The 137691-nt window shown below is 45.6% G+C and overlaps 1 protein-coding gene across 1 annotated transcript; it reads right to left on the reverse strand.

Annotated features, from left to right (window-relative positions):
- Positions 1-42057: 42057 nt before the first annotated feature.
- On the reverse strand, positions 42058-120778 carry YAF2 (YY1 associated factor 2). The gene is made up of 4 exons (XM_038741006.1): positions 120509-120778; positions 120097-120222; positions 43740-43892; positions 42058-43234 (listed from the first exon to the last, which is right to left on the reverse strand). The coding sequence occupies exons 1-4, from the start codon at positions 120532-120534 to the stop codon at positions 42997-42999; spliced, it is 543 nt and encodes a 180-aa protein (XP_038596934.1). The 5' UTR covers positions 120535-120778; the 3' UTR covers positions 42058-42996.
- Between the last annotated feature and the right edge of the window lie 16913 nt (positions 120779-137691).

The raw sequence follows: 137691 nt of genomic DNA on the forward strand, positions 1-137691 counted from the left end.
ATTATTATTATTAGAGCACTGGACTAGACTGTGTCCAGACTGGACTAGACAGTCTTTTAGACTGTGAGCCTGCTGTTGGGTAGGGACCGTCTCTATATGTTGCCAACTTGGACTTCCCAAGTGCTTAGTACAGTGCTCTGCACACAGTAAGCGCTCAATAAATACGATTGAATGAATAAATGACTAAGCGGTCAGCGCGGGGCAGGCACAGGGTGACAAGTCTCCCCCTCCCCATCCCCTCCGCCTTACCTCCTTCCCCTCCCCACAGCACCTGTATATACGTATATATGTTTGTACATACTTATTACTCTATTTATTTTACTTGTACATATTTATTCTATTTATTTTATTTGGTTTATATGTTTTGTTTCATTGTCCGTCTCCCCCTTCTAATAATAATAATAATGATGGCATTTATTAAGCGCTTACTATGTGCAAAGCACTGTTCTAAGCACTGGGGAGGTTACAAGGTGAGCAGGTTGCCCCACGTGGGGCTCACGGTCTTAATCCCCATTTTACAGATGAGGGAACTGAGGCCCAGAGAAGTGAAGTGACTTGTCCAAAGTCACCCAGCTCACAAGTGGAGGAGCCGGGATTTGAACCCATGACCTCTGACTCCAAAGACCGGGCTCTTTTCCACTGAGCCACGCTGCTTCTCACTGTGAGCCCACTGTTGGGTAGGGACCGTCTCTAGATGTTGCCAACTTGTACTTCCCAAGCGCTTAGTCCAGTGCTCTGCACATAGCGCTCAATGAATACAATTGAATGAATGAATAATAATGATAGCATTTATTAAGCGCTCACTATGTGCAAAGCACTGTTCTAAGCAACGGAGAGGTTACAAGGTGATCAGGTTGCCCCACGGGGAGCTCCCTCACGGTCTTAATCCCCATTTTCCAGATGAGGTCACTGAGGCGCAGAGAAGTGACTCGCCCAAAGTCACCCAGCTGACAAGTGGCGGAGACGGGATTTGAACCCACGACCTCGGACTCCCAAGCCCGGGCTCTTTTCCACTGAGCCACGCTGCTTCTCACTGTGAGCCCGCTGTGGGGTAGGGACCGTCTCTAGATGTTGCCGGCTTGGACTTCCCAAGCGCTTAGTCCGGTGCTCTGCACACAGGAAGCGCTCAATAAATACGACTGAATGAATGAATGAAGTCTTCCTCCTCCTCCTCCTCCTCCCCGGTGCCCCCCACGGGGCAGACAGACAGACGGACGGGCCGACAGATGGACAGACTGAGCCCCCTCCTCCCCCTTCCCATCCCCCCCACGCCTTACCTCCTTTCCCTCCCCACACCACCTGTATATATGTCTGTACCTATTTATTACGCTATTTATTGATTGTTTTTATCTGTAAATATTTATTCTATTTATTTTATTTCGTTACTATGTTTTGTTTTGGTGTCTGTCTTCCCCTCCTAGACTGTGAGCCCGCTGTTGGGTAGGGACCGGCTCTAGATGTGGCCAACTTGGACTTCCCAAGCGCTTAGTCCAGTGCTCTGCACACGGTAAGCGCTCAATAAATACGACTGAATGAATGAATAAATGAAAGTCCTCCTCCTCCTCCTCCCTGGTGCCCCCCGCGGGGCAGACAAACGGATGGGCAGACGGACAGACTGAGTCCCCTCCTTCATCCCCCCCGCCTTACCTCCTTCCCCTCCCCACCCCACCTGTATATATTATATACGTTTGTTCCTATTTATTACTCTATTTATTGATTGATTTTATTTGTACATATTTGCCCTATTTTATTTTGTTACTATGTTTTGTTTTGTTGTCTGTCTCCCCCTTCTAGACTGCGAGCCCGCTGTTGGGTAGGGACCGGCTCTAGATGTGGCCGACTCCCTCTCCCCCTCCTCCCCATCCCCCCCGCCTTACCTCAACCAATCGATCGTATTTATTGAGCGCTTACTGTGCGCAGGGCTCCGTACTAAGTGCTTGGGAAGTACGAGTTGGCAACATATAGAGACGGTCCCTACCCAAGACTGGGCTCACAGTCTAGAACGGGGAGACAGACAACAAAACCAAACATATGAACAAAACAAAATAAATAGAATAGATATGTACAAGTAAAATAGAGTAATAAATTAATCAATCAATCAATCGTATTTATTGAGCACTTACTGTGTGCAGAGCACTGTACTAAGCGCTTGGGAAGTACAAGCTGGCAACATATAGAGACAGTCCCTACCCGACAGTGGGCTCACAGTCTAGAAGGGGGAGACAGAGAACAAAACCAAACATACTAACAAAATAAAATAAATAGAATAGATAGGTACAAGTAAAATAAATAAATAAATAAATGAATAGGGTAATAAATATGTACAAATAAAATAGAGCAATAAATACGCACAAACATATATACAGGTGCTGTGGGGAAGGGAAGGAGATAAGACGGGGGGTGGAGAGGGGGATGAGGGGGAGAGGAAGGAGGGGGCTGAGTCTGGGAAGGCCTCCTGGAGGAGGTGAGCTCTCAGTAGGACCTCCTTCCCTTCCCCACAGCACCTGTATATACGTATCCATGTTTGTGCGTATTTATTACTCTATTTATTCATTTATTTTACTTGTACACATCCATTCTATTTATTTCATTTTGTCAATATGTTCGGTTCTGCTGTCTGTCTCCCCCTTCTAGTCTGTGAGCCCGCTGTTGGGTAGGGACCGGCTCTAGACGTGGCCGACTTGGACTTCCCAAGCGCTGGCTGAGTCCAGTGCTCTGCACACAGTAGGCGCTCAATAAATACGATTGATTGATTGACTGATTGACTTGGACTTCCCAAGCGCTTAGTCCAGTGCTCTGCACACAGTAGGCGCTCAATAAATACGATTGATTGATTGACTGATTGACTGATTGACTTGGACTTCCCAAGCGCTTAGTCCAGTGCTCTGCACACAGTAAGCGCTCAATAAATATGATGGAATGAATGAATGAATGAATGTCCCCCTCCTCCTCCTCCCCAGACAGACTGCCACTCCTTCCTCTCCCCATCCCTCCTGCCTTACCTCCTTCCCCTCCCCACACCACCTGCATATATGTCTGTACCTATTTATTACTCTATTTACTGATGGATTTTATTTGTACATATTTACTCTATTTTATTTTAATATGTTTTGTTTTGTTGTCTGTCTCCCCCTTCTCGACTGTGAGCCCGCTGTTGGGCAGGGACCGGCTCTAGATGTGGCCAACTTGGACTTCCCAAGCGCTGGCTGAGTCCAGCGCTCTGCACACAGTAGGCGCTCAATAAATACGATTGATTGACTTGGACTTCCCAAGCGCTGGCTGAGTCCAGCGCTCTGCACACAGTAGGCGCTCAATAAATACGACCGATTGATTGATCGACTTGGACTTCCCAAGCGCTGGCTGAGTCCAGCGCTCTGCACACAGTAGGCGCTCAATAAATACGACTGATATTGACTTGGACTTCCCAAGCACTGGCCGAGCCCAGCGCTCTGCACACAGCAGGCGCTCAATAAATATGATTGACTGACTGATTGACTTGGACTTCCCAAGCGCTGGCTGAGTCCAGCGCTCTGCACACAGCAGGCGCTCAATAAATATGATTGACTGACTGATTGACTTGGACTTCCCAAGCGCTGGCTGAGTCCAGCGCTCTGCACACAGTAGGCGCTCAATAAATACGATTGATTGACTGACTGACTTGGACTTCCCAAGCGCTTAGTCCAGTGCTCTGCACACAGCAGGCGCTCAACAAATAATAATAATAATGGTATTTATTAAGCGCTTACAATGTGCAAAGCACCGTTCTAAGCGCTGGGGAGGTTACAAGGTGATCAGGTTGTCCCTCGGGGGGGCCTCACAGTCTTAGTCCCCATTTCACAGATGAGGTAACCGAGGCCCATCATCATCATCATCAATCGTATTTATTTAGCGCTTACTGTGTGCAGAGCACTGGACTAAGCGCTTGGGAAGTCCAAGTTGGCAACACATAGAGACGGTCCCTACCCAACAGTGGGCTCACAGTCTAAAAGGGGGAGACAGAGAACAAAACCAAACATACTACACAACAAAATTAAGTGACTGGCCCAAAGTCACCCGGCTGACAATTGGTGGGGCCGGGATTTGAACCCCTGACCTCTGACTCCGAAGCCCGGGCTCTCTTCCACTGGGCCACGCTGCTTCTCGTTTGATTGACTTGGACTTCCCAAGCGTTCAGTCCGGCGCTCTGCACATGGTAAGCGCTCAATAAATACGGATGAATTCTCGTGCAAGCTCTCATCCTATCCCGTCTGGACTACTGCATCAGCCAACTCTCTGATCTCGCATCCTCGTGTCTCTCCCCACTTCAATCCATACTTCACGCCGCTGCCCGGATTGTCTTTGTCCAGAAACGCTCTGGGCATGTCACTCCCCTCCTCAAAAATCTCCAGTGGCTACCAATCAATCTGCGCATCAGGCAGAAACTCCTCACCCTGGGCTTCAAGGCTGTCCATCACCTCGCCCCCTCCTACCTCACCTCCCTTCTCTCCTTCTCCAGCCCAGCCCGCACCCTCCGCTCCTCCGCCGCTAATCTCCTCACCGTTAGGCCTCGTTCTCGCCTGGCCCGCCATCGACCCCCGGGCCTGGAATGCCCTCCCTCTGCCCACCCGCCAAGCTAGCTCTCTTCCTCCCTTCAAGGCCCTGCTGAGAGCTCACCTCCTCCAGGAGGCCTTCCCAGACTGAGCCCCCTCCTTCCTCTCCCCCTCGTCCCCCTCTCCATTCCCCCATCTTACTTCCTTCCCTTCCCCACAGCACCTGTATATATGCTTGTACATATTTATTACTCTATTTATTTTACTTGTACATATCTATTCTATTTATTTTATCAGTAATAGACTAATAAATAATTAGCAATAAGTAGAATAAACAAATAGACGTTTAGACTGTGAGCCCACTGTTGGGTAGGGACTGTCTCTATATGTTGCCAACTTGGACTTCCCAAGCACTTAGTACAGCGCTCTGCACACAGTAAGCGCTCAATGAATACGATGGATTGATTGATTAGTATGTTTGGTTTTGTTCTCCGTCTCCCCCTTCTAGACTGTGAGCCCACTGTTGGGTAGGGACTGTCTCCATATGTTGTCAATTTGGACTTCCCAAGCGCTTAGTACAGTGCTCTGCACATAGTAAGCACTCAATGAATACGATTGATTGATTATGTTTAGTTTTGTTCTCCGTCTCCCCCTTTTAGACTGTGAGCCCACTGTTGGGTAGGGATTGTCTCCATATGTTGCCAATTTGGACTTCCCAAGCGCTTAGTCCAGTGCTCTGCACATAGTAAGTGCTCAATAAATACGATTGATTGATTGATTGATTAGTACGTTTAGTTTTGTTCTCCGTCTCCCCCTTTTAGCCTGTGAGCCCGCTGTTGGGTAGGGACTGTCTCTACATGTTGCCAATTTGGACTTCCCAAGTGCTTAGTACAGTGCTCTGCACACAGTAAGCGCTCAATGAATACGATTGATTGATTAGTATGTTTGGTTTTGTTCTCCGTCTCCCCCTTCTAGACTGTGAGCCCGCTGTTGGGTAGGGACTGTCTCTAGATGTTGCCAATTTGGACTTCCCAAGCGCTTCGTACAGTGCTCTGCACACAGTAAGCGCTCAATGAATACGATTGATTGATTGATTAGTATGTTTGGTTTTGTTCTCCGTCTCCCCCTTCTAGACTGTGAGCCCGCTGTTGGGTAGGGACTGTCTCTAGATGTTGCCAATTTGGACTTCCCAAGCGCTTAGTCCAGTGCTCTGCACATAGTAAGCGCTCAATAAATACGACTGATTGATTGATTAGTATGTTTGGTTTTGTTCTCCGTCTCCCCCTTTTAGCCTGTGAGCCCGCTGTTGGGTAGGGACCGTCTCCATATGTTGCCAATTTGGACTTCCCAAGCGCTTAGTCCAGTGCTCTGCACATAGTAAGCGCTCAATAATAATAATAATAACAATAATAATAATGGCATTTGTTAAGCGCTTACTATGTGCGAAGCACTGTTCTAAGCGCTGGGGGGGATCCAAGGTGGTCAGGTTGTCCCACATGGGGGTCACAGTCGTCATCCCCGTTTTACAGACGAGGGGACTGAGGCTCTGAGAAGTGAAGTGACTTGCCCAAGGTCACACAGCAGACGGGGCGGAGCCGGGATTCGAACCCATGACCTCTGACTCCGAAGCCCGGGCTCTTTCCACTGAGCCACGATACGATTGACTGATTGATGGATTAGTCTGTTTGGTTTTGTTCTCCGTCTGCCCCTTCTAGACTGTGAGCCCGCTGGTGGGTGGGGACCGTCTCTAGATGTAGCCAATTTGGACTTCCCAAGCGCTTAGTCCAGTGCTCTGCACACAGTAAGCGCTCAATACATACGATTGATTGATTGATTAGTATGTTTGGTTTTGTTCTCCGTCTCCCCCTTTTAGCCTGTGAGCCCGCTGTTGGGTAGGGACCGTCTCCATATGTTGCCAATTTGGACTTCCCAAGCGCTTAGTCCAGTGCTCTGCACATAGTAAGCACTCAATGAATACGATTGATTGATTATGCTTGGTTTTGTTCTCTGTCTCCCCCTTTTAGCCTGTGAGCCCGCTGTTGGGTAGGGACTGTCTCTATATGTTGCCAACTTGGGACTTCCCAAGCGCTTAGTCCAGTGCTCTGCACATAGTAAGCGCTCAATACATACGATTGATTGATTGATTAGTATGTTTGGTTCTGTTCTCTGTCTCCCCCTTTTAGACTGTGAGCCCGCTGTTGGGTAGGGACTGTCTCCAGATGCTGCCAATTTGGACTTCCCAAGCGCTTAGTACAGTGCTCTGCACATAGCACTCAATGAATACGATTGATTGATTACGTTTGGTTTTGTTCTCTGTCTCCCCCTTTTAGACTGTGAGCCCACTGTTGGGTAGGGACTGTCTCTATATGTTGCCAACTTGGACTTCCCAAGCGCTTAGTCCAGTGCTCTGCACACAGTAAGCGCTCAATAAATACGACTGATTGATTAGTCTGTTTGGTTCTGTTCTCTGTCTCCCCCTTTTAGACTGTGAGCCCACTGTTGGGTAGGGACTGTCTCTATACGTTGCCAATTTGGACTTCCCAAGCGCTTAGTCCAGTGCTCTGCACATAGTAAGCGCTCAATAATAATAATAATAACAATAATAATAATGGCATTTGTTAAGCGCTTACTACGTGCGAAGCACTGTTCTAAGCGCTGGGGGGGATCCAAGGTGGTCAGGTTGTCCCACATGGGGCTCACAGTCGTCATCCCCGTTTTACAGACGAGGGGACTGAGGCTCTGAGAAGTGAAGTGACTTGCCCAAGGTCACACAGCAGACGGGGCGGAGCCGGGATTCGAACCCATGACCTCTGACTCCGAAGCCCGGGCTCTTTCCACTGAGCCACGATACGATTGACTGATTGATGGATTAGTCTGTTTGGTTTTGTTCTCCGTCTCCCCCTTCTAGACTGTGAGCCCGCTGGTGGGTGGGGACCGTCTCTAGATGTTGCCGACTTGGACTTCCCAAGCGCTTAGTCCAGTGCTCTGCACATAGTAAGCGCTCAATAAATACGATTGATTGATTGATTAGTATGTTTGGTTTTGTTCTCCATCTCCCCCTTTTAGACTGTGAGCCCGCTGTTGGGTAGGGACCGTCTCCATATGTTGCCAATTTGGACTTCCCAAGCGCTTAGTCCAGTGCTCTGCACATAGTAAGCGCTCAATAAATACGACTGATTGATTAGTCTGTTTGGTTTTGTTCTCCGTCTCCCCCTTTTAGCCTGTGAGCCCGCTGGAGGGTAGGGACTGTCTCTAGATGTTGCCAACTTGGACTTCCCAAGCGCTTAGTCCAGTGCTTTGCACATAGTAAGCGCTCAATAAATACGACTGATTGATTAGTCTGTTTGGTTTTGTTCTCCGTCTCCCCCTTTTAGACTGTGAGCCCACTGTTGGGTAGGGACTGTCTCTATATGTTGCCAATTTGTACTTCCCAAGCGCTTAGTCCAGTGCTCTGCACATAGTAAGCGCTCAATAAATACGACTGATTGATTAGCATGTTTGGTTTTGTTCTCCGTCTCCCCCTTTTAGCCTGTGAGCCCGCTGTTGGGTAGGGACCGTCTCCATATGTTGCCAATTTGGACTTCCCAAGCCCTTAGTCCAGTGCTCTGCACACAGTAAGCGCTCAATAAATGCGATTGATTGATTGATGGATTAGCATGTTTGGTTTTGTTCTCCGTCTCCCCCTTTTAGACTGTGAGCCCGCTGGTGGGTAGGGACCGTCTCTAGATGTTGCCAGCTTGGACTTCCCAAGCGCTTAGTCCAGTGCTCTGCACATAGTAAGCGCTCAATAAATGCGATTGATTGATTGAATGAGTGAATGAATGAATGAATGAATGAATGAACGAACGAAAGAAAGTCCCCCCCGCCCCCCCCCTCCCCCCCCCGCGGGGCGGCCGGCCGCAGCCTACCCGAGGGGCGGGGCGGGCCGCGGGGCGCGGCGGGCTCCGGCCTGCGGCTCCTCGCCCTCCCGTCCTCCTCCTGCCGCTCCCGCCGCTCCCGCCCGTGGTCGTTGGGGTCCCGGCTCCCCTCCGGGCCGGCTGGCGGCGAACAGCAGCGAGCAGAGGCCGCAGCACAGCCCCAGCGCCGCCAGCCGCGCCCCGCCACGCCGCCCCACCGGCAGCCGCATCGCCGCCGTCGCCGCCGCCGACACCGCCCGCCGCGGACTCGCGCAGGCGCCCTGCGCCGCACCCCCAAGGCTGCCCCTAGCGGCCGCCACGCACACCGCCGGAGCCCCGGACCCAAGGCCGCCCCTAGCGGCCGCAAGAGAGCCCGTCGGAGCCCCGGACCCAAGGCTGCCCCTAGCGGCCGCCACGCAGACCGCCGGAGCCCCGGACTCAAGGCTGCCCCTAGCGGCCGCCACGCAGACCGCCGGAGCCCCGGACCCAAGGCTGCCCCTAGCGGCCGCCACGCAGACCGCCGGAGCCCCGGACCCAAGGCTGCCCCTAGCGGCCGCAAGACAGACCACCGGAGCCCCGCCACAACGGCGCCGGCCCCAAGGCTGCCCCTAGCGGCCGCAATACCGCAAGACAGATCGTCGGAGTCCCGGACCCAAGGCTGCCCCTAGCGGCCGCAACGCAGACCGCCGGAGCCCCGCGACAACGGCGCCGGCCCCCAAGGCCGCCCCTAGCGGCCGCAAGAGAGCCCGTCGGAGCCCCGGACCCAAGGCTGCCCCTAGAGGCCGCAAGACAGATCGTCGGAGCCCCGGACCCAAGGCTGCCCCTAGCGGCCGCAAGAGAGCCTGTCGGAGCCCCGGACCCAAGGCTGCCCCCTAGAGGCCGCAACGCAGACCGCCGGAGCCCCGGACCCAAGGCTGCCCCTAGCGGCCGCAAGAGAGCCCGTCGGAGCGCCGGCCGCAAGGCTGCCCCTAGCGGCCGCAGGAGAGCCCGCCGGTGCCCCGGCCCCAAGGCTGCCCCTAGCGGCCGCAACACAGACCGCCGGAGCCCCGCCACAACGGCACCGCCCCCAAGGCTGCCCCTAGCGGCCGCAACACAGACCGCCGGAGCCCCGCCACAACGGCGCCGGCCCCAAGGCTGCCCCTAGCGGCCGCAACACAGACCGCCGGAGCCCCGGACCCAAGGCTGCCCCTAGCGGCCGCAAGACAGATCGTCGGAGCCCCGGACCCAAGGCTGCCCCTAGCGGCCGCAAGAGAGCCTGTCGGAGCCCCGGACCCAAGGCTGCCCCCTAGAGGCCGCAACGCAGACCGCCGGAGCCCCGGACCCAAGGCTGCCCCTAGCGGCCGCAAGAGAGCCCGTCGGAGCGCCGGCCGCAAGGCTGCCCCTAGCGGCCGCAGGAGAGCCCGTCGGAGCGCCGGCCGCAAGGCTGCCCCTAGCGGCCGCAGGAGAGCCCGCCGGTGCCCCGGCCCCAAGGCTGCCCCTAGCGGCCGCAACACAGACCGCCGGAGCCCCGCCACAACGGCACCGCCCCCAAGGCTGCCCCTAGCGGCCGCAACACAGACCGCCGGAGCCCCGCCACAACGGCGCCGGCCCCAAGGCTGCCCCTAGCGGCCGCAACACAGACCGCCGGAGCCCCGGCCCCAAGGTTGCCCCTAGCGGCCGCAACACAGACCGCCGGAGCCCCGCGACAACAGCGCCGGCCCCCAAGGCTGCCCCTAGCGGCCGCAACACAGACCGCCGGAGCCCCGCGACAACAGCGCCGGCCCCCAAGGCTGCCCCTAGCGGCCGCAACACAGACGGCCGGAGCCCCGGACTCAAGGCTGCCCCTAGCGGCCGCAACACAGACCGCCGGAGCCCCGCCACAACGGCGCCGGTCCCCAAGGCTGCCCCTAGCGGCCGCGCGAGATCCCGCCGGAGCCCCGCAACAACGGCGCCGGCCCCCAAGGCTGCCCCTAGCGGCCGCAACACAGACCGCCGGAGCCCCGGCCCCAAGGTTGCCCCTAGCGGCCGCAACACACAACGCCGGAGCTCCGCGACAACAGCGCCGGCCCCTACGGCTCCCCCTAGCGGCCGCACTCTATTTACTGAGCGCTTACAAATAACAATAATCATTCATTCATCCAGTCGTATTTATTCATTCATTCATTCACTCATTCATTCATACAGAGCACTGTACTAAGCGCTTGGGAAGTATAATTTGGTAACATATAGAGACTGTCCCTACCCAACAGTGGGCTCACAGTCTAGAAATTTATTGAACGTTTACTGTGTGCAGAGCATTGTACTAAGCGCTTTTGTTAAGCGCTTACTATAATAATGATGGTATTTGTTAAGCACTTACTTAATATACCAAGCACTGCTCTAAGCGCTGGGGTAGATACAAGGTAATCAGGTTGTCCCACATGGGGCTCACAGTCTTCATCCCCATTTGAGAGATGAGGTAACAGGCACAGAGAAGCTAGGTGACTTGCCCAAAGTCACACAGCTGACAAGTGCGGAGCCGGGATTAGAACCCACGACCTCTGACTCCCAAGCTCGGGCTCTTTCCACTAGGCCACGCTGCTTCTCATGTGCCAAGCACTGTTCTAAGCACTGGGAGTTACAAGGTGATCAGGTTGTTCGGCATGGGGCTCATACTCTTCATCCCCATTTTACAAATGAGGGAACTGAGGCACAGAGAAGTTAAGTCACTTGCCCAAAGTCACGCAACAGACAAGTCACGGAGTCGGGATTAGAACCCATGACCTCTGACTCCCAAGCCCGTGCTCTTTCCACCGAGCCACGCTGCTTCTCAATAATGATGGCATTTAAGTGTGTACTATGTGCGAAACACCGTTCTAAACGCTGGGGAGGATACAAGGTGATCAGGCTGTTCCACGTGGGGCTCACAGTCTTAATCCCCATTTTACAGATGAGGGAACTGAGGCACAGAGAAATGAAGTGACTTGCCCAAAGTCACACAGCTGGTAATTGGCAGAGGTGGGAGTTGAACCCATGACCTCTGACTCCCAAGCCTGTGCTCTTTCATCATCATCAATTATCATCAATTGTATTTATTGAGCGCTTACTGTGTGCAGAGCACTGTACTAAGCACTTGGGAAGTACAAATTGGCAACATATAGAGACAGTCCCTACCCAAAAGTGGGCTCACAGTCTAAAAGGGGAAGACAGAGAACAAAACCAAACATACTAACAAAATAAAATAAATAGAATAGATATGAGAAGCAGCGTGGCTCAGTAGGAAAGAGCCCGGACTTTGGAGTCTGAGGTCATGGGTTCAAATCCTGGCTCCGCCAATTGTCAGCTGTGTGACTTTGGGTAAGTCACTTCACTTCTCTGTGCCTCAGTTACCTCATCTGTAAAATGGGGATTGAGACTGTGAGCCCCATGAGGGACAACCTGATAATCTTGTAACCTCCCCAGCGCTTAGAACAGTGCTTTGCACATAGTAAGCGCTTAATAAATGCCATTATTATTATTATTATTATATGTACAAGTAAAATAAATAAATAAATAGAGTAATAAATATGTACAAACATATGTACATATATACAGGTGCTGTGGGGAAGGGAAGGAGGTAAGATGGGGGGGATGGAGAGGGGGACGAGGGGGAGGAGCCACTCTGCTTCTCAAACAGAGCACTGTACTAAGTGCTTGAGAAGTACAATAATAATAATGATGGCATGTGTCAAGCGCCTTTCTAAGCCCTCTGGTAGATACAAGGTAATCACTTTGTCCCACATGGGGCTCGCAGCCTTCATCTCCATTTTACAAATGAGGTCACTGCGGCCCAGAGAAGTGAAGTAATAATAATAATAATCACGTTGGTATTTCCTAAGCACTCACTATGTGCCAAGCACTGTTCTAAGCGCTAGGGTAGGTACAAGATAGACTGTCCCACGTGGGGCTCACAGTCTTCATCCCCATTTTACAAATGAGGTCACTAAGGCCCAGAGAAGTGTGCAGAGCACTGTTCTAAGCACTTGGGAGAGTACAGCACAACAATAAACAGACACATTCCCTGCCCACAGTGAGTTCACAATCTGAGGGGGAGGGAAAGGGAGGCAGACATCAATACAAATAAATAAATGACAGCTAGGGACATTCATTTATTCATTCCATTGTATTTATTGAATGGTACTCAACTATATTTTACTGTGGGGCTAGGCAGGGGGAGCAGCGTGGTTCAGTGGAAAGAGCCCGGGCTTTGGAGTCAGAGGTCATTCATTCATTCATTCAATCGTATTTATTGAGCGCTTACTGTGTGCACAGCACTGTACTAAGCGCTTGGGAAGTACAAGTTGGCAACATATAGAGATGGTCCCTACCCAACAGCGGGCTCACAGTCTAGAAGGGGGAGACAGACAACAAAACAAAACATATTAACAAAATAAAATAAATAGAAAAAATATGTACAAGTAAAATAAATAAATAAATAATGAACATAGGTTCTCATCAGTTGATCAGTGGTATATGTGAGTGCTTAATATGCGCGGAGCACCGTACTAAGCGCTTGGGAGACCACGATACAGTGGAATTAGTCGACATGTTTCCTGCCCACAAGGAGCTTACAAATCTAGTGAGTTTACAAGTCTAGTGATAACATATATTAGGCACGCTCCGAAGGATGGCCACAACATAGTTATAACTAGTGTACCTTGGAAAAACCTAATGATTAATACCCATTCAAAGATTTGCTCAGGCACATCTGCATTTTCACATCTGAAAATGTAAGAAACATATAGCCATAATCTATTTCTACATTTCACTTAGTCTAAAATGATTAATACCCATTCAAAGATTTGCTCAGGCACATCTGTATTTTCACATCTGAAAATGCAAGAAACATATAGCCATAATCTATTTCTACGTTTCACTTAGTCTATTTTTCTCCCAGGCGAACGGTTGTACTGTAGAGTCTACTGCAATTTTTAGACAACTGGCTTTTAGAAAACAACTTCTAAATTAAATAAAATAGATGTTAAAATTTGCTCTTAAAGCTCCAAATAAATGAAGAAATATTTTTTAAGTGGCATTTGTTAAGCATTCACCATATGCCAGACGCTTAGCGGCAGGGAAGATACAAGCTAATCAGAATGAACACAGTCCCTGTCCCTTACGGGGCTCATAGTCTTAATCCCCATTTTACAGCCGGGATAACTGAAGCACAGAGAAGTTAAGTGAATTCCCAAGGTCGCAGGGCAAACAAGTGGCGGAGACAGGATTAGAACTCAGGTCATGGGTTCAAACCCCAGCTCCGCCAATTGTCAGCTGTGTGACTTTGGGCAAGTCACTTCACTTCTCTGTGCCTCAGTTCCCTTATCTGTAAAATGGGGATTAAGACTGTGCGCCCCACGTGGGACAACCTGATCACCTTGTAACCTCCCCAACGCTTAGAACAGTGCTTTGCACATAGTAAGCGCTTAATAAATGCCATCATCATCATCAAGGGAGCAAGTCAGGGTGAAGCAGAAGGGAGTGGGAGAAGGGGAAAGGAGGGCTTATTCATTCAATCGTATTTATTGAGCGCTCACTGTGTGCACAGCACTGTACTAAGCGCTTGGGAAGTACAAGTTGGCAACATATAGAGATGGTCCCTACCCAACAACGGGCTCACAGTCTTAGTCAGGGAGGGCCTCTTGGAGGAGGTGTGCCCTCAGTAAGACTTTGAAGGGGGACAGTAATAATAATCATGGCATCTCTTAAGCGCTTAACTATGTGCCAGGCACTGTACTAAGCCCTGGGATGGATACAAGCAGATCGAGTTGGACACAGTCCCTGCCCCACTTGGGGCTCACAGTTTCAATCCCCATTTGGCAAATGAAGTAACTGAGGCCCAGAGAAGTGAAGTGACTTGCCCAAGGTCAGACAGCAGACAAGTGGCAGAGCTGGGATTAGAACCCACGACCTTCTGACCTCCAGGTGCTCCCTGTATATATGTATATATGTTTGTACATATTTATTACTCTATTTATTTATTTATTTATTTTACCTGTACATATCTATTCCATTTATTTTATTTTGTTAGTATGTTTGGTTCTGTTCTCTGTCTCCCCCTTTTAGACTGTGAGCCCACTGTTGGGTAGGGACCGTCTCTATATGTTGCCAACTTGTACTTCCCAAGCGCTTAGTACAGTGCTCTGCACACAGTAAGCGCTCAATAAATACGATTGATTGATTGATTGATTGATTGATTGATTGATTGATAGGCCATGCTGTTTTGGAGTCTGAGCCTACCCGGGCCACCCTCAATAATTGTCTAGAGGAGAAGGGGATCCGGGGCCTGTAGCCCGTTACCCCCAAGGGCCTGGAGGTGTTTGTTCTCCCAAAAAGGAGAAGGAGGTCGCTGCCTCCCAGAGTCCGGTTCGCGACTGGGGTGCCGGCTTTGCGCCCATGGATTTATTTTTTTAATAAAACCGATGGCACTAATAATGTTGGTCTTTCTTAAGCGCTTACTATGCTTCAAGGACTGTTCTAAGTGCTGAGGTAGATACAAGCTAATCAGGTTGGACAGAGTCCCTATTCCACATGGGGCTCACAGCCTTCATCTCCATTTTACAGATGAGGTCACTGAGGCCCAGAGAAGTGAAGTGACTTGCCCAAGGTCACACAGCTGACAAGTGGCGGAGTCAGCATTAGAACCCAGGTCCTTCCAACTCCCGGGCCCGTGCCCTATCCATTGGGCCACACGGCTTAAAAAAATAGGTGTTCCCTCCCCTCCACTGGGGCCAAGGTAGTAGGGGAGGAGAGCATAATTCATTCATGCATTCATTCAATCGTATTTATTGAGCGCTTAATGTGTGTAGAGCAGGACCCTGCCTTTTCTTGCACTGTTGCCCTTCACCCAAAATAGTAATCCCAACCCTGTTGAACTACATACTCCATTTGTACTCTCCTAAACGCTCTACACAACACATGGTTGATTTTTTTTAATGGCATTATCAAAGGCTTACTATGTATCAGGCCCTGTACTAAGCGCTGGTTGGACACAGTCCACATGGGGCTCACAGTCTTAATCCCCACTTCACAAATGAGGTAATTTAGTCACAGAAGAAGGGAAATGACTTACCCAAGGTCTCACGCAGACAAGTGGCAGAGCCAGGAATAAAATCTAGTTCCGTATCGCTCCCAGGCCCCTGCTCTATCTATTAAGTCAGGCAGCTTCTCCCAGAACATACCAAGGATTCATCATATGCTTACTGCAATTCCTCCCACAGCTCCGTCCACTAGAATCTCATTAAAGCTCCTGGGCTCAGATAACTTCAAGCGTTTAATTATAATAATTGTGGCACTTGCTAAGCACTATGTGCCAAGCACTGTTCTAAGTGCTGGGGGGAGAAATAAGTCAATCAGTTTGGACACAGTTCCCGTCTCACCCCGGGCTCATAGTCTAAGTAAAGGGAATAGGATTTAATCCCCATTTTACAGATCATCATCATCAATCGTATTTATTGAGCACTTACTATGTGCAGAGCACTGTACTAAGCGCTTGGGAAGTACAAATTGGCAACATATAGAGACAGTCCCTACCCAACATTGGGCTCACAGTCTAAAAGATGAGGTAAGAGGGGTGAAGAGAAGTTATGACACACCCAAAGTCACACAATGTATTTAACAATAACTGTAGTGTTTGTTGAGACTTGCTATGTGCTAAACTCACTGCTAAGTGCTGAGGTTGATTCAATATAGTCAGATCATCATCATCATCATCAATCGTATTTATTGAGCTCTTACTGTGTGCAGAGCACTGTACTAAGTGCTTGGGAAGTACAAATTGGCAACATATAGAGTCCCTACCCAACAGTGGGCTCACAGTCTAAAAGGGGGAGACGGAGAACAAAACCAAACATACGAACAAAATAAAATAAATAGAAAAGATATGTACAAGTAAAATAAATAAATAAATAAATAGAGTAATAAATATGTACAAACATATATATATATATATATATATATATATATATATATATATATATATATATATATACAGGTGCTGTGGGGAAGGGAAGGAGGTAAGATGGGGGGGATGGAGAGGGGGACGAGGGGGAGAAGAGGAACTCAGATGAACCCGAGTCCTAGTTCCATACAGAGCTCACGGTACAAGAGGGAGGAAAAATGCGTATTAAATCCACATTCAACAAAAAGGGAAACTGATTAACAGAAAATTCAAATTACTTGCCCAAGGCCACTCTATAGGAAAGTAGTGGAGCCAATATTAGAACCCAGGTCTCCTGACTTCCAGCCCTATATTCTTTCCAAGAGGCCTCTCGGTGGGGTGGGGGGTGTGGATGGATGGGTGGGTGTGTGTCTGTGTGTGTGTGTCTGTGCACACACGTGTGTACACAGCGGAGAGGAGAATGGGACACTGGTCATTCTCATTTTAAGTGCATTCATGGGCAGCAGATCTGTGATTTTATTAAAGGAAATAGGGATGCTAAAAGGTGTGGAGCAAACCTTGAAGATGGATGTATGGAGGGCAACTACCACACATTCCTCCCAGAATCCTTTGGTGCCACTTGTCAGAGATAGACTATTCAGCCAGAGGGAACATTACTTAGACCTAGTAAGGATTTTCGGGGGGTCCTTATGTTTAAAAGGTCAGTTATTAGTACTAATATATTATAGTTTATTATATATTTATAATTTATATTAATTCAATAGGCCTCAGTAACATTTTGTCATTCATTTTCTTTTTTGTACTTCCCAAACGCTTAGTACAGTGCTCTGCACACAGTAAGTGCTCAATAAATACTATTGAATGAATGAATGAATAGATTAACTCTTTGTGGGCAGGAAGTGTGTCTGTTATATCATTATATTGTATTTTCCCAAGGGCTCAGTACAGTGCTCTACACACAGTAAGTGCTCCATAAATACAACTGACTGATTGACAGACAATAAATATCCCAGCTCCACGGCTTGTCAGCTGTGTGACCTTGGGCAAGTCACTTCACTTCTCTGTGCCTCAGTTCTCTCATCTGTAAAATGGGGATTAAGTCTGTGAGCCCCACATGGGACAACCTGATTGCCTTGTATCCCCCACCCCCCCAGTGCTTAGAACTGTGCTTCGCACATAGTAAGCGCTTAACAAATGCCATTATTATCAGCACTTAGAACAGTGCTTTGCACATAGTAAGTGCTTAATAAATGCCATTATTATTATTACTACCATTAATGGATTGCTTCTATCATCAGGATAAGGTCACAGGTCAGCTTTTAGGTTCTGAGTTTCACCTATGCCTCAGCAGGGTTCCATGGTAGTTTCCAACTGGTTCCAGTAGCCCTTCTCTGCATTTTTTAATGGTATTTGTCAAGTGCTTACTATGTGTCAAACATTTTTCTAAAGGCTGGGATAGATTCGAGTTAACCCCATTGGCCATAGTCCCTACTCGCCCTGTCATTCATTCATTCATTCGCTCAATAAATACGAATGAATGAATGAATGAATGAATGAATGAATGAATGAATGACACCGTCATTCTAAGCAGGATGGAAGAGGATTTTCTGGGGGCACACGCAGTCTGCTCTTTCTTCTGTTGTCCTGTTCTTCTGTTAAGCTGGGTACCTTTAGAATGGCAAACTTCTCCATCAGAGAAGTTTGTACTTGTACTTCCCAAGCGCTTAGTACAGTGCTCTGCACACAGTAAGCGCTCAATAAATACGATTGAATGAATGAATGAATCAGGGGCACCTCAATGTTAACTCTTTTACTCTCCAACATATCCTCTCACAATCCTTAGCAGATTATTCATAAATAAAATTTAAATCCCCGTTAATGTAATGCAAACAAGATGTGTTGATTATCACTGGGAACTTGGAATGCAAAAGTTGGTAATGGAATGGAAATGAAGGTTGTTGCAAAATACGGCCTTGGAACTCGGAATCAAGCTGGAGATAGACTTACTGACTTCTGTGAATCAGACAACTTTTATATTTACACCTTCTTTAACCAACCTAAACGACGACTGTGCACATGGATTTCACTAGATGGACTATAGAGAAATAAAATAGGCTATTTTATTTGTAGAAAGAGATGGAGGAGCTCTATTTTGGCAGCGAAAACATGGCCTGGAGCTGACTGTGGAACAGATCATGAGCTGTTAATTTGTAAATTCAGGCTAAAACTTAGAAAGATCAACCATGCCTTACAGCTGTCCAAATATGACCTGACGAATATTTCCCCTGCATTTAAGGATCATGTAAAAAATTGATTTGAGGCGCTTAGCCTCATAGACAAGGAACCAGAGAAGATATGGATGGAGAGTAAAAATGCCAACAACGAAGAAAGCGGCACACTATTGCAAAGTCAGGAAGCAGAATAAGCCAAAATGGATGTCGAACATAACTCTGGAAGTAGCCAGAAAAAGGAAAGAAGCAAAAATCAGAGGACAAAAGAACCTGGTTAAGGAACTTAGCCGAGAATTCCAGCGCTCTGCCAGGAAGGACAAACAGGAATATTATGATGATGATGATGGTGGTATTTGTTAAGTGCTTACTATGTGCCAAGCACTGTTTTAAGCACTGGGGTAGATACAAGGTAATCAGGTTGTCCCAAATAGGGCTCACAGGCTTTATCCCCATTTTACAGATGAGGTAACTGAGGCACAGAGAAGTTGTGATTTGTCCAAGGTCACACTGCAGGCAGGTGGCATAGGCTGGACTAGAACCCACAACTTCTGACTCCCAAGCCCGGGCTCTTTCCACTAAACCACGCTGCTTCTCTATATTATAAAAGCATATAAAAGAAATGGAAGTCAATAACAAATGAGGGCAGAGAAGATCACTATTTCAGAAGATTAAGGAAATTAAGGGAACATTTCATCCTCAGATTGGCTTTGTCAAAAGCAAAGCTGCACTGATGATAAATTATACCAGCGGAATCAAACAGAGTTGGAAGGAATACACACAGGAACTATACCAGAAGGATAGCAATATAAAAGAAGTATTTGAAGAAGTTTCCTAGGAATTAGAACCGCTCATCATGGAAAGCGAAGTAAGCTCAGCTTTTCACTGTCTTGCCAAAAATAAGGCACCTGGCTTTGATAGGTTTCCTACTGAGGTGTTTCAAGCCTCTAATATGTTGCCGACTTGTACTTCCCAAGCACTTATTACAGTGCTCTGCACACAGTAAGTGCTCAATAAATGATTAAATGAATGAATGAATGAATCAACAGAGGAATCGGTTAAAGTCCTTACCAAATTATGTCAATGGGTATGGCTAACCACTCAATGGCCATCTGATTGGAAGAGATCAGTTTATGTTCCAATACCGAAGAAAAGCAACAATTATCGTGCAATTTCCTTCATCTCACATGCCAGTAAGGTGTTGCTAAAAGTTATACAGCATCGAACGGAGATCTACATGGAATGTGAAGTGCCCAATGTTCAAGCAGGATTCCGGAAAGACCGAGGGACACGAAAGATTACTGCTGATGTCCGTTGGATAATTGAAAGGACAAGAGAATATCAAAAGGAAGTCTGCCTGTGCTTTATTAATTGTAGGCCTTTGACTGCGTGAATCATGAGAAGCTCTGGAGCACGTTAAGGAAAATGGGCATGCCAGACCATTTAGTTGCATTAGCACGGAACCTGTATGCTGGACAGGAGGCTACAAAAAGAATAGAATATAGAGAAACAATGGTTTTCCATAAGTATGGGTATAAGACAAGGATGTATCTTACCGCCTTATCTGTTCATCCTTTATGCCGAGTACATAATGAGAGAAGCTGGAATGGATGAAGACAAACGGGGAGTAAAGTTTGGAGGAAGGAATAGAAACAACCTTCGTTATGCTGATGATACAACCCTACTAGCAGAAAGTGAAGAAGATTTGAAGCAGTTATTATTAAACGCTACAGAGCAGAGGGAAAAGATGGGCCTAAGTTTGAATGTCAAGAAAATAAAGATCTTGACAACTGGAAATTTTAACACATTTATAGCAGATAGAAGATCGAAATACTTGACAATTTTTCTCTCCTGGAATCGATAATCAATAATAAAGGAACTAGTCGTCAAGAAATACACCAAAGATTAATGTTAGGAAGATCTGCTATGAAGAGCCTGGAAAAAGTCATGAAATGTGCTGATGTAACAATTGCCACAAAAATACAAATGGTCAATTATATGGTGTTTCCACTAACAATGTGTGGATCCAAAAGTCATACAGTGAAAAGACAGGATAGCAAAAGCATCGATTCTTTTGAAATGTGGTGTTGAAGAAGGATTTTGTGAATACCATGGACTGCCTGAAAAACAAACAAGTAGTTTTTGGAGCAAATTAAGCCAAAGTGGTCTTAGGAAGGCCAAATGAATTGACTTTGAGGAGCATATTTTGGACACATTATCAGGAGGACTAATTCTCTGGAGAAGACACTGATGTTAGAAAAAGTCCAGGGGAAACACAGAAGAGGCAGACGAACAGCTAGATGGATAGAAACGGTGACAACGATAGCAGAAGAACCGTTAGCAAGGTTACAGATTATGGCAGAAGACAGGACATTCTGGAAAAAAATATATCCATAGAGTCACTATGAATCAGAAATGACTTGACAGCACTTGATAATAATAATAATGTAATTAAAGCCATCCCCTCTTGTCTCATCCTCAGTGGAAATAGAACAGCTGCTGAGCATCATTTTACAATAGAACTCTATGAAACTGTATTAAGCACTGGGAAAAGATATACGGATGAGAATTAGTCACGGTCTCTGGTTCCCCAGGAGTCTTCCTTTGGGACTGATGATCAGGAGCTCATCTGCTCACAGTTCTCATGTTAGACACGCAATGCAGAGATAAAAACATCAAAAAAGGGCACAGAAAGAAAATAGCACCCCTTTTCTTCTTTCAGTGGATGAGAAACAGCATAGCTTAGTGGATAGATTACGGCCCTGGGAGTCAGAAGGAACTGGGTTCTAACCCGGCTCCAACACATGTCTGCCGTGTGACCTTGGACAAGTCACTTCTCTGGGCCTCAGGTACTTCATCTGTAAAATGGAGATTAAGAGTGTGAGCCCCATGTGGGACAGGGACTGTGTCCAACCTGATTAGCCTGTATCTACCCCAACAATTGAAACAGCATCTGGCACATGGTAAGCACTTAATAAGTACCATAAGTACTATTATTATTCCCTCCTTTTCTTATCTTCCTTGATACTCATCCATTATTCATATTTTCCTTTTTCTATTCCTCTCTATTCCTTCTCCACCTTACCTCTCCTTTCCTGCTCCCTTTACCCTGATGATCTTACCTCCTTCCCTTCCCCACAGCACCTGTATATATGTATATATGTTTGTACATATTTATTACTCTATTTATTTATTAATTTTACTTGTACCTATCTATTCTATTTATTTTATTTTGTCAGTATGTTTGGTTTTGTTCTCTGTCTCCCCCTTCTAGACTGTGAGCCCACTGTTGGGTAGGGACTGTCTCTATATGTTGCCAGCTTGTACTTCCCAAGCGCTTAGTACAGTGTTCTGCACACAGTAAGCTCTCAATAAATATGATTGATTGATTGATTGATTGATTGATTGATTGATGACCCTTTTTCTGGCCTTTTTGATGCAATTTTATATTAGTCATTTCACCTTCTCAATCAGTCCAGTAGATTGTAAGCTCCTTGAGGGCAGGGATCATGTTTATGTACTCTACTGTACTCTTCCAAGTGCTTGCTACAGTGTTCTGTGATTATTCACTGTCCTTTTAATTTTTATGAAATTCCTTTCTATCCTTAGTCTTTCCGTTACCATGGAATGCCTCTATCATTTGAAAATAACAAACTAATAATAAACAGCATGGACTGCAAAAGCTGAGGAATTTTGAATCCCGAGTGCTAAGGCATTAAACAACTTGGCCTTTTTTTCTATAGCTAAAAGAAATCCAGTATTTTTGGTAAAAAAACAGAAAACAGCTAACTAGATTTTAAGTCAACATCACTCAATCTATCAATTGTATTTAATGAGCACTTACTATTTTCAGAGCACGGTGCAAAGTGCTTGGGAGAGTAAGATACAACAGAAATAACTGACATGTCCCCTTCCCATAATGAACTCACAGTCAATTCATTCATTCATTCAATCGTATTATTGAGCACTTACTGTGTGCAAAGCACTGTACTAAGTGCTTGGGAAGTACAAGTTGGCAACATATAGAGATGGTCCCTACCCAACAGCGGGCTCACAGTCTAGAAGATATTTGAGTGCTTCCTGTGAGCAGAGCATGGTACTAAATTCATTCATTCATTTAATCGTATTTTGCTTGGGATGGTACAATACAAAGAGTTGGCAGACACATTCCCTTCCCAAAATGAGCTTACGGTCTAGAAGGGGAAACAGACATTATTATAAATAAATCAATTACAAATAGGTACCTAAGTGCAGTGGGGCTTTGGGAGGGGTGAATGAAGGATGCAAATCCAAGTGCAAGGATGATACAGAAGGGAGTGGGAGAAGAGGAAATGAGGGCTTAGTCAGGGAAGATCTCTTGGAGGAGATGGACTTTTAATAAGGTTTTGAATAATAATAATTACGGTATTTGTTAGGCGCTTACTATGTGCCAGGCACTGTTCTAAGCACTGGAGTGGACACAAGCAAACTGGGCAGGACACAGTTCCTGCCCCACGTGGGGTTCACAGTTCCAATCCCCATTTTACAGGCGAGATAACTGAGGCCCAGAGAAGTGAAGTGACTTGCTCGAGGTTACACAGCAGACAAGTGGCAGAGCCAGGATAAAAACCTCGGACCTTCTGTGTCCCAGGCCTGTGCTCTCTCCACTATGCCATCCTGCTTCTCCTTGAGGGCGCGTAGAGTGATTGTCTGTCGAATATGAAGGGGGCGGGTGTTCCAGACTTGAGGCAGGACGTGGGCGAGGGGTCAGCTGTGAGATAGATGAGTAGGTAAGCATTATTATTAGTAATAATAATAATAATAATAATAAATGGTGGTATTTGTGAAGTGCTTATGATGTACCAGGCACTGTATTAAGTGCTGGGATCTATGCAAGCGAATAGGATTGACCGCAGTCCCTGTCCCACATGGGGCTCACAGTCTTAAACGCTTATTTGACAGATGAGGTAACTGAGGCACAGGGAAGTGAAGTGACTCGCCCAGGGTCATCCAGGAGACAAGTGGTGCAGCGTGGCTCAGTGGAAAGAGCCCGGGCTTTGGAGTCAGAGGTCGTGGGTTCAAGCCCCGGCTCCGCCACTTGTCAGCTGTGTGACTTTGGACAAGTCACTTAACTTTTCTGTGCCTCAGTTCCCTCATCTGTAAAATGGGGATGAAGGCTGTGAGCCCCCCGTGGGACAACCTGATCACCTCGTAACATCCCCAGCACTTAGAACAGTACTTTGCACACAGTAAGCGCTTAATAAATGCCATCATTATAAAGTGGTGGAGTCAGAATTAGAACCCAGGTCTTTCTGACTCCCAAATCCATGCTCTATCTTCTAGGCCATGTTTGTGTGGACTGAGTTTTAGTTGGAAATCAGGGAGGTAAGGTAGGGGGAGCAGGGTGATTAAGTGCATTGAAGTCGATGGTGAGCAGATACTATTTGATGTGGAAGTGGATGGGCAACCACTGGAGGTTCTTGAGGAGTCAGGGAACATGGACAGAATGGTTTTAACTCTTTTAAAGATAAATCAATTTTCAGAATTCACGCAAAATATAAAAATCTCTACCGCATTCTCTAATTTTGTTTTTTCCGGAAAGATTTATTCTCAAATCATCTGGAATTTAATGTTCATGTACCATCAGCATCTAGATATATCCTGTTTAATATTTTTCCATTAGTTCATTTCTTCTGAGGGAAGCAAGATTAACCCTTTCTAAAATTTATTTAGTTTTTTACAGTTTTCTAATTATTCTGTGGGGCTTTTTTTATTTTTTCAATCCATTCATTCATTCATTCAATCGTATTTATTGAGCGCTTACTGTGTGCAGAGCACTGTACTAAGAGCTTGGGAAGTACAAATCGGCAACATATAGAAACGGTCCCTACCCAACAACGGGCTCACAGTCTAGAAGGGGGAGACAGACAACAAAACAAAGCATGTGGACAGGTGTCAAGTAATCAGAATAAATGGAAATAAAGCTAGATGCACATCATTAGCAAAATAAATAGAATAGTAAATATGTACAAGTAAAATAGAGTAATAAATCTGTACAAACCTATATATGGGTGCCGTGGGGAGGGGAAGGAGGTAGGGTGGGGAGGATGGGGAGGAGGAGAGGAAAAAGGGGGCTCAGTCTGGGGATATTTTTAAAGATATGTATGTAATTTAAATATATACCCCTATTTCTATATAGATATATGTCTATTTTTAGATATAGATGGATATCTATCTATAGCTATGAATGGAGGTAGAGATAGATATATTTATATAACTATATATATTTATATCTATATATTCATTCATTGTTCACACCTTCCTGGAACTCCCTCTCCTTTCATAGCTGAGAGATGACCACTCTCTCCATCTTTAAAGCCTTACTAAAGTCTCATAGCCTCCAAAAAGCAGGATTGCCTAATGGAAAGAGAACGGACTTTGGAATCAGAAGAATTGTCTTCTAATCCCGGCTCTGCCACTTGTGTGCTGTGTGACCTTGGACAGGTCACTTCACTTCTCTGTGCCTCAGTTACCTCACCATAAAATGGGGATTAAGACTGTGAGCCCTAGGTGGGACAGGGACTGTATCCAAATTGATTAGCTTGTATCTATTCCAGTGCTAACAATGCCAGGCACATGGTAAGCACTTAATAATAATACTGATGGCATTTGTTGAGAGCTTACTACGTGCAAAGCACTGTTCTAAGCGCTGGGGACGATACAAGGTGATCACATTGTCCCACGTGGGGCTCACAGTCTTAATCTCCATTTTACAGATGAGGTAACTGAGGCTCAGAGAAGTTAAGTGACTTGCCCAAGGTTATACAGCAGACTTGTGGGGGAGCTAGGATTAGAACCCATGACCTCTGACTCCCAAGCCCATGCTCTTTCCACTGAGCCACGCTGCTTCTTGCTTAACAAATACCATTAAAAAATAAAAGTAGCCCTTTTCGCCCATCCACTGCACTGCCATGTACTTGGGTCTGTCCCCCTTAAGCACTTTGATATCCCACCCACTTCTGTACATATCCTTTTACTCTGCCATTCCTCTATCTGTTATTTATTTTAATGTCTGTCCCCAACAAGACTGTAAGCTCACTGAGGACAGGGATTGTGTCTACCAATTCTGTTGTTCTATACTTTGCCAAGCGCTTGGTACAGTGCTCTACATTCAATCATATGTATTAAGTGCTTACCGTGGGCAGGACAGTGTAGAGGATACTACATACAGTAAGTGCTCAATAAATACGGAGTGACTCAAGTAAATGCATTTACTGTTTTTACCTAGAACTGTTATCTAAAGTTTCATTATAAGACAAATGTGATGCTCCACAAAAGCTGGGAATTTTATATGGTCCATCAGTTGATCAGTTCTATCAGTTCATAAAAACTTTCCCCCTACCTTCAGGATAGCTCTACTTGGACGTCTTGCTGACACCTCAAGTTTAATAAGCCTAAACAGATCTTCACCTCTCAGAGTCGCACCTGGAGAGTTTCCAGTACTCTACCAGTCTCGACTATGGGAGAGAGAGTCAAGCTGAGGCCTACCTATTCCATTCCATTCCTAGCTTGGGCAGTGGCTAGCGAGTCGAAGGCAACCTGCTACAAGTTAAAACTCACCTGTGCTGGGCAACAGTGGCATAGGAGAGAGTCGAGGGCGGAGACTCAGGTTTACTGCACGGAGGGAGGAAATGGTAAACCACTTCTGGATTTTTACCAAGAAAACTCTATGGATCCACTACCAGAACAATTGAAGATGGAGGTGGGGCGTTCTGGGAGAGCTGTGTCCATGGCATCGCTATGGGTCGAACACGACTTGGCAGAATAAGACAACAACAAAGAGATCTTCCCACATAAACCTTATCCTCCCCCAACTTTTCCAACACCAGTGACAACACCCCTATCTTCCCTGTTTCACAAGCACATACAATTTTGCATTATCCTTGACTCGTATCTCTCCTTCAATCTGTACATGCAGTCACGTATCAATCAATACTTATGGAGTGCTTACTGTGTGCAGAACACTGTACTAACCTATTGGGAGAAAACAATACAAAAGAGTTGGTAGACATGTTCCCTGCCCAAGAGGAGCTTGCAGTCTAGAGGGGGTGACAGGCATTAAAATAAATTACAGGTATTTACATAAGAGCTGTGGGGCTGAGGTTGGGGTGAATATCAAATGCTTAACAGTGTTTCATACATAGTAAGTGCTCAACAAATGCCATCATTATTATTAAGGGAACCAATCAGAGGGCCATGTCGAAGTGAGAGGGAGCAGGGGAAGTAAGGGCTTTGTCGGGGAAGACCTCATGAAGGAGATGTGGTTTTAATAAGGCTTTGAAGATGGGGAGAACAGTGGTGTGACATATATGAAAGTGGGGGGGAGATCCATGCCGGAGAGGAAGGACATGGGTGAGGGTTTGGGAGCCAGATAGATGAGACTGAGGCACAGTAGTAGGTTGGCATTAAAGAAGCTAGGTAATAAAGGAGTGGGCAAGGTGATCGAGTGCTTTAAAGCCAATGACAAGGAGTTTCTTTTTGGTGCCAAGGTGAATGGGTCACCACTGGAGGTTCTTGAGGAGTGGGGAAACATGAATTGAATGTTTTCTTTGAAAAATGATCCGGGTAGCAGAGTGACGTGTGGATTGAAGAGGGGAAAGACAGGTGGCAGAGAAGTCAATAAAGAGATTAATGCTGTAGTCAAGGCAGGATAAGGTAAGTGCTTGGATCAGTGCAGTAGCAGTTTCGATGGAGAGGAAAGGACAAAGGTTAGTGATGTCGTGAAGATAGAAGTGTAAGGATTTGGTGACACTGAATATGTGAATTGAATGAGAGCTGAGTCAAGGATAATGCTAAGGTTATGAGGCTGTGAGAAAAGGAGGTTGATAGTGCTGCTAGAGTGATGGGAAAGTCAGAGGGAAGACAGCGTTTGGGTGGAAGGATGAGGAGTTCTGTTTCCCACATGTTAAATTTGCGGTGCCACTTCACTCTGCTGCCCTTATTTTTCTAAAAAAAATGATCAGTTCAGGCATCCCCACTTCTCAGGAACCTCCAGTGGTTGCCCATCCACCTCCACAACAAACCAAAACTCCTTACCATTGACTTAAAAGCACTAGATCACTTTTCTCCTTCACCCTACAATCTTACCTTGCTGATTTCATTCATTCATTCATTCATTCATTCAATCATATTTATTGAGCACTTACAGTGTGCAGAGCACTGTACTAAGCATTTGGGAAGTACAAGTTGGCAACACATAGAGATGGTCCCTACCCAACAACGGGCTCACAGTCTAGAAGGGGGAGACAGACAACAAAACAAAACATGCGGACAGGTGTCAAGTTGTCAGAACAAATAGAATTAAAGCTAAAGGCACATCATTAACAAAATAAATAGAATAGTAAATATGTACAAGTGGAATAAATACAGTGATAAATCTGTACAAGCATACATGCAGGTGCTGTGGGGAGGGGGAGGAGGTAGGGTGGGGGGGGATGCAGACGAGGAGAGGAAAAAGGGGGCTCAGTCTGGGAAGGCCTCTTGGAGGAGGTGAGCTCTCATTAGGGCTTTGAAGGGAGGAAGAGAGCTAGCTTGGCCAATGTGCAGAGGAAGGGTATTCCAGGCCAGGGGGGGATGTAGGCCAGGTGTCAACGGTAGGACAGGGGAGAATGAGGTACAGTGAGGAGGTTAGTGGCAGAGGAGTGGAGGGTGCGGGCTGGGCTGGAGAAGGAGAGAAGGGAGGTGAGGTAGGAGGGGGCAAGGGGGTGGACAGCCTTGAAGCCGAGAGTGAGGAGTTTTTGCTTGATGCGTAGGTTGACAGGCAACCACTGGAGATTTTTGAGGAGGGGAGTAACATGCCCAGAGTGTTTTTGCACAGAGATGATCCAGGCAGCAGCATGAAATATAGACTGAAGTGGGGAGAGACAGGAGGATGGGAGATCAGAAAGGAGGCTGATGCAGTAAGTTTCCTTCTACAGCCCAGCCTGCACACTTTGCTCCTCTAATGCCAACCTACTCACTGTTACCTTGATCTTGTCTTTCTCATTGCCGACCACTCACCCATGTCCCCCCTTTGGCCTGGAACTACCTCCCCTTTCATATACCAGACCACCAGTCTCTCCACCTTCGAAGCCTCCTTAAAATCTATCTTCTCCAAGAGGCCTTCCCCAACCGAGCCTGCATTTCCCCTCCTCTCAGAGAAGCAGCGGGGCTCAGTGGAAAGAGCACGGGCTTGAGAGTCAGAGGTTGTGGGTTCTAATCCCAGTTCCGCCACTTGTCAGCTGTGTGACTTTGGGAGAGTCACTTCACTTATCTGTGCCTCCGTTGCCTCATCTGTAAAATGGGGATTAAGACTGTGAGCCCCATGTGGGACAACCTGATTACCTTGTATCCCCCCTAGTGCTTAGAACAGTGCTTGGCACACAGTAAGCACTTAACAAATACCAACATCATCTCTTGCTTCTGTGTCACCCTTGCCCTAGGATTTGTACCCTTTATTCACTCCATCCTCAGCCCCACAGCACTTAATGTGCATCTCTGTAATTTATTTTAATGTCTGTCTCCCACTCTAGACTGAAAGCTCTTTGTGAGCTTTGAGAGATGTCTACCAACTCTATTATACTGTAACTCAAACTCATCTTTAGTAACTGTAGTATTTGCTAAGTGCTTACTGTGTGACAGTTGCTGTACTAAGCTCTGGGTTGGATACAGGCTGGATGGCACGTGGTTGGACACAGTCCCTGTCCCACGTGGGGCTCACAGACTCAATCCCCATTTTACAGATGAGGTAACTGAGGCACAGATAACTGAAGTGACTTGCCCAAGGTCACACAGCAGACAGGTGGCAGAGCAGGGATTAGAAGCTGTGACATTTTGGCTCCCAGGCGTGTGCTTTATCCACTAGGCCATGCTGCTCACCATCAACCCCTTGCTCACACCCTGATAATAAGGGTATTTGTTAAGCATTTACTATGTGCCAGGTACTAAGCGCTGGGGGGGTTACAAACATATCGGGTTGGACATACCCTACCTCCCTCTTCATAGCTATTGGACCACCACAGTCCTCATCTTCAAAGCTGTACTAAAGTATCTCCTCCAGGAAACCTTCACTAAATAATCTCTTATCTCCTCACCCCTCTTTTTCCTCCCTTCTGTGTCACCTATGCACTTAGGTACTATTCATTCATTCATTCAATCGCATTTATTGAGCGCTTACTATGTGCAGAGCACTGTACTAAGTGCTTGGGAAATACAAGTCGGTAACAGAGAGAGACGGTCCCTACCCAACAACGGGCTCACAGTCTAGAAGGGGGAGACAGACGACAAAACAAAACATGGAGACAGGTGTCAAAATCATCAGAACAAATAGAATTAAAGCTGTATGCACATCATTAACAAAATAAATCGTAAATATGTACAAGTAATAAATAGAGTAATAAATCTGTACAATTATATATACAGGTGTTGAAGGGAGGGGAAGGAGTACTAGCCCCACTCCCACCTGCACAGCAGCACTTATTACACCTACCCAAATTCATACTCTTTTGCTTTGCCTACCTGTAGTTCAATGGCTGTTTCCCCCACTAGTTTGTAAGATCATCATCGATTGTATTTATTGAGCACTTACCACATGCTGAACACTGTACTAGGCACTTGGGAGAGTACAACAGGATTGACAGACGCGTTCCCTAAAGATCCTTGAAGTCAGGGATCATGTCTTCCTACTCTACTGGAGTCTCTCAAACACTTTGCTCAGCACACAGTTAAGTATTCACTAAATCCCATTGGTTGATTGATTAATTTAATGGCTATCCTTGTGAGACCTTTACTTCTTAGGACTTGAAGATACTTTTTATCCCTTGCCTAAAGATAAATTTTAAATTAATGTTAAGGATTCTGGTGCTTTATTGGTAACAGATGGCCTTCTCTTGCTCACTGTTGCATTGATTTTCCTTCTTTTACGTCGATACAGAAATGTTTAATTCTTGTTTTTCCATTTTCTATCTGTGGGATCCGAGGTTACGGCGTATTCATTACCAAAATGTTTTCAACTTAATAAAATCTAGACTTAATAGATATGAATGGAAGATAAATATTTTTAAGACTATTTCAAGAGGTTTGCTTGGGAGAGGTCCAAAAGTGTGATTAGGAAGCATTACAATTCCACAAGACTGCAGGATCAATTTAAGAGCTGGATTCAGAATTATTTAAAGTTTAATCAGTATTCCTTTAGCTCTGGAAACGAGAAATTAGATTTAAATTCCAGTAGAATCGCAAACTACCAACATATTTTCTCATTTATTCATAAATCAGCGCATAGAAGAAATGTGACATTGCTTTCTGCTATTAGACAACACTTGTATTTTGGGTCCCAAGAATAATCTGGGTCATTTATGATGTGTATGGATCTTGGGGTTTTATACAATTTAAATCCAAGCCACTTCTTTAAAAGTTGCGTTTAAGCAAAAAACTTATGAAAATGACCATTTTAAGCTTGTTCAGTTTAATATTTCCACTTTTATTCTACATTTTGGACCATATACAGAAGGCTTGATTTTTAAATAGGTTAGAAATGCTTATTTTCTGAGGGATTTCCCTTCTCTCTAATCCAAAATGGGTCAGGAGTCTCCTTGGTAACTGGCATTGGCAGCATGGACCAGGGGAAGGGCCACAGACCTGGGAGTTGGAGAAACGGGGATCTAATAATAATACTAATTAATAATGATGGTATTTGTTACATGCTTACTATGTGCCAAGCACTGTTCTAAGCAATAGGTTAGATACAAGGTAGTCAGTTCGTCTCACATGGGGCTCACAGTCTTAATCCCCATTTTACAGATGAGGTCACTGAGGTACAGAGAAGTTCAGTGACTTGTCCAAGGTCACACAGCAGACAAGTGGCAGAGCCGGGATTAGAACCCACATCCTCTGACTCCCAAGCCCGTGCTCTTGCCATTAGGCCATGCTGCTTCTCAATCCCACTCTGCCACTTACCTGCTTTGTGATCTTGGGCACATCACTTTCTCTGTGCCTCAGTTCCCTCATCTGCAAAGTGGGGATCCAATATCTCTTCTCCCTTTTACATAGATTGTGAGCCCCATGTGGGACCTGATTGTCTTGTAATAATAATAATAATGGCATTTTATTAAGCGCTTACTATGTGCAAAGCACTGTTCTAAGCGCTGGGGGGATACAAGGTCATGAGGTTGTCCCACGTGGGGCTCACAGTCTTCATCCCCATTTTACAGATGAGGGAACTGAGGCACAGAGAAGTTAAGTGACTTGCCCAACGTCACACAGCTGACAAGTGGTGGAGCCGGGATTTGAACCCACGACCTCTGACTCCAAAGCCCGTGCTCTTTTCCACTGAGCCACGCTGCTTCTCACTTAGTATAGGGTTTGGCATACAGTAAAAGTCAGTCAATTAATACCATTTATTGAGTGCCTCCTGTCAACAGACACAAAGCCTTATACTGAGAGTTTTGGAGAATAGAATAATTCTGCCCTGAAGCATTCATCTTAATGTTTGTCTCCCCCTCTATAATAATAATAATGGCATTTATTAAGCGCTTACTATGTGCAAAGCACTGTTCTAAGTGCTGGAGAGGTTACGAGGTGATCAGGTTGTCCCACGGGGGGCTCACAGTCTTAATTCCCATTTTACAGATGAGGTAACTGAGGCCCAGAGAAGTTAAGTGACTTGCCCAAAGTTACACAGTGGACAATTGGTGGAGCCAGGACTTGAACACATGACCTCTGACTCCAAAGCCCGTGCTTTTTCCACTAAGCCACGCTGCTTCTCTAGACTCTGAGCTTCTTGGGGGCAGGGAACGGGTCAGCTAAGTCCATTATACTATTCTCTCCCAAGCGCTTAGTATGGTGCCGTACACACCCTAAGTGCTCAATAATACCACTGACTGATTGATTTCAATCTAAAGCAGGGGGTGGGGGGAGTGGAGCAAGACACAGATTAGGTGGAAAGATGGATAGGTGAATAACTGTTTCAATATTAGAGTGTGAAAGTAAATAAATCAAACTACAGTTTGATGTAACTTCATCAGTGCTGAAAAGGTACATGGAAGGCTATGACTAGGGGAAAGGAAAAAATAATTGGGAGAAGCCACATGGAGGAGGTGGTAATCTGGAAAATTTTGAAAACGAGGAGCGCGGTCACCTTGTGGATTTGAAGGGGGAGATTTTCAAACAAGAGGATGGGCGTGATCAATGGATCAGATGTGGGATAGCTGAGAATATGAGACATGAGAAGACTAACTTGGGGAGGGACAAAGAACTCAAGCTTGGGTGGAGTGGAGAACAGAGCTGAGCAATAAGAGGGAGGGAATCATGCCAATAGGTAAATTTTTGCCTAAGGTGGAGTGGAATGGATGGATAACTAACAATAATAATTATAATTATAGTATTTGCTAAGTGCTTACTATGTGCCAAGCACTGTTCTAAGTGCTGGGGCAGATACAGAGTAATTAGGTTGTCCCAAGAGGGGCTCAGAGTTTTAATCCCAATTCTACAGATAATAATAATAATAATGGCATTTATTAAGCACTTACTATGTGCAAAGCACTGTTCTAAGCGCTGGGGGAGATACAAGGTGATCAGATTGTCCCACAGCAGGGCTCACAGTCTTCATCCCCATTTTACAGATGAGGGAACTGAGGCCCAGAGAAGTGAAGTGAGTTGCCCAAAGTCACACAGCTGACAATGAGGTAACCAAGCACAGAGAAGTTAAGTGGCTTGCCCAAGGTCACCCAGCAGACAAATGATGGAGTCAGGATTAGAACTCACATCCTCTGATTCCCAAGCCCATGCTTTTTCCACTAAGCCACGCTGCTTCTCTAGTATTAAGTATTAAAGGTCTTTGATAAGGGGAGAAAACGTGTGGAGAACGTTTTAGAAAGAAGATCCCGGCAGCAGAGGGAGGTATGGACTGGAGTTCATCATCATCATCAATCGTATTTATTGAGCGCTTACTATGTGCAGAGCACTGTACTAAGCGCTTGGGAAGTACAAATTGGCAACAATTTGGCAACAAATTGGCAACAATTGGAGTTGGAAGAGACTGGGAGACAGAATGCTTTAAGGCGCTCTATCAGCTCTCCCTCCTATCTTACCTACTGCAACCCAAACCTCAGACTTCATTCCTCTAACACCAACCCACTCATGGAACCTTGATCTCATCTTTCTCATATAGCACTTACTATATGCCAGGCAATGTACCACGTGCTAGGTGGATATAAGCAAATCGGGTTGGACACAGTCCTTGTCCCACGAAGGGCTCACAGTCTTAATCCCCATTTTCCAGACGAGGTAACTGAGGCCTGGAGAAGTTAAGCGACCTGCCCACAGTCTCACACACAGGAGACAAGCGACAGAGCCGGGCCTAAAACCCAAATCCTTCTGACTCCCAAGCTAGCATTTTATCCATTAGGCCATGCCACTTGTCTGCTGTTTGTCCTGGGGCAAGTCCCTTAACTTCTCTGGGCCTCAGTCTCCTCGGCTGTAAAATAGGGATTAAATACTTACTCGCCCTCTCACTTAGACTGTGAGCCCCACGTAGGACAAGGGAATGTATCAGACCCGAATATCCTGTAATTACCCCAGGGCTTAGTATAGTGTTTGGCACATAGTGCTCACTTAACGCATCCCCTGATAGAACAGTGCTTGGCACATGAGCCCACTGTTGGGTAGGGACTGTCTCTATATGTTGCCAACTTGTACTTCCCAAGCGCTTAGTACAGTGCTCTGCACACAGTAAGCGCTCAATAAATACGATTGATGATGATGATGATAGTGGGCGCTTAACAAATACCATCATTATTACTATTATTATTATTATTGTGGCCCCACATCCCTTTAAGCATTATTTTGGTCATTTAAGAATTTGTCAGCCCCTTCCTTCCTCTCCCCCTCGTCCCCCTCTCCATCCCCCCCATCTTACCTCCTTCCCTTCCCCACAGCACCTGTATATATGTTTGTACATATGTATTGCTCTATTTATTTATTTATTTATTTTACTTGTACGTATCTATTCTATTTATTTTATTTTGTTAGTCTGTTTGGTTTTGTTCTCTGTCTCCCCCTTTTAGACTGTGAGCCCACTGTTGGGTAGGGACTGTCTCTATATGTTGCCAATTTGTAATTCCCAAGCGCTTAGTACAGTGCTCTGCACATAGTAAGCGCTCAATAAATACGATTGATGATGATGATGATGATCTTTCTCATCACCTACCCCTTGCCCACATCCGCCCTCTGACCCGGAACTCCCTCCCCAATTCCCATCCAACAGACCACCTCTCCACCTTCAAGTCCTACTTAGATCATATCTGTCCAAGAGGCCTTCCCTCACTAAGCGCTCACTTCCCCTGTTTGCCCTCTCTTCAGTGTCACTTATGCTCTTGGATCTGTAACCCTCAAACGCTATTCATCCCATCTCCTCCCCCAGCCCCGCAGCACTTACGTACATTCTCATATACTCTCCCATTTTCCCAGTCTGTAATTTATTTTCATCATCATCATCATCATCAATCATATTTATTGAGCACTTACTGTGTGCAGAGCACTGTACTAAACGCTTGGGAAGTACAAATTGGCAACATGTAGAGACAGTCCCTACCCAACAGTGGACATTTCCAGCTTCATAAACACATGCACAATCAATCAATCAATCGTATTTATTGAGCGCTTACTGTGTGCAGAGCACTGTACTAAGCGCTTGGGAAGTACAAATCGGCAACATATAGAGACAGTCCCTACCCAACAGTGGGCTCACAGTCTAAAAGGGGGAGACAGAGAACAAAACCATACTAACAATAAAATAAATAGATATCTATAAATAAATATCTATTTTTAATGTCAGTCTCCTCTAGGCTGTAGATCCACTGTGGGCTGGAGACTAACTACTAACTCTGTTTTATTGTACTCATCATCATCATCATCAATCATATTTATTGAGCACTTACTATGTGCAGAGCACTGTACTAAGCGCTTGGGAAGTACAAATTGGGAACATATAGAGACAGTCCCTGCCCAACAGTGGGCTCACAGTCTAAAAAGGGGAGACAGAGAACAAAACCAAACATACTAACAAAATAAAATAAATAGATATCTATAAATAAATATCTATTTTTAATCTCCTCTAGGCTGTAGATCCACTGTGGGCTGGAGACTAACTACTAACTCTGTTTTATTGTACTCATCATCATCAACATCATCAATTGTATTTATTGAGCGCTTACTATGGGCAGAGCACTGTACTAAGCGCTTGGGAAGTACAAATCGGCAACATATAGAGACAGTCCCTACCCAACAGTGGGCTCACAGTCTAAAAGGGGGAGACAGAGAACAAAACCATACTAACAAAATAAAATAAATAGATATCTATAAATAAATATCTATTTTTAATCTCCTCTAGGCTGTAGATCCACTGTGGGCTGGAGACTTAACTACTAACTCTGCTTTATTGTACTCATCATCATCATCAATCGTATTTATTGAGCGCTTACTATGTGCAGAGCACTGTACTAAGCGCTTGGGAAGTACAAATTGGGAACATATAGAGACAGTCCCTACCCAACCCTACCCTACAGTGGGCTCACAGTCTAAAAGGGGGAGACAGAGAACAAAACCATACTAACAAAATAAAATAAATAGATATCTATAAATAAATATCTATTTTTAATCTCCTCTAGGCTGTAGATCCACTGTGGGCTGGAGACTTAACTACTAACTCTGTTTTATTGTACTCATCATCATCATCATCAATCGTATTTATTGAGCACTTACTATGTGCAGAGCACTGTACTAGGCGCTTGGGAAGTACAAATTGGGAACATATAGAGACAGTCCCTACCCAACCCTACCCTACAGTGGGCTCACAGTCTAAAAGGGGGAGACAGAGAACAAAACCATACTAACAAAATAAAATAAATAGATATCTATAAATAAATATCTATTTTTAATGTCAGTCTCCTCTAGGCTGTAGATCCACTGTGGGCTGCAGACTAACTACTAACTCTGTTTTATTGTACTCATCATCATCATCATCAATCGTATTTTTTGAGCACTTACTATGTGCAGAGCACCGTACTAAGCGCTTGGGAAGTACAAATTGGCAACATATAGAGACAGTCCCTACCCAACAGTGGGCTCACGGTCTAAAAGGGGGAGACAGAGAACAAAACCAAACATACTAACAAAATAAAATAAATAGAATAGGTATGTACAAGTAAAATAAATAAATAGAGTAATAAATATGTACAAACATATATACACCCGAGAACTTAGTAGATTGCTAGACTGTAAGACCGTCGTGTCCCCTCTCAGGGTCACACATGGAGAGTTTCCAGTACTCTACCGGTCTTGACTACGGGAGGGAGAGTCAAACAGAGGCCTGCCCATTCCATTCCTATCTTGGACATTGGCTAGCTAGAGGAAGGCAATCGGCCACAAATCAAAACTCACCCACGCTGGGCAGCAGCGGCATGGAAGAGAGTCGAGGGCGGAGACTCAAGTTTACCTGGCGGAAGGCGGCATAGGCAAACCACTTCCGTATTTTTACCCAGAAAACTCTACGGATACACTACCAGAACAGTTGCAGATGGAGAGTGGGATGTTCTGGGTGGGTGAGATATGAGCATGGTGTCACTATGGGTCGGAAACGACTCGATGACATCATCATCATCATCATCAATCGTATTTATTGAGCGCTTACTATGTGCAGAGCACTGTACTAAGCGCTTGGGAAGTACAAATTGGCAACATATAGAGACAGTCCCTACCCAACAGTGGGCTCACAGTCTAAAAGGGGGAGACAGAGAACAAAACCAAACATACTAACAAAATAAAATAAATAGAATAGATATGTACGAATAAAATAAGACAACTCAAAATGTAGGGGCCGTTAATTACAGTTTGTGCATGTGTTTATGAAGCTGGAAATGTCCACTGTTGGGTAGGGACTGTCTCTATATGTTGCCAACTTGTACTTCCCAAGCGCTTAGTACAGTGCTCTGCACACAGTAAGCGCTCAATAAATATGATTGATTGATTGATTGAAAGTAGCAAGGCACAATGACTGGAAAAACCTTCTAATAATAATAATAATGATCAAAGCCCTACTGAGAGCTCACCTCCTCCAGGATGCCTTCCCAGGCTGAGCCCCCTTTTTGGCTCTCCCCACTCTACCTCCTTCCCCTCCCCACGGCACCTGTATATATGCTTGTACAGATTTATTACTGCATTTATTTTACTTGTACATATTTACCGTTCTATTTATTTTGTTAATGATGTACATCTAGCTTTATTTCTATTTATTCTGATGACTTGACACCTGTCCACGTTTTGTTTTGTTGTCTGTCTCCCCCTTCTAGACTGTGAGCCCGTTGCTGGGTAGGGACCGTCTCTATATGTTGCCAACTTGTACTTCCCAAGCGCTTAGTACAGTGCTCTGCACACAGTAAGCGCTCAATAAATACGATTGAATGAATGAATGTTAAGCGCTTACTATGTGCAAAGCACTGTTCCAAGCGCTGGGGGGGATATTAGGTGATCAGGTTGTCCCACGTGGGGCTCACAGTCTTAATCCCCATTTTAAAGATGAGGGAACTGAGGCCCAGAGAAGTGGACTTGCCCAAAGCCACACAGCAGACGTGTGGCAAAGCAGAATTAGAACCCATGACCTCTGACTCCCAAGCCTGTGCTCCTTTCCACTGGGCCACGTTGCTTCCCACTGAGCCACGCTTATGGATTGGGACCCAGGAGACCAGTGTGCTAAATCCTGGCACTTCCCCTGGCTTGCTGTGACACTTTGGGCGAACCACTTGCCATTATCCTGGTCTACTCTATAAGTAGTAGTAGAAGTAATTAGTAGTAGTAGTAGTAGTAGTAGTAGTAGTAGTAGTAGAAGTAGAAGTAATTAGAGAAGCAGCATGGCTTAGTTGCAAAGAGCATGGGCTTGGGAGCCAGAGGACATGGGTTCTAATCCTGGTTCCACCACTTGTCTGCTGTGTGACCTTGGGCAAGCCACTTAACTTCTCTGTGCCTCAGTTACCTCACCGGTAAAATGAGTATTAAGGCTGTGAGCCCCACATGGGATGACCTGATTACCTTGTATCTAACTCAGTGTTTGGAACAGTGCTTGGCACATAGTAAGCGCTTACCATTATTATTATTAGTAGTAGTAATAGTATTTATTGTTTACTGTGTACAGACCACTATACTAAGCACTTGGAAAGAGTACACAGGTTGCATCTTCAGTCTGTCACCAAATCCTGTTTCTTCCCCATCATCTACAAAATCCCGTTTTTTCTCTCCAACCAAGTGCTACCACACTGGCCCAATATCCTTCATCTCCTGACTCTAACCACTCTATCAGCCTCTTCACAGACTTCTCTGCCTACCCAGATCATTTTTCTAAAACATCGTTTTCCTCGTGTGCCCGTTTCTCAGAATCTTCCGATGGCTTCTCAGTCCTCTGTGCCTGAAGCAGAATCGCCTGATGATGATGATGATGGCATTTGTTAAGCGCTTACTATGTGCAACGCACTGTTTTAAGTGCCGGGGAGGTTATAAGGTGGACAGGTTGTCCCACGGGGGGCTCACAGTCTTCATCCCCATTTTATAGATGACGGAACTGAGGCCCAGAGAAGTTAAGTGACTCACCCAAAGTCACACAGCTGACAATTGGCAGTCGGGATTCGAACCCATGACCTCTGACTCCAAAGCCCGTGCTCTTTCCACTCAGCCACACTGCTTCTCTTTCTCGCTCTTGCCTGGACGTTTTATATCCTCAGACCACTACTCTCCCCATTTTTAAAACTCTTTTAAAATCACATCTCCTCTACGAGGCCTTTTTCAACTAAGTCCTCGTTTTTCTTACCCACTCTGCCCTCTGTGTCTCCTTTGCACGTACATCGCCCTTGATATTTATTTATCTATTTTATTTGTACATGTTTATTCTATTTATTTTGTTAATATGCTTTGTTTTGTTCTCTGTCTCCCCCTTCCAGACTGTGAGCCCACTGTTGGGTAGGGACCATCTCTAGATGTTGCCAATTTGTACCTCCCAAGTGCTCAGTACAGTGCTCTGCACACAGTATCAATCAATCAATCAATCAATCGTATTTATTGAGCGCTTACTATGATGATCAGTATGATCAGCTTTAAAGCACTCAATCAGGATTCTCATCACGAATGCTAACCTTCTCACTGTGCCTCTCCTGCCGCCAACCATTGGCCCACATTCTGCCTCTCTGGCCTGGAACCCCCTCCCTCCTCAAATCTGACAGACAATAGCTCTCCCCCACTTCAAAGACTTATTGAAGGCCCATCTCCTCCAAGAGGCCTTCCCTGATTAAGCACTCCTTTCCCTCTCTTCAATTCCCTTCTGTCGCCCTGACTTGCTCCCTGTAATGATGGTATTAAGTGCTTTCTATGTGCTGGGGTGGATACACGCAAATGGGGTTGGACACAGTCCCTTGGCCCACGTGGGGCTCAAAGTCTCAATGCCCATTTTACAAATGAGGGAACTGAGTCCTAGAGATGTGAAGTGATTTGCCCAAGGCCACACAGCAGACAAGTGACGGTGCTGGTATTAGGTTCCATGACCTCCTCATTCATTCAATCATCTTTATGGAGTGCTTACTGTGTGCGGAGCACTGTACTAAGCGCTTGGGAAGTACAAGTTGGCAACATATAGAGAGGGTCCCTACCCAACAGTGGGCTCACAGTCTAGGCCCGTGCTCTATTCACTACCCTACACCTTCTCACGGTGTAGCGTTTACAGCATTATCTTTTGTTCCTCTTTTCCTCCCCCTCCCAGACCCACAGCACTTCTCTACATATCTGTAATTTATTTCTCTTAATGTCTACCTCTCCACCTCTAGACTGTAAGGGAATGTGTCTACTGTTGTATTGTATTCTCCGAAGAGCTTAGTACAATACCCTGCACACAGTAAGCACTCAATATGATTGAACAAATGAATGACTACTTACCCTCATCTCTTTTCCACAAGGCAACGGGCCCACTTCTCCCCTCTCGAGCCACCCCATTCACTGGCTCATTCTTATCTCTCACAGTAAGTCTTTTCTTCCTCTCCCTTCACATCCAGATGACCCCTACGCTCCCCAAATTCAAAAATCACACCTCCTCCAGACGACCTTCCCTGATTCATCTCTCACCTCCCCAACTTATTCCCCTCCTTAATGGCAAGTCCACCACCTGCACGCAACCGTGCCCCCCTTAAGCCCTTGGACAGCCACCAGCCCCTCTTCTCCAGGAATCATCATCATCATCAATCATATTTATTGAGCGCTTACTATGTGCAGAGCACTGTACTAAGCGCTTGGGAAGTACAAATTGGCAACATATGGAGACAGTCCCTACCCAACAGTGGGCTCACAGTCTAAAAGGAATCCAGGAATCCTTATGTGCAAATCTTAACTCTGTGGTCCCCCCGCACAAATGAAATTTCCTTCAGTGTCTGTCTCTCTGACTAGACCGCAAACTCCATGAGGGCAGGGATTCTACCCACTGACTCTTGTATTCCCCCAAGCACTTAGTGCAGTGTCCTTCACACAGACATGCGTTGAATACTCTCGATGATTGACTTGGGAGCCTCCGTCTAGACATCTGAGAAATGGGATGATTTCTCAGCCTGTGAGCCACGTGTGGGACCGGGTTTGTGTCCAATCTGTCTTGTATTTACCCCAGCAAAGTTTAGCATAATGCTTTGTCATATAATCATTACTACCCCCCAAAGAATGCCAACCTAAGATTTGGAAAGTATGCAAAGATTATAAAAGATGATGAAAAATAATCCTGTTCAGAAAATTAAATGTTTTAACCGGTTAGGTTATTTTCATTTGGCGTGGTCTAGACTTTAACACTACAGAGAAGAAGGTACGTAAATGTTTAGATATCACATCAGACTTTCATTTTTATGCAACTAATTGTATTTCACAACTAGCATCTTACAAAATAGACAGTACCATTGTGCCTGTAGAAGTACTGCATTTAAACAGAAAATACATTACTACAAGAAGCTACCAGATATCACAACGGTCAGAATCTACAAATGTCTAATCTTCCATATAATATTTTCTGCCTAGATTCATTTTTTTAAAATCCATTTAATATTAACATCAGAGCCCCTATACTTAGTGTGTGTATTTAAGCTGAAAGCTAAGAGAATCAGGGACAACATGAAGATTTAAGAATATGTGTAGTTTCCAGTTTGGCTTTTTGGACATCCAAAACATTGGTTGTAAACAAAAGTGCAAAATCTGTAGTCATAAAAATATTTTATTGGTAATTTTACATAATACCAGATGGGACTAAATATTTATTTGTATTGGCATATTGATAAATGCATAAATTGACAGTTACGTCTGAAAATAGGGAACTGCAAATTCTTCATAGGAATTGTAATAGTATTTAATAAGGGCCAATTAAAATTCACAAAAGCTAATCTAAGAACAAATGGGACAAAACTATTTTCCCAGTTTTGTGCAACATTTCGTTTTTCTTTACTACTTATTTAGTGTCTCTGACACGTGATAAGTTTTGGGCAAGAAAACAGTATAATATGGTAAAGCTTTTCCAGAATGATAGATTTTAAAAACAATGGCAGGATTCTTGGGCGGGGGGGGTGTGGGAGGAAGGAGAGGGGAATATTCACAATAACTTGAGATTTAATATTTCATAAAAAAAAGAAAATGCCAGTGTAAAATGACAAAAGTACTGAATCTGAATTATAAAGCTAAACAACGCTTTTTAATGTTTACTAATTTGCTCAGTAAACACGACAACAAATGAATGTTAAAAGCAAAAAAAAGAGAGGCAAAACCAGAAACAGCAATAGTAATCTAATAAAATGTGTTGAAAAACATTGGCAAAAGTTCATACAAATGCTTTATTTAATAACATTTTTCCTATTTAACCACACCAAGTACCAGCAGGTGTATTTAAGAAGAAAACCATTACGAAAATCCAGTTGCAGCAATAGTCGATTAAACTGATCTTTGACTTGAATACATATAACTATCTGTTTCACAATCCTCAAATAATACATATTTAGGCAGCTTGAACTATGTTAAAAATTTAAATCATGAACATGCCAATTAAATATTTTGTGTTAGAATTCACTAAACTAAAAGTGAAAACGGACTTACCAATAACACTGTGTAATAAATGTTAACCACACTTTCATGGCACCTTAAACTGTGAAGATTAAAATGTTTAATCTGAAAATGTCTTATATAAATTGTAGATTCCTACAAAATTATTAATCCTAATGCTGCATTTCTTTCTTTCTTTTTTGTTTTTTGCAAAACATATGTTCTGGATAGGATGCAGTTGTGAACGCACAAGTTTGTCATGAAAATGTGGCAGCTGTTGGCAGAATTTGTGTATTTGCATGGTACAAGAGAAAGACTAAAGAAACTGGAGAAAATAAACTTTAATGAGATTCTCCATTCAACGATGAGGCTTCTCCCCTGGGTGAAGATGACCTGGACATTCCTCTCTCTGTATTATCAGAGCTAGACCCACTCTGACTGTGTTGATCTGCAGAAGCAGCACTAGACGCAGGTGGTGACTTGGTTTTCTCCTTAAAGTCTGTAATAATGACCGTCAGATCGCCAACGGTAACTTCCAAATGCTGGGCGCTACTCCGATCTACATTTTTCAATCTTGGCCTAAAGGAGAGGGGGGGAAAAATGTAAAGTCATTTTTTTCTTCCATTTCTTGCGCGCAGAGGAGAACTACCACATCACCCCGAAATGCCTAATGTATACTGACAAACATACTCAGTTAATTAGGTCTCTAAGAGGCATGATTAAGACTGACCTCTGAATCAAAATTTTCTTAGTACTCTTTTACAGGAATTCCCATGGGAAGAAAATGTCTATGCCCCTCTATGCATTGTAAACACTTAGTTTTCTGGGGTGTGGTTTGATTTCCACACCCATCATTCAGAATCAAAGCTGTAAATTCTGCATTCTGGGTGTTACACAGAAAAGAGAGAGGAGACCACCTTTCCCCCAGATCGCCTGGTTCAGCTAGTGGGTTCATTCATTCAATCGTATTTATTGAACGCTTACTGCATGCAGAGCACTGCACTGAGCGCTTAGTGGATTTGTGCTCCAAGCTAGTCCGCTAACAATTTCATTTTATCAACGCCCCAACCATTTGCAGATTTACCTGGTCTTCTTTTGACTGTTCTTTTTGCTGGTTGTTTCCTTTTCATTCTTTTCCTTTTCTACTTTATCTTTTTTCTCTTTCTTGGATTGCGTAGGGGGCACAAATTGCTGGGTGACCTGTTGTGCGACCAACTGGGAGACAGGCCGAGGCTTCCTGTGAACAGGTGGAAAAAAAAGGATTTGAAAACGTACCCTTTTTCATTGTACAGGTTCCGTTTTAGAAAGTAAACCACCATGACAAATTCCAAACGATATTTCTTAGAAAACTGGGGAAAAGAACATTGAGGCGATGAGGAGAAATCCAAAAACTACTTGTCTTTTGCCGCAAGAGCTCAGAAAAACTGAAACCCGATTTTATAATGGAACCACTTAAAACTCTCCCATGCTGTTGTAGTGCTGTTTTAAAGGTAATACGTATGAAGCACTTTAACGGCTGATAGAAGAGAAAAGTAGTACACACACCCACACTGGAGTATACCAAGTTACTGACTCATCTGGCCCGTGAAAAGTGCTCGTGTAGAGCCAGGAAAAGTAAGGCTGGGCCTAGAATTCATTGGAATGATTCACTCAAGTATGGGGAGAGCAATTATTTCCGCCAAAAAGCCACTTACCCAACTTCAAGGTCGCTGACAGCCAGACAGATAAACCCCTCCCAGTTGTCAGGGAGAATAGGTAGGAGCAGAAAAGGCTGCAATTACAAGCAGTACGGAGGAGCAGTGGGGTAGGAGGGGGAGGAACAATGGTATTTATTAAGCACTTGCTGTGTGTAGAATACTATACTAGGCACTGGGAAAGAGTACACAGGAATGAATTACACACTCCGTGCCCTCAGGGGGCTCACAATCTGAAAATCCAAAGAGGGAGAGGACTGAAGACAGACACATAAGGAGAGATTGCTTCCACCAATCAATTCTCAAGCAATTTTGCTCACCCTGGCCCCAGTCCCATGAGAGCGCCTCATCAGTAACCCTCCACGGAGAAAACACACAGCCCATTCAGGCCCTTGAAAGGTTTGACCACTAAACCCCATCAGCCTCTTGGTGGAAGCCACATTCATTCATTCATTCATTCATTCATTCACTCACTCATTCAATCGCATTTATTGAGCGCTTACTGTGTGCAGAGCACTGTACTAAGCACTTGGGAAGTACAAGTTGGCAACATATAGAGACGGTCCCTACCCAACAATGGGCTCACAGTCTAGAAGGGGGAAACAAACAACAAAACATGTGGACAGGTGTCAAGTCGTCAGAATAAATAGAAATAAAGCTAAATGCACATCATTAACAAAATAAATAGAATAGTAAATATGTACAAGTAAAATAGAGTAATAAGTCTGTACAAACATATATACAAGTGCTTTGGGGAGGGGAAGGAGGTGGGGCAGATGGCTCTAAATGGGGAAGGTGGCAGTTTGGGGGCACAAGTATTTGTTTGCACAGGTGGTTTACTGAGTTGCTAACCAAAAAGAAAGCAGAAAATGGAACCCAATACGCCAATTTCAGGGGAACTAGAAGATGCAAGTAGGCTTCAAGTAAAGTCAACTTCACCCCAATTCCAAGTTCTTCACGCAACGGATCCGTCAAAACCTTACATGTGATTATGAGATCTGAGAGCCCGTTGTTGGGTAGGGACTGTCTCTGCCTGTTGCTGAATTGTACTTTCCAAGCTCTTAGTACAGTGCTCTGCACACAATAGGTGCTCAATAAATACAACTGAATGAATGAATCTGACCCCAAAGTCATCTTTAATAATCATCCAGAGTTCTCCAGCGAGAGGGTTGTGTTCTCAAACAAGCTCACATTATAGGTCTCCTGCCTTGATTGATGCCGGACACTTGCGTAAAACCTTACTCCCACAACATATTTCCACCACTTCAAAACCTTCCTAAAAGCACAGCTCCTCTAAGACGTCTTCCCTAAATAAGCCCGTATTTCTCCCATCTGCCCTCCCTTCTGCGTGGACTATGAACTTAGCTGTGTACCCCTTAGGCCCTTTGATACTCACCCCAGGCCCACAGCACTTATGTACTCTTATATTTCTACTCTTCTCCTTATCCCTAATCTATTTTAATGTCTGCTTCTTCCTGTAGTTTGAAAACTCCTTGAGGGCAGGGATTAAGCCTACCAACTTACTTACCCAAGAGCTTAGTATAGTGCTCTGCATGCAGTAAGTGCTCAATAAATGCCATTGATTAAGTCATATTCAGAGCAGTAGTAGTAGACAATATGATGACGACAATGACGGTATTTAAGTGCTTACTATGTGCCAGGCACTGTATTAAGCACTGGGGTGGATACAAGCAAAGCAAGCAAGTTCCTGTCCCATGTGGGGCTCACAGTCTCAAACCCCATTTGACAGATGAGGGAACTGAGGCCCGGAGACGTGAAGTGACTTGCCCAAGGTCACACAGCAGACGAGTGGCAGAGCCAGAATTAGAACCCATGACCTTCAGGCATTTATAGAGTGACCACAAGGAGCAACGTACTGTACTCTGCATTTTGACGGGCGCGTATTGGGGGAGGATTTTCTTTAATTCCTCAATACTGTTCCACCAAAATGCATAATGAAAACACTGGATGACTTCAACCTCAACAATGTGATCTTCAATAATTAGTTCATCAATTTTAGTCACTTTGTGGCATGCCAGTGAAGCCAGGCTCACAAGCGCTGATTCGTGGGCTGGTTCAGGGAAGAGAATGAATGATAAATAGGCCCTTCCCAACAATGTGCTGAAAATGACAGAGGAAAAAAGGTGGCAAGGATCACTTGGAACAATCGATCAAAATTATTTGTTGTGTGCCGAGCTCTGGACTAACTGCTTGGGAGAATGCAATACAGTTGGTAGACAGTAGTCCTGTGGGGAGACAGACATGAAATAAATTACAGAGCAGGGATGTATACCTAAGTACTCTGGAAGCATGATAAGTACTAAGTCCTAAGGGGGTATGAACATAGGTGCATTGGCGACCCAGAACAGAAAATAGGATGGGGAGGTGAAAGGTTAGTCAGGGAAGGCTTCCTGGGGAAGCAGCGTGGCTTACCGGAGAGAGCCATGGGCCCAGGGGTCAGGAAACCTGGGTCCTAATCCCAGCTCTGCCCTATGTCTGCTGTGTGACACCGGGCAAATCACTTCTCTAGGCCTCAGTTCCCTCATCTGCAAAATGGGGATTCAATACCTGTTCTCCCTCCTACTTGGACTGGAAGCCCCATGTGGGAACTGATCACCCTGTATCTCCCCCAGTGCTTAGAACAGTGCTTGACACATAGTAAGCGCTTAACAAATACAATTATACAATTTCAGTGCGGCTCTGAAGATGGGGATCGATATGTGCTGGATGTAAAGGGGAGGGAGGGTACGATGAAGGGGATGACAGCTAGACAGACAAGACTGAGGCACGGTAAGCAAGTTACTGTTGGAAGAGCTGTGAGAAGCAGCATGACCTAGAGGATAGAGCAGTCAGGAGGACCTGGGTTGTAATCCCGGCTCTGCCAATTGTCTGCTCTGTGACCTTGGGCAAGTCACTTCACTTCTCTGTGCCTCAGTTACTTCATCTTTAAAACGGGGATTAAGACTCTGAGCCCTCTGTGGGAAAAGGACTGTGTCCAAGCTGATAATCTTGGACCTACCTCAGCACTTAGTGCAGTGCCCAGTACGTAGTAAAGCACGTAACAAATACCATAAAAAATAAAAAAGGAACAAAGCAGAAGGGCTGAGTGGGAGATAAGCAAGGAGAGGGAGGAGGGAGAGCTGACTGAGAATTTGATGCACAGATAGGACAGCAACCATTGGAGGTTTCTGAGGAGTGGGGAGATGTGTACAGAACCGTTTTTTAAAAAATGATCCGGGTAGCAGGGTGAAGCAAGGACTGGAGAGGGAAAAGGCTGGAGGCAGAAAGGTCAGTGAGGAAGCTAATGCAGTAGTGCAGACAGGATTTGAGAAGTGCTTGGACCACCATGGTGGCAGCTTGAATGGAAGGAAGTGGGTGATTTCAGAGATGTTGTCAAAGGACAGAATTTGGTCACTGAATTCGATGTGTGGGTTGAGAGAGAGAGATGAATCGAAGAATATGCCAAGGTTGTGGGCTTGTGAAACTGAGAGGATGATGGTGTTGCCACAGTGATGAGAAAGTCAGGGGGAGGAAAAGGTATGAATGGGAAAATGAGTTCTGTTTTGGACATGTTCAGTTTATGGCGTTGTTGAGACATCTGGGTAAAGATGTTCTGGAGGCAGAAGGAAATGCAGGATTACAGAAAAGAAGGAACAGATTTGGGAGTTATCTGCATAGAGATGGTACTTGAAGTTGGGGGAGGGAATGAGTTCTCCACAGGAGTGGAGAATCCATACTCCATACTTCCCCACTTCAATCCATACTTCACGCCGCTGCCCGGATTGTCTTTGTCCAGAAACGCTCTGGGCATGTTACTCCCCTCCTCAAAAATCTCCAGTGGCTACCAATCTGTGCATCAGGCAGAAACTCCTCACCCTGGGCTTCAAGGCTGTCCATCCCCTCGCCCCCTCCTACCTCACCTCCCTTCTCTCCTTCTCCAACCCAGCCCACACCCTCCGCTCCTCCGCCGCTAATCTCCTCACCGTACCTCGTTCTCACCTGTCCCGCCATCGACCCCCGGCCCACGTCACCCCCTGGCCTGGAATGCCCTCCCTCTGCCCATCCGCCAAGCTACCTCTCTTTCTCCCTTCAAGGCCCTACTGACAGCTCACCTCCTCCAGGAGGCCTTCCCAGACTGAGCCCCTTCCTTCCTCTCCCCCTCGTCCCCCTCTCCATCCCCCCATTTTACCGCCTTCCCTTCCCCACAGCACCTGTATATATGTATATATGTTTGTACATATTCATTACTCTACTTATTTATTTATTTATTTATTTAACTTGTACATATCTATTCTATTTATTTTATTTTGTTAGTATGTTTGGTTTTGTTCTCTGTCTCCCCCTTTTAAAGTGAACCCACTGTTGGGTAGGGACTGTCTCTATATGTTGCCAACTTGCACTTCCCGAGCGCTTAGTACAGTGCTCTGCACACAGTAGGCGCTCAATAAATACGATTGATGATGATGATGATGATGATGATGATGATGAGTGGTGGTAAAATGGAGCAGAAAACAGGATTCAGGACTGAACCTTGAGGAACCCACCCAGTTAGGGGATGGGCGGCAGCGGAAGAGCCAGAGAAAGAAAACGAGATTCAATTCAATCGTATTTGTTGAGCGCTTACTGTACTCAAAACACTGTACTAAGCACTTGGAAGAGTACAATATAACAATAAACAGTGAGTTTACAGACTAGAGGATGGACAGGTCAGAAAGGTAAGAGAGCAGGAGAAAACACAGTGTCAGTGTGTCCTCTATAGAGTGTAACTTGCTGTCGGCAGGGAATACGCCTGTTATATTGTGCTCTCCCAAGTGCTTAGTACAGCCTCAGTAAAACGGTTAATAAATATGATTGACTGAAACCAAGGTTAGATAGTGTTTCCAGAAGCAGGTGGTCCACAGTGTCCAAGGCAGCTGAGAGGTCTAAGAGGATTAGGATGGAGTAGAGGCTGTTGGATTTGGCAGGAAATAAGTCACCGGTATCCTTGGAGAGACAGCTTCAGAGGAGCGAAGTGGGTGGAAGCCAGACTGCCAGGGAGCTGTGGAGAGAGTTAGAGGAGAGGAAGAGGAGGCAGCGGATGTTAACGACTCATTCGAGGAGTTTGGAAACGAATGGTGGAAGTGAGATGAAGTGATAACCGGAAAGCCTGGTATGGTCGTGGGAGGAAATTATTTTAGGATGGGGAAAGCAGAGAGAAACGAGCCACTGGAGAGTGAGTGGTTGAAGATGGTGGTCTGAGAGGGAAGAACGGAGTGGGCAAGTGTTTTAATAAGGTGCAGAAGAATGGGGTTGGAGAGGCAGGGGAAGGGGTTCATTCATTCATTCAACTGTATTTATTGAGCGCTTACTGTGTGCAGGGGCACTGTATTTATTGAGCGCTTACTGTGTGCAGAGCACTGTACTAAGCGCTTGGGAAGTACGAGTTAGCAACACATAGAGACAGTCCCTACCTAACAGCGGGCTCACAGTCTAGAAGGGGGAGACAGACAACAAAACAAAACATATTAACAAAATAAAATAAACAGAATAGTAAATATGTACAAGTAAAACAGAGTAATAATTTAAGTAATAATAAAATATCAATAAGTTGATCTTGAAAGGAAGCGGAAGGTCTCTTGGAAGACAGAAGAACAAGCAACTCAATGAAGAGGTGGTGGGAGGGTGGGGCTAGAGTGTTGTGGGGGGATTTGAGCGAATTCACGCCTGATACTTCCAATTTTTCAATGAAGAAGCTGGGACGCACACCAGTAACAAGAGGTGGGATACTGGGGCCAAGAGGTTTGAGGATTGACGTAAATCTGAAACAGCTGGCGCAGGCAATGGGCATGGGAGTCAGTAAGGAGAGAAACAGCATGGCATAGTGGATAGAGCACAGGCCTCGGAGTCAGAAGGTCTGGGTTCTAATCCCGGCCCCGCCACTTTTCTGCTGGGTGGCCTTAGGCAAGTCACTTCGCTTCTCTGGGCCTCAGTTCCCTCACCTGGAAAATGGTGATTAAGACTCTAAGCCCCATGCGGGTCAGGGACTGTGTCCAACCCGATTTGCTTGTATCCACCCCAACGCACAGTACAGTGCCTGGCACATAGTAAGCGCTTAACAAATACCATTATTATTAGAAGTGTTGTTGCCGGGCAGAGGGGAGGGCAGAGTTACAGGAGTGAGGGTCAAGAATTTAGAAGAAATGTTACTCGGTTATGAGACTACAGAAATTAACAGTTAACTGCTATCTGTCCCTTTAAGCCTTTGATTTTACCATTTTCTCAGGAACAAGGTAATATGGTCACAAAACTAAAACTCCAATTCAGGTTAAGTAACTTGCGTTTTTATGGCAACCATTTCCTAATGTAACATCCAAAAGGTCAGAGTGATAAGAAACTGTTCTTCTGAAACGAACTGCTGCTTTTGTATAGTGCATTCCTTCATCTTTCACTGACAGAGCCTTGACAAGAACGAAGTCTCCCTTTCCCAAATCAGTTTTACTGGGGCAAGGGCCATGCTTTCCTGACACTTTTAAAAAATATCACACTTTTTGAAATAAAACGGTGCGTCTGAGCATCTTTGCTTCTCCTTATACCTTCAAAAAAGTCAGCTCAAGGTTACATTATGTTCTCCCAAATCTCATAACCTTTCTGTCAAGGCCTCTAGGGCAGCAGGAAGAGTGTCACATGCCTATCTCAACCAGACTGAAAAATAGCCTACCTTCTTGGCAAATTGTACTCAGCTGAGTACCCAGTCCAAATCCAATTAATAACAAATTTGTTCTCAAATGACCTGAAGGCCTATTTTTGGGGGATGGGACCAGCAAACAGCCCCAACATTAAAATTATCCCTGTGTAATTTTAAGATGGAAAACACATGCCGTAGTTGTGTCTGGCCTAAGGTTTAGTGCATAAGTACCAAACCCACTGGTTGGAATGGGCCCACTAGCCAAAACCAATCCTGGCCCAATTACACTGGTCTTTCAGGAACCAAAGCAGCCCCATAGTGTGGACCAAGATGACCACAAGTTGTGCTGCCAACTGGGCCTGGTGGTTTAGTACACAAACACTTGTCCTCTGGGTGGTTTGGCTCCCAAATTGGTTTCCTCCAAGTGGTATCAATCACTGGAAGTGATTTCAGAAGCCTCACTTCTGGCCTCATATGGTTTCAGATGCTTGGCACAGAGTAACGCTTAATAAATACCATAATTGTTATTATCAACCAACAGTACTTATTGAATGCTTACTACTACTACTATTAATAGCAGTAATAATTGTGGTATGTTAAACACTGTGTGCCACACACTGTTCTAAACACTGAGGTAGATAATGTGAGCCTGTTGTTGGGTAGGGACCGTCTCTGTATGCTGCCGATTTGTACTTCCTAAGCGCTTAGTACAGTGCTCTGCACACAGTAAGTGCTCAATAAATAGGATTGAATGAATGAATGAATGAATGCAAGGAAATCAGGTTGGACACGGTCCCTGTCCCACATGGGGCTCATAATCTTAATCCCCATTTTACAGATGAGGTAACCAAGACCCAGAGAAGTGAAGTGACTATCCCAAGGTTATACAGCGGACAAGTGGCGGAGCCGGGATTGGGACCCACATCCTTCTCACTCCCAGGCCAGGATTGTATCCACTAGGTCACACTGCTTCTACTAGTAGTAGTAGTAGTTTGTATCCACTAGGTCACGCTGCTGCTGCTGCTACTACTACTACTACTACTACTGGTATTTGTTAAGCACTATGTACAATGCACTGTTCTAAGTGCTGGGGAATACAAGGTGATCAGGTTGTCCCACGTGGGGCTCAGACGTGGCTCAGTAGAAAGAGCCCGGGCTTTGGAGTCAGAAGTCATGGGTTCGAATCCCAATGCTGCCAATTTTCAGCTGTGTGACTTTGAGCAAGTCACTTCACTTCTCTGGGCCTCAGTTCCCTCATCTGTAAAATGGGGATGAAGACTGTGAGCCCCCCGTGGGACAACCTGATCACCTTGTATCTATTCAGAGCTTAGAACAGTGCTTGGCACGTGGTAAGCGCTTAACAAATACCATCATTATTATTACCTTGTATCTCCCCCAGCGCTTAGAACAATGCATAGTAAGCCCTTAATAAATACCATCACTATATCCCAGCTCCGCCAACTGTCAGCTGTGTGACTTTGGGCAAGTCACTTAACTTCTCTGGGCCTCAGTTACCTCATCTGTAAAATGAGGATTAAGAACTGTGAGCCCCAGGTGGGACAACCTGATCACCTTGTATCCTCCCAAGCGCTTAGAACAGTGCTTTGCACATAGTAAGTGCTTTACAAATGCCATCATAATTATTACTATTATTATTATTATTAATCCCTATTTTACAGATGAGGGAACTGAGGCACAGGGAAGTTAAGTGGCTTGCCCAAGGTCACACAGTGGACAAGTGGTGGAGCCGGGATTCGAACCCATGACCTGACTCTCAAGTCCGTGCTCTTTCCACTGAGCCACGTACTACTACTACTACTACTACTACTACTACTACTACTACTACTACTACTTACTACTACTACTATTCTAGATTGTGAGCCCCTTGTCGGGTAAGGATCGTCTCTGTTGCCGAATTGTACTTTCCAAGCTCTTAGTACAATGCTCTGCACACAGTAAGCGCTCAATAAATATGACTGAATGAATGAATACTACTCACACTGTTTCTACTACTACTACTACTGCTAGTACTACTTACTATGTGCCAAGCACTGTTCAAAGTGCTGGGGTAGATACAAGGTAATCAGGTTGGACACAATCCCTGTGTCACATGGAGCTCATAGTCTAAATCCCCATTTAATAGATGAGGTAACTGAGGCACAGAGAAGTTAAGTGATATGCCCAAGGTCACAGAGAAGACATGTGGCGGAGCCAGGATTAGAACCCACATCCTCTATGTGCAAAGCACTGTACTAAGCGCTTGGGAGAATACAACGAAATTAGCAGACATGTGTCCTGCCTACTAGTTTACAGTTCAGAGGCGGCAGATGTTAAGCTAAATAAATTATGGATATGTACATAAGTGCTGTGGAGCTGAGGGAGGGGGTGAATAAAGGGTAAAAATCCAAGTGCTAGGGGGACCCAGAAAGCAGTTGGAGAAGAAATGAGGAAATGAGGGCTTAGTCAGGGAAGGCCTCTTGGAGGAGATGTGCTTTAGAATAGTAAGTCTAATAATACAAATTTTGTTTTTTGTTAAGTGCTTACAATGTGCAAGCACTGTACTAAACGCTGAGTGGATGCGAGTAAATCAGATCAGACAGTTTCTGACTCACATGGGGCTCAGAGTCTAAACAGCAAGGGGAACAGATATTTAATGTCCATTTTACAGATTAGGACCATATGGATAAGGGATAAAATCGATGACTCTTCTGGAAGGAGTTATAATTGTCTAGCAGCATATAAAAGCTATAAAATATTATATATATATATACATATACATATATATATATATATGTAAGAAAAATATCAATTGCATTATCAATCGCATGAGAAGCAGCCTAGCTTAGTGTAAAGAGCCTGGGCTTTGGAGTCAGAAGTCATGGGTTCTAATCCCGGCTCCGCCACTTGTCTGTTGTGTGACTTTAGGCAAGTCACTTCACTTCTCTGTGCCTCCGTTCCCTCATCTGTAAAATGAGGATTAAAACCGTGAGCCCCAGGTGGGACAACCTCACTACCTTGTATCTACCCCAGCGCTTAGAACAGCGCTTGGCACATAGTAAGCACTTAACAAATACCATCATTATTATTGTTTATTGAGCACTGTGTGATGAGCATCATACTGAGCATTTGGTAGAGTACACTATTACATAATTGGCAGACGTTCTCTGTCTTTTTTCTGGTGTAATTTTTGCTTGTATCCTAACTACCCATATTAGAAGGTAAATGAAAGTGAATTTGACACACTTTAACAATAAATTTATCCTGTATATTTTTAACTGTCACAAATCCTATCACATTTTTTCCCAGTGTGTCCAAAGCTATGGAGTCCTTAATCTATTTACCCCATAAATCCTTATTCCTACTAACCATTAAGCCCTTATTTCCTCCTAAGCATTGTGCTAATCACCAGGCGAGGGACAGGACAACTAGATCAGACACAGTCCCTGTCCCTCTTGGGCTTGTAGTTTAAGGGGGGAAGGAGAACGGGTGTTTAATTCCCATTTTACAGATGAGGAAACAGAGGCACAGAAAACTTAAATGACTTACACAAGGTCACACAACAGGCAGAGGGTAGACTGGGAATTAGAAGCCAGGTCTCCTGATTTCCAGGACTATGCTAGGTAACACTTTTGTTATATAAAATCTCCCTGTGGGCAGGGAACATGCCTACCAACAAACTCTGTGCTTAATCGACACAGCACAGGCCTGGGAGCCAGAAGGACCTGGGTTCAAATCCCGGCTCCCCCACTTGTCTGCTGTGTGACCTTGGGCAAGTCACTTCAATTCTCTGGGCCTCAGTTACTTCACCCCTCTCAGGGTTGCACCTGGAGACTTTCTAGTACCTTTTAGACGGTGAGCCCACTGTTGGGTAGGGACTGTCTCTATATGTTGCCAACTTGTACTTCCCAAGCGCTTAGTACAGTGCTCTGCACATAGTAAGCGCTCAATAAATACGATTGATGATCAGTGGCACGGGAGAGAGTCAAAGGCGGAGAGTCAAGTTTACTGCGTGGAAGGAGGCAATGATAAACCACTTCTGTATTTTTATCAAGAAAACTCTCTGGATTCACTACCAGAACGATTGCAGAAGGAGAGCAGGGCGTTCTGGGAGAGATAATAATAATAATAATAATAATGATAATGATGGTATTTGTTAAGCGCTTACTATGTGCAAAGCACTGTTCTAAGCACTGGGGAGGTTACAAGGTGATCAGCTTGCCCCATGGGGGGCTCACAGTTTTAATCCCCATTTTACAGATGAGGTAACTGAGGCACAGAGAAGATAAGTGACTTGCCCAAAGTCACACAGCTGACAGTTGGAGGAGCTGGGACTTGAACCCACGACCTCTGACTCCAAAGCCCGTGGTGTCGGAAACGACTCCACAGCATAAGACGAGACAAGACAGTTAGTTCATCTGTAAGATGGGGATTAAGAGCGTGAGCCCGATGTGGGACAGGGACTTTGTCCAACGTGATTAACTTGTATCTATCCCAGTCGGACATAGTAAGCGCTTAACGAATACCATTATCATAATCATTATTATTATTATTATTTACCCCGGCACTTAGCACAATGCCAGGCACATAGTAAGCACTTAAATACCATTAAAAAAAATACAAACACAAAAAAACACTCAAATGTGCAACTGGGAAGGTACAGCTGTATTTCAAAAGAATGGAAACAAGCTTAAGTATAAGGAAACATTAAATAATATACTTATCGCAAACAAAATGAGACTCTCTTAAGCCTTTGATGACCAATTCAAGAATTCTCATATGTTTATCACTGCCATGGCATCACACCTCCAATACAGCAGGAAACGTTTTCATAAAAATATATTTGATATTAAAAAGAACTTCCATTGGAGAATTGACATTTAGTATTGATTTAAAATTTAGTCCGAGTGTACATAAAGCTTGACACGAAGTACATAACCTTTTTAACCCTACAAAAACTAACCACACACAAAAAAGGAATAGTTGATTAGTTAAAGGTCACAATTTCCTTAGAGAGATTATGGGTACTTTTGGAGAAGCAGTGTGGCTCAGTGGAAAGAGCACGGGCTTGGGAGTCAGAGGTCATGGGTTCAAATCCCGGCTCCACCAAATGTTAGCTCTGTGACCTTGGGCAAGTCACTTAGCTTCTCTGTGCCTGTTACCTCATCTGTAAAATGGGAATTAAGTCTGTGAGCCCCACGTGGGACAACCTGATCAGCTTGTATCCTCCCCAGTGCTTAGAACGGTGCTTTGCACATAGTAAGCGCTTAACAAATGCCATAATAATAATAATAATCAATCAATTCATTCATTCATTCATTCAATCGTATTTATTGAGCGCTTAGTGTGTGCAGAGCACTGCACTAAGCGCTTGGGAAGTACAAGTTGGCAACATATAGAGACAGTCCCTACCCAACAGTGGGCTCACACTCTAGAATAATAATAATAATAATATTAAGTGCTTGCTGTGTGCAGAGCACTGTACGAAGCACTTGGGAAAGTACAATACAACAATAAACAGTGACATTCCCTGCCCACACCGTGCTCACAGTCTAGAAGGGGGAGACAGACATCAATATAAATAAATAAATTACAGATATGGAACATGAAGGAGACTCTGCACACAGTAAGCACTCAATAAATACGACTGAATGAACTTAAGAGAAGGTATCTGAAGTTGTTCTATAAACACCTTAAAAAAAATTAAGACCTAAATAGGCAGCTTTTGTAGAGGATGGTAATTTCCTACTTATATGCTGCCTTGAATTCAGTAGATATTTTTGCAGTGTTAGAAGACTAATAGATTGTGTACAATGCTCTGCACATAGTAAGTGCTCAGCAAATATGACTGATTGTGAGCAGGGATCGTCTCTCTTTATTGCTGCATTGTACTTTCTACATGCTTAGTACAGTGCACTACAAACAGTAAGCGCTCAATAGATATGATTGAATGAATGAATGAGTGAATGAATGAATGGACTGGGCTAATTTACGACACATCTTTGAGCCACTTCTTCTGATGGGCGACATGAGCCGCATCTTTTATTGGTATCTGCCAACAGGATCTTCTAGACTGTGAGCCCACTGTTGGGTAGGGACCGTCTCTATGTTGCCAACTTGTACTTCCCAAGCGCTTAGTACAGTGCTCTGCACACAGTAAGCGCTCAATAAATACGACTGAATGAATGACCCTTAATTCACACTTAGAGATGGGGAGATGGAGAGGTTTTTTCAAAAAAATCCAAATCAGTATCCTTTCCTGTCCCCAGCCCCATCACCTCTGCTAAAGGAGGGGTTTGTAATAATCTTAATAATAATAGTTGTGGTATTTGTTAAGCGCGTACTATGTACCAAGCATTGTTCTATGCGCTGGGGTAGATACAAGATAATCAAGTTGGACACAGTCCCTGTCCCATACAGGGCTCACAGTCTTAATTTCCATTTTACAGATGAGGGAACTGAGGCACAGAACTGAAGTGACTTGCCCAAGATCACACAGCAGACAAGTGGCAGAGCTGGAATTAGAACCCAGGTCCTTCTGACTCCAGGGCCCGTGCCCTATCCACTGGGCCATGCTGCTTCTCTGTTCATTCATTCAATCGCATTTATTGAGTGCTTACTGTGTGCAGAGCACTGTACTAAGAGCTTGGACAGCACAATTCGGCAACAGAGACAATACCTACCCAACAACGGGCTCACAGTCTAGAAGGGGGAGACAGACAACAAAACAAAACAAGTAGACAGGCATCAACAGCATTAAAAATAGACAGAATTATAGATACACATACATCATTAATAAAATAGCATAATAAATATGTACAAATATACACAAGGGCTGTGGGGCGGGGAGGAGGTAGAGGGATGGAGTCGGGGCGATGGGGAGGGGAGGAGGAGAAAAGGAAAAGGGGGGGCTCAGTCCGGGAAGGCCTCCTGGAGGAGGTGAGCTCTCAGTAGGGCTTTGAAGGGGGGGAAGAGAGCTAGTCTGGCGGATGTGAAGAGGGAGGGCATTCCAGGCCAGAGGTAGGATGTGGGCCTGGGGTCGATGGTGGGACGGGTAAGAACAAGGTACAGTGAGGAGTTTAGCAGCAGAGGAGCGGAGGGTGCGGGCTGGGCTGGAGAAGGAGAGAAGGGAGATGAAGTAGGAGGGGGCAAGGTGATGGAAAGCTTTGAAGCCAACAGTGAGGAGTTTTTGCTTCAAGGGAAGGTTGACAGGCATGACTGAGTGCTAACTGAGTGCTTATTTTACTGAGCACTTCCTGTGCGTAGAGCACCGTGCTAAGCGCTTGTGAAAGAATAATAATAATAATAATGTTGGTATTTGTTAAGCGCTTACTATGTGAAAAGCACTGTTCTAAGCGCTGAGGGGAACAGAAGTAGCTGAGGTTGTCCCATGTGGGGCTCACAGTCTTAATCCCCATTTTACAGATGAGGGAACTGAGGCACAGAGAAGTGAAGTGACTTGCCCAAGGTCACACAGCAGACATGTGGGGGAGGTGGGATTCAAACCCATGACCTCTGCCTCCCAAGCCCGCGCTCAGTAGACGCAATCCATGGCCACCAGTAATTTACAGTCTACAGGGGACTTCAGACTTAAACAGATCAGGGACAGGGGGAATAGTGGAGTAAGAATATTTACATATAAGTGTGGTGGGTAGGGTGAGTATCAAAGCCCCCAAGGGGTACAAAGCCAAGTTCATAGCCGACACAGAGGGGAGGAGAAATAAAGGACTTTATCTCCACTGCCTGTGCCTCCTCAAGCACTAAAGTGAATTTAGCACCCGATTAGATTCTATTTGCTCTCTAAAGCCAATTTCACAAGCAACCAAAGCTGTTATCCTTAATGGGGCATAACAAGGAGACTAGGGAAATCACAAGAGGGCCTCCGTAATATATTTGAGAATATACTCCTACATAGTCCTTATTTCCCGTGGGTCTGTTCCCCTTTTCCACTGCCTTATCTTCTAAATCCCCCTAACCGGACGAAAAAGCTCGGTTGCTTAAAATCTCCAGGCATGAGACTGAAGGACAGAAATTGAACACTAGACGTTACTATTAGATTAATCCATTAATCTAAGAAAGACGAAGACGGGAAGAAAAATAAGAGGGCAAAATAAGAGGGGAGGAAGGAAGTAGAAATGGGAGAGAGGAGATGGAAAGAAAAGGGATAGCATAAGGCAAGCATTTCTCAGTCACAGAAGCAATGTCAGTAATGGCCGTTTGCTACATCTCAGACTCTGTGCTGCTCAAAGAGGTGCGGGTGAAGGACATAGTGGAGGCTGGAAAAAAGCCTCAGGCCGCACTTCTAGTCTCTCTTCTACCCACCTAATTTGCTTGCCTTGGCCTGAAAATAATAATAATAATGATGGCATTTGTTAAGTGCTTACTATGTGCAAAGCACTGTTCATCTTACCCATCGAGAGTTTGTTTTTTCTTCACCATTGACCTAAACTATGTCATGATTTGCATTACGCCGATTTTAACTGATGCCTGTAATGTGTTTGAACCTTCTCAAAAAAGGCATGATTTCCTACGTTCTTGCACTACACATGTGAAAGTTAACTACAACAGATTTTGATGAGTACCTGTACTTCCTAAAGGTCTTCCCTAAGCCCTCACTCCCCCTATTTGCTCTCCTTTCTGCACTGCCTATTGCACTTGGATTTGTACCCCTTAATAACTATGGTATTTGTTAAGCACTTACTATGTGCCAGGCACCATACTAAGCATGGGGTGAATACAAGCAAATCGGTTTGGACGCAGTCTCTGTCCCAGGTGGTGCTCCCGGTCTCAGTCCCCATTTTACAGATAAGGTAACTGGGGCCTAGAGCAGTGAGTGACTTGCCCAAGGTCACACAGCAGACACATGGGGGAGCGGGATTAGAACCTATGACCTTCTGGCTCCTAGGCCCTGCTCCATCCGTGAGGCCATGCTGCTTCTCAAGCATCAACATAGTAAACGCATAACAAATGCCACAATTATTAATCATCATCATCATTATGGTATTTGTTAAGCACTATGTGCCAAGCACTGTTCTAAGCACTGGATGGACACAGTTCCTGTCCCACATGGGGCTCACATTCTTCATCCCCATTTTACAGTTGAGGCAACTGAGGCCCAGAGAAGTGAAGTGACTTGCCCAAGTTCACAAAGCAGACTTGTGGCAGAGCCGGGATTAGAACACTGGTCTTCCTGACTCCCAAGGCCTGTGCTTTATCCACTAAGCCCTGCTGCTTCTATTACATTCATTTATAAGTACAAGTACAAGTACAAGTCGGCAACATATAGAGACGGTCCCTACCCAACAACGGGCTCACAGTCTAGAAGGGGGAGACAGACAACAAAACAAAACATGGAGACAGGTGTCAAAACCGTCAGAATAAATTATAGCTATATGCACATCATTAACAAAATAAACAGAATAGTATATATGTACAAGTAAAATAAATAGAGTAATAAATCTGTACAAATATATACAAGTGCTATGGGGAGGGGAAGGAGGTAGAGCAGAGGTGGGGGGATGGGGAGGAGGAGAGGAAAAGAGGGTGGTCTGGGAAGGCCTCCTGGAGGAGGTGAGCTCTCAGTTGGGCTTTGAAGGGAGGAAGAGAGCTAGTTTGGCGGATGTGTGGATGGAGGGCATTCCAGGCCAAGGGAAGGACATGGGCTGGTGGTCGACGGTGCGACAGGTGAGAACGAGGCACAGTGAGGAGGTTAGCGGCAGAGGAGTGGAGGGTGCGGGCTGGGCTGGAGAAGGAGAGAAGGGAGGTGAGGTAGGTGGGGGCAAGGTGATGGACAGTCTTGAAGCCGAGAGTGAGGAGTTTTTGATTCATTTGTAGGTTGACAGGCAGCCACTGGAGTTTTTTGAGGAGGGGAGTGACATGCACAGAGCGTTTCTGTACAAAGCTAATCCGGGCAGCAGAGTGAAGTATAGACTGAAGCGGGGAGAGACAGGAGGATGGGAGATCAGAGAGGAGGCTGATGCAGTAATCCAGTCGGGAGAGGATGAGGGATTGAACCTGCAAGGTAGAGGTTTGGATGGAGAGGAGAGGGCAGATCTTGGCGATGTTGTGGAGGTGAGACCAGCAGGTTTTTGTGACGGACTGGATGTGTGGGGTGAACGAGAGAGCGGAGTCAAGGATGACACCAAGGCTACGGGCTTGTGAGATGGGAAGGATGGTAGTGCCGTCCACAGTGACAGGAAAGTCAGGGAGGGGACAAGGTTTAGGAGGGAAGATAAGGAGCTCAGTCTTGGACATACTGAGTTTTAGATGGCGGGCAAACATCCAGATGCAGATGTCCTGAAGGCAGGAGGAGATAGGAGCCTGGAGGGAGGGAGAGAGAGCAGGGGCGGAGATATAGATTTGGGTGTCATCAGCATAGAGATGATAGTTGAAGCCGTGGGAGTGAATGTGTTCACCAAGGGAGTGAAAGTAGATAGAGAACAGAAGGGGACCAAGAACTGACCCTTGAGGAACCCCAACAGTACGGGGGTGAGGGGGGGAGGAGGAGCCCGCAAAGGAGACTGAGAAAGAACTGAGTTGAATGAATTAACATTCATCTTCCCCTCTGGATTGTAAAGTCCTTGTGGGCAGGTATCCTGTCTATCAACTCTATTGCAACTCTATTTCCCAAGCGGTTAGTACAGTGCTCTGCACCCAGTAAGTACTTGAAGACCATCGAATAATTGCTAGAGATGTTGATTAAAATATTTAATGTGTCAAAGACTTCATTCATTCAATCGTATTTACTGAGCAGTTACGGTGTGCAGGGCACTGTACTAAGCGCTTGGAAATTACAATTCAGCAACAGAGACGACCCCTGTCCACACAGGGCTTACGGTCTAGAAGGGGGAAGACAGACATCAAAATAAGTAAACAGGCATCAATATAAATGAATAAAATTATAGATATGTACACACTTCAAAACAAGACAATTATCCAGGTGCTCCTCAACCACTATGTGGCCTCCCTATTCTACTTGCTAAATCTTCTGATTTAATAAAGGTTATAAAGATTAAGTTCTCTAATTTTTAATATGTATAGTTTAACATGTACGGAAATGAAACATGAAGAATTAAGCTGTAAATTCTTAAGGGTGTTTGTTTTCCTCAATTAATACTGATCAAACTTTTCCTAGGGAGACAGTCACTGAGCTGCAACTGGTTCAGAGAGTTCCCTTGGTCTTCCATCTGACCGACCACCTCATCCGCTCCCACGGCTTCAACTATCATCTCTACGCTGATGACACCCAGATCTCCATCTCTGCCCCTGCTCTCTCCCCCTCCCTCCAGGCTCGCATCTCCTCCTGCCTTCAGGACATCTTCATCTGGATGTCTGCCCGCCACCTCAAACTCAACATGTCCAAGACTGAACTCGTCTTCCCCCCCAAACCCTGCCCTCTCCCTGACTTTCCTGTCTCTGTTGACGGCACTACCATCCTTCCCGTCTCACAAGCCCGCAACCTTGGTATCATCGACTCCGCTCTCTCATTCACCCCTCACATCCAAGCCGTCACCAAAACCTGCCGGTCTCAGCTCCACAACATTGCCAAGATCCATCCTTTCCTCTCCATCCAAACCGCTACCCTGCTCGTTCAAGCTCTCATCCTATCCCATCTGGACTACTGCATCAGCCTTCTCTCTCATCTCCCATCCTCGTGTCTCTCCTCACTTCAATCCATACTTCATGCTGCTGCCCGGATTGTCTTTGTCCGGAAACGCTCTGGGCAAGTTACTCCCCTCCTCAAAACTCTCCAGTGGCTACCAATCAATCTGCGCATCAGGCAGAAACTCCTCACCCTCGGCTTCAAGGCTGTCCATCACCTCACCCCCTCCTCCCTCACCTCCCTTCTCTCTTTCTCCAGCCCAGCCCGCACCCTCCGCTCCTCTGCCGCTCACCTCCTCACTGGGCCTCGTTCTCGCCTGTCCCGCCGTCAATCCCCAGCCCACATCCTCCCCCTGGCCTGGAATGCCCTCCCTCTGCCCATCCGCCAAGCTAGCTCTCTTCCTCCCTTCAAGGCCCTGCTGAGAGCTCACCTCCTCCAGGAGGCCTTCCCAGACTGAGCCCCTTCCTTCCTCTCCCCCTTGTCTCCCTCTCCATCCCCCTCATCTTACCTCCTTCCCTTCCCCACAGCATCTGTATATATGTTTGTACATATTTATTACTCTATTTATTTATTTTACTTGTACATATCTGTTCTACTTATTTTATTTTGTTAGTATGTTTGGTTTTGTTCTCTGTCTCCCCCTTCTAGACTGTGAGCCCACTGTTGGGTAGGGACTGTCTCTATATGTTGCCAACTTCTACTTCCCAAGCACTTAGTACAGTGCTCTGCACACAGTAAGCGCTCAATAAATACGATTGATTGATTGATTGATTGATTGAAAGAACCGGGAATTCCACCCATCCGCAGAGCCGTCCGGAGCCTTACTTCCTTGACTGGACTCAATCACTGAAGCTCCTTCCCAAACCTGAGCTTTGTCTTTTGGGTTTGCTGTCTGCCTCTGTTGCTTTCCTCCTTCCTGGCCCAACCCTCCTTGGCTTTTTGACATGCACCCGGTATTTACAGACCTTTATCTTGTTGAAAAAGTCTCAGGTTACACCCAAGTTTCCAATAAAACAGTAGTGGATTACTGCCAATCACCGGCTATTTGTGCTCATCTAATAAAGTAGGGGAAAGCTGGTTTCTGAGGAACTGGCTATGAGGAATGCACTACAATTTTTTTAAAAAACAATTTTCTCAGTCCTAAATTAGATAATGTAAAAGTGATCCAGCTCTTTTTTCCTTCTCTTGGTTTCTTTTTTAAATTTATTTGTATTCTAGACTCTCTTTTTAAAAGGGAAGATTAAATACAGCCTCCCATCTCTGGTACCAATCTTGCTGCAGTTATCGAAATGCTCAGAATTCAGATTTACGACTGACCTAGTTTCATAAAGCTTTCAAAAGCAATGAAACTAAAGGTATTCTAACAATAGGGAGACTTTTCTGAAATGTATTACTCAAATCTGCAGAATCCGACACCATCTTTGGAGTTCACTTTTTGACTACCTCCAGCTCACCGTAAGATAAAAAATTATTTAGTAATTTAGATTTACAATTTCAAAGGCATTCACAGTTTAAAATTAGATTCACTTCTCAAAGGAACAAAAATTGGGATAAAACGCAAAAGATTCACAATAATTGTTCTTTTCCTATTCCACCTTTGATGATCACAAAGCTATCCATTTCCATGTGAAAAATGTCATTAAAAAAGTAAACCACTGCAGGATCAAGCACAGGTTAGAGATCTGAACTAAAGTATACTACTTAAATTATGGTACTGGGACAAGAAAATGGCTCTCCGTGTAATATGTTCACATAACAATTACTGCTTAAAATGATTCAAATAACTAACCTTATAGGCCGCCTTCTAAAAATTTTCCTATTTGTCTTTAGGCCTCTGTCTACTTCGTAACACAGCACCCGTTGCAACTCCCCCATCCCTGCTGGTCATGTTCCTGCTGGATCATAGAGTACGGGAGCAAGTAGACAGGAGGAGGTGAGTTACACTTCATCATCATCATCATCAATCGTATTTATTGAGCGCTTACTATGTGCAGAGCACTGTACTAAGCGCTTGGGAAGTACAAATTGGCAACATATAGAGACAGTCCCTACCCAACAGTGGGCTCACAGTCTAAAAGGCTCACAGTCTAAAAGATTTTACTTGTACTTGTACATACTTCATTACTGTATCATTTTACATAACGCAGGGAATCAGTGGCAGTTTCAAGACTATACTGCCTATGGCGATTCTTTCCTTTAAGCCTCTGCCAGACCCCTGATTTGATGTTTAGTATATGCATATCTTAGCATTTCCAGCATTTATTACTCTACTTACTGTGCACCCAGTACTGAAATAGATACAAGGACATCAGTTCTGACACAGTGCCTGTCCCGCACATGGCTCACAATCTATTTTACCCCGATTTTGCAGATGAGGAAACGGAGGCCCAGAAAAGCTAAGTTACTTGTCCAAAGACACACAGACCACTGGCAGAGCTGGGACTAGAACTCGGATCCCCCGACTCCCAAACCATTGCTCTTTCTGCTGAGCTCGTTTTGTTCTCTGACATCGCCTATTGCAGGCAATGTACTAAGGCTCTCGGGGAGGGTTCAAAAGTAAAAACACCAGATGTTTACGACAGATTTCTATACTTTTCTACAATCACGATCTAATGATTTCCTAGTGGGCTTTAGTCAGTATATTCTTCCAAGAGTATCTCTTATGCCCAATCCTTCCATTCATAAACAGCACCACTCTTCTGAAAGGGAAGAAATTGGAGAAGGAGTCCTCAAGGTCAGTAAAACTAAACTACTTACCAGTAACCGGAGTTACCCTATTAAGTCGTCTCCCTACCAGATCTGCAACCTACTGCCCTTCTTTCTGCACGTCATCGGATCGTCTTGACAGACGTCCCCTGGGACTGAGTGAGGGGTGGGGGAGGGAGATGGTTCGGGAGATGCTTGAGACATGCGCCAGGGCATTTGCTTACCTTCCTGAAATTTCAAATTTCAAGGGTTCCAAAGTCTTCTAGGCATTCACAATAACTTCAAAGAATATGGATCTGTGGAGATTACCCAATTAGAACTCCAGTTACTAGTAAGTGATCCAGTTTTTTTTTACTCTGGTAAAAGAAGACCTCTTCTCAACCTAAATTTCTTCATATTTCAGAGCAAGTTAATTCTACATGGGATAAATAGAGATAACTGCCACAAGTGCACTCAGCGTGCGCACACGCACAATAAATGAACATCACAACAAAATACCAACAGGACAACAGTATTAAAGTACCATCTTTACAGACATCAAATCAACAATGACCTGAATGGATGTTGTTGCTGCTGTCAATCCTCATTAATAAGATCATTTTAACAAAAACGCTTAATACCATGCACTGTGTGCAGTGGGTACTGAGTAAATACTATTACTGACACTACCACTACATGTTCCTATACAGGTTGTAGTAACATCCAAACACAAGAGAATAAAACTAAAAATGACAAATGTTTTATAGAATGGTAGTCACTTTACAAATTACATTCTCTGAAATCTACAGAATGTCCAATTATCTGAGAAATATCCATCGAAAAACAAACAAAAAAAATACTTAAAAGACAAAGCCCCTGCTCTCAACCAGCATGCGATCTACTGGGGGAGGAGGGAGAGGCACCGACAGGCAACTATCAATTATGGGAATATAGTGGGTGAAAAAGTATAGAACCAACTGATTACAGCAAGAATATGGAAAAATGAATAAATGAAACATATAAGTCAATATATATACATATATGAGTTTTTCGAGGCAAGCTTCAGGGAAATGAAATGTTATGAGGGCTGTAAGTGTACTTACATACAAAATATAAAATTTGCATAAGGTCTGAGAAATAGTACACTATTTCCAAGCAACTGTCCAATGACTGTTTCACTAAATGATGTTATTTGATTTTTTGTCTTACCAAATCTCCCTTACCCACTCATCCACTGCCTCAAACCACAAGGCAGAATACAGAGAGATACAAAAAAAAAAAAAAGACAAGAAGATTCATAAATAAAACATCCAAATTCTGTGATCAACTAACAGCCCACAGGCCACAATTTAGAGAGCCCCTGATCAGCTTATTCTGCACTCTCCAGGAAGACTACAATCACATTTTTTTCTACACAGATAATAATCCTATATTTAAACTTAGCTCATTTTAAAAGATTCCCTAGGGTGATTCTGCAATTTCCACTAGCTACTCATTTCGGTGTTTAACAATCCTAGCTAAAAGATGTTTCCAGATCTTTCCCTCTTTTTTCCTCCTTTTCCCTTCTGTCCTTTTCTCATTTTCCCCCTTTTCTACCCCAAGCCCATTCCCAAAATGAAACAGGATGTCATTGTGTTGACTGAATCATGACTAAGATCCTGGGAAAATTTCCCACCATAACCACTGATGATTTAATGATCTTTATATTATGATTTCCTATGCCATTCCCTAGTTTGTGAAAGGGACTTGAGGTGCCAGGAAATCCCCAGAGAGCAGCAATTCTTCACCGACCCCTCAGCTATTCAACGGGATGGGGGCAAAATTTGCCATCAAGACCTTCAGCTTTAAGCAAATTTTGCCATCACCACCTTCAGCTTTAAGCAAAATCAGCCCAGGAGCTTGTTCAAAGGCATGGACATTAAATAGCAAAACTCCTGAGTGGAGCTTCAAAATGTTTCCACCATTCTCTTGTACTGTACTCTCCCAAGTGCTTACTACACTGCTCTGAATGTACTAAGTGCTCAAATATATATTATTGAATGAATAAACTTAAAATACGGCAGTAATTTTACGGTAGCCTTTAAGTACTTACTACATGTCAAGCACTGTTGTAAGCTCTGGGGTAGATACAGGTCAATCAGATTAGACACAGTTCCCGTCCCACATGGGGCTCACTGACTAAGGAGGAGGGAGAATTGAATCCCCATTTTACAGTGAGGAAACAGGGGCTCAGAGAAGCTAAGTGACTCGAATATCATCAAGATGATAACTGGAATGGAATCAGCCTCCTCTCTGATCTCCCATCCTCCTGTCTCTCCCCACTTCAGTCTATACTTCAAGCTGCTGCCCGGATCATCTTTGTGCAGAAACGCTCTGGGCACGTTACTCCCCGCCTCAAAAATCTCCAGTGGCTACCAGTCAAACTATCCATCAGGCAAAAACTCCTCCCTCTTGGCTTCAAGGCTGTCCATCACCTCACCCCCTCCTACCTCACCTCCCTTCTTTCCTTCTCCAGCCCAGCCCGCACCCTCCGCTCCTCTGCCACTCACCTCCTCATTGTGCCTGGTTCTCGCCTGTCCCGCCGTCAACCCCCGGCCCTCACCTTCCCCCTGGCCTGTAATGCCCTCCCTCTGCCCATCTGCCAAGCTAGCTCTCTTCCTCCCTTCAAAGCCCTACTGAGAGCTCACCTCCTCCAGGAGGCCTTCCCAGACTGAGCCTCCTTTCCTCTCCCCCTCCCCATCCCCCCACCCTACCTCCCTCCCCTCCCCACAGCACCTGTATATATGCTTGTACAGATTTACTACTCTATTTTACTTGTTCATATTTTACTATTCTATTTATTTTGTTAATGATGTGCATCTAGCTTTACTTCTATTTATTCTGATGACTTCACACCTGTCCACATGTTTTGTTTTGTTGCCTGTCTCCCCCTTCTAGACTGTGAGCCCACTGTTGGGTAGGGACCGTCTCTATATGTTGCCAACTTGTACTTCCCAAGCGCTTGGTGCAGTGCTCTGCACACAGTAAGCGCTCAATAAATACGACTGAATGAGTGAATGAATGGAATGGGAACCCAGGCCATCTTCCCACTAGGCTACACTGCTTTCCATTTGTTCACATTTGTATTTCACTAAAAGGGTCTAGGTAGCCTTTGCGACACTTCATTCATTCACTCGTATTTCTCATGCTTCTGTTACAATGGACAGCTAGATGCAGCACTTTTAGAGATTATTTTTAGGATCACGGAAAACAACTCCCCTACAGGATGTATGGAAGAGTAATTCCAACATATCTTGACAGAAAACGTATGAATGCCAGTATTTCCCATATTTCCATAAACTTCATTTCAAAATTAGGCTTTATTAACTGGAATATAATCCTGAAAAGGTTTTAAAGGAGCATAAAGCAAGCAAAATCATTAAATGTCCTTCAAAATCTTGTTAAAACATCTCGCCCATCATACCATCTAACCGATGATTTAAAACGTTTTCAACAGTATTTATTAATTCATTTATCATGGTATTTATTAAGCACTTACTATGCGTCAGGCACTGTTCTAAGCACTGGGGTAGGTATGAGTTAATCAGGTTGGAGACAATCCCTGTCCCACATGGGGCTCACGGTCTAAGTACATTCAGATTAAGTTCCTGAATCCAATTCTGTGATCATTCATTCCCCTACTGATACAGCAAAAGTTAATTACAACTGATATGTAGCTACCCTTCAGGTTCAGTGATGCTGCTAATGACGGTACGGTTTCACTACCTTCATTTTGTATACTGCTTTTATTCCCAACGCAAGCTCACGTTGGTTAGCTCGTTTTTGCCCTGACAACCAACAACCCTGTGGAGAAGGTAGAAAGGCAGGTTTTATTATAACCCACTTTGCCGATGAGAAAGCTGAGGTAGAGGAGAGAGGTTACGTGACTCGCCCATGGCCCCAGTGAAGCCCAGTAACAGAGATCAGTCTTGAACCTGGGTCCTGCAGCTTCCACTACACCACGAAAGACTGATCGAAAAGATGGGTTTAGTGACCAACAATCCATTCCACATCAATGTTACTTAATAATAATAATTTTGGTATTTGTTAAGCGCTTACTATGTGCCAAGCACTGTTCTAAGCGCTGGGGAGGTTACAAGGTGATCAGGTCGTTCCCCGTGGGGCTCACAGTCTTCATCCCCATTTTACAGATGAGGGAACTGAGGCTCAGAGAAGTGAAGTGACTTGCCCAGGTCACACAGCTGACAGGTGGTGGAGCTGGGATTTGAACCCATGACCTCTGACTCCCGAGCCCGGGCTCTTTCCACTGAGCCACGCTGGTTCCCCTGCTTCTCCAAGAAGCCTTCCCCGACTACTTCTCTGCAGTCTCGAATTTCCTCCTGCCTTCAGGACATCTTTACTTGGACGTCCCGCTAACACCTCAAACTTAACATGTCCAGATCAGGACTCATATTCCCACCCCAAGCCTGTCCTCCCCTTGACTTTCCCATCACAGAAAAGGGCAGCACCACCAGCCTCTGTCTCACAAGCCCATAACCATAGCATTACTCTAGATTCAGCTCTCTCACTCGACCCACATATTCAGTATTTCGCCAAATCCTGTCAGTTCAACCTTCACATCATCCTAAAATCTGCCCAGTCCTCTCCATTCCAACTGTTACCACATTAATCCAAGCAGTTAGCCCACCCTGACTTGACTACTGCATCAGCCTCCTCGCTGACTTCCCCACTTCTCCCCAGTTCAGTCCATACTTCACCCTGCTGCTGGGATCACTTTTCTACAGAAACATTCCGTTCATGTTTCCCAGCCCCCGCCGCAGAACCTCCAGTGGTTGCCCATCCACCTCCACATCAAACTGAAACTCCTTAGCAATGACTTTAAAAGCACTTAATCACCTTGCCCCTCCTACATTATCTCCAATTTCCTATTCCACCCCAGCCCACTCACTTCACTCCGCTAATGCCAATCTACCCAATGTACCTCCATCTCATCTATCTCACCACTGACACTTTGCCCTTGTCCTGCCTCTAGGCCGGAGCTCCCTCCCCCTTCATATCCATCATTCTTACCCACCTTTAAAGCTTTATTAAAAATCACAACTTCTCCAAGGGGCCTTCCCTGACTAAGCCCTCATTTCCTCTTCTCCCACCCAACTCTGGGTCACCCTTGCACTTGGATTTATACCCTTTATTCACCCCACACTCAGTTTATGCAAAGGTCCATAATTTAATTATATTAATGTCCATCTCCCACTCTAGACTGCAAGCACACTGTGGGCAGGGAACGTGATTACCAACTCTGTTATACTGTACTCTCCCATGCACTTTAGTACAGTGCTCTGCACACAGAAAGCGCTCAATAAACGTGATTGTTTGATGGCTCCTTTACCCCACTATAATTTGGAGCCTGATGCCGTCTTCAATCCTGTGTCCTGATAGTCTCCTTGTAGCCAAGGTGCCACCATATTTCTGATAGGCAGCCTTCTACCAGGCTACTCATCAGTCATCCCTATTTACAGCGCCTTCCCCGTCTTAGCTCACCACTGAGTAGCAAGTTTCAGTATCCTGCTGCTCTCACTCTCTTCACACGCTGCTCTAACTAATCAAGGCTCTGATAGACATGTTTTTCTCTTCACCCACGGCTGACTGGAAAGCGCCGGCAGCAGAATTTGGTGTCCTCACTTTACTCAAGGTGGCCGGCAGAGATCCCAGTTGATGTGAACTAATGTACTTCCCAAGCGCTTAGTACAGTGCTCTGCACACAGAAAGCGCTCACTAAATACGATTGATTGATTGAACGATGTGCTGTGAAGAACTTAGTCCATGATCCTGGTGGTAATCAGGCTAATTGCTCGTCTCTAGTGGTTGGTTCTTTGAGTCATCACCACAGATATGATTAATTCAAGGACTTTTGATGATGCCCTTAGTCTGCTGAGTTGGCAGAGGTTCTCGAGGGACCAGAATCGTATTTTGTCGATACGTGAGCACGAAGGTCGAGAACCGGTTGAAGATTGGTGCGGGTCATGACCTGGTTTTATGCCACTAGTGGATGGTTTCCCACCGGCTTTTCCCAGCCTATATATTTGCTCACCTCCTCTGTTACTTCCCGGCTTCCCCTCTTTACTGCTCCCAACTCCTCTCCTGACTCCTACCCCTTGCTCCTGCTGACCTGTCGGTGCCTGCTTCCTGCCTCTCCATTGCAGGTCTTAGGGCTCTGCTCCTAACATGCCCTCTCTATCCTGGGCAGCCCACATGGACTTAAGTCACTGCTGACCACCCCAGACCTTCTGACCTCGGTCAGGTAGCTGTACGATTCTATCAGGTACCGGCCGCCGTCCGGCGCAGCTCTCAGCACCCTCCTTATCCCAACCACAATGCTGCCTCGGTGGGATCGGGCACCAGCTCTCCTCGGGAAACTGTCCCAAGGTGACCCTAGGGCACCATCTCAAGGTCAAATGCTACCTCGTGGCCACCTGAGCCAGCAGGCGCAACTCGGAAGTGAGGGTGGGATCCCACCCCCACAACCCAAACTGCCAAACTGACAGCCCAAGCTGGGAATACAGAAGGTGTCCCTCGCCCCCGTGCCCATCAAATTAGGTATGGAGGAGGGGGAGGGCAGAGATTGGATAAACTGAGGCTGGAAGCTGGAACGGCCTAGGAGCACAGGTGATAAATATCTGCGGCCTCTGGCCCTCTAGGCAGAGGATCGAGACTTGCAGCGGATGGCTGCAGGGCACCTCTGTCCACAGCGTGAGCAGCCTGCTCTGCCTGCACCAACTGAGGAGCCCTGGGATGGGGAAGTGTCCCGTCCCACTGGATGCTCGTGGGGCTGGAAGCCAGGCGCTTCACCATGGGTATGTAACAAATTAATGGATTCCTCCCAAATGGAAAATCCTCGTGGTTGGGAGCTAAGGGCTTCCCCCATGGGTGTGTAACTCAAGTGGATTCCTCCCGAGTGGGACGTGCACATGAGTGCAAGCAAGCTGTAAGGGAATTCCACCTGGGTGGGACCTGGGGGTTCTGCCACGCGTGAGTAATGTAGACGTGTGTTCTTCCCGTTAGGGAAGCTCTAATATTACTAATTGATTACATTTTTCCCGAAAGGGAAGTTCAACTCATTGCACCTAAACAATTACATAATTCGATTCGCCTCGCGGAATACATTTTATATAAAATTCAGGCTTTCCGTCCCCGGCCTCTCTCTCACCACGCTGATTACTGAACGAACCCATCTCCCTGGACGACGGGTGACAGAAACTCAGGAAACTCCCTCACAACACCCCTCCACGCCACCCTGGTGGAACACAGCCACAGCCTGGTGCCACCTCCACAATACTTGTGGGGGTTGTGGTGGCTGAATGTCACTGTTTAGTATTGTATTTTCCCAAGGGCTCTGCATGTAGTAAGTGCTTAATAAATATGACTGAATGAATTAATGCTGCTGTAATGGTCACTATGGTCATGGCTGTGACTGTACACTCTGAGCTATGAGGAGCCTGAAATTCTGCTCATCTAGCATGAGTATCCTTCTGATCTTTGTTTTTATTTGTATGTTGTCTGTTTTGTTTCATCACTCCTTAGGTGTGTTGCCCATTCACTCTCCACTTTTTTATTTTTAGATTGTGAGCCTCTGGGAGGGATGGTGGCAATATCCAATTCCCACTTGCATATTCTTTCCCCATGCTTAGTACACTTAATTATATCACTATTACCGGAACTCCCTTCAACATCAAACTCGGCAGGCCACAGCTTTCCACCTCTTCGCAGTCCTCCTTCAAATCCTACTCATCCAGGAAGCCTTCCTGATCGACTCTCAGCCCTCCAAGGTGGGCTGAATGGACCATTCATTTATTCATTCAATAGTATTTATTGAGTGCTTACTGTGTGCAGAGCACTGTACTAATGCTTAGTACAGGCCAGAGGGCCCCTTAGCACTTTTGTATTCCTGCCCATCCTCAGCACCTATATATTTTCAAAATCCAATTTTTTATTCAATACTCTCATTCGGTCATACTCATATTACTAGGTCATACCTTTTTTCTGCCTGCATGTCTCCCCCATCGGTCTGCAAGTCTCTAGAGGACAGGGACCACCCCCTCTTGCTTCCATTATACTACCCCAAGGGTAGTACAGTGCTCTTTTCCACTAGGTGTTCAACAAATACCACCGACTGAATGAAAGGGATGATAAACTGAAGCTCCTTGTGGGAAGGGACACAGCGTTTACCAATTCTATTCTACTGTACTTTCCCCAAGGGTGTAGGGTAGTGCTCTGCACAGAGTAAACACTCAATAAATACTATTGACTGTAGTAACCAGTCCTACATGTCATAGTGGAATAATCCCTTGCGATCCTAAACCACTTCAGGACAACCACACTGATTTTGCAGTATACACAGGCTAAGTTACTTGATGGATTCTATTCTAAGTGGTTTACAAAAGCCCCACTGAGAAGCCTGATTGGCATAATATTGCATTTCTATATTTGATGTGCAGCAAATGGTTATGGCCTGCCCCACTAACTTTCAGATCACAGACTTAATGGTTTTCCTCAGGAGCTGGTACACAACAGCTCGGTTAAAGGTCTTCTAAACACGTGAGCACAGGGAGATTGCACGATAGCTAACTGCAGAACATCTTGCTTATCTTTTTGAAGATTCATTCATTCATTCAATTGTATTTATTGAGCACTTACTATGTGCAGAGCCCTGTACTAAGCGCTTGGGAAGTACAAGTTGCCAACAAATAAAGATGGTCCCTACCCAACAGCGGGCTCGCAGTCTAGAAGATGGCATCTTTGAAATCCTGTAAGTGTTTTCTTACAAGTATGAGGGGGATAACCCTGTGCAGGTGCCTGAAAACAACTAGTCTCCCGGCCTGGGGATTTTATTAGGGAGAATGTCACCATTACAGCAAGCAGCACTATCGAGTGCTTCTTTATGTTCTCTGCGCAGAACACTGCTTCAGCACTTAAGGAGGCTTACAAAAGTAAAAGAAGCAATTCTTTCCCTCAAGAGACTCACAACCTACTAGGGAAGACAAGCAGAAATAAACCGATGGAGTGGGTGGTTGGAGAGTGTTTGCTAGAAATAAAAACCAACAACTACAAGAATAACAGATAAACCTATATGAAGTAGCACGGCCTAGTGAAAAGAGTACCGGCCTGGGAATCAGCAGACCTGGGTTCTAATCCCACTTGTCTGCAGTGTGTTCTTGGGTGAGACACATAACTTCTCTGTTCCCTCAGTTCCCTTATCTGTCAAAAGGGGATTAATCAATCACTCAATCGTGTTTATTGAGTGCTTACTGTGTGCAGAGCACTGTACTAAGCGCTTGGGAAGTACAAGTTGGCAACATATAGAGACAGTCCCTACCCAACAGTGGGCTCACAGTCTAAAAGACTGGGACCCCCCTATGGGATGGGCCCCGTATCCAACAGGGAGTCGAGGCGGGTAGGGAGAGGGCGAGAATGTGGATAGAAAGGGGAGGCACAAAGGAGCTCTCGTTTAATGACCTCTGGACAATTTCTTGTCAGTGAAATAGTTTGTAAAAGCATTGGGCGTTAAGGAAAGAGTCCAAGAGACTCGACGATTTAGGAGAGAGTTGGAGGCAGGGAATAGCCAGTAAAACCTGTGTGATGAGAGACGAAGAATAATACCTGCTTGCTGTTGAAAAGGCTGTATGACAGGCAAGGGAAACAGCATGTCCTAGTGGATAGAGCATGGACTTGGAAGTCAGAAGGACCTGGGTTCTAAACCCAGCTGCACTATTTGTCTGCCATGTGACCTTGGGCAAGTCACTTTACTTCTCTGTGCCTCAGTGACCTCATCAGGAAAATGGGGATTAAGACTGTGAGCCCCATGTGGGACATGGACTGCGTAAAATGTGATTAGCTTGTATCCATCTCAGCTTTTAGTAGTGCCTGTCACATAGGAGGTGCTTGAATATAATTTTTAAAGACGCGTACATTGACACTGACTGAGATTGCTGGATTTCCACTAAGACTGCTCAGTCACATGAGTGCGCATCTCCTCCAAGAGGCCTCTCCAGATTAAGCCAAACCACAACCTTCTGCAACACCCAGACTTGCTCCCTTTACCCTCCCCACTTCCCAGCCCCACAGCACTTATGTACATTCTGTAATTTTATTTATTTCTGCTGATATCTGCCTTCGCTCCTCTAGACTGTAAGCTCGTTGTGGGCAGGGAATGTGACTTTCCTGTTGTATAGCACTCTTCCAAGTGCTTATTACAGTGCTCTGCACACAGTAAGTGCTCAAACACGACTGGATGAATGAGTGAGTTAAGGAATTGGATTTGTGGAAGTGATCCCAGGGCTGGACAGTAATCTCAGGAGGTCACTCAAGTGTGGTTACCATCAGTAAAACGACTTTCTTATCTGAGACGACTGGCACTTTGGCAGATGTACAAGATCATGTAAACCTCTTTAGGATTTTTCAGGTGGTTTTTTTTTTTTTTATGTAGCCTTGAATGGCTTCAGCATGATTGTCCTACTACTTGTCATATAGGACATATTTTGTTATGCATCCCACTTTCTGGGGTCAGGATCAAGTGTGGGGTGCTGAAGATGCTTTCGTGTTGGCTTTGCTGCAAATAGTTCTATCTCAGCAGACAACCAGAAAGATGATTTGACAACAGTGTCCTCAGCCGAAATAAAATCTGAAAGGCATTTACCCTCCCCATCTTCAAAGCCTTACTGAAGGCACATCTCCTTTAAGAGGCTTTTCCTGGCTAAAGCCCCTTTTTTATCTTCTCCCACTCCCTTCTGCGTCTCTCTGACTCGTTCCCTTTGTTCACTTCCCCCCCCCCCCCCCCCCACCAGCCCCACGGCACTGATGTACAGATCTGCCATTTATTTACATTAATGTCTGTCTCCCCCCATCTAATAATAATAATAATAATAAGAATGTTGGTATTTGTTAAGCGCTTACTATGTGCCAAGCACTGTTCTAAGCGCTGGGGTAGATACAAGGTAATCAGGTTGTCCCACGTGGGGCTCACAGTCTACATCCCCATTTTCCAGATGAGGGAACTGAGGCCCAGAGAAGTGAAGTGACTTGCCCAAAGTCACACAGCTGACAAGTGGCAGAGCCGGGATTTGAACCCACGACCTCTAACTCCAAAGCCCGGGCTCTTTCCACTGAGCCACGCTGCTTCTCTGTAAGCTGTAAGCTCGTTGTGGGCAGGGAATGTGTCTGTTTATTGTTATACTGTACTCTCCCAAACACTTATTTGTACAGTGCTCTACAGGCAGTTAGCATTCAATTAATAATAATAATAATGATGGTATTTGTTCAGTGCTTACTATGTGCGAAGCACTGTTCTAAGCACTAGGGAGGTTGCAAGATGATCAGGTTGTCCCACGGGGGGCTCACAGTCTTAATCCCCATTTTACAGATGAGATAACTGAGGCCCAGAGAAGTTAAGTGACTTGCCCAAAGTCACACAGCTCACAAGTGGAGGCGCCGGGATTTGAACCCAAGACCTCTGACTCCAAAGCCCGGGCTCTTTCCACTGAGCCACGCTGCTTCTCCGCAGCAGAACGAATATGACTGAACGAATGAAATGGCTGCTTAGAAGAGAGCATCTTTAAGGTATCACCCATTCCCTGGTCACATTAGAGGCAGATGTGGTTTCTGAACAGAGCTGCCTTGGGATGGTCACAGAGCTCCTGGCTAGCATTTTCATTTTTCAGGAGTTGGACCCTTTGTCATCTAGAGGCCATTTATGAGCTATTCACTTCTAGCACTAGTACAAGTTTGACATATATCAGATGATAATTCCAGCACTCAGCATCACCCATTAAGACGGTAACAAACATATCCTCCTGGTCTTGCTGTCAAACAATGCTGATGTCACCGTTTAGGTCTTCAGGACTTCCAAGATGTCTCTTCGAAGGTAAACGGAATATTGTGTTGACGAAATACTGATGTTAAGCACATTCGCAAGGGAAGAACCGACCATTTGTTTTTAATGTTCATTCCCTGGCAGTCCAGTGATTCCCCCCGTACCCCCACCAACACACTTGCCAACGCATGGCTGACTGCTTGCTTGTCAGATTCTGGCTCCTCCAGTGAGTCGACGTACATCTATTTGATGGAAGCAAATTCAGCAAGTAAACTGGAGCGTTATGCTACAACAGGATGTAGATACACTCATGTCTGGATCATTCATTCATTCAATCGTATTTATTGAGCGCTTACTGTGTGCACAGCACTGTACTAAGTGCTTGGGAAGTACAAGTTGGCAACATCTAGTGACGGTCCCTACCCAACAGAGGGCTCACAGTCTAGAAGGGGGAGACAGACAACAAGACATATTAACAAAATAAAATAAATAGAATAAATATGTACAAATAAAATAAATACATAGAGTAATAAATACGTACAAACATATATACATATATACAGGTGCTATGGGGAGGGGAAGGATGTAAGACGGGGGGCATGGGGTGGGGGAGAGGAATTAGGGGGCTCAGTCTGGGAAGGCCTCCTGGAGGAGGTGAGCTCTCTGTAGGGCTTTGAAGGGATCAGCTCACAGGAAAGCTTCTCTAGAAGACAGTATATACCCAGTATTACTTCATTCATGCATTCAATCATATTTATTGAGCGCTTACTGTGCGCAGAGCACTGCACTAAGCGCTTGGGAAGTACAAGTTGGCAACATATAGAGACGGTCCCTACCCAACAGCGGGCTCACAGTCTAGAAGGGGGGAGACAGACAACAAAACAAAACATATTAACATACTGCTTTCTGAGAACTGCCCCTCCGGTCAGCTTGTCTGCTCAGTATTGTGATGTTCACTTCACAACTCACTGGTCCATGCATAACAAGAGCTCTATGCACCCGGCACCCCTTTCCGGGAGAGTTCTGTTTTCATCAACTCTCACGTCCCGTCCCCCGCTATTCTCTACCTTTTAGACGGGTTTCTCTTTGTTCTCTTCCAACATAAAGTTAAGGCCCACAAGTCCTTCCTTCCTCTCCCCCTCATCCCCCTCTCCATCCCCCCCATCTTACCTCCTTCCCTTCCCCACAGCACCTGTATATATGTATATATGTTTGTACATATTTTTACTCTATTTATTTATTTATTTTATTTGTACATATCAATTCTATTTATTTTATTTTGTTAGTATGTTTGGTTTTGTTCTCTGTCTCCCCCTTTTAGACTGTGAGCCCACTGTTGGGTAGGGACTGTCTCTATATGTTGCTAATTTGTACTTCCCAAGCGCTTAGTACAGTGCTCTGCACATAGTAAGCGCTCAGTAAATACGATTGATGATGATGATGACAAGTCGCAGTTCTCTGGCGACCCCAGTTAGGGTGAAGTAACATGTTCCCGAGAAGAGGGTTTGTCATCAAATGGCACTGCTGCCTCAACCAAACGACGTACTCAGTTTGGCTAGCTGAATGGTTTTATAATTGAGATTTTTCCCCAATCTCAGCAGAACGTGGGCTTAAATAGTTTTCACAACAGACATAATGTAGTCAGTTGGACCACTCGCACACCACACATTACAAAACTGCTGGCCGGGGTTAAGGGTACGTTTTTTGACCACGGAACAAGATACCCCTCTGTGTCCTTCTCGGCAGCAGTTATTGCTCAGCCCTCATCAGCTTCAAACAACACCGCTGACGTGGCGCTCGTTTCCACCATTACTCAACGTTCCAAGAGCCAACTGGAAAAAAGCACAAATGCTTCAGATGTGAGTGTCCAATCCCTTAGTTCCATGGTGAAACATGAGCAGTGAGCAATTTGTGGATTGTGGATTAAAATGAATACGAATTGAGTTGATGAATCCAATATTTTAAACTCAGGGAGCTTTTTGCTGCAGCAGTCCACTGTCCCTTGGCCCTCCTATAAGTCAGTCGCCATTTGATGACAATTAATCATTGCCCAGATATGGTTGGGGCACTATGGGCACCTATCCTCCATTCATTCATTCATTCAATCGCATTTATTGAGCGCTTACTCTGTGCAGAGCACCGTACTAAGCGCTTGGGAAGGACAAGTTGGCACATCTAGAGACGGTCCCTACCCAACAGTGGGCTCACAGTCTAGAAGGGGGAAACAGACAACAAAACATATTAACAAAATAAAATAAATACAATATGTACAAATAAAATAAGTTAATAGAGTAATAAACACATACAAACATATATACATACATACAGGTGCTGTGGGGAGAGGAAGGAGGGGGCTAAGTCTGGGAAGGCCTCCTGCCTCCCTTATTTATCAGTCCTATTTAGTGCGCGTTTAGGGGGCGCAGAGAGCTGTGCTAAGCGCTGAAATCCGAGTGGATTGGGAGCCCGGACCGGCGTTTTGGGGGCCCCGCATTCATTCATTCAATCGCATTTATTGAGCGCTTACTATGTGCAGAGCACCGTACTAAGCGCTTGGGAAGGACAAGTTGGCCACATCTAGAGATGGTCCCTACCCAACAGCGGGCTCACAGTTTAGAAAGGGGAGACAGACAAAACACAACATATTAACAAAATAAAATAAATAGAATAAATATGTACAAATAAAATAGAGTAACAAAGACGTACAAACATATACACCTATATACAGGTGGTGTGGGGAGGGGAAGGAGGTAAGGCGGGGGGATGGGGAGGGGGAGGAGGGGGAGAGGAGGAAGGGGGGCTCAGTCTGGGAAGGCCTTCTGCCTCCCTTATCACAGAATATAAATATAAATAGAATAAGTATGTACAAATAAAATAGAGTAATAAAGACGTACAAACATATATACCTATATACAGGTGGTGTGGGGAGGGGAAGGAGGTAAGGCGGGGGGAGGGGATGAGGAGGGGGAGAGGAAGGAGGGCCTCCATCTTTGGCCAACCAATGTTACTTTCTTCTGCTTACCCTGCATAACAAGAGAAGCAGCATGGCCTAGGGGATAGCGCCTGGGAGTCGGAAGGCCCTGGGTTCAATTCACAGCTCGGCCATTTATCTGCTGCGTGTCCTTGGGCAAGTCACTCAATTTCTCTGTGCTCAGCTCCCTCATCTGTAAAATGGGGATCCAGACTGTGAGCCCCATATGGGACAAGGACTGGGTCCAACCTGATTAGCTGGTATCTACCCCAGTGTTCAGTACAGTAGCTGGCACAGAGTAGGAGCTTAAATATCTTAAAAAATAGTAAGGGCCCTGACTGGGGATTAGTGGTATAGGTACTATTAACAGTTATTGAGCACTCCCTTGTTGAAGTGAACTGTACTAGGTGTTTGAGAAGTACAGAAAAAGAAAGTGGCATGTTCCCTACCCACAAGGGGCTGAGATGACAAATGACAGCAGTATTTCAAGTGTCGTGAAAATTTTTTAAAAAATAATTGAACATTCAATTTAACACACAAAATGTACTGAGGCTGGGAGTAAATACCTTAAGTGCTAGAGTTGGCTGATGGATTTATATGGTTTAGGTTGTTGGAGAGTTAACTGGGGAAGAACTGTTGGATGAAGTGGGATTTTGGCAGGGCTTGGAATACGGGAAGAGCCGTGTGGTCTGTCTGATTTGGGATAGGAGAGAGTCCCAAGCCAGGGCAACAGTATGAGAAAGGAGATGGAGGTGGGATAGTCAAGAGCCAGGAACAGCCAGAAAGTTGGCTTGACAGGAATGAAGAGAACAGGCTGGGGAATGGTTGGATAAAAGGCAGATAGACAAGGTGCGGTGGGTGGCCAGAGAGCCTTAAAGGCAAAAGAAACTCCTTACCATCAGCTTTAGGGCATTCAATCAGCTCTCCCCATCCTACCTATCCTTGCTGGTCTACTACAGTCATCATCATCATCATCAATCATATTTATTGAGTGCTTACTGTGTGCAGAGCACTGTACTAAGCACTTGGGAAGTACAAGTTGGCAACATATAGAGACAGTCCCTACCCAATCGTGGGCTCACAGTCTAAAAGGGGGAGACAGAGAGCAAAACCAAACATACCAAGAAAATAAAATAAATAGAATAGATATGTACAAGTAAAATAAATAGCAAAATAAATATGTACAAACATATATACAGGATACATATATACAGTCCAATCGACAAACTTCATCCCTCTCACACCAACCTACTCATTGTACCTTGAGCTCATCTATCTTCTTTTATGGTATTTGTTAGGCACTTACCAAGTGCCAGACACTGTACTACGCGCTTGTCACCAACTCCTTGCCTGAGCCCTCCCTCTGGCTTTGTTACCGACAGACCATGACTCCCCGAACCTTGAAAGCCCTACTAAAACTGCACTCCCTCCAAGCGGCCTTCCCAGCCTAAGCCCTCATTTCCCCTACTAGCCTTCCTTTCTGAGTTGCCTAGGCACTTGGCTCTGTGCCCTTTAAGCACCTGATATTCATCCCATCCCCCTCCCACCACCAGCACTTAATGAACACGTCCTTACACTCTGCCATTTCCCCCTGTCTGTAATTTATTTTCCTGTCCATCTCCCCATCTGGACTCTAAACTGCATCTGGGCAGGTATCAGGTCTGCCAACCCTACTGCACTGTACTTTTCCAGCCCCTCAGTACAGTGCCCTGCCCAGAAGCACACACTGCTCTGCAATACATACCACTGATGGGCTGACTGATGCAGACGCACGTAAGAAGCTGGTGGAGGCTCCTGAGGAAAGGGTAGGCCTTAACCTTATTTCACACTAATCTTATGTTATCTCTTTTATCGAGCTTTTATCTCCTTTTAAATTTCTGAACTGCAACTGAATTTGGACAACTTTAACCATTTTAAAAGGGTTTTAGAAAATCTGCAGCTCTGCTCATAACACAGCTATTTCCCCAGACTTCACAGAAAAAAGAACAACTAAGTTTACAAATTTGAGATATCTAACGTTGTATGTGGAACATACGATGTTGTAATGATAACGATGGTATCTAAGCACTTACTATATGCCGAGCACTGTTCGAGGTGCTGAGCACTGTTCTACGTACGTATGCTGTATGTCGTACAGCCTTTGTGGATATAGCTGGAAAACCATTTTTAAATTGAATATTCTGTAATTGCCTTGGAAATTATTTTGGAAACCTAGAGAGCAAACTCATTATGGGTATGGAGCGAGTCTGCTTTGTAGTGTACCATCCCAAGTGCTCAGGACAGTGCTCTGCACATAGTAAGCGCTTAATGAATACAATTGATTGATCACCCACAAAAAGTTTCACAGGTCCTCGGTTCAGGAGTATACAATAATGATGGCATTTGTCAAGTGCTTACTATGTGCCAAGCACTGTTCTAAGCACTGGGTATATGCCAGGTCCTCTCCCAAACAATGTGTCGAGTGGTTCTCTGGTATCCATTCCATGAAAACTGCACAATCAACTTTATAGAACACCAAAACAATCCACTTAGAAAAGTGCATCAGTAGCACTGCCTGAAAGCCTAGTTAAAATCTGCAATCGTGGCGGTTCTTCAATAATCCAAAGGAGGCCGAGGAGAACAGTAAGAAATGCTGCTGCTTTTTTAAGGCCTGACAGTGGAAGTAGGGCAGTTAGGAAGCCAGCCAGTGACAATATAAGCTTTGTTTTCCGACATGTAGGGGGAAAATGGGAGATGTAGGTTAGTCAAGAATCCCAGTTTAGAGTCAGGGCTGTGCCAGGGAACCGCTCCCAGTACGCACGGGTCGTAAGGAAAACCAGCAAGAGCCGTGTATTTGGCCCCAGAAAGCACTGCAAAAAGTGGGCCTGAGGGAGACTGTCAGTTCAGTTATTAGCTGAATCCTGACTGGGATTTAGTTTGAAACCCAGAAACAATGCGGCCTGGTTGGAAAGAATCCAGGCCTGGGAGTCGGAGGACCTGGGTTCTAAACCCAACCCTGCTATTTGCCCGCTGGGTAACTTAGGAGTTTCTTCATCTCTTAAAGAGAGATTAAATCGCTGCATCTCCTCTTACTTAGACCATGAGCCTCACAAAAGGACTGGGATTGTGTCTGACCTCAGACAAGCGTATTCACTGGAGCACTTACTGTGTGCCTTACTGAAGGCCCATCTCCTCCAAGAGGCCTTCCCAGACTAAGCCCCACTTTTCCTCATCTCCCACTCCCTTTTGTGTCACCCTGACTTGCTCCCTCTGCTCTTCCCTCCTCCCAGCCCCACAGCACTTATTTACCTATCTGTAATTGTACTTATTTGTATTGATGACTGTCTCCCCCCCACTAGACTGCGAGCTCATTGTGGGCAGGGAACGTGACTGTTTATTGTTGTATTGTACTCTTCCAAGTGCTTAGTAGAATGCTCTGCACACAGTAAGCACTCAATATGAATGAATGAATGAATGAATGCAGGGTGCTGTACTAAGGTCCTGGGAAAATGCAATACAATAGTGTTGCTAGACATGTTACCTGAACACAAGGAGCCTGGTCTAGTGGGGGAGATGTATATTAAAACAAATTACAGATCTGTGAAGCTACAATTGGGGTGAATATCAAGTGCTTAGGAGGAACAAATCCACTTGTCAAGATGACAGGAGAGACAGAGTGTAGGTGAAATGAGGGCAAGGTCTCTTGGAGGAGGTATGATTTTAGTAAGACTTTGAAGATTGGGGGGTAGGGGGTGGGACTCTGTCAGATATGAAGGGAAGGGAGTTCCAGGTCTGAGGCAGGCTGCGGGCGAGGGGTCGGCGGCTAGATAGACGAGATGGAGGTACAATGAGTAGGATGATATTTGAAGAGCAAAGTGGGTGGGCTGGGTTGTAGAAAGAAATCGGTGAGGTAAAATAGGAAGGGGGAAGGTGACTGAGTGCTTTAAAGCCAATGGTAAAGAGTTTCTGTTTGATGGAGAAGCAGCAGCATCTGGTGGAAAGAACACGGGCCTGGGCATCATGGGATTTAGGTTCTAAAACTGGCTCCACCGCTTGTCTGCTTTGTGACCTTGGACAAGTCATTTAACTTCTCTGTGCCCCAGTCCCCTCATCTGCAAAATGGTGATGCAAAATCTGTTCTCCCTTCTACTCAGACTGTGAGCCCCATGTGGGGCCTGATTATCTTGTATCTTCCCTAGCACTTAGCACAGTGCTTGCCACATAGCAAACACTTAAATACCACAGTTGTTATTACGTGAAGGTGGATGGGCAACCACTGGAGGTTCTTCTCGCCTGTCCCGCCATCGACCCCCGGCCCACGTCATCCCCCGGGCCTGGAATGCCCTCCCTCTGCCCATCCGCCAAGCTAGCTCCCTTCCTCCCTTCAAGGCCCTGCAGAGAGCTCACCTCCTCCAGGAGGCCTTCCCAGACTGAGCCCCTTCTTTCCTCTCCCCCTCCTCCCCCTCTCCATCCCCCCACCTTACCTCCTTCCCTTCCCCACAGCACCTGTATATATGTACATGTTTGTACATATTTATTACTCTATTTATTTTACTTGTACATATCTATTCTATTTATTTTATTTTGTTAGTATGTTTGGTTTTGTTCTCTGTCTCCCCCTTTTAGACTGTGAGCCCACTGTTGGGTAGGGACTGTCTCTATATGTTGCCAATTTGTACTTCCCAAGTGCTTAGTACAGTGCTCTGCACATAGTAAGCGCTCAATAAATACGATTGATGATGATGAAACATGGACTGAACGTTTTTGTAGAAAAATTACCCTGGCATCAGAGTAAAGTATGGACTGAATTGGGGAGAGACAGGAGGCAGGGAAGTCAGCCAGGAGGCTGATGCAGTAGCCAAAATGGGCTATAAGAGCTTGGATAGCAACAGTCTGGGTGGAGAGGAAAGGACAGATTTGAGTGATGTAGCAAAGGCAGAACTGATATCTTGTATCTAACCCAGTGGTTATGTACAGTTTCTGGCAACTAATAAGTGCTTAAAAATACCACAACTTATTGGGGATACAAACCCTGAACCTATTAAAAGGGGGCCTGTTCACTAACCAGAGGTAAAAAAATCTTTGCTTACCAATCCAACCCAAGACAGCCTGCTAGATCTTTCCGGAGATTTTATGGAACACAAAAACTGCATTCAACTTGACTTGATCAGTATTAGTAATAGTATGAATTAAGCCCCTACTATAACGCAAAGCACCATACTACAAGCTGGGGAGGGGAGGAGGCTTAGAACAGTGCTTGGCACATAGCAAGCACTTAACAAATACCATAATTATTATCATGTGAGAATCAGACAGTCCCTTCACTATCCTCTTTCCTTCTTTAGAGTGACTCGAACACAATTGATCACTGTAAACTTCCCAACCTAAACGGCCAAAACATTCTTCTTAAAAGAGCAATTGGCCAAGACTGCTTTTATGATGATGGAGTCTCCCACCAGATGTGAAGTGTTAGGACCGTATAAATGAACAGAGAACTGATTACAATGCTAGGGGCTCACGCAGCATCACTCGCCCTCTTGTAACCGTTGGCTGCACTCTCTAATCCCTGCTCCGCCACTTGGCTGCTGTGTGACCTTGGGCAAGTAATCACTTCTCTGGGCCTCAGTTACCTCATCTGAAAAATGGGGACGAGACAGTGAGTTCCACGTGGGACGGGGACTGTTTTCAACTCAATTTGCTTATAGCCACCCTAGTGCTTACTGCAGTACCTGGCACATAGTAAGAGCTTAAAAAATACCGTTATTGTTATTAGGGAACCAAGTGCAATGAGAAAAGGTGAGCAAGAGTGTAGCATACTGTAAGGCACTGCATTGGGGGAGGTAGGGAGAAAATATCAAAAATTCCAGTTTACCAGAGTTTGATGGTTGTTAAAGTGCTACAAAATAATGTTGTCCAACACTCTCATTTTACTTAACACCATATGTTTCTAACACTAGAGCCACTGTAATTCCTTAAGCTACACGGTAGCCTATAACTAGGAACATTACTCAACTACCCAAAATTAACATGACAAATGACTAAAGTTCAGAAAAATTCCATCATATGCACGACCGAACTAGTATTTTCAATTCGAATTCATTAGTACATTGCCTTTATGACTTCCACCTGTCATTACTAATACTTACACATGAGAGTAGAAACTAGAATATTTGACACTTTATCAAGTGCTTCTTTATCAAGACACAGCATGGCCTAGCGGATAAAGAAAGGGCCCAGAGTCAGAAGGACCTGGGTTCTAATCCCAGCTCTGCCACTTGTCTGCTGTGTGACTTTGGGCAAGTTGCTTCACTTCTCTGGACTTCAGTTACTTCATTTGTAAAATGGGGATTAAGACTGGGAGCCCCAGGTGGGACAGGGAACCTCCTGGACTGTGAGCTCGTTATTGGGTAGGGACCATCTCTATACGTTGCTGACTTGTACTTCCCAAGCGCTTAGTACAGTGCTCTGCACACAGTAAGTGCTCAATAAATACGACTGAATGCATGACTTACCTTGTACCTATCCCAGTGCTTAGAACAGTGCTGGGCACATAGCACGTGCTTAACAAATGATATTAAAAAAACAAAACCTATCATCTGTACTCACTTGCACTTTAGAGCTGTTCAATCCAAGGATAATCTTGGCCCATTCCCTCCTCATGCAGAAGTGGTTTTCAATATTTTGCTCTTCCCAGGTCAGCATGCCACTCCCACGTGGGGCCAGCACAAAGTCGAATTAGCAAACAGCCCATCCACTTTCGCATCTAACAAAAATTCCTCACAATTGGCTTCAAAGCCCTCAATCCCCCTGCCCCCTCCTACCTCACCTCGCTATTCTCCTAATGCAACCCAGCCTGCACACTTCGCTCCGCTAATGCTCACCTTTTTCACTGTGCCTAGATCTCACCTATCTCGCCGACAATGATCCCTCACCCGTGTCCTACCTCGGGCTTGGAACGCCCTCCCTCCTCAAATCTGACACTCTTCCCCACTACAAAGTCTTACTGAAGGCACCCCTTCTCCAAAAGGCCTTCCCTAACTGAGCCCTCCTTTCCTCTTCTCCCACTCCCCTCTGCATCGCCCTGACTTGCCCCCTTTATTCACCCCCGCCTCAGCCCTACAGCTCGTACGACTGTGAGCCCACTGCTGGGTAGGGACCGTCTCTATATGTTGCCAACTTGTACTTCCCAAGTGCTTAGTACAGTGCTCTGCACACAGTAAGTGCTCAATAAATATGATTGAATGAATTTATTTATATTAATGTCTGTCTCCCCCGACCTCCCCCCAGACTGCAAGCTCGTTGTGGGCAGGGAATGTGTCTGTTTATTGTTATTTGGTACTCTCCCAAGTGCTTAGTAGAGTGCTCTGCACACAGTTAGTGCTCAATAAATACAACGGAATGAATAAATGGAACTATCCTTCAGGCTTTTAAATTCACCCCACTCTGGGCAATTCTGTCAACTGTGCTGTGGAAGTTATCTTATAAGGAGGGACTGTGAGCCCCTTTTAGACTGTAAGCCCACTGTTGGGTAGGGACTGTCTCTATATGTTGCCAACTTGTACTTCCCAAGCGCTTAGTACAGTGCTCTGCACACAGTAAGTGCTCAATAAATACAATTGATTGATTGATTGATTGAGGGCATTACCTGCTAATGGCCTATATCCCAAAATGATCAACAGTTTCACTCTAAAAGTGATTACTGTGCCAAAGGTCCTGGGGCCTTCTCTTCAAATCCTCTGTATATTATAGAAACCCCTCTGGCAGTCAGCCCCATTTCCAGAGCATGTGAGATAAAGCTTTTACTTCATTATCTGTAGCTGGAAACTCCTTAGCTGAGCTATTTGTTGAGAGCTCACTATGTGCCAGGCACAGTTCTAAGCACTGGGGTAGATACATGCAAACCGGGCTGGACACAGTTCCGTCCCATATGGGACTCAACAAAGTGAAGTGATTGCCCAAGGTCAAACAAGCAGACAAATGGCAGAGGTGGGATTACAACCCGGGTCCTTTGGACTCCCAAACCTGTGCTCTATCCATTATACCACACTGCTTCCTTGTGGAGACGGAATGTGTCTACAAACTCTGTTGTATTGCACTTTCCCAAGGGCTTAGTTCAGTGCTCTGCACACAGTAAGCATTCAATAAATACCGCTGATTAATAAGTAATTATTATTATTACTGTACTTTGCTAAGCATTTGCAGTGTCAAAGCACTGTCCTAAGGGCTGGGGCAGATACAAATTTATCAGGTCGGACAGTCTTGTGTATTGTTTTTGTTTTTTTAAAAGCTATTTGTTAAGCATTTACTATGTGCCAGGCACTGTACTAAGCATTGGGGTAGAGAAAAGCTAATCAGGTTGGACACAGTAGGTATTAAAGCCCCATTTTACAAGATTAGTTAACTGGGGCCCAGGGAAGTTAAGTGTCTCGCTGGAGCTGGAATTAGAACCCAGGTCCTTTGACTCCTAGGCCCTACCCATTAGGCCATAAAGCAAAAAGAAGCTAGCTTCTTCTGACTGTATAGTCCTTTGAAAGTTAAAAATTCATTGTCATGAGTAAAATGAAAAAGGGACAATTCACCCCTGCTCATTTTTCAACAGGAGAGAAGATAACATTAAACAGGCATCAAACAAATCGGATTGCTTGTGAAAACTCTCACAAAGAATGCTCATTTTTTTCATAATAGAACAGAATACTTTGAGGATGGGAACTGCAATATGTAAATTAGTTACCCAACATATGAAAAATATATACTTTATGCACTTCAGCACACAGTCAACTGATAACCTACAAGACAAACAAAATCCAAAAAACACCCACACACTTAGAAAATCCACTAACAGGTCTGGTACTGAAGCACTCTTCATTTTACAAACATTTGCAAGTCTTGACAGTAAGTGAAAGCATACAAAACTTTTCTCCTCTCTAATGGATGTTATTTTTTCCAGAAGAGTATGCTATCCTATAAAACAAGATAATAAATACTTAGGGAGGCAGGAAGCATGAAGCAAGCATGCAATGGCCCACAAAGGATCTTGTGACATTAGGACAGTTGTGTATGGGGCTTAATTTTCTCTGCAACTTTTGAGGGAGCTTTCCCCAGTGAAAAGCTGTTGAACGGTGTGCATACAAGAAAATCAATTTTACCACAATACAGACTTTCCAAAACTCTCCTTTTCTTCAGAAAGTCAAATCTGTGGTTAGAGCCTGCATAGGAAAAACAAGCTCCACAGCGAATGCCCAGTTCTCCAGTGCACCAGGGATGAGTTTCGTCCCAGTTCTTTAGTTTTATTCACTTCCGAATGGGGGAGGACCATACACTTTATTTTTCACTGCTCTGAAAAAAATGAAAAATAAACCTCCTTAAGGTCAGAAATGCTTAGTCCCAAGCACTTAAATTTAGCTCTCCAATTTCCTTCTAAGGCCAAGGAACTGCAGTTTTGGAAATGTACCCATCACCTAAAAAACAAATTTTTGCCATAATTTAAAAATGAGAACAGAGTTCAAAGAGGCTTTGTAAAGCTTAAGTAGAGCAGCTGGAGGGAGACGTCTCTTCAGAAGAGATTTGGCTGATTTGCACTGATGGGGGTGAATACAGTATCTAAGAACAAGGACATGAGCCATCGGTCAAGAACCTGGGCAAGAGAACCGACTAACGGTAGTGGGTTTGCATCCCACCACTCCTACTCTCATCCCCGCCAGGCGTGAGAAGCAGCATGGCATAGTGGACAGAGCACAGGCTTGGGCGTCAGAAAGTCATGGGTTCCAATCCCGGCTCTGCCGCTTATATACTGTGGGACCATGGGCAAGTCACTTCACTTCTCTAGGCCTCAGTTATTCCATCTGTAAACTGGGGATTGAGACTGAGCACCCCACATGGGACAAGGGACTGTGTCCAACCCGATTTGCTTGTGTCCATCCCAGCGCTTACTACAGTGACTGGTGCAGAGTAAGTGCCTAACAAATACAATTATTATTATTATTATTATTATTATTATTATCATTATCATGGCAGTGAATGCAATAAGCAAGTGGGAAGGCAAGGATGCAGCAACTGGGAAACACATTCAAGAACTTTAGGTACAAAACCCTTCGGCACAGTGGATAGAGCATGGGCCTGGGAATCAGAAAGTTATGGGTTCTAATCCCAGTTCTGCCACTTGTCTGCTGTGTGACCATGGGCAAGTCAGTTCATTTCTCTGGGCCTCTGTTACCTCATCTGTAAATTGGGGATTGAGACTGTGTCCAACCCCACTGGCTTGTATTCACCCCAGTGCTTAGTAGAGTCCCGAGCACCTAACGCTTAAATACAAGAATTATTACTAGCATTTTACAGCCAAAAAATACCCATAGCAACATGGTGAAGCTGGACCATACAGCAGGCAGTTTCCAGGTGAGGTGTCTCAGTAGCTGTCCAGACTTTATCACCCACATTAGCTAGCTCTTTTCAGGATTCCTGCAAGATGTACGTTACCACCAACAGCATTGATGGAGAGCTTACTGTGAATGCAGAGCACTATGCTAGACAAGCACTCAGTACAGTGCTCTGCACAGAGCAGATTGAACATACAACAGAAGGACAGCAAGGGTATTTACTGAGTGCTTACCATTTGCAGAGCACTGTATTAACTGCTTGGGAGAGTACAGTATAACAGTGTTGGCAGACACATTCCCTGCCCAAAATGAGCTCACATGACCCAAACCCTTGTAGAGTTTGCCTCTGCTCTACCTGCTTCCCCTCCTCACAGCACAAATTTATTACTCTATTTTACTAATGATGTGCATTTATCTATAATTCTATTTATCTATTTTGATAGTATTGATGCCTGTCTACTTGTTTCGTTGTCTGTCTCCCTCTTCTAGACTGTGAGCCTGTTGTTGGGTAGGGATTGTCTCTGTTGCCGAATTGTACTTTCCAAGTGCTTAGTACAGTGGTTTGCACGCAGTAAGCGCTCAATAAATACGATTGAATCAATGACAGGGAGGGAGATTAATATACGTTTGCCAAATTTTCAATATGACAGCCTTTCTTCAATCTACCCAGTAGTGAGAAGATGCTAGTGCAAGGACAAGGTGGGGAAAAGTCAAATAGAGGAAGATAGCTGACCAAAGAAAGGAACAGGAAGTTGGGCGGATGGGAGGAGTGGGAAAGAAACCCAAATCAAAGCAATAAGAACCAGAACACTGACCATTCCCTGACTCTTCCATCATTGTAGACAACACTTTCATTCATTCACTGTCCTATTTATTGAGCACTAACTGTGTGCAGAGCACTGTACTAAGTGCTGGAAAGTACAACACAGCAGTAAAGAGACAATCCCTGCCCACAAACGGCTCACAGTCTGGGGGGGAGGGGGGAAGACATCAATACAAGTAAACAGGCATCAATATAAACAGAATTACAGAACTAAGTGCTGTGGGGTGGAAACAGGGGGGGCGAAGAGCAAAGTGAGTTGTGGTGACTCCAAAAGGAGGGGGAGCTGAGGAAAAGCGGGGCTTAGTCTGAAAAGGCCTCTTGGAGATGGTGTGCCTTCAGTAGGGCATTGGGGGGACGGGGGGAGTGACTGGAGGATTTGAGGAGGGAGAGTGTGCCAGGCCAGGGGAAGGACGTGGGCCAGGGGTCGATGGTGGGACAGGCAAGAACGAGGCACGGTGAGGAGATTAGCGGCAGAGGAGCGGAGGGTGCGGGCTGGGCGGGAGAAAGAGAGAAGGGAGGTGAGGTAGGAGGGGGCGAGGTGATGGAAGAGCTTGAAAGCCAATAGGGCCCAGACTGAGCCCTTTCCTTCCTCTCCCCCTCGTCCCCCTCTCCATCCCCCCCATCTTACCTCCTTCCCTTCCCCACAGCACCTGTATATATGTATATATGTTTGTACATATTTATTACTCTATTTATTTATTTATTTTACTTGTACATATCCATTCTATTTATTTTATTTTGTTAGTATGTTTGGTTTTGTTCTCTGTCTCCCCCTTTTAGACTGTGAGCCCACTGTTGGGTAGGGACTGTCTCTATATGTTGCCAACTTGTACTTCCCAAGCGCTCAGTACAGTGCTCTGCACACAGTAAGTGCTCAATAAATATGATTGATGATGAATAGTAGGGAGTTTTTGTTTGATATGGAGGTGGATAGGCAGGCACTGGAGATTTTTAAGGAGGGGGGTGAAGTGCCCTGAACGTTTCTGTAGAGAAGCAGCATGGCTCAGTGGAAAGAGCACGGGCTTTGGAGTCAGAGATCACGGGTTCAAACCCCAGCTCCACCAATTGTCAGCTGTGTGACTCTGGGCAAGCCACTTAACTTCTCTGGGCCTCAGTTACCTCATCTGTAAAATGGGGATTAAGACTGTGAGCCCCCCTTGGGGCAACCTGATCACCTTGTAACCTCCCCAGCGCTTAGAACGGTGCTTTGCACGTAGTAAGCACTTAATAAATGCCATCATTATTATTATAATCCGGGCAGCTGAGTGAAGTATGGACTGAAGTGGGGAGAGGCAGAACGTTGGATGGTCAGAAAGGAGGCTGATGTAGCCCCTTCAAAACAGACAGAACACCACTCTCCCCACCTTCAATGCCCTACTAAAATCATACCTCCTCCGGGAAACCTCTTCTGACTGCTGATGCCTTCCTCTGGTGTGGAACTCCCTTCCCCTTCATATCTGCCAGACCACCCCTCTCCCAGTCTTCATGGTCTTACTAAAAATCCCACTTCCTCCGAGAGGTCTTCCCCAACTAAGCCCTTATTTCCCCTACTCCCTTTCCATCTGTGTAGCCTATGCACTTGGATTTGAACCCTCTAAGCTCTTGAACCCTCCCAAACCTTGTCCTCTCCCTGACTTTCCCATCTCTGTTGACGGCACTACCATCCTTCCCGTCTCACAAGCCCGCAACCTTGGTGTCATCCTCGACTCCGCTCTCTCATTCACCCCTCACATCCAAGCCGTCACCAAAACCTGCCGGTCTCAGCTCCACAACATTGCCAAGATCCGCCCTTTCCTCTCCATCCCAACCGCTACCCTGCTCATTCAAGCTCTCATCCTATCCCGTCTGGACTACTGCACTAGCCTTCTCTCTGATCTCCCATCCTCGTGTCTCTCTCCACTTCAATCCATACTTCATGCTGCTGCCCGGATTATCTTTGTCCAGAAACGCTCTGGGCATATTACTCGCCTCCTCAAAAATCTCCAGTGGCTACCAATCAATCTGCGCATCAGGCAGAAACTCCTCACCCTGGGCTTCAAGGCTGTCCATCACCTCGCCCCCTCCTACCTCACCTCCCTTCTCTCCTTCTCCAGCCCAGCCCGCACCCTCCGCTCCTCTGCCGCTAATCTCCTCACCTTACCTCGTTCTCGCCTGTCCCGCCATCGACCCCTGACCCACATCATCCCCCAGGCCTGGAATGCCCTCCCTCTGCCCCTTCGCCAAGCTAGCTCTCTTCCTCCCTTCAAGGCCCTGCTGAGAGCTCACCTCCTCCAGGAGGCCTTCCCAGACTGAGCCCCTTCCTTCCTCTCCCCCTCGCCCCCCTCCATCCCCCCCCATCTTACCTCCTTCCCTTCCCCACAGCACCTGTATATATGTATATATGGTTGCACATATTTATTACTCTATTTATTTATTTATTTTACTTGTACATTTCTATCCTATTTATTTTATTTTGTTGGTATATTTGGTTCTGTTCTCTGTCTCCCCCTTTTAGACTGTGAGCCCACTGTTGGGTAGGGACTGTCTCTATGTGTTGCCAATTTGTACTTCCCAAGCACTTAGTACAGTGCTCTGCACATAGTAAGCGCTCAATAAATATGATTGATTGATTGATTGATATCCACCCCCCAACATTTACATGCATATCACAGGCATAGAAGCAGCATGGCCTAGTAGATAGAGCACAGGCCTGGGAATCAGTTCCCACCCCTGTAAAATGGGGATTAATTCTGTGGGTCCCATGTGGGACATGGCCTGTGTCCAACCTGATTAGCTTGTATCTACCCCTGCATTGCCATAAAATAAAATTTTTTTAAAAATGTAATTTTAACGTGTCTCCCCTTCTAGACTGTAAGCTCCTTGTAGGGAGGGGATATGTTTGCCAACTCTGTTGAACTGTACTCTCCCAAGCACAGAATAATAATAATAATAATAACAATAACAATAATAATAGAGAAGCAGCATGACTCCGTGGAAAGAGCATGGGCTTTGGAGTCAGGGGTCATGGGTTCAAATCCCAGCTCTGCCAATTGTCAGCTGTGTGACTTTGGGCAAGTCACTTAACTTCTCTGTGCCTCAGTTCCCTCATCTGTAAAAATGGGGATTAAGACTGTGAGCCCCCTGTGGGACAACCTGATCTCCTTGTAACCTCCCCAGCACTTAGAACAGTGCTTTGCACATAGTAAGTGCTTAATAAATGCCATTATCATTATTATTATTATTAATAATAATGGTATTGGTTAAGCGCTATGTGCCAAGCACTGTTCTAAGCACTGGGGTAGATACAAGGTAATCAGGCTGCCCCACGTGGGGCACACAGTCTTAATCCCCATTTTACAGTTGAGGGAACTGAGGCATAGAGAAGTTAAGTGACTTGCCCAAAGTCACACAGCTGACAAGTGGCGAGGCCGGGATTAGAACCCATGACCTCTAACTCCCAAGCCAGGGCTCTTTCCACTAAGCCACGCTGCTTCTCATAGTAGTACAGTGCTCTGCACAGTGTAAGCCCTGAATACCACTGAATGATTCATCATCTCTCCTCCCCATCCCTCTTGTATTGCCTATGCACTTCAGTTCATATTCTCTAAGTGCCTTGATCAATCTTCCCAAACCCAAATTTATGTACATATGCTTATACTCTGTTGCTTCCTTCCTACCTGTAATTTATTTAAATGTGATCTCTCCCACTATATTGAAAGCTCTTTGAGGGCAGTGATCATGTCTACCAACCCCACTGTGCTTTCCCAAATACTTAACACACTGCTCTGCTTAGAGTAGGCACTCAAATACCACTGAATGACTGAAGTGGAAGAAAACAATGCGCAGAAAAATACAGGGACATGAACTGGCGAGAGAGATGCCAGGCAAATACAAAGAAAAAGCCCCAATCGGAGGGTGGAAATAGAATCAGCAGCTCAGGAGAAGAATGGGAAGTGAGCAGATACAAACCTAAAAGTGCAGGGATTAGGTGAAAATATCATGTATGTCCTCATACAGTTTAAGAAAATGGAAACTCCTTGGAAAGAAGAGAACCCTAGGAGGAAGGTAGATGGAGAAATGTGTAGTAGTGGCAGTAGCACTACCACCAACATTTATGCTTGTTTTGTATCAGTTCCAACTTGCTATATTTCCTCTCAATATGAGCTTACCACAGTCACTTACTCAAGTCGCCCTTTTGATATGGCCTCAGACCAATTACTTCACAAAGGAGTCAAAAACATTTTTAGAATCACTGAGAAGACTTGAAATGTTTAAGTATCTAAAAGGAACAAAAAACACAGTACACTTGAGCTACTTTAAGAAAAATTGTTTTGTACTATACCATATGCAGGTCGACACTGTGAGACGAGTTAAAGAAAGCAACTCTAGAAATAGATCTTCTATGGAGAAATGTTGTGCCTGAGACCATGATGATTTAGATTTAAGAACCATCAGTAGGTGCATCTGATTAAAACAGCCAGGCCAAGGTGTTTCCATGGTATCCAAAACCCCAATGGTAAATGACTTACTCAACTTGAAAGCCACTCAGGAATTTCATTTAGGGGAAAAATGAGAAATGACCTCCAGAAACCGTGCCTCAAGTGTTCCGGAATCAGTTACCTATATAATTTATTTATTTTTTTAAAAACCCCATTTAGAAACAACTTGAAGAGGTGGTCTGAATGGCTTTGGTCTTAGGTCTCTGAGACAACTTTGGCTTATTATTGAAAGAAGGACCAGACAGGGCAGGTCTGAGCTTTGTGTAACATGCTGGGAAAACACTTCAGAGTGGACTTAAGGAACATGTCTACCAACTCCATTTTACTGTACCCTCCGAAGTTCTTAACACAGGGCTCAATATACAGTCAGCGCTCAGTAAATACCGCCAAGTAATTGACTCAAATTTCTGAATTACCTACCTAGCAGGACAAGTTTAATATGTATAATACTAGTTTTCAAGGTAAATTGTAAGACCTCTGAAAACTTCAACTTTTCTTGATTAAATACATAATGCTCCCGGTCTCTTGGTGAGCGTGGAGTGGTATTTGAGTGCGTATTGCATGCAGAGCACTGTACTAAACACTTGGGAGTGTACAGGATAACAGTTGGTAGACATGTCACCTGCCCACCAGGAACTTATAGTCTAGCTTGATGAAGTTGAATCATTTGCTTTGGCATTAATACATTTCAACCCTGTAGGTAACCACGCCGGAAACTTGCAGTATTTGACATATAAATAGGCAAGCAACAGCTACTAAAATTAATTTGGCAACACCAATGACGGAGAATTATCCTATTTGATAACGGACAACATTTGATGGAGTCATTTGAGTCACTGAAGTGCAGGATTCATACCTCCACATGAAAATCACAACCATACAGATTACGAAGTAGAGCAACACTGAACAACAACTTCATAACAGGATGCTTCTCAGATTTAATAATCAATTTTATTTGAGAGTTTACTGTGTGCAGAGTACCGGGGAGTGTACAATACAATTCTATTTATTTTATTTTGTTAATATGTTTTGTTCTCTGTCTCCCCCTTCTAGACTGTGAGCCCACTGTTGGGTAGGGACTGTCTCTATATGTTGCCAACTCGTACTTCCCAAGCGCTTAGTACAGTGCTCTGCACACAGTAAGTGCTCAATAAATACGACTGAATGAATGAATACAACAAAGTTGGTAGACAACAACTGCCAAAAAACACACAAAAATTGATTTTTACATCTGACTCCTGTTCAGGACAACAACAACAAAATCCTAGAATGCTAAAATTACTTTCCTTGCATTTCATAAAGAACATTACACTGGGTTACAGTTTAATTTCTTAAACTGGGTACAATAATGAATAGGTCCAGCCTTGCTTATTTTGCTATTGTCCTTTTTTCACTGGTAAATATATTTACGCTAAAATCCAGAGTTTGGTATCTATAAGCTTATCTTGAAGAGTTAAAATTTTTCTGAAGGAGGAAAAAAAAAGGGGGGGGGGGAGAGAACGTGGGAGGGGAGAAAGAGTAAGTTACCAAGGAAGTGCCAGATTGGAGAGAGGCAGAGGCAGACAAGATTCCCAGAGGGAAGGCCAGCAGCACTAACAGCTGTGTACTGTATTCTCCACTCTTCAATTCCGCTGCCAGTGCTAATATGCTTCTGAAGGGAACACAGAAGGTAGTCAGTAGGGAAGAGGAAATATTTTCCCGATCTCTGGAAGTTACTGAGTCTACATTTTTAAGATTGCAATGCAAGTTGAAGACCCACCTGGTTATTTACAGCGAAAAAATAAGAACGCAATGACAATCTGCCTCCTTTTTAAATGGAACTTGTTGAGCACTTACCATGTGCCAAGCGCTGTTCTAAGTGCTGGGGTAGATACAAGTTAATCAGGTGGGACATGGGGCTCACAGTTTATGTAGGAATTCCGCTAGAGTCGACTCCTTGGGGATCACAGCCACCAACTCTGAAGTACAGCACTCTCCCGAGCCCTTATTTACACAGTGCCGTGCACACAGAAAGCACTAAATACCATTGATTGATTGATTGATTGACTGAATATAGATTGAAGAAAATTGATTGAATAGAGAAGAAGCATGGCTAGAGAAGCAGCATGGCTCAGTGGAAAGGGCACGGGCTTGGGCGTCGGAGGTCGCGGGCTCTAATCCCAGCTCCGCCACTTGTCAGCTGTGTGACCTTGAGCAAGCCACTTAACTTCTCTGTGCCTCAGTTACCTCATGTATAAAATGGGGATTAAGACTGTGTGCCCCACGTGGGACAACCTGATCCCCTTGTATCCCCCCCAGTGCTTAGAACAGTGCTTTGCACATAGGAAGCACTTAAATACCATTATTATTATTATTATTACACATTTTACTGAATATTTTGCTAGAGCATGGATGGGGAATTTGGGAATGTGTGATAACACAAGCCTGTTTTGGATACTGGGCAATGCTGTATCAGTGTGATGCTGTATCAGAGGGGGTTGTTTGCATGCACGTGGCACACAATATATGTGAGTTCTCCTTAACATGAGGTTTTGCATAAAAAAACAACCCCTACTTTATAAGATATCTGAATGTACACCTCGGCCCACAGGCAAAGCCAGAAACATTTTCCCTCTACGGAAACCCACCTGGAAACACTACCGATCCCCAAAATCCAGAGGTCTGACTGGGCCATCCCTAGGTACATGAGTGCCACCTGATAGGGCAGTAGTTGCTGGAATCACCCCCCCCCCCCCTTGTTTTTAAGGGAATTTATAAATAAGTGCTGAGTATGAGTCAAGCACTGTATTACACACTGGGGTAGATACAAGCTAATAAGGTTGGACCTAGTTCCTGTCCACACAGGGATCACAGTCTTAATCCCCATTTTACAGATGAGGTAACAGGCACGGAGAAGTAAAGTGACTTGCCCATGGTCAGACAGCGCACAAGTGGCAGAGCCGGGATTAGAACCCAGGTCCTCAGGCTCCCAGGCCTATGTAGGCCACGCATCTTCTTCTTCTTAGTCTTTGCATATTCCTACCTCACTTCTCATCCAACTTTATCCTCAATCTCACAGCATATCCCACTGACAGAAGAAAAAAATGTAGTAAGTGAGGACACTGTGCCTTAAATACTTTTGCACCAGCCCTACTGATGGTACTGGCACACACTTCACTCCTCTAATGCTAACCTTCTCACTGTGCCCCCATCTCATCTATCTCGCCGCCAACCCCTCGCCCACGTCCTGCCTCTGGCTTGGAATGCCCTCCCTCCTCAAATCCCACAAATCTCTCCCCCGTCAAAGCCTAACTGAAGGCCCATCTCCTCCAAGAGGCTTTCCCAAACTAAGTCCCCCTTTCCTCTTCTCCCACTCCCTTCAGCCTCGCCCTGACTTGCTCCCTTTGTTCATTTTAGACTGTGAGCCCACTGTTGGGTAGGGACTGTCTCTATATGTTGCCAATTTGTACTTCCCAAGCGCTTAGTACAGTGCTCTGCACATAGTAAGCGCTCAATAAATACGATTGATGATGATGATCCCCCCTCCCAGTCCCACAGCACCTATATACATATCTGTAATTTATTTATAATAATGTCTGTCTCCCCCCCTCTAGACTGCAAGCTCATCGTGGACAAGGAATGTGTCTGTTTATTGTTGTAATATATCCTCTCAAGCACTTACTACAGTGCTCTGCACACAGTAAGCGCTCAGTAAACACGACAATGAATGATTGAATCATCTTAACAACAAATTGTAGTACAGCCTGTTCTCCATCCAGGGGTAGCAGGACAGAGATAGGCTGGCAGAGGTCCAGGCCGGGGATGGAGGGGAACAGTTCTATTTTTCTCAGCAACGACAATAGAAAACTGCTCCTCTCTCCTTCACCTCAGGCTTCATGAAGGCCAGCGCAGCTGGAAGCAGGAAGCAGGCTGGTGGTGCAGCAGCAGCTGCTTCTATTTTTTTCCTGCACCTGACGTCTCCCTTTGTCCTTGCCTCAAAGCCTTAGGAGGCTGGCAAGAAGCAGTTCATCAGCAGCAGTTAAGGAAACAAATCTCGTGTGGCTCCTGGCGCTATTGCAGCTCACGATAAGCCCAGATTCCCCAAAATATTCCTTGAGAGTAAATTAGGGACTTTGGGAGCAACGGAAACCCTTTCTGCCTATTAAGTGCAACTGCTGCCACCCTGGTACAGACAGTGCAGCGACACCATTAACGGGTCCCTGCTGGGAGGATGCCAGTGCAGAATGCCAATCCAGAAAGGCAAAGGGGATGATGACTCACTGAGACTGGCACTGAGGCTCTCAAACTATTAATTTCATGCCCACAGCTTTTTGAACAAGGCAGGAAGCTGTAGCTGGCCTGCTCAACCTCTCGAAGCCAAAAAGGACCAGAGATTTGGGGGGGGTGGGGGTGGGGGGAGAGGAGAAGTAACTTTGTCATCCGTCTCAATCAAACATTATTATTTATCAACAGCCTACTGTGCTCAGAGCACTGTATTAAGCACCTGGGAAAATTCAATATAATAGAGTTGGTAGACCTGGTAGGACAGTGCTCTGCCCACAGTAAGCGCTCAATAAATACGATTGAATGAATGAATGAACCCAACGCATGCTGAAATTCTGCAGCCCAGTCCCTGATCCAAACTTAGCTCCAAGACCACAGCATCCAGATCTGAAAGAGATTCATGCCTCCCACACAACCTTTTTCTTGGACGGGGGCTGGAGAGTAAAATAAATTCCTGGGCTGGTATTTTACCTTTGGCCACAAGCAGTTGTCACAGTGGATATGGATTTCAAGGAGCTTTAGTTCCATGGGAACCCTGGGACAATCTTTAAGAGGGCAGAAGTACTGCAGCAGCTGAAAGGGAGTGAGATGTCGGGAGAGGAGAGCAAATGCATCAGGCAAAAACTCCTCACCCTGGGCTTCAAGGCTCTCCATCACCTCGCCCCCTCCTACCTCACCTCCCTTCTCTCCTTCTCCAGCCCACCCCGCACCCTCTGCCGCCAATCTCCTCACTGTGCCTCGTTCTCGCCTGTCCCGCCATCGACCCCCGGCCCATGTCCTCCCCCTGGCCTGGAATGCCCTCCCTCCGCACATCCGCCAAGCTAGCTCTCTTCCTCCCTTCAAAGCCCTACTGAGAGCTCACCTCCTCCAGGAGGCCTTCCCAAACTGAGCCCCCTCCTTCCTCTCCCCCTCCTCCCTCTCCCCATCACCCCCACCTTACCTCCTTCCCCTCCCCACAGCACCTGCATATATATATATATATATATATATATATATACATATATATATATATATATGTTCGTATGTATTTATTACTCTATTTTACTTGTACATATTTATTCTATTTATTTTATTTTGTTAATATGTTTTGTTGTCTATCTCCCCCTTCTAGACTGTGAGCCCGCTGTTGGGTAGGGACCGTCTCTATAGGTTGCCAACTTGTACTTCCCAAGGGCTTAGTACAGTGCTCTGCACACAGTAAGCGCTCAATAAATACAACTGAATGAATGAATGAATGTAAAGGTGGGTGGTGGATTTGGGGAAGGACTGACCCTTTGTCACAGGACACTCTGATATCTACAGCCTAGATCTGCCTGTCCAAGTGGTCCTCAAAACCACAGTGAGCGTGCCGGGCCATCTCCCTTTCTGGCCTTCTGGCTCCAAGGTCTCTAGAGGCTACTGTTCTGTTGAAGTGGGAAGGCTGTTCACTGCTGAAAAAACAAAAAAGCTACAGATTGTGTACAGCCCTAGACTCTACAGAGTCAAGGTACTAACCAAAAAAAAAAATTTTTTTTAAAGGTTGTCAAAGTGAAATTAAATTGATGATTATTCCAGAACTGTTAGCCCTTATTTTGCAACACTACATTTGGATCCCATGTTTGTGCTCTAACTGGGCAACTTGCCCATTACCTTGGTTCTTTGTACTGAATATGAAGAACAAGCCTCTGACCCAGAGACATGTGACCTGCGGGGGGAAAGGGAAGGGGGAAGGGAAGGAGGAGCGTTCAGCTGCCGACATTCAACGTCTCAAGTTTGGTTTTTTTTTTTCTTCGATGCTGCCACCCCCACTCAAGTTAAATCCCTTCCAGGTAAGTGGTTCAAGAAAGGATTCTGCTCTCCCAAATCCCAGCAGTTGAGATTTTCTATTGAGAGAGAATCCAAATCTCTCCCCCTACTCTGGGTAGAGGCCAAGTGTTAGAGGACCTGGGTCCCAGCCCCAACTCCACCACTTAACTGCTGGGTGAACTTGGGCAAGTCACTTAAAACTTCTGTGGACCTGCTTCCTTATCTATAAAATGTGGATTAAAATACCTGCTCTCTCTCTCCCTTAGACTGTGAATCCCATCTGGGGCAGGGAATGTGTCTGACCTGATTATCTCGTATTTAGTTTTTGGCAGACAGTAGGAGCTTAAATACCAAAATTATATTATTTAACTGTTAAGAGCTTGACTCCTTGTCGCCTCCTAATTTAAAACCAACGGCAAGGTCATTAGATTTAAAAAAAAGTTTAATGGAACATATGCTTAAAACAGGGCAACCTTCCTACGTAAACGACGGGTTAAAATTAGACTAGAATCCCCTTACCCTAAACAATTAAGGGAACCACCTCCTCCTAAACCCAGGGCACCTCCCTCAGGGGATCACTGGCCCACCCATCCTCCGGGCAATCAATGGCATTTATTGGGCACTTACTGTGTGCAGAGCACTGTATTAAGCTCTTGGGAGAGTTCAATACAAGTGAATTGGTAGATACGGTCCCTGCCCCACAAAGAGCTTACAGTCTAGAGAGGGAAGTGGGAGAGTGTACATAAATGCTGTGGGAGTGGGGTGAATATCAGGTTCTAAAGACGAGCAGATGCAAGGGTGGGTGAATAAGGGAAATCAAAACTGTCTGAAAGGGCCTCCTAGAGGAGGTTTATCAATCATTTATTGAGCGCTTACTGTGTGCAGATCACTGTACTAAGTGCTTGGGACACTGCAGTGCAAAAATAAGCACACATTCCCTGCCCACAGCGAGCTTACAGTCTAGGGGGAGGCGGGGAAAGAGACAGATATAAATACAAATAAAACAAGTTACAGATATGTATGTAAGTGCTTAGGGGCTGGGAGGAGGGATAAACAAAGGAAGCAAGTTAGGGTGACGCAGAAGCGAGTGGGAGAAGAGGAAAGGGGGTTTTTGTTGCCTGTCTCCCCCTTCTAGACTGTGAGCCCATTGTTGGGTAGGAACCGTCTCTACATGTTGCCGACTTGTTTCCCAAGTGCTTAGTACAGTGTTCTGCACACTGTAAGCGCTCAATAAATACGACTGAATGAACGAATGAAGGCCTCTTGGTGGAGATGGGCCTTCAATTAAGACTTTGAAGGGGAAGAGAGTCTGTAGGATTTGAGGAAGGAGGGTGCTTCAGGCCAGAGGAAGGACGTGGGCGAGGGATCAGCTGCGAGGTAGGCGAGACTGAGGCACAGTGAGATGGTTAGCATTAGAGGAGCGAAGTGTGTGGGCTGGGCTGTAGTAGGAGGAGCGCAGTGAGGCAGGAGGGAGCTAGGTGATTGGGTGCTTTAAAGGCAATGGTGAGGAGTGTCTGTCTGATGTGGAGGTAGGTGGGCAACCACTGGAGTTTTCTGAAGAGTGGGGAAGCTTGTCCTGAACATTTTTATAGAAAAATGATCTGGAAAGCTGAGGCTGGGAGGTCAGCAAGGAGGCTAATGCAGTAATCCAGGCAGGGTAGGAGGAGTGACTGTATTATTCAGTCATTCATTCAATCGCATTTATTGAGCGCTTACTGTGTGCAGACCACTGTTCCAACAATGGCAGTAGTTTGGATGGAGGGGAAAGGACGGATTTTAGTGATGTTGTGAAGGTGGGACCGACAGGATTTAGTAATGGATTGGCTACGTGGGTTGAATGAAAGAGAGGAGTCAAGGGTAACGCCAAGGTTACGGGCTTATGAGACAAGAAGGATGGTGATGCCGGCTACAGGGATGGGAAAGTCAGGGGAAGGACAGGATTTGGGTGGGAAGATAAGGAATTCTGTTTTGGACATGTTAAGTTTGAGGTGGAGGGCGGACATCCAAGTCGAGATGTCTTATAGGCAGGAGGAAATGAAAGACTGCAGAGAGGGAGAGAGATCAGGCCTGGAGATGAAGATTTGTGGACCGAGAGGAGATTTCAGAAGAGCTTTGAAGACAGGGAAGGCAATGAACTGTCCAATTTGCAGTGGGGAGGGAGTTCCAGGAAGGGGGATGGGCCTGAGCAAGAAAGGTGAGAACACGGGTCAGTGAGTAGATTATCCTGAAAGGAATGGTGAATCCGAGCAGGGATTCAGCAGGAACATACTGAGCCTGAGATGCCCTGGAGGCAGAAGGAAATGCACAACTGCAGAGGAGATGAATGATCAGGACTAACAAGTCTGATCAATCTCGGGAGTCATCCTCACAGAGGTAGTAGCTCAGCTCCCCATTCATTCAATCATATTTATTGAGTGCTTACCGTGTGCAGAGCACTGTACTAAGCACCTGGGAAGTACAAGTTGGCAACATAGAGACGGTCCCTACCCAACAGTGGGCTCACAGTCTAGAAGGGGGAGACAGAGAACAAAACAAAACATATTAACAGAATAAATAGAATAAATATGTACAAGTAAAAAATAAATAAAGGAGTGGGGCTAGACAGAGAATAGAAAGGAAGCCAGAACATTCATTCAATCATATTTATTGAGCACTTTCTGTGTGCAGAGCCCTGTACTTAGCGCTTGGGAAATACAAATTGGCAACATAAAGAGATGGTCCCTACCCAACAATGGGCTCACAGTCTAGAAGGGGCAGACAGACAAAACAAAAAAAATACACAGGTGTCAATACCATCAGAATAAATAAAGTTATAGCTATATACCCTACTGAGAGCTCATCTCCTCCAGGAGGCCTTCCCAGACTGAGCCCCCTCCTTCCTCTCCCCCTCGTCCCCTCCCCATCCCCCCGCCTTACCTCCTTCCCCTCCCCACAGCACCTGTATATATGTTTGTACATTTTTATTACTCTATTTTAATTGTACATATTTATTCTATTTATTTTATTTGGTTTATATGTTTTGTTGTCTGCCTCCCCCTTCTAGACTGTGAGCCCGCTGTTGGGTAGGGACCATCTCTATATGTTGCAAACTTGTACTTCCCAAGCGCTTAGTACAGTGCTCTGCATACAGTAAGGGCTCAATAAATACGACTGAATGAATGAATGAATAAAGTAAAAAGAATAATAAGTATGTGCGAATATACACAAGTGCTGTGGGGAGGGAAGGGGGTAGGGCAGGGGGGCAATGGGGTGGGGAGGAGGAGGAGAGGAAAAGGGGGTTCAGTCTGGGAAGGCCTCCTGGGGAAGGTGAGCTCTCACTCAGTAGGGCTTTGAAGGGAGGAGAGATGTGAGCATGCTTGAAGGCTGAGGGGAAAGGGGCCATCAGAGAATAAGCAGTTGAAATGTTACTCAGGGAGGGAAGAAAAGTGGACACAAGTGTTTTTAGAAGATGAGGGGGAATGGAGACAGAGGGCTAGATTTTGAGACATGGCAGGGAAGGATGAGAAAATAGATGAGGGAGTGGAAAGATGATTATGGCAGATCGTGCCATATCAATAAACGGTATTTACTGAGCACTTTGTGCAGAGCACAGTACAAGTGCTTAAGAAAGTACAGTACAGTTGGTAGACATAATCCCTGCCTTCAGGGAGCTTGCAGGCTAATGAGGAAGACAAAGACTAAAATAAATTACAGGTAAAGGAGCTGAGTATAAGGATATGTAGGAACCTCGAGGGCCAGGGACCATGTCTAATTCTCATCTGTGTATTTTTGTTTTCCTAGTACTTAGTACAGTGAGCTGCATACAACAGGTGCTTAATACATACTACTACTACTACTACTTTGTACTTAAGTGCTAAGGGGGCACTACTAAGTGTACACATGGGGTAGAATGGAAGGAAAATAAAGTGGAGGGATAATAATAATTAATAATAATTATTATGGTACTTGTTAAGCACTCACTATGTTCCAGGCCCTGTACTGAGCACCGGGGTGGATACCAGCAAATTGGGTTGGACACAGTCCCCTTCCCACACGGGGCACACAGTCTCAATCTCCAATTTCCAGATGAGGTAACTGAGGCCCAGAGAAGTACAGTGACTTGCCCAAGGCCACACAGCAGACAAGTGGTGGAGCCAGGATTAGAATCCATGACTCCCAAGCCCATGCTCTAGACACTACACCACACTGCTTCTTGAGAGATTAGTTCATTCATTCAATTGTATTTATTGAGCGCTTACTGTGTGCAGAGCACTGCACTAAGCGCTTGGGAAGTACAAGTTGGCAACATATAGAGACGGTCCCTACCCAACAGCGGGTTCACAGTCTAGAAGGGGGAGACAGACAACGAAACAAAACATATTAACAAAATAAAATAAATAGAATAAATATGTACAGAGAAGGCTTTCTGGAGATATATTTTCAGTAGGGCTTTGAAGATGGGGAGAGTGTATGTTCTTTTATATTGCTATACTGTACTCTTCCAAGCGCTTAGTACAATGCTCTGCACACAGCAAGCACTCCATAAATACAACCGACAAGAGAAGCAAAGTGTTTGGGCTGGGTTGAAGTGGGAGAGGACGGAGGATAAGTTTGGTTGGGAGGGTTGGGGGGGATGGTGAGCTGATTAGGAGGCAGCATGGCCTAGCAGACAAGACCTACGGGCCTTGGAGTCAGAGAACTTGGGTTCTAATCCCGGCTCCACCACTTACCTGCTGAATGAGCTTGAGTGAGTCACTGCACTACTATCTGCCTCAGTTCCCTCATCATTCCCTTCAAGGCCCTGCTGAGAGCTCACCTCCTCCAGGAGGCCTTCCCAGACTGAGCCCCTTCCTTCCTCTCCCCCTCGTCCCCCTCTCCATCCCCCCCATCTTACCTCCTTCCCTTCCCCACAGCACCTGTATATATGTTTGTACATATTTTTTACTCTATTTATTTATTTATTTATTTGTAAATATCTATTCTATTTATTTTATTAGTATGTTTGGTTTTGTTCTCTGTCTCCCCCTTTTAGACTGTGAGCCCACTGTTGGGTAGGGACTGTCTCTATATGTTGCCAATCTGTACTTCCCAAGCGCTTAGCACAGTGCTCTGCACATAGTAAGCGCTCAATAAATACGACTGATGATGATGATGATCTGCAAAATGGGGATTCCATAGCTGTTCTCCCTCCTACTTGGACTGTGAGCCCCATGGAGCGGACAGGGGCTAGGATCTGATTAACTTGTATCTACCCCAGCACTTAGTACAGAGCTCGATACATTTATCAAATACCATTTAAAAAAGCACACAGGAGTTACATCCTGTAAAACAGGTCATTTCAAAGCCAGAAATGTCAATATCCAGAAGACACAAGGAAAAGAATTTTGAATGCAACGGCCTTGAAACCTAAGCATAACTTCAGAGCAATTCGTAACGGCACAAATAATGACAGTATTTTACAAAATCCTCTGAGCTGCCCAAAAGTCCACCACAAAATTAGAAAAAAATTCAATAAGATTGCAATAGATGGCTAAGGTTGAAGACTTTCTACACTTCATGGCCCTGAAACTAGGACACACACATGCTTCCCAGTTTTTGATGGCACACGTGCAATACATCAAAGCTCTAAGGAAATTTCATCCTGAATTCAGATGTACAGAAACCAGTAAAAACTAGAGATCTATTTGGGAATGATAAAACCTAAATGCGGCTTCGGATATAGAAATTTCTGTAAAGTATGAGCACTAGACTTTGTACAATCCTGTTATACCTTAGTATTATCAGTAATGTCTTTTTACATCACATACAAAATATTTTGATCCTGCAGTGAATGCTATTTTTATACCCTGTACAAGGCTCTAAGGTATCATGATCATTTATTTATACCGATTTTCATCCTGAATACATTACTTCTATATATTCACTCCGAATTAATCCTTTCCTGAAGTAGCACCTTTTTAAAAGAACACTTTAGACTGTAAGCTTCTTAGGGGCAAGGAAACCTGTCTGCTAACTCTGTTGAATTGTACTCTCCCAAGCATTAAACCCAGTGTTCTGCACATAGTAAGCACTCAGTGAATATCACTGATTGATTGAACCCAACCAACTGAACTGTTAAGGTTTAAACTGGAAAATGAATTCATTCATTCAATCGTATCTACTGAGCGCTTACTGTGTGCACAGCACTGTACTAAGCGCTTGGGAAGTACATGTCGGTAACATATAGAGATGGTCCCTACCCAATAACGGGCTCACAGTCTAGAAGGGGGAGACAGACAAGAAAACATGTAGACAGGTGTCAAAATTGTCAGAACAAATAGAATTATAGCTATAGGCACATAATTAACAAAATAAATAGAATCGTAAATATGTACAAGTAAAATAAATAGACTAATAAATCTGTACAACTATATACACGTGCTGTGGGGAGGGGAAGGAGGTAGGGCGGGGGGGATGTGGAGGGGGAGAGGAAAACGGGGGCTCAGTCTGGGAAGGCCTCCTGGAGGAGGTGAGCTCTCAGTAGGGCTTTGAAGGGAGGTATGAATGCAATCCAACGGAATTACTAAAGGAAATTTCTGTAGATAAATGTAATTATTCCAACTGAAATTTTAGCCAAGACTTCAGGGTTAACACATTTTACTGAAAGAGCCGCATCAAACCAAAAGAAAAACTGACCTTGATATTTCAGCCCGTCTAAAAACTACAAGCAATAAAATCCTTTAGGAATAGACATAACCATAAATTTTGGAGATATCAGAGAAAACCACTTCCAAAATCCCCCCCAAAAACTCATGTTCACCCAGTAGAACACAATCAAGTGTGGATCAGTCAACCTGTATTTAATTCGATCAAGAGACTTTAAAAAAATTATATCAGGCTCCACAAAATCCTCATCATGTTGTCCTTTCCAACCTAGCCATACCTACAAAAGCTTTACCACAACGCCTAGATTAAGACCATGTAAACAACCTCCTTGTAGTTAAAGAGCTAGAGCAATGGTACTTACTGAAAGCTCAAGTCAGCCCATGGAAAACTACCAGACACTCACTCAAGGCATGTTGCCTGCCCAAAGGGAAAACTTACAGTATAACAAATGATGGAATCAGAATAAATTTAATGTTCAACTGGATACACGTATGTACACAAGTATTGAGAATGGGGAGAAATACTTAAATGCTAGAAGCAGCTGGTGGATTGACTCAGTTCATCTACAAAAACTATTTTTCCATGAAAATCTGGGAATAAAAAGGGTGGTGTTCATTAAACTTGTTTTCGATCACAGTCATCGAATACCTCCTAATTTGCATGGCTTAAGATCCCACGACTTCCATATTCAAGAAACACTATTTCAAGCACAAAGTACACAAGTTATTTACCACCATTTTAATAGTAAGCTCATTTAAATGATAACATACAGTTTGGAATTTCAAGCTTCATGCCTCAGTAACCAGCACATTTACAGACCATCGATTCCAACTGATCTGCCTTTCAAGGTAACCGATTATTCAACCCTGAACTGCAAGACAGCTATTACAATGACGTTAACCACTTTCACAATACCAATAAGCAGAATGAAGTTATGAGTGTAACATGTACCTGGTATCTCCTTTTAATATTTAAAAAGCTACTAAATAGGAGCGATAGTGAGTAAACTAATGTTTAAGTGCTCTTACTGCAATTGAACTAATAGAGGCTGTGAACAAGAGACGAGACAAGAAGCCAACATCCAAAACTACCCTAATTTCAAAAAATTATTCTGGAAAGCACCTCAGAGTTTATCTATGACATTACTGTTTTGACAAAAATGGGAAGGCATCCTTGTTAACTGATACTTGCCCCAGGCAAAGAAAATAAAAAAATTAGGCCAGTGCAAAAGTACACGCTTTTAGTTTTACTATTTGGGGTTACAACCTGAAAATTTTTTAGGAAGGCTGGTAAATGTGTTAAGCAGAATAAAAGTATAAAAAGTATAAAAGAATAAAGGTTGCAGGTTTGAGAGGAGCAGAGGAGCAGCATGGCCTAGTGGCAAGAGCCTGGGCTTGTATATATGTATATATGTTTGTACATATTCTTTACTCTATTTATTTTATTTGTACATATCTATTCTATTTATTTTATTTTGTTAGTATGTTTGGTTTTGTTCTCTGTCTCCCCCTTTTAGACTGTGAGCCCACTGTTGGGTAGGGACTGTCTCTATATGTTGCCAATTTGTACTTCCCAAGCGCTTAGTACAGTGCTCTGCACATAGTAAGCGCTCAATAAATACGATTGATGATGATGATGATTGATGGGCTTGGGAGTCAGAGGTCGTGGGTTCTAATCCCAGCTTCACCACTTGTCTGCTGTGTGACCTGGGGCAAGTCACTTAACTTCTCTGTGCCTCAGTTACCTCATCTGTAAAATGGGGCTTGAGACTGTGAGCCGCACGTGGGGCAATCTGATTACCTTGTATTTACCCCAGTGCTTAGAACATTGCTTGGCACATAGTAAGCGCTTAATACCAGTATTATTATTATAATAGAGGAAACAGAACGCTGCTGGCAGAATCCCACTCAACATCAGACTGTACTTTCCTTTGAGGAAGAAATCATTCCCCCTGGGGATTAGTACCTAGCTACGAGGTCTCTCAAGGGTGGGTCCATCTCCCCGCTTGCTGATTCTCCTCTGGCAGGACAGCTGGGCCCACTTCACTAAATTAAACCAAGGCGCCTTCCGCAGAGCACTAGGGAAAAACTGAGGAACTTTAAGAGCGCAAGCATGATGTCGGTTCTTGAAGCATCTGAATGAATGTAACCTTTCATTAAACGCTGCTACTGAGATTGTTCGGTGACATTTTCTGGGCTTCACCTCTACAGAAGACTAAGGATTCCTCAAAGATAATTCAAGGGCTAGAAAATGGGTCCTCTTACAGAGGTAAGAAACTTGGATCAGAATAACTTCACCTCTCTTCTCCAGAGAGCTGAATATAAACAGCATGGCTTAGTGGAAAGAACAGGGGCTTGTGAGTCAGCTGTGTGACTTTGGGCAAGTCACAACTTCTCTGAGCCTCAGTTACCTCCTCTGTAAAATGGAGATTTAAGACCATGAGCCCCACGTGAGACAACCTGAAGACCTTGTATCTACCCCGGTGCTTTGAACAGTGCTTGGCGTCTAATAAGTGCTTAACAAATACCAACATTATTATTATTATTAAGGACTTGGAGGACAGAATGAGGCAAAGGACACTGTGCGCTAGCTGACCAAGCTTGGATAAGCCAAGCTTGTTTTATATTTGGTTTTTTATTTGGTTGTCTGAGAAATAGCCATTGCTGCGAGTTCTAAAATATCTCCAGGTCAACTGATGCTGATTTAATGAAACTTCATTCTACTAGCGAATAATTACACCAAAGACAGTGACCTGTTGCTTTCTTTGGGCAAGTCACTTAACTTCTCTGTGCCTCGGTTCCCTCATCTGTAAAACGGGGATTAAGATGGTGAGCCCCATGTGGGACAACCTGATCACCTTGTATCTGCCCAGTGCTTATAACAGTGCTTTGCACATAGTACACGCTTAACAAATATCATTATTATTGTTATTATTATTATTAATTCCAAAGACGATGTGACAGTGGAAAGCAAGAGACCGGGAGTCAGGGGGACTGAATCTGGCTCTGTCGCTTGCAGTGTGACTTTGGGCAAGTTACTTAATTTCTGTTTTTCAGTTTCTCCATTTGTTAAATGGGGGAATACCTGTTTTCCCTTCTCCCTAGACTAACCGCCCTCAACTGTAAACTCCTCATGGGATGGGGTCTATACCTGACCTAATTACCTTGTATCTACCCCTACCCAAGTACAGTGCCTTGCACATAGTAAGCACTTGATACCACTATTATTGTTGTTATTATTAAAGACAGAACAGGAAATGGGCTTTTGATGCAATTAGGATTTAGTTTAGCTATATGTTGGAACTTCCCAAAAGACACAATGCAACACTGGGTAATGAAGGGGGTTATAGCTCCTCCTACTCTAAATGTCTAAGACTTTTATGTTGTGATTGCTTTCATCTCTACCCACTGAACAATCTCTACTCTAACTCTGAAGTGCCTCTATCCAACCACTTTTTCACCTGTCTTTTCTCCCCCCACCCATACACCCTCCCCCCCAGCTCAAATGTGTCCTATTTCCTCCCAGACATCCAAATCTTTGGACCCATACCCATTTTCTCAAATCCTACCCCATTCAGTCTCCTTACCCAAACTTCCTTCCCTACACACACACACACACACACACACAAAAACTGACACCCTCAACACTACCTTCTCCTCTCAACTCACCTCCCTCGCTCCCCTTACCCTTTGCTGATGTACCACTAACCCCCAACCCTGGATCATCTCCACAGCGTGCTTCTTTTGCTCCTGAAAAACGAGCCACGGAGCAAGGCTGGCAGAAATCCTAATCAGGCTGACCTTGTCCATCTCTAATTCATCCTCTCCTGCTTTACCACCACCTGGCAATTTTACTTCTCCGCCCTTTCTGATTCCCATGCCCACTGCCTTCACCAGTTCAGATGTTCAACTCCTTCCTCAAAGCCCCTGACCCTCCACCACCCACCTCTTTCTCCTAATGACCTGGCCACATACTCTGAGAAAATTGAAACCACCAGGTGTGATCTACCTAAAATTCCCCCTTCTCCTCTCCAGTCCCTCCCTTCTCCTGATCCTTCTTCGACTCACCCACCTTTCCCAGCACCATCTCAAGAGCTCTCCAGCCTCGGTTCAAAATCTACCCCCTCCACCTGCACCTCTGACCCTATCCCTTCACACCTAACACTTGTTCCATCCCTTCATCCCTCTGACGGCATCTTCATCTGCTCACTCTCCAATGTCATCTTCAAACATGATCATGTATCTCGCATCCAAAAATAAAACATAAAAAACCCCCTCCCTGGACCCCACGACTCCCTTCAGTTACCACTATCTCTCGCCTACCATTCCTCGAACTCCAAGCAATCTACCTCCAATGCCTGCACTTCCTCCCCTCCAATTCCCTCCTTTACCCCTCTCCAATCTGGCTTCCATCCCCTTCACTCCAAAACTGCCCTCTTCCAGGTTACCAAGGAACAGCAGGATGACCTAGTGGCAAGAGCACGGGCTTCAGTCAGAGGACGTGGGTTCTAATCTCAACTTCACCACTTGTCTGCTGTGGGAGCTTGGGCAAGTCACTTCACTTCTCTGTGCCTCAGTTACTTCATCTGTAAAATGGGGATTAGGACTGTGAGCCTGATTTGGGACAGCTGATTACCTTGTATCTACCCCAGCACTTCTTGGCACAGAGTAAGTCCTTAATACCATTATTATTATTATTATCTTCTTGCCCAATCCAACGTGGCCTCTACTCCATCCCAATTTTCCTTTCATCTGCCTTCAACACTGTGGACTACCCCCTTACTCCTGGAAAACACTACCTAATCTTGACTTCACTGACAATGTCCACTCGTGGGTCTCCCATTTCCCTGGACACTCATTTTCAGTCTCTTTCAAGAACTCCTCCTACTACAACCCAGACCTCTCACTTTGCTCCTCTAACACCAACCTGTTCGCTGTACCTCAATCTCATCTATCTCCCCGCTGACCCCTCGTCCATGTCCTGCCTCTGGTGTAGAACTCCTTTGTATCTAACAGACCATCACTCTCCCCAGCTCCAAAGCCTTACTAAAATCAAATCTCCTCCAAGAGGCCTTCCCTGATTGAGCCCAGATTTCCCTTATTCCCTCTTCCTGTGTGTCACCCTCACATTTGTTCCCTTTATTAACCCCACAGCACTTATGTACATATTCACAGCTTAATGTATTAATAACAATAATAATAATAATGGCATTTGTTAAGCTCTATGTTGCCTAGCAGTATACTAAGTGCTGGGATAGATAGTAGGTAATCAGCTCCCATCACAAGACTCAAGTTGAAGTAGAAGTGAGAACAAATATCAAACCCCCATTCTGCAGGTGAGGGAACTGTGGCACAGAGAAGTTAAATGACTTGCCCAAGGTCACACAGCAGGTTAGTGGTGGAACCGGGATTAGAACTCCGATTCTGGATCCCGTCTGTTTCCCCGTCTAGGCTGTAATTCCTTGTAGGCAGGGCCCAGATCGACCGACTCTCCAACTCTGTTATACTGAACTCGCTCAAGCGCTTAGCACAGTGCTCTGCACGCAATGAGCACTCAATACAACTGAGGGACACTGAAGGACTGAACTAGATTTGTTTTCTAGCCCTATTCTCTTTCATCAACTCACCAGCCAATTCAAACTCATTTGTAAGAGTCAACCTTGCTCTTTAAGGCCACATTCTCCCCCCTCCAGTATTGACTTGCTTAAGTAGTGCCTTTGCCTTGGAGACATACTGACTGCTAATTAGCATGTGACTCAGACATGTGGTATATGATTACTTCAAACTGCTGCGAGTCCTGCCTCCAACAGTGTGCTTAAGGCCTCTAACATTCCCAATGAAAGGAAAATAAAACACCCCAACCTGTGACCAAGGCCTACTATATTAAGCATGAGCTGCTTTTCTGGGGGCTTCATGCCTGCTCTGCTCCTGGCTCCAAACAAGAATCCCACTAGATATTAGGAGGGGAGGCTAGAAATACGGAGCAAAAATGAACACGCTTGAAGTTTAAAACACTACCTGATGCCAGAGGCATAAGGGGAGGCCAGAAGAAGGATCCAGAACAGAGCAGAAAGGATGAGGATGAGTCGAGGTAGAATTACCTCATCCACTGAGGCTACTTTCCCCTGTCTACCTTTCTCTCATCCCTTGATCTTTAACACCACTCTCCTGGGAGGAGAACCCTAAAATAAAAAAGTCTGAGGCAGAGATGATGATGATGATAATGACGGTATTTGTTAAGTGCTTACTATGTGCCAAGCACTGTTCTAAGCGCTGGGGTAGATACAAGGTAATCAGGTTGTCCCAAGTGGGGCTCACAGTCTTAATCCCAATTTTACATATGAGTAACTGGGGTGAAGAGAATTGACTTTATCTCCCCTCATCTTAGAAGTCCTGTCAAACTTTTGTTTCTGTGCAAAGGCATTAAAAGAAGTTGACTAGGAATTACAGGGATAAAAATTACACATCCTGGAAATTCTTAAAATTCTGATACTTCCCAGAAGGACGCTTACTGCATATGAGTAAACTAATGTAATGCTTGGGACCATCGGGGTTCATGTCTTTCACGGTGCTAGTGCACTAAAAACTGCAAAGTATAGAGCAGAAAAAATGAAATACTTTATCCACCCTGGTATATTACCACCCTGGTGGTATATTTATACCACCCTGACTCTTTAAAACCCACAGCACCAAGTTTTTCAGCTTTAGAGAGTTGACAATATTTAGTTTCTTTTTTTTTTTGCCTCCAAAATGTAACCCAATCCTTCCTTGTTATTTTCAAAACACAATTTGAGATGCTAAGACCAGGTGTGATCAAAATACTAATTAAGTCAGATTTAGAAGAAGCAGGAAGAGCATTCCCCTAATGTGGGAAAAAAAAGACTGCCCTCTTAAAACTGGGTATTAATTTGGTTGTGGGTGGTACGGGATGCCTAGAGTCTGTTTTGTTTTTTAAATTGGGGGAAATCGGCAGTTAGTACATAAAGACCACTACAAGAGAAGCAGCATGGTATGGTGGACAGAGAGCACAGGCCTGGGAATCGGAAGGTCGTGGGTTCTAATCCCAGCTCCATTTGTCTACTGTGTGACCCTGGGCACGTCACTTCAATCAATCAATCAATCGCATTTATTGAGCGCTTACTGTGTGCAGAGCACTGTACTAAGCGCTTGGGAAGTACAAGCTGGCAACATATAGAGACAGTCCCTACCCAACAGTGGGCTCACAGTCTAGAAGGGGGAGACAGAGAACAAAACCAAACATACTAACAAAATAAAATAAATAGAATAGATAGGTAACAAGTAAAATAAATAGAGTAATAAATATGTACAAACATATATGCATATATACAGGTGCTGTGGGGAAGGGAAGGAGGTAAGATGGGGGGGATGGAGACGGGGTTCTCTGGGCCTCAGTGACCTCATCTGCAAAAGGGGGATTGAGACTGTGAGCCCCAGGTGGGACAGGGACCGCGTCCAACCCGATCCGCTTGTATCCATCCCAGTGCCTAGTACAGTGCCCGGCACACACTAGGTGCTTAAATACTGTAATTATTATTACATAAAATGACAGACAACTTGAAATTTTAAGACACTGCATTCCCAGGCAAAAAATTTGGAAAAAGATTTTACTCGTTTACTGAACAATTAAAATCGCCAGATTATGAACGTTAACTAGAAATACAATTCCTGTAGTAGTGAATAGATCCATTTATGCACCACCAGTAAAACCCCTTTTGGCAGGTTTCTGTTTTGCGGATGATGAACTGATTACAGCCTATCACTCGGTGATCAACCTTATTCTGTACATGAGACAGTCACCTTCCCTTTAATTTACAGCCAATATTCCTGTAAACATTTTTTTTTTCCAATCAGGCAGGAAGTGTCAGTTAAATTCCCCCAAAATGCCTGAACCTACATAATACAGTTTTTCTTAAGAAGATAATTATGAGATAAAATTAAAAATGAAAATCAGATTTTTCAGTGGACCACTAATAGGACATTTTAACCCATCATTGAGTGGGCTTTTGTTTGAGCTCCACTGTTTCCATTAAAACTGAGAGTTGGAAAATTTTAACGAAACGTAAAAAAATAAAAACCCCAAAAAAGCGTAATCCGGACGGATTTCTCTGCTGTCAAACGAGATCTGTGTTGTGCAAACCGCCCCTTTCCCTGCCCCGGTCGGGGATTACACGGTCTCCAGTGGACTGTAAAGGCCAGACGCAACAATGCGACCAAGACTAAACCAGAGGGGTGTGTGTCAGGGGGGTTGTGTTGTGTGGTGTGGTTAATTCCGGCCGTTATCCCGAAATGTTGGATTCCCTGGGAGCAGCCCAACCACTTCGGCATCCCCAGTGGCCAGGGCAGCTCGGAGATTCTCCCCCAGCCCCCACCTCACCCCCATCCCTCCCTTATTTATCAGTCCTATTTAGCGAGCGTTCAGGGGGTGCAAAGCGCTGTGCTAAGCGCTAAAATCCGAGCCGATTGGGAGCCCGGGCCGGCATTTCGGGGGCCCCTCGTTCATTCATTCAATCGTATTTATTGAGCGCTTACTCTGTGCAGAGCACCGTACTAAGCACTTGGGAACATCTAGAGACGGTCCCTAACCAACAGCGGGCTCACAGTCTAGAAGGTGGAGACAGACAACAAAACAAAACATATTAACAAAATAAAATAGAATAAATATGTACAAATAGAGTAATAAATACGTACAAACATATATACAGATGCTTTGGAGAGGGGAAGGAGGTAAGGCGGGGGGATACGGAGGGGGAAGGGGGGAGAGGAAGGAGGGGGCTCAGTCTGGGAAGGCCTCCTGCCTCCCTTATTTATCAGTCCTATTTAGTGCGCATTTAGGGGGTGCAAAGCGCTGTGCTAAGCGCTGAAATCCGAGCCGACTGGGAGCCCGGACCGGCATTTCGGGCTCCTCATTCATTCAATCGCATTTATTGAGCGCTTACTCTGTGCAGAGCACCGTACTAAGCGCTTGGGAAGTACAAGTTGGCACATCTAGAGACGGTCCCTACCCAACAGTGGGCTCACAGTCTAGAAGGGGGAAACAGACAACAAAACAAAACATATTAACAAAATAAATACAATATGTACAAATAAAATAGAGTAATAAATACGTACAAACATATATACATACATACAGGTGCTGTGGGGAGAGGAAGGAGGGGGCTCAGTCTGGGAAGGCCTCCTGCCTCCCTTATTTATCAGTCCTATTTAGTGCGCGTTTAGGGGGTGCAGAGCGCTGTGCTAAGCACTGAAATCCGAGTGGATTGGGAACCCGGACCGGCGTTTTGGGGGCCCCTCATTCATTCATTCAATCGCATTTATTGAGCGCTTACTATGTGCAGAGCACCGTACTAAGCGCTTGGGAAGGACAAGTTGGCCACATCTAGAGATGGTCCCTACCCAACAGCGGGCTCACAGTTTAGAAAGGGGAGACAGACAAAACACAACATATTAACAAAATAAATAGAATAAATATGTTCAAATAAAATAGAGTAATAAAGACGTACAAACATATATACCTATATACAGGTGGTGTGGGGAGGGGAAGGAGGTAAGGCGGGGGGATGGGGAGGGGGAGGAGGGGGAGAGGAGGAAGGGGGGCTCAGTTTGGGAAGGCCTTCTGCCTCCCTTACTTATCACAGAATATAAATATAAATACAATAAGTATGTACAAATAAAACAGAGTAATAAAGACGTACAAACATATATACCTATATACAGGTGGTGTGGGGAGGGGAAGAAGGTAAGGCGGGGGGGATGGGGAGGGGGAGGAGGGGGAGAGGAAGGAGGGGGCTCAGTCGGGGAAGGCCTTCTGCCTCCCTTATCATATAATATAAATAGAAATAGAATAAATACGTACAAATAAGAGTAATAAAGACGTACGAACATATATACCTATATACAGGTGGTGTGGGGAGGGGAAGGAGTTAAGGCGGGGGGGGAGGAGGGGGAATGGAAGGAGGGGGCTCAGTCTGGGAAGGCCTTCTGCCTCCCTTACTTCATCATCATCAATCGTATTTATTGAGTGCTTACTATGTGCAGAGCACTGTACTAAGCGCTTGGGAAGTACAAATTGGCAACATATAGAGACAGTCCCTACCCAACAGTGGGCTCACAGTCGAAAAGGGGGAGACAGAGAACAAAACCAAACATACTAACAAAATAAAATAAACAGAATAGATATGTACAAGTAAAATAAATAAATAAATAAATAGAGTAATAAATATGTACAAACGTATATACAGGTGCTGTGGGGAAGGGAAGGAGGTAAGATGGGGGGGATGGAGAGGGGGACGAGGGGGAGAGGAAGGAAGGGGCTCAGTCTGGGAAGGCCTCCTGGAGGAGGTGAGCTCTCAGCAGGGCCTTATCACAGAATATACTTATCACAGAATATAAATATGAATAGAATAAGTATGGACAAACATATATACCTATATAGAGATGGTGTGGGGAGGGCTGGGGAGAGGAAGGAGGGGGCTCAGTCTGGGAAGGCCTTCTGCCTCCCTCACTCATCACAGAATATAAATATAAATAGAATAAACATGTACAAACAAAATAGAGTAATAAAGACGTACAAACATATATACCTATACAGAGGTGGTGTGGGGAGGGCTGGGGAGAGGAAGGAGGGGGCTCAGTCTGGGAAGGCCTTCTGCCTCCCTCACTTATCACAGAATATAAATATAAATAGAATAAGTACGTACAAACAAAATAGAGTAATATAGACGTACAAACATATATACCTATACAGAGGTGGTGTGGGGAGGGCTGGGGAGAGGAAGGAGGGGGCTCAGTCTGGGAAGGCCTTCTGCCTCCCTTACTCATCACAGAATATAAATATAAATAGAATAAGTATGTACAAACAAAATAGAGTAATAAAGACGTACAAACATATATACCTATACAGAGGTGGTGTGGGGAGGGCTGGGGAGAGGAAGGAAGGGGCTCGGTCTGGGAAGGCCTTCTGCCTCCCTCACTCATCACAGAATATAAATATAAATAGAATAAGTATTTTCCATCAAAATAGAGTAATAAAGACGTACAAACATATATACCTATACAGAGGTGGTGTGGGGAGGGCTGGGGAGGGGAAGGAGGGGGGCTCGGTCTGGGAAGGCCTTCTGCCTCCCTCACTCATCACAGAATATAAATATAAATAGAATAAGTATTTTCCATCAAAATAGAGTAATAAAGACGTACAAACATATATACCTATACAGAGGTGGTGTGGGGAGGGCTGGGGAGGGGAAGGAGGGGGCTCGGTCTGGGAAGGCCTTCTGCCTCCCTCACTCATCACAGAATATAAATATAAATAGAATAAGTATTTTCCATCAAAATAGAGTAATAAAGACGTACAAACATATATACCTATACAGAGGTGGTGTGGGGAGGGCTGGGGAGGGGAAGGAGGGGGCTCGGTCTGGGAAGGCCTTCTGCCTCCCTCCCTCATCACATAATATAAATATAAATAGAATAAATATGTACAAATAAAATAGAGTAAGAAAGACGTGTACAAACCTATACAGAGGTGGTGTGGGGAGGGCTGGGGGCTGGGTGTGGGGCCAGGCTCCGGCGGGCCGGGCCGGGGGGGTGGGGGGGTTCCGGGGGGGGGTGCCGCCGGACTCACCGGGTGGAGGTGCCCTTGCGGACATCGCACATCATGCACTTGAAGGCCTCGGCGCTGTTGCGGAAGGTGCAGACGCTGCAGTCCCAGTAGCCCTCGTCGGAGGCCGGCTTGGGCTGCCGCTTCGGCCTGCGCCGCGCCGCAACACAACCCACACAAAACGGCAGACGGAGCGGTCAGCGGCCGGCACACGGGCAACCCCCCGCGCACCCCCCACGGACGGACACACACACACCCCCCCACCTCGCCCCACAACCCCGGCCCCGCGGCCGAGGGCACAGGGCCCGGCAGGGGGAGGGGCGGCTCCTGACACTGCCAACCGCCGCCGCCGCCGCCGCCATGGCTGCTCCATTGTGGGGCCGAAGGCCGAGCCCGAGCCCGCTCGGCCGGGGCCCTCCCTCCCTCCGTCCCTCACCTGGTGGGGCTCTTCTTGTCTCCCATGGCTGCTGGACTGGGGCCCGCCGGTCGGTCGGACGGACGGACGGTCGGACGGACGGACGGACTGACGGCCGCGGCGCGCGCTGAGTCTGCCTCCCTGCCTGTGTCCGTGTGCCTAGCTTACGGCCGGGCGTGTGTGTGTGTGTGGATGTGTCAGAGCGGCGCGGGGGCTAATCGACCCTAAGCGGAAACCGGAGGAGAGGGGAAGGGAGGGGAGGGAGGCGGGGAGGGACGCCGAGCAGGAGGGGACGCCGAGCAGGAGGAGCCGCCACCGCCGCCGCCGTCTCGCAGCGCCGCCTCCCGCGCGGGCTCCAGCTGTCGGGAGGCGGGGCCCTTTAGGAGCCCGTGCCCGCGCCCGCCCACGTGACCCGCGCCCGCCAACCGGCGGCCGCGCTCCTCACTTCAAAAGGGGCCGAACGCCGCCGGGACTCAGCCCCGCCCCCACCGCAGGGCCTCCCCTCAAGGCACTTCTCCTCACACACTCTCCGCCCCCCCCCCCCCCCCCCCCCGGCCTCCTCCTCCTCACACACACACAAACAAATAAATAAATCCCCCCCTCGGCTGTCCTTCCCCTTCAGGGCCGCCCTCGCCCTCAGGGCCACCCGTCCTCCCACTCAGGGTCGCCCTCTCTCGCCCTCAGGGCCGCCTTCAGGGTCGTCCTCCCTCTCAGAGCCGCCCCTCGCTCGCCCGCAGGGCCATCCGTCCTACCCCTCAGGGCCGCCCTCGCTAGCCCGCAGGGCCACCCTCCCTCCCCCTCAGGGCCGCCCTCCCTCGCCCTCAGGGCCAGCCGTCCTCCCCCTCAGGGCCACCCGTCCTCCCCCTCAGGGCCGCCCTCCCTCGCCCTCAGGGCCACCCATCCTCCCCCTCAGGGCTGCCCTCCCTCGCCCTCAGGGCCGCCCATCCTCCCCCTCAGGGCCACCCTCCCTCGCCCTCAGGGCCACCCACCCTCCCCCTTAGGGCCGCCCATCCTCCCCCTCGGGGCCGCCCTCCCTCGCCCTCAGGGCCGCCCTCCCTCACCCGCCCTCAGGGCCACCCATCCTCCCCCTCAGGGCCGCCCTCCCTCGCCCGCCCTCAGGGCTACCCATCCTCCCCCTCAGGGCCGCCCCTCGCTCGCCCTCAGGGCCACCCATCCTCCCCCTCAGGGCCGCCCTCCCTCGCCCTCAAGGCCACCCGTCCTCCCCCTCAGGGCCGCCCATCCTCCCCCTCAGGGCCACCCATCCTCCCCCTCAGGGCCACCCGTCCTCCCCCTCAGGGCCGCCCTCCCTCGCCCTCAGGGCCACCCATCCTCCCCCTCAGGGCCACCCATCCTCCCCCTCGGGGCCGCCCTCCCTCGCCCTCAGGGCCGCCCTCCCTCGCCCGCCCTCAGGGCCACCCATCCTCCCCCTCGGGGCCGCCCTCCCTCGCCCGCCCTCAGGGCTACCCATCCTCCCCCTCAGGGCTACCCCTCGCTCGCCCTCAGGGCCACCCATCCTCCCCCTCAGGGCCGCCCTCCCTCACCCTCAAGGCCACCCGTCCTCCCCCTCAGGGCCGCCCTCCCTCTCCCTCAGGGCCTCTCTGGCCCCCAAGGCTGTCCTCCCCTCAGGGCCTCTCTGGCCCCCAAGGCCGTCCTCCCCTCAGGGCCTCCCTCCTTCCCCCTCAGGGCCTCTCTGGCCCCCAAGGCCGTCCTCCCCTCAGGGCCTCCCTCCTTCCCCCTCAGGGCCTCTCTGGCCCCCAAGGCCGTCCTCCCCTCAGGGACTCCCTTCTTCCCCCTCAGGGCCTCTCTGGCCCCCAAGGCTGTCCTTCCCCTCAGGGCCTCCCTCCTTCCCTCCCCTCAGGGCCTCCCTCCCTCCCATCAAGGCCTGCCCCCACCTCAGGACCATGGTCCCCATCAGGGCCTCCCTCCCTCCCTCCGTCCCGTTAGGACCATCCCCTGCCTCAGGACCATGGTCCCCGTCAGGGCCGGCCTCCCTCCCTGGCCCTCAGGGCCACCCGCCCCTCCTTTGGGCCGTCCAGGTGGGGTGCCCCCTGCACACCTCCCCCCCGGCACCCCCTTGCTCCCCTGGCTTTCCCTGAGAGGGCCCCGACCCCCTTCAGATCTCACCGACCCTCACTTGGCCCCTCTTCGAAGCCCCATTGAAGGCACGTCTCCTCCGAGAGGCCTTCCCTGACTACGCCCTCCTTTCCTCTTAGTGAGGATCGTCTTTGTTAAGCGTTTTCTAGGTCCAAGCACTGTTCTAAACGCTGGGGGTGGATACAAGGTAATCAGGTTGTCCCACATGGGGTTAGAACAGTGCCAGCACTTAGAACAGTGCTTTGCACATAGTGAGCACTTAACAAATACCAACATTATTATTAATCCCCATTTGACAGATGAGGTCACTGATTTACCCAAGGTCACACAGCAGACAAGTGGAAGAGCTGAGATTAGAACCCACATCCTCTGACGCCCGTGCCCCTTCATTCATTCATTCATTCATTCAATCAATCATATTTATTGAGCGCTTAGCGTGTGCAGAGTATTTTACTAAGAACTTGGAAAGTATGATGTAGGAACAAAGAGAGACAATCCTTGCCCACAATGAGCTCATAGTCTAGGGGGTGGTGGGGAGACAGACATCAATAAAAGTGAACAGGCATCAATATAACTAAATAGTATTTTATATATATGTATATGTATATATATATATATGTATGTTCTTTGGGGCAGGGAGGGGGGGAAGAGCAAAGGGAGCAAGTCAAGGTGACACAGAAGGGAGGGGGAGCTGAGGAAAAGGGGGTCTTAGTCTGGGAAGGCCTCTTGGAGGAGGTGAGACTTCAGTAGGGCTTTGAGGAGGGGAAGTGTGCTAGTTTGGCAAATGTGAGGAGGGAGGGCATTCCAGGCCAGAGGTAAGATGTGAGAAGCAGCGTGGCTCAGTGGAAAAAGCACAGGCTTTGGAGTCAGAGGTCATGGGTTCAAATCCTGGCTCCACCAATTGTCAGCTGTGTGACTTCGGGAACGTCACTTAACTTCCCTGTGCCGCAGTTACCTCATCTGTAAAATGGTGATTAAGACTGTGAGCCCCCTGAGGGACAACCTTATCACCTTGTAACCTCCGCAGCGCTTAGAAAAGTGCTTTGCACATAATAAGCACTTAATAAATGCCATTATTATTATTCTTATTATTATTATGTGGGCCAGGGGTGGACGGCAGGACAGGTGAGAAAGAGGCTCAGTGAGGAGGTTAGCGGCAGAGGAGCGGAGGGTGTGGGCTGGACTGGAGAAGAAGAGAAGGGAGGTGAGGTAGGAAGGGGCGAGGTGATGGAGAGCTTTGAAGCCAATAATAAGGAGTTTTTGCTGGATACGAAGGCTGATAGGCAACCACTGGAAGCGGTTTGCCCAAGGTCATACAGCAGACAAGTGGCGGAGCCTGGATTAGAACCCACGTCCTCTGGCTCCCAAGCTGGTGCTCCTTTCCACCGTTATTTATTTATTTATTTATTTATTTACATTAAAGTCTGTCTCGCCCTCTAGACTGAAAACTCATTGTGGGAAGAGAAAGTGTCTATCGACTCTGGTGTATTTGTGTCTCCCAGGCATTGAGTACAGTACTCTGCACCCAGTAAACGCATAATAAATGCCATTGATTGATTGAGTAATCGATCAATAATATTTATGGAGCACGTTCTCTGTCAGAGAGTAGAGTTAAAAGACACTATCCCTGCCCTAGAAGAGTTTACCATCTAGCCAGAGAGTGAAACATTAAAATAATTTCAAGTGAGGAGAAAAATTACACATTAAGTTTAAATGGAGATGCATTAATGGCCCAGGGGAAGGAGAGGCATGGTTACCCAAGAACTTGGTTTATGGGGAGTGCTGAAGTGCTGGTGGAGGGGTGGGGGGAAATAGGATGGGGGGGCAGGGGAGAGATTAATCACGGATGACCTCCTGAAGATGTTATTGCAGAATGGCTTCGAAAGTAGGAATAGCAGAGGAATTGAAAGGAATCAGAGATATTTCTTGTTCAATCACCTCCACAGTTTAGCTGGACCGGGTGAAAGGCTCCAGTCAGGACAATCACACTTTGGGGGATTTCTTCCCACTACTCATTTATTTATTCATTCATTCAATCATATTTATTGAGCACTTACTGTGTGCAGAACACTGTACTAAGTGCTTGGGAAAGTACAATGCAACCATAAATGGACACATTCCCTGTCCACAATGAGCCTACAGTCTAGAGCGGTGGTCATGGGTTCAAATCCTGGCTCCGCCAATTGCCAGCTGTGTGACCTTGGGCAAATCACTTAACTTCTCTGTGCCTCAGTTACCTCATCTGTAAAATAGGGATTGACTGTGAGCCCCCCGTGGGGCAACCTGATCACCTTGTATCCCCCCAGCGCTTAGAACAGTGCTTTGCACATAGTAAGCGCTTAATAAATGCCATTATTATTATTATTATTATTAGAGCGGGGAGAGACAGACATTTTTATAAATAAATTACTGATCTGTACAGCGTGGCTCAGTGGAAAGAGCACGGGCTTTGGAGTCAGAGGTCATGGGTTCGAATCCTGGCCCCGCCACATGTCTGCTGTGTGAGCTTGGGCAAGTCAATTAACTTCTCTGAGCCTCAGTTACCTCATCTGTAAATGGGGATTGACTGTGAGCCCCACGTGGGACAACCTGATCATGTTATATCCCCCCAGCACTTAGAACAGTGCTTTGCACATAGTAAGTGCTTAATAAATGCCATTATTATTATTATTATTATTATTAGAGCAGGGAGAGACAGACATTTTTATAAATAAATTACTGATCTGTACAGCGTGGCTCAGTGGAAAGAGCACGGGCTTTGGAGTCAGAGGTCATGGGTTCGAATCCTGACCCCGCCACATGTCTGCTGTGTGACCTTGGGCAAGTCAATTAACTTCTCTGAGCCTCAGTTACCTCATCTGTAAATGGGGATTGACTGTGAGCCCCACGTGGGACAACCTGATCATGTTATATCCCCCCAGCGCTTAGAACAGTGCTTTGCACATAGTAAGCGCTTAACAAATGCCATCATTATTTTTATTATTATTACATAAGTGCTGTGGAGGCAGGGAGGGAGGAAGAACAAAGGGAACAAGTCAGGGCGACTCAAGGGAGTGGGAATGGAGGAAAGGGGGGGCTTAGTCAGGGAAGGCCTCTTGTAGGAGATGTGCCTTCAGTAAGGCACTTCGGAAGTGGGGGAGAGTAATTGTCTGTCAGATTTGAGGAGGGAGGGCGTTCCAGTCCAGAGGGGTCCTTTAAGGACCATCTATCAGCCATGTTGGTGGGAGTGAATTGAAGAACCTTTGCTGCTGCAGTGGCACAGCACCAAGAAAGTGGAATCAATCAATCAACCATAGTTATTGAGTGCTTACTCTGTGCAGAACACCATACTAAGCACTTGAGAGTGTGCAATATTACAGAATTGGTAGGCCTGTTCCCTGCCCACAACAAGCTTACAGTCCAGAGGGGGAGACCAACATTTAATAATAGATAAATCAGTCTTTAGTACAGTGCTACCAATCAATCTGCGCATCAGGCAGAAACTCCTCACCCTGGGCTTCAAGGCTGTCCATCACCTCACCCCCTCCTACCTCACCTCCCTTCTCTCCTTCTCCAGCCCAGCCCGCACCCTCCGCTCCTCCGCCGCTAATCTCCTCACCTTAAGGCCTCGCTCTCGCCTGTCCCGCCATCGACCCCCGGCCCACGTCATCCCCCGGGCCTGGAATGCCCTCCCTCTGCCCATCCAACAAGCTAGCTCTCTTCCTCCCTTCAAGGCCCTACAGAGAGCTCACCTCCTCCAGGAGGCCTTCCCAGACTGAGCCCCTTCCTTCCTCTCCCCCTCGTCCCCCTCTCCATCCCCCCAACTTACCTCCTTCCCTTCCCCACAGCACCTGTATATATGTATATATGTTTGTACATATTTGTTACTCTATTTATTTATTTATTTTACTTGTATATATCTATTCTATTTTATTTTGTTAGTACGTTTGGTTTTGTTCTCTGTCTCCCCCTTTTAGACTGTGAGCCCACTGTTGGGTAGGGACTGTCTCTATATGTTGCCAACTTGTACTTCCCAAGCGCTTAGTACAGTTGGTGATGATGATGATGCTCTGCACACAGTAAGGGCTCAATAAATTCATTCAGTTGCATTTATTGAGCGCTTCCTGAGTGCAGAGCACTGTACTAAGCGCTTGGGAAGTACAAATCGGCAACATATAGAGACGGTCCCTTCCCAACAACGGGCTCACGGTCTAGAAGTGTGATTGTTAGAAATAAATTATGGATATGTACATAACTGCAGTGGGGCTGTGAGCCCACTGTTGGGTAGGGACTGTCTCTATACGTTGCCAACTTGTACTTCCCAAGCGCTTAGTACAGTGCTCTGCACACAGTAAGCGCTCAATAAATGTGATTGATTGATTGAGGGAGGGGTGAATCCAGGGTGCAAATCCAAGTGCAAGGTGTGGTGAAGAAGGGAGTGGGAGAAGAAGAAATGAGGACAGTCAGAGGAGGCCTCTTGGAGATGTACTTCTACTCGGGCTTTGAGGGTGGGGACAGTTGGTAGGCTGTAGGTCATGAAGCGGGAGGGAGTTCCAGGCCCGATGTAAGAAATGGAAAAGGGGTCGGTGGCAAGGTAGCAGTGGGAGAAGCAGCGTGGCTCAGTGGAAACAGCATGGGCTTTGGAGTCAGAGGTCATGGGTTCTAATCCCGGCTCCGCCACTTGTCAGCTGTGTGACTTTGGGCAAGTCACTTCACTTCTGTGGGCCTCAGTTACCTCATCTCTAAAATGGGGATTAAGATTGTGAGCCCCACGTGGGACAACCTGATCGCCTTGTATCCCCCCAGCGCTTAGAACAGTGCTTTGCACATAGTAAGAGCTTAACAAATACCATCATTATTATTATTTTAAGGTAGGTGAGATGGAGGTTTAGTGAGTCGGTTGACATTAGAGAAGCAAAATGCGCTGGCTGAGTTGTAGTAGGGGAGGTAGGAGGGGGCAAGGCGATCCAGTGCTTTAAAGCCCATGGTAAGGAGTTTCGGTTTGATGTGGAGGTGCGTGAGACACCACCAGAAGTTCTTGAGGCGTGGCGAAACATGGACTGAACAGTTTTGCAGAAAAATGATCTGGGCAGCAGAGTGAAGTATAATGATAATAATAGTATTTGTTAAGTGTTTACTATGAGCTAAGCACCTGTATATATGTATATATGTTTGTACATATTTATTACTCTATTTATTTATTTATTTATTTTACCTGTACATATCTATTCTATTTATTTTATTTTGTTAGTATGTTCGGTTTTGACTCCCCATTTTAGACTGTGAGTCCACTGTTGGGTAGGGACTGTCTCTATATGTTGCCAATTTGTACTTCCCAAGCTCTTAGTACAGTGCTCTGCACACAGTAAGCACTCAATAAATACGATTGATGATGATGATGATGATAGATATAAGCTAGTCAGGTTGGACACAGTCGCTGTCCTACCTGGGGCTCCCAGTCTAAGTAGGAGGGGGAACAGGTACTGAATCCCCATTTTACAGATGAGGAAACTAAGGCATTAGAGAAGTGAAATGATTTTCATTCAATCGTATATACTGAGCGCTTACTGTGTGCAGAGCACTGTACTAAGCACTTGGAAAGTACAATTTGGCAACAGATAGAGACAATCCCTACCCAAGAGCAGGCTCACAGACTTGCCCAAGGTCACTCAGCAGGTATGTGATGGAGTCTGGTTTAGAACCCAAGTCCTCTAACTCCGAGGCCCAGGTTCTTTCCTCGAGGCCACGCTGCTCCTCTGTGGACTGAAGTGGACCTGTATATATGTTTGTAAATATTTATTACTCTATTTATTTATTTATTTTACTTGTACATATCTATTCTATTTATTTTATTTTGTTAGTATGTTTGGTTTTGTTCTCTGTCTCCCCCTTTTAGACTGTGAGCCCACTGTTGGGTAGGGACTGTCTCTATATGTTGCCGACTTGTGCTTCCCAAGCGCTTAGTACAGTGCTCTGCACACAGTAAGCGCTCAATAAATACGATTGATTGATTGATTGATTGATTGACAGGAGGCTGGGAGGACAGCACGGAAGCTGATGCAGTAATCAAGGCAGGATAGAATAAATGCTTGGATTAACGTGGCAGAAATTTGGATGGAGAGTGAAGGGCGGATTTTAGTGATGTCGTGAAGGTTCGACTGCAAGGATTTTTTGACAGATTGAATATGTGTGTCGAATGAGAGCGATGAGTCGAGGATAACGCCAAGGTTATAGGTTTGTGAGACAGGGAGGTTGGTGGTGCTGTCTACAGTGATGGGAAAATCAGGGGGTGGAGGGTGTTTGGGTCGTCTAGGAGAGCACAGAGGTAAAATAAGGGAGGGCAAGGTGATTGTATGCTCTCAAGAACCCTCCCTCTAAAACCATCAAGAGCTTCTCCTGCATAACCCTGCCACCCCTCCTGATATTCATTCGTTCATTCATTCATTCATTCATTCATTCATTAAGCGCTTAGTACAGTGCTCTGCACACAGTAAGCGCTCAATAAATACGATTGATTCATTCATTCATTCATTCAATCATATTTATTGAGCAAAGCACAGTACTAAGCACTTGGGAGAGTACAATACAATAACAACCAGACACATTCCTGCCCACAGCAAGCTCACAGTCTAGAGGGGGAGCAAGACGTTAATATATATAAATAGATAAATAAATAAATTAACAAATTACAGATACATATGTGCTGCGGGGATGTGAGGGAGGATGAATGAAGGAGCAAGTAAAAGCGGCGCAGAAGGGAGTGGGAGCAGAGGAGAGGAGGGCTTATTTAGGGACGGCCTCCTGATAAGGCTGCCTAGGGCAGTACAGACGGTCTTCAGGGTCTGGAGTGGGAGAAATAAGCAATTTAGAGCAAACAAGAGACTTAATCAATCAATCAATCATATTTATTGAGCGCTTACTGTGTGCAGAGCACTGTACTAAGAAAGTGCAGAGCACTGTACCCAGAAAGTGGTGAGCCTTAATCCTGGATATCCTGGGCTCTGGCAGCTCAACTCCCCATTGTAATCCTTTTTTTAAATGGTATTAGTTCAGCTCTTACTGTGCACTAAGCACTGTACTAAGCACTGGGGTAGGTACAGGATAATTCATTCATTCAATTGTATTTATTGAGCGCTTACTGTGTGCAGAGCACTGTACTAAGTGCTTGGGAAGTACAAGTTGGAAACATATAGAGACAGTCCCTACCCAACAACGGGCTCACAGTCTAGAAGGGGGAGACAGACAACAAAACAGAACATGTGAACCAGTGTCAAGTCATCAGAATAAATAGAAGTAAAGCTAGATGCACACCATTAACAAAATAAAATAAATAGAATAGTAAATATGGACAAGTAAAATAAATAGAGTAATAAATATGTACAAACATATATACAGGTGCTGTGGGGAGGGGAAGGAGGTAGGGCGGGGGGGATAATAATAATAATAATAATGATGGTATTTATTAAGCACTTACTATGTGCAAAGCACTGTTCTAAGCACTGGGGAGATCACAAGGTGATCAGGTTGTCCCACGGGGGGCTCACAGTCTTAATCCCCATTTTACAGATGAAGGAACTGAGGCCCAGAGAAGTGAAGTGACTCGCCCAAAGTCACACAGCGGGCAATTGGCGGAGCCGGGATTTGAACCCATGACCTCTGACTCCAAAGCCCGGGCTCTTTCCACCGAGCCACGCTGCTTCCCTGGGGATGGGGAGGGGGAGAGGAAGGTGGGGGCTCAGTCTGGGCAGGCCTCCTAATCAGGTTGGACCCAATCCAGAGCCCTCATGGGGTTTGCAGTCTTAATCTCCATTTTCCAGATGAAGTAACTGAGACCCAGACTGAGCCCCTTCCTTCCTCTCCCCCTCGTCCCCCTCTCCATCCCCCACATCTTACCTCCTTCCCTTCCCCACAGCACCTGTATATATGTATATATGTTTGTACATATTTATTACTCTATTTATTTATTTATTTTACTTGTACATATCTATTCTGTTTATTTTATTTTGTTAGTATGTTTGGTTTTGTTCTCTGTCTCCCCCTTCTAGACTGTGAGCCCACTGTTGGGTAGGGACTGTCTCTATATGTTGCCAACTTGGACTTCCCAAGTGCTTAGTACAGTGCTCTGCACACAGTAAGCGCTCAATAAATACAATTGATGATGATGATGATGATGATGAAGTGACTTACCCGTCAGGCAAATGGCAGAGTCGGAATTAGAAACTAGGTCCTTCTGATTTCCAGGCCTGGGATCTTTCCACTGGATCACACTGCTCCTCCAAGCTGCTTCAGGTTTGCTTGAGTGAACTTTCCCTCTAGGAACTGGACAGAACGTTTGGGAGAGTGTGGAGAGAGGGCTTATCATTCCTGGGGAATGTTGGCAATTACTGCACAACAAAGCTCCGGATTTTACCTGTGGTGACATACTGGGAATTTTGCAGCACGCTCCCTCTCCAACCTCCTTAACTAAAACCCATGTGTTAATTCAGCCCTGCTGTGACAGTTATTATTAATAATAATAATAATAATAATAATTACAGTATTTATTAAGCACTTACTATGAGCCAAACACTGTTCTAAACGCTGAGGTAGATTCATGGTAATCAAGTTGGACGCAGTCCCTGTCCCAGATGAAGCTCACAGTCTTCTCTCCATTTTACAGATGAGGTTACTGAGACACAGAGGAAGTGAAGTGACTCACCCAAGGTCACACAGCAAAGTGGCGGAGCAGGGATTAGAACCCACATCCTCTGACTCCCAAGCCCTTGCTCTTGCCACTAGGCCATGCTACTTGGCCATGTTACTTCCCATTTCATTTCGTTCAATCGTATTTAGTGAGCGCTAACTGTGTGCGGAGCACTGCACTAGTGCTTGGAAAGTACAATTTGACAACAGATAGAGACAATCCCTACCCAACAACAGGCTCCCGGTCTAAAAGCGGGGAGACAGACATCAAAACAAAACAAGTAGACAGGCATCAATAGCATCATTATAAATAAATAGAATGATAGATACATGCACAACATTAATAAAAATAAATAGAATAATAAATATGTACATATATAGACTGTAAGCCCACTGTTGGTGTCATCCTCAGAATCAGTATGTTTGGTTTTGTTCTCTGTCTCCCCCTTTTAGACTGTGAGCCCACTGTTGGGTAGGGACTGTCTCTATATGTTGCCAATTTGTACTTCCCAAGCGCTTAGTACAGTACTCTGCACATAGTAAGTGCTCAATAAATATGATTGATGATGATGAGGAGGAGGAGGAGGAGCAGAGGAAAAGGGAGGCTCAGTTGCCAACTTGTACTTCCCAAGCGCTTAGTACAGTGCTCTGCACACAATAAGCGCTCAATAAATACGATTGATTGATTGATTGCTACTGCCACCCCACCATCATCATGACAGCTGCAGCTGAGCCGGCCTCTTCCCAGGCTATCTCTTTCATTCATTCATTCAATTGTATTTATTGAGCGCTTACTGTGTGCAGAGCACTGCACTAAGCGCTTGGGAAGTACAAGTTGGCAACATATAGAGACGGTCGCTACCCAACAGTGGGCTCACAGTCTAGAAGGGGGAGACAGACAACAAAACAAAACATATTAACAGGATAAAATAAATAGAATAAATATGTACAAATGAAATAGAGTAATAAATCCGTACAAACATATATACATATATACAGGTGCTGTGGGGAGGGGAAAGAGGTAAGGCGGGGGGGGATGGGGAGGGGGAGGAGGGGGCTCAGTCTGGGAAGGCCTCCTGGAGGAGGTGAGCTGCGGGGTGCCTGCCCCCCGCCCCCACAGTCAGTCAGTCTCACAAACGACTCTGGCAGCCAGAGGCTGGCAGAGGCAGTCGTGGTTTGCTGGACGGCGTTTCCCGTCATCATCATCAATCGTATTTATTGAGTGTTTACTGTGTGCAGAGCACTGTACTAAGCGCTTCGGAAGTCCAAGTTGGCAACATATAGAGACAGTCCCTACCCAACAGTGGGCACCCAGTCTAAAAGGGGGAGACAGAGAACAAAACCAAACATACTACTGTGGTCCGCAGCGGTGTTCTTGGTGGATTATCATTATCAATCGTATTTATTGAGCGCTTACTATGTGCAGAGCACTGTACTAAGCGCTTGGGAAGTACAAATTGGCAACATATAGAGACAGTCCCTACCCAACAGTGGGCTCACAGTCTAAAAGGGGAGTGGTGGATGGGGACAGATTAATGCCCGAGTCTAGGGGCTGCAACGCCGGGGCTCCTCTTCTATGCTCTGCACACAGTAAGCGCTCAATAAATACAATTGAATGAATGAATGAATGAATGATGGTAAGAGCTTGCTGTTGGGTCAAGCACTGTTCTAAGAACTGGGGAAGACACAAGCTAATCAGGTTGGACACAGTCCCCGTCAATCAATCAATCAATCAATCATATTTATTGAGCGCTTACTGTGTGCAGAGCACTGTACTAAGTGCTTGGGAAGTACAAGTTGGCAACATATAGAGACAGTCCCTACCCAACAGTGGGCTCACATGAGGCTCTCAGTCTTAATCCCCATTTCACAGATAATAATAATAATAATAATAATAACGAAAGCAGTTATTAAGCGCTTACTATGTGCTAAGCGCTGGGGAGGTTACAAGGTGATCAGGTTGTCCCATGTGGGGCTCGCGGTCTTAATCCCCATTTTACAGATGAGGGAACTGAGGCCTAGAGAATCAATCAATCCATCAATCATATTTATTGAGAGCTTCCTGTGTGCAGAGCACTGTACTAAGCGCTTGGGAAGTACAAGTTGGCAACATATGCAGACAGTCCCTACCCAAGTGAAGTGACTTGCCCAAAGTTACACAGCTGACAAGCGGCGGAGCCGGGATTTGAACGCATGACCTCTGCCTCCAAAGCCCGGGCTCTTTCCACCGAGCCACGCTGCTTCTCTAAGCAGATGAGGTAACTGAGGTCCAGAGAAGTGAAGCGACTTGCCCAAGGTCACCCAGCAGACAAGTGGTGGAGGCGGGATTAGAACCCAGGTCCTTCTGACTCTCAGGCCTGTGCTCTATCCACCTGGCCCTGCAGAAAGTCCGTAATTATCTACGAGTGTGATCTAGATTTATTTTTAATGGTATTTATTAAGTGCTTACTATGTGTCAAATGCTATTCTAAGCACTGGGGAGATCCATCAATCAATCAGTTGTATTTATTGAGCATTTACTATCTCCCCCTTCTAGACTGTGAGCCCGCTGTTGGGTAGGGACCGTCTCTATATGTTGCCAACTTCTACTTTCAAGCGCTTAGTACAGTGCTCTGCACACAGTAAGCGCTCAATAAATACGATTGAATGAATGAATTTACTATGTGGAGGGCACTGTACTAAGCACTGGGGAGAGTACAACATAGCAGAACTAGCAGGCATGTTTCCTGCCCACAGATTTACTGTCTAGATATAAGTTAATAAGGTTGGACACAGCATGGGGCTATTTTGGACACAACTGTTGGCTATTTTGAATTGATACTTTATTACGGATGTTTTAAAAATGAAGTGAAGTCCCAGGGAGTTAATCCGGCCCTGGTAGAAGATGGCACAGCCTCCAGACTGTAAGCTCGTTGTGGACAGGGAGCATGTCCACCAACTCTGTTATACTGGACTCTCCTAAATGCTTAGTACACTGCTCTGCACATGGTAAGCGCTCAAGAAATACCATTGATTGATTGATTGAGGCAGTGTGTGTGTCTGCCCCTTTTCCCATCTTCCCTTCTTTCTCTTTTTGTTGTTATAGTGCACTCTCCCAAGCACTTAGTACAGTGCTTTGCACACAGTAAACGCTCAATAAATATGATTGAATGAATGAACCTTTTCCTCTTTTTCTTTTTTTTCTTTCCTCCTCTTCCTCTTTCCTTTTTGAGATTGTGAGCTCCCCCAAGGGATAGGGAACATGTCTAATTCCCACCTCCGTATTCTTTCCCAGCACTTGATAAGAGTGCTCGGCACACAGTAAGGGCTTAATAAATAATCATAATAATGGCATTTATTAAGTACTTACAATGTGCAAAGCACTGTACTAAGCGCTGGGGAGGTTACAAGGTGACCAGGTTGTCCCACGGGTGGGGGCTCACAGTCTCCATCCCCATTTTACAGATGAGGTAACTGAGGCCCAGAGAAGTTAAGTGACTCGCCCAAAGTCACACAGCTGACAATTGGTGGAGCTGGGATTTGAACACATGACCTCTGACTCCAAAGCCCAGGCTCTTTCCACTGAACCATGGTGCTACTATTAATAATAATAATAATAATAATAATAATAATAATGATAATGGAATTTGTTAAGCGCTTACTATGTGCCAAGCCTTTCCTTCCCTCTTCCTCTTTGCTCTCTGCTCTCCCTTTTCGTGTTCCCCATCTCTTTATGTTCTCCTTCTCTGTTTCTTTCATCTCCCTTTCTTTATCCCTGCTTTCCTACTATTTCCATCCAAACCCATCTTGAGCACCCTCACCTCCCCCGGACAAAGCTGACAATATTCCTCCCTCCCTTCTCCCTTCAAAGCTCTCTTCCTCCCTTCAAAGCCCTACTGAGAGCTCACCTCCTCCAGGAGGCCTTCCCAGACTGAGCCTCCTTCTTCCTCTCCCCCTCTTTCCCCTTCCCCTCCCCTCCACCTTACCTCCTTCCCCTCCCCACAGCACCTGTATATATGTATATATGTTTGTACGTATTTATTACTCTATTTATTTATTTATTTTACTTGTACTTATCTATTCTATTTATTTTATTTTGTTAGTATGTTTGGTTTTGTTCTCTGTCTCCCCCTTCTAGACTGTGAGCCCGCTGTTGGGTAGGGACTGTCTCTATATGTTGCCAATTTGTACTTCCCAAGCGCTTAGTACAGTGCTCTGCACATAGTAAGCGCTCAATAAATACGATTGACGATGATGATGATGATGATGACTACTCTATTTATTTATTTATTTTACTTGTACATATTTATTCTATTTATTTTATTGTGTTAGTATGTTCTGTTTTGTTCTCTGTCTCCCCCTTCTAGACTGTGAGCCCGCTGTTGGGTAGGGACCATCTCTATATGTTGCCAATTTGTACTTCCCAAGCGCTTAGTACAGTGCTCTGCACACAGTAAGCGCTCAATAAATACGATTGAATGAATGAATGAATGTCACCACTATCACAGTTGCTGTGGCTGGGCTCCTTCTCTGCCAAGTAAGAAGCAGTATGGCCTAGTGGAAAGAGCATGGCCCTGGGAGTCAGAGCACCTGGGATCTAATCCCGGCTCTGCCAACTTCACCGTGCCTCAGTTCTCCTCTTCTCCCTCCTTCTTAGCCTGTGAGCCCCATGTGGGAGAGGGACTGAGTCCAACCTAATTAATTAACTTGTATCCACCCCAGAGCTTAGAATGGTGTTTGACACCTAGTCAGCGCTTAACAAATACCATAAAAGTGCATCTGTTTCATTTGTATCCTCATAAATGAAATCAAATGCTATATACTGTGTATAATTTTTCAGTGACCTATTTCCCTCTAACGTTCTTTGTGTTTTTTGCTCCATTCCCTCTCCAAAGTCTCATTTTTCTCATTATTATCTTCCATTGTCCTTTTTTTGTACATGCTCTTCATTTTGCAACCGTTTGTCCTACACTTATTGTCTTTTTGTTTTTTTTTTTAATGGCATTTATTAAGTGCTTACTATGTGCATATTTATTACTCTATTTATTTATATATTTTATTTTACTTGTACATATCTATTCTATTTATCTTATTTTGTTAGTATGTTTGGTTTTGTTCTCTGTCTCCCCCTTTTAGACTGTGAGCCCACTGTTGGGTAGGGACTGTCTCTATATGTTGCCAACTTGTACTTCCCAAGCGCTTAGTACAGTGCTCTGCACACAGTAAGCGCTCAATAAATACGATTGATGATGATGAGAATGATGATGCAAAGCACTGTTCGAAGCGCTGGGGCTCACAGTTTGTCCCATGGGGGGCTCACAGTTTTATTCCCCATTTTACAGATGAGGTGACTGAGGCCCAGAGAAGTGAAGTGACTTTCCCAAAGTCACACAGCTGACAGTTGGCGGAGCCGGGATTTGAACCCATGACCTCTGACTCCAAAGCCCGGGCTCTTTCCACTGAGCCACGTTTGTTCGATTTTCTCAGACACATTCTATATCCTCTGTTTTCTTACTTGGCTATTTCTTCGGTCCTATTTTCCTCTCCTCTTTATCCTCGTCAGCTGGTCTCTGATCTTTCTTTCTTGTCATTTTAATCTCATTCTTTCTCATCTTCCTTATTGGAGCCAAGGATATTAGCCATTACTTGAAGTGTTTAAAATCTGCCTCAGGGCTGAGATTCCTGATTGAACTTTGCAGAGGTGGCAGGCTTCCAATAGACAGAGAGCCAAAGGAAGAGCAAATTGACCCTGGGCAATTTTTTATGTTATAATCAACATTTGTAAGCAGCTTAAGATAGCCAGGAAATAAGCACGCCTTTATTACTATCATCATCATCATCATCATTATCTCTGTAAAGCACTTACTATGTTCCAAGCACTGTCCTTTATATAATATACACGTCCAATACATATTTATTTCAGTGTTTTCAAGATTCTATTCTGACCTAAATTAAATGGCTATTTATAAGCTGCCTCTGCCAAAAATAAATCCTGGACACAAACCTAGACACTTAGTAAGACCAACAATTTCCAGTGACTCAAAAATGATGAAGTTCTCGGTGACCTGCGGGAAAGGAAAATTAATCACGGAAGACTGCCTGGAGGAGGTGGGATTACAGGAGGGCTGGGAATGTAAAAGGAAAAAAAATCTCTATGTTGTCATGAGTCGGGGGTGGGGGAGTGATAGGTGTAGCTAAAGAAATTTCAGTCGTCTATTCACTCACCTCATAAAATCGGTGCCAATTCAACAAGGGAGAAATTTTTACTTCTCATGACTATATAAATAGATCATCAGGTGGCTGAACAATTTGCATGTGAGTATTTAACGAGAAATTTATGTCGTTTCAGTCCCACTCTCTCAACCGTTGCTGCACAGTTTTTCCATCACCTCCTCTGTTTTCACAGATGGAAGGGATCAAAGACTACCCATTTCCTGTGGCATTTGTGTGGCATTAGACCCGTTCAAAAA

Source organism: Tachyglossus aculeatus, chromosome 2, assembly GCF_015852505.1.
Source record: "Tachyglossus aculeatus isolate mTacAcu1 chromosome 2, mTacAcu1.pri, whole genome shotgun sequence".
Classification (NCBI taxonomy): domain Eukaryota; kingdom Metazoa; phylum Chordata; class Mammalia; order Monotremata; family Tachyglossidae; genus Tachyglossus; species Tachyglossus aculeatus.

What these genes read in the sequence shown, in the direction of transcription:
- YAF2 (XM_038741006.1), bottom strand. Translation starts at nt 120,534, where the DNA reads ATGGGAGACAAGAAGAGCCCCACCAG. An exon ending in CGCAAGGGCACCTCCACCCG is followed by an intron (nt 43,893 to 120,096) that starts GTGAGTCCGGCG and finishes ACCTGTTCACAG; the next exon opens with GAAGCCTCGGCCTGTCTCCC. An exon ending in AACAGTCAAAAGAAGACCAG is followed by an intron (nt 43,235 to 43,739) that starts GTAAATCTGCAA and finishes CCTCTCCTTTAG; the next exon opens with GCCAAGATTGAAAAATGTAG.